Source organism: Quercus lobata, chromosome 8 (genome assembly GCF_001633185.2).
Source record: "Quercus lobata isolate SW786 chromosome 8, ValleyOak3.0 Primary Assembly, whole genome shotgun sequence".
Taxonomy (NCBI): Eukaryota; Viridiplantae; Streptophyta; class Magnoliopsida; order Fagales; family Fagaceae; genus Quercus; species Quercus lobata.
Window position 1 is genome coordinate 11090393 of NC_044911.1, and position 144179 is coordinate 11234571.

At 35.8% G+C, this 144179-nt stretch overlaps 11 protein-coding genes and 1 pseudogene across 20 annotated transcripts; 6 read left to right on the forward strand and 6 right to left on the reverse strand.

The window, feature by feature from the left end:
* Positions 1–4592: 4592 nt before the first annotated feature.
* LOC115954588 (disease resistance protein At4g27190-like) lies at positions 4593–15220 on the reverse strand. Of its 9 annotated transcripts, none has more exons than XM_031072494.1 (7): positions 14964–15220; positions 10766–11004; positions 7742–10682; positions 6693–7397; positions 5367–5596; positions 5053–5264; positions 4593–4840 (listed from the first exon to the last, which is right to left on the reverse strand). In XM_031072494.1, the coding sequence occupies exons 3-5, from the start codon at positions 9560–9562 to the stop codon at positions 5585–5587; spliced, it is 2538 nt and encodes an 845-aa protein (XP_030928354.1). In that variant the 5' UTR covers positions 9563–10682; positions 10766–11004; positions 14964–15220; the 3' UTR covers positions 4593–4840; positions 5053–5264; positions 5367–5584. The 9 variants fall into 9 exon arrangements, with proteins under 9 accessions (XP_030928354.1, XP_030928353.1, XP_030928347.1 ...); XM_031072493.1 differs by having other exon boundaries at positions 4593–4885; XM_031072487.1 differs by having other exon boundaries at positions 4593–4891.
* Positions 9577–10677, reverse strand: LOC115956351 (probable disease resistance protein At1g61180). The gene has a single exon (XM_031074758.1). It carries the CDS (start codon positions 10675–10677, stop codon positions 9577–9579), a length of 1101 nt encoding a protein of 366 aa, XP_030930618.1.
* Positions 15221–19516: 4296 nt separating the features above from the next.
* On the reverse strand, positions 19517–21137 carry LOC115956353. Its single transcript, XM_031074759.1, has 3 exons — positions 20529–21137; positions 19982–20449; positions 19517–19936 (listed from the first exon to the last, which is right to left on the reverse strand). The coding sequence occupies exons 1-3, from the start codon at positions 21135–21137 to the stop codon at positions 19517–19519; spliced, it is 1497 nt and encodes a 498-aa protein (XP_030930619.1).
* A 23694-nt stretch (positions 21138–44831) lies between these two features.
* Positions 44832–49035, forward strand: LOC115957899 (purple acid phosphatase 18-like). Its single transcript, XM_031076239.1, has 5 exons — positions 44832–45075; positions 45962–46630; positions 47511–47699; positions 47781–47869; positions 48450–49035. The coding sequence occupies exons 1-5, from the start codon at positions 44935–44937 to the stop codon at positions 48667–48669; spliced, it is 1308 nt and encodes a 435-aa protein (XP_030932099.1). The 5' UTR covers positions 44832–44934; the 3' UTR covers positions 48670–49035.
* Positions 49036–50396: 1361 nt separating this feature from the next.
* Positions 50397–53499, reverse strand: LOC115957448 (CRS2-associated factor 2, mitochondrial-like). Its single transcript, XM_031075690.1, has 5 exons — positions 52906–53499; positions 51635–51762; positions 51312–51537; positions 51041–51168; positions 50397–50925 (listed from the first exon to the last, which is right to left on the reverse strand). The coding sequence occupies exons 1-5, from the start codon at positions 53384–53386 to the stop codon at positions 50800–50802; spliced, it is 1089 nt and encodes a 362-aa protein (XP_030931550.1). The 5' UTR covers positions 53387–53499; the 3' UTR covers positions 50397–50799.
* Positions 53500–53645: 146 nt separating this feature from the next.
* LOC115957447 lies at positions 53646–56610 on the reverse strand. Its single transcript, XM_031075689.1, has one exon. The coding sequence runs from the start codon at positions 56538–56540 to the stop codon at positions 55020–55022; it is 1521 nt and encodes a 506-aa protein (XP_030931549.1). The 5' UTR covers positions 56541–56610; the 3' UTR covers positions 53646–55019.
* Positions 56611–62620: 6010 nt separating this feature from the next.
* Positions 62621–66194, forward strand: LOC115954845 (protein FATTY ACID EXPORT 5-like). Its single transcript, XM_031072804.1, has 3 exons — positions 62621–62943; positions 64504–64591; positions 65922–66194. Exons 1-3 carry the CDS (start codon positions 62745–62747, stop codon positions 65992–65994), a joined length of 360 nt encoding a protein of 119 aa, XP_030928664.1. The 5' UTR covers positions 62621–62744; the 3' UTR covers positions 65995–66194.
* A 7113-nt stretch (positions 66195–73307) lies between these two features.
* Positions 73308–76569, forward strand: LOC115956354 (annotated as a pseudogene).
* A 13482-nt stretch (positions 76570–90051) lies between these two features.
* LOC115957308 lies at positions 90052–98547 on the reverse strand. 2 transcript variants are annotated; one of them, XM_031075532.1, is made up of 7 exons: positions 98093–98546; positions 94731–94871; positions 94256–94621; positions 92647–92892; positions 91833–91925; positions 90882–91082; positions 90052–90473 (listed from the first exon to the last, which is right to left on the reverse strand). In XM_031075532.1, exons 1-7 carry the CDS (start codon positions 98411–98413, stop codon positions 90258–90260), a joined length of 1584 nt encoding a protein of 527 aa, XP_030931392.1. In that variant the 5' UTR covers positions 98414–98546; the 3' UTR covers positions 90052–90257. The 2 variants fall into 2 exon arrangements, with proteins under 2 accessions (XP_030931392.1, XP_030931393.1); XM_031075533.1 differs by having other exon boundaries at positions 90381–90473; positions 90853–91082; positions 98093–98547.
* A 5930-nt stretch (positions 98548–104477) lies between these two features.
* LOC115956355 (F-box/FBD/LRR-repeat protein At5g56570-like) lies at positions 104478–106856 on the forward strand. The gene is made up of 5 exons (XM_031074760.1): positions 104478–104801; positions 105344–105484; positions 105564–105787; positions 106251–106362; positions 106800–106856. Exons 1-5 carry the CDS (start codon positions 104478–104480, stop codon positions 106854–106856), a joined length of 858 nt encoding a protein of 285 aa, XP_030930620.1.
* Positions 106857–123959: 17103 nt separating this feature from the next.
* LOC115956356 (F-box/LRR-repeat protein At3g26922-like) lies at positions 123960–126178 on the forward strand. Its single transcript, XM_031074761.1, has 4 exons — positions 123960–124970; positions 125065–125205; positions 125294–125558; positions 126162–126178. Exons 1-4 carry the CDS (start codon positions 123996–123998, stop codon positions 126176–126178), a joined length of 1398 nt encoding a protein of 465 aa, XP_030930621.1. The 5' UTR covers positions 123960–123995.
* Positions 126179–133967: 7789 nt separating this feature from the next.
* LOC115957991 (F-box/FBD/LRR-repeat protein At4g26340-like) lies at positions 133968–136754 on the forward strand. Its single transcript, XM_031076350.1, has 4 exons — positions 133968–134918; positions 135015–135155; positions 135265–135529; positions 136133–136754. Exons 1-4 carry the CDS (start codon positions 133992–133994, stop codon positions 136147–136149), a joined length of 1350 nt encoding a protein of 449 aa, XP_030932210.1. The 5' UTR covers positions 133968–133991; the 3' UTR covers positions 136150–136754.
* The last annotated feature ends 7425 nt before the right edge of the window (positions 136755–144179 follow it).

Below are 144179 nucleotides of genomic sequence, written 5' to 3' on the forward strand. Positions count from 1 at the left end.
TGGCTTGAGAAGCAATTTTGACTAGTGCTGGTCATTGATCCCAATTAAGAGTCCTACCTAGACCAAACTACAAGGTCAAGCCATGGCCCTGAGCTGCTTCTCATTACAACAACAATCACTCCATATGTCCTTTTCAAAAAGTTTGATGGTACTGAATTACATAATTGATAAATCTAGAAGAGAAATTCAAAACATGTACACTTACATTTAGGGGGGCGCACACACACGCATGTATATATGACACAAATTACATATTTTGCAATAACTATGTACAAAAAAAAAAAATCACCATTATTTTATTGTAATTTTTATTTAAAAATCTCTCTTATTTTTTGAGTATTATTACCATCTGACATTAAGGGTGTTTTTTTTTTTTTTTTTTTTTCTTTTAACATTATGATTATAAATCAAGCATGGACAATAATGGCAAACTTAACAATAACAACAAAAGGATTAGTCTCAAATAAATATATAAATAAATATCCAAGAGAATTTCTTCGTGAGTATGTACCATCTCCTGTGGCCCCTAATAGTAAATCCCCTATGTGTAGGTTTTTTTTATTTTTTTATTTTTTTTTATTTTTTATTTTAAGATGGGTAGTTTTTTTTCATTTAATGTTTTATCTAAATCAAGCATTGAAAAACAATTTGAAACTTAACAATACAATGAAATGCTTAGTCTCAAATATTAAAAAAAGAAAATTCAAGAAAAATTACTTTAAATAAAAACTCACTATTTGAACTCAACAATCAAAACTCACCAAATAAGAGAGGAAGAAACTAAAAAGAAGAACTATTATTCTAGCAGTACTTATTTGGGTTAAAAATGGAAAATTTGTTGTTATTAATTGCTATTTTTTAGACTATTAATTAGTTTTTCCCATCTTTCTTTTTTGGGGATTTTTTTTGTTTTGGGGGGGGGGGGGGGGGGGGAGGAGCAGGCTGTGACTTCGCCCAAGATTCACATAAATGAGCATACATGGTGACGTTCAATGGCGTTAGATCAAAGAAGAACAACAAAGTGTTCCCATAGATAAGCATATGGCTATTGACGCCAAAAGTGTTAAATGCATCAAAGAAGAATGATAAAACATGAGATTCCAATGGACCAAGTGTGCAGGACTAACATGTGATTCCTCATTCCATGACTCATGGATGAAGTAAAAAGCTATAAGCAATAGGAATTTAGTAGGAACTTGAGAAATTAATATAACATAATTGAATTTAGAACCTTTAAACTTTTGTATTATTAATAGTTTCGTTATCTGTTATATACGATCTCACTAGGAGTGTTTCATTGTATAAGAATCTGGTAAATTAGAAAATAAGAAAGATGTAATGCTTTAAACTGTGTCTTGTGGTCGTAGGCTGTTATGATGGATCAATTTTTACAGTTTTTAATTTTGTTGTGTATTACTAGGGAGAAACATTAAACCGAAAATCCTATTTAATGCCTATAACAAGAAGAATTGGCAATATTGTTGAAAAGCATTATTGGTGCAGTTGTTGACTCCCCCAACTTCGATGTTGAGGCAAATGAAGTTGTTGACAAGTGCTGCCTTGATGCTTGTTGGAATTAGGAGGAAAAAAGAAACAAAAACAGGGGGTAATGCAGAGTTAAACTGCAGTAACTAAAGATGAACTTGTCCTGTAGTACTGAGAGACACTATACTGCACTCAGCTTATTTTTTTCAATTGTTCATTTGTCTATATTGATTATTGTCTAAATTTTTTTTAAGAATGCGATCAGAAGAAAGGACTCAATACTTTCTCTATATATCTAAATTTTTTTCTCATTTCATAGCAATATCTTTTATTGTCTTACACAATCCTAAAGAAAAATACTAAGTCTATGTTCTGAGTCAATTTTTTCTTTCCAAAATTGTTAGAAATTGTCCCAAGTTTGACAAATCGGATCACCCATTTTGTAGACATGGCTAGGCTAGCAAGATGGCCTCACTTCATTAATGGCATTAACTCAATACAGTAAAAAAATCCACAAAATACAAGATGCAATGAAATTGAAAGTTTTAATTACATGGATTGAAGCGAAATTAGCCAACACACTAACATCCTAACAAAATTTTATAAGCTAATCAAATCTATATATTACTAAAAGCTGAAGCGTAGTGTTTAATGCTGCTGCTCTCACGTTGCATCACATCAGCTGTCACGTCATTCTTTTTTTTCTTTTTTTTTCTTTTTAAAAATATAATATGTCCTACAATTTTAAAATGATTTTTACAATTTTCAACCCTATAAATGCAGCCCACTACTTATTTATTTACTTCCACTATCACCCTATAATAAATCTAGCCCACTACTTATTTATTTACTTTCACTATCACCCTATAATAAATCTGTATAATTAATCCAGCCCACCTCTTATTTATTTAGTTCCATTATCAAGCCCAACCCAAAGACTTTTCAGTTTAGTTTTAGGGTTTTGTGTGAGCCTTTCCGGCTTAAAGGATTAAAAACAAAAAAACAAAAAAAAACCCTAAAGCCCAACCCAAAGACTTTTAAGTTTAGCTTTAAGGTTTTGTGTGAGCCTTTCCGGCTTAAAGGATTAAAAAAAAAAAAAAAAAAAAAAAAAAAAAAAAGCCTTTCCGGCTTCAACGTTTTGTTTGTTTGTTTGTTGTTGTTGTTGTTGTTGTTGTTGTTTTTGTTTCTGTTTTTTTTGTTTTTTTTTTTTTTTCTTATAATTGTTTTTAACATTTATTTTTTTAATATTTACACTTCTCCAACCTTTTGCTCTCCCTTGCCATTTCATCTCCCCACTACTTCTTCAATCTTTCTCTCTCCCTTACCTTTTCATCTCCCCACTACCCTCTACATTAATATCATTCTTCCTCTTTTCCTTCATCTTCCTTTATTTTTGTCTCTTCTTATTCACACCATCTTACTATAAATTTGTCACCATCTCTTCTATTCTATGCATAGTTTTCCCTCACAAAAAAAGGTTCTCTCTCTCTCTAAATTTTTTGATGGATTTTTTTATTTTTCTTGCATCTCTACTTTAGGTTGATAATTTTTTATATTCTTTAAAACTCTATTTTGGGTTAATGCGATTTCATTTTGTTTTTTAAATTGTGATTTAGTTTTTATTTTTTTATTTATTCTTTTTGATTGTTAAATGTTATCCTATTGCGTTCTAAAGAATTAAATATAGCATATAAAAATATAATATTATTCTATTACATAGCATGATTTGGATAATTTGGTATTTATTCCGTTACTTAACATGATTTTTTATAGTACTCAATTTAGATGTTAAATTATGAGACTTTACTAATTTTTGTTTATTTTCTAATTCTTTGTGGTGGACAAAACAATCATAATAGTTGTATTAGAAGTACTCTATAATGCCATTTATTTAAAGAAAAGCAAATGTTAGCCAAATGAAAATAACCGGATAGGTGACAAATTTTAACTTTTGCAATTTTACTTTTATTATTATTATTTTATAACAATGCATATATAGAAATTTAATTCTTAGATTTTGCTAATAATTGTTTACTTGATAATATGTTTTGAGCGGCCGAAATTATAATTTCTACAAAGAAAATAACCTTAATAGATTATCAAAAACAAAATTTTATCCTAATATTGGTTCAATTAATCATTGTTAAGTTATTAATTTTTTTTAGTTTACATTTTTTTGGTGTTTTGGATTGTTCCTATATTACATTTATGATTGTTTCTATAATAAATAAAAATATAATTATGAAATGCATTACTCATTATTAGATTAGTTTAAATTGTAATTTTTTTTTTAATAAAACCACCATAAAAATAATTATCACACGCATCGCGCGGGTTCGCGACTAGTTTTCATAAATTTCGGATAATTTGTAAATTGGTAATACAAAATGGCCAATGAAAAGAGACAGTAATCAAGAATACGAAATCCATGACATGAGAGGCTACGAAAAGCACTATTCCTGACAAGGTTAATGGTCTCCTGCTAACCAAACTACTAACATACCCCAAAGCGAATCCTTCTTTACTATATATCATCAACGGAGGAATCAATTTCAGTGTCCGGAGGTAGACATTCAATACATAGCCCTTCTGGAATTTCAGGTTATTCCCATCTGGATGCCTTTTAAAATTTACTCAAAGGAAAGAAATTGTCCTGTTTATTCATTTATTCCTTTGCTATGTGTTTCATTTGCAATTGCAGTAGGGACTACATGGTTGATGTTCACAAAGACTTGCATATGGCTATTGTTAAAACAACTGGGTTGTGGGTTGTATGCATAACAGATGGAGGTTATAAATTACTCCACATAGTTTTTTTTCCAGTTAATGCTAATCAATGTAATTTTGTTTCTGAAAAACTTGGCATAAATTTTAGAGTGTTGCATTTGCTTTTGTCTTCTTATGGTGCAACACTCATCGATGAAATTAATTTGGAGATACAATCGGATGCATTGAATTGACTCAATTGAGTCTATAAATGATTCAAACTCTATGAACGTTGCCATGGTAATTACCAATGGGGAAGTGCTGCTTTCAAAGTTAAAAAAGAACAGGCTGTGAAGCAAAACATATCTTGGATATCATGACCGTTACTGAAGCAGTTGAAAATTGGAAAAGTCAATTTACATAAAATTGTAGGGAACTAGTTATTGTAAGTACTACATGATATATTCACAATTTTTTTTTTTTGGCCATTTCTAACCCCAAATCAAACAAATTAATACATCACCAAAATCGGACATATAGAAACACAAAGATAACAATAATTTCACACATTAAACTTTATATTAGACGATTGATCATTGGACTTCTTGTCCTCTTTCTACGAATTCATCAAGCGTGACATCTCCTGGTTCTTCATCCATGAACAAAGATTTAGGGTTTTTTTTTGGCTCTGAATCTTTCCCTTAAAAAACCAAATCAAGCATAAATATTGGAAACAAAACAAATTGGAACTCAAATACCTTATCAAAACTAATCTAGCCAAAATACTCAAACCTAAATCATATTTAACAGCCAAATTAAAAAAAAAAAAGAAAAAGAAAAAGAAAGAAAGACAAAATTTACCGTTAACAATTTTGGTAGCTTGATGGTGGAGGGAGGTTGGGCCGGAGGCCCTTGGATCTCTCTCTGTTTTGTTTTGTTTTTCTCTCTCTTCTCATATAAACCCAAATTAGTTTCAAACATGTAACTAAAACACATCACAGCAAGAACAAAGGTCTTCAGCGATAGCTGTAAACAAGTAGCACCTTTGTGATCCCACAGCAAGCATTGACCACCTAGGGTACAATGAAGATAAATGTTACAGTTATATATGAAATCAAACCAGAACAAGTTCAGGAGAAACCAACATTAATAGAAAATTGCAGAAAGCTATGTACCCGGTATGCTTACATCACATGCCCTCTAGATGATGATTATGAGCATTGTTATTGACTCTGGAGATTATTAGATAACAATTTACTCTAGTCGTTGTTCCATGAACAGAAGTAGCCTGTCCAGTAGTGGCCAATCGTTGTATATAAACTGGCATTCTCGTTGCTCAGGGTCTTGCTGGATGAATCATTGTGAGCCCTGCAGGCTAGCTCTTCTTTCTCATCTATCTGGAGGACTGCAGTGGTAATTGAAACATCAGAAAGAGCACAAATTTGATTAAGTCGGGCAAGTCAAGAAGAAAGTGGAAAACAAAAGCCTGATGATATGTTAGCCCTTACTAAATCTGCGTTTATATATATTGCAGGGTCTTTCCATGATATAATTGGGCAAGGTTTTCGTTATTGACATTCTTTTATAGAAATATATGAATTCTTTTATAGGATATATAGAATTCAAATTCATCACAATTACCACCATCAATGACCATTGATATATAGAATTCAAACTCATCACAGTTACCACCATCACTTTTACACACCATTTGGATGGAGGGAGAGGAAAGGAGAGTAGAAGGAACAGCCGAAATGAGAAGGATTTAATGAATCTTGCTTGAATGTTTTTAAGGGGAGAAGGGGAAGAGTTTGAGGGAATTTGAAGGGGTATCTTATCCCTCCAAATTTCTCATTTCTAGTTTCCCAAATTGGGAAACTTTGGAGGGGAGGAGAGGGAGGTTCCAATTATTAAAAGAAATGATCAATTTTGTAGTTATGATGTCCATTAATATCTTCTTCTTTTTTTGAGGAAAATGATGTCTATTAATATCTATTTCTTTAAAATCAGCAAAAGATGATCATAATTGTTGATTTTTATTTTATATATGATCATCCCCTCTCTCCCATACTAATTTTTAAAGTGTACAATAAAGAGAAGTGATAGTTATTCTCCTTCTACTGCAAAATATCCAAACAATGAGAACACCCCACCAAATAGGTACCAAATATTAGGAATTATTGCTATTAAGAATATGGACTATTGGATGGCCTACTATATTATTATTATTATTGTCACAAGCACCATGCCCATGTTTATGAGGCTTTGCTTCTTTCTTTTTTATTTATTATAAAAAGAAAAATGCATATATAACAATTTTTAGTTAACAAGAAGTAGTTAATGTTTAAATATAATTTTTTTTTTGAAGTAGGGAAAAGTGCATATTTGGGATGATGATCATTATGTTATTTAGTAGTATTTGTTACTAGTAATAGTATCAAATAGAAAGCACTTCTCTTCACGCAAAGAAATAAAACCAACTGCAGGAATTGTAGTTTTACCTCTCCATTTACATGCACGACATCGTCTAAAGCACTGGTAAAACGGTCAGTGATGTCTGGACAAGTTAGCACGTCCAAATCTAACCGACATAAAGATGGCAGTGTAAAATGGTAGTTCCTTGGGCAAAGGTTGACAAGGCGTGGTAATCGTGTGAATGTCAAGTACTTCAGTTTAGGGAGTAAGACATCTTTTCGAATTTGGCCATCTCTTTCATCTTTTTGGGCAAATACTTCCACAAATTGAGAGGCTCCTTTTACTTCTACACGTCGTAGCCGTAGCAGACCATCAGCAATGGTCACAGGGAAGAGACACGTCATTTTGTTGCACTCATTGACACTGACGTCAACTAGTCGTGGAAAGAATGTGTGCTGGAGATGAGCCTCTGGTAAGATCTGATCATCCTGAGTAATTAAATGCTCTAATTCATCACAACTATCTATATTGAGAAATCTCAATTTCTGTAAACTTTGAGCAATGGTTAGTGTGAAGAGCTTTCTTAATCGCTTACACCTTGACACTGTTAATCTTGAGAGCAACAATTCGTCTTGATAATTTCCTTGGGAAAGAAATCCTGCAGGCTTAAACAGCTCTTCTAATTCTTCACAGTTATTAATTCCCAAATCTTCAAGATTTAACAAACCTTGAGTCAAGAGAAGTAGAGCTATGTCACACAGTCTGCCTTCCACATGCAACACTTTTAATTTCTGAAAAATACACATACAAATTTAATTAATCCAATAGACTTAAACATAGATTAATTTATGTAAAGGACAAGATATGTGCTTGATGACATTTATGTGAAGCAAGAGTTTTTTTTAAAAGATATTCAAAAGTGAAACTATATGGTACATGTGTTTGATAACAATATATTTCTGCACAAGTAATGGTGATTGCTAGCCACTACTCAAGGAAATTTTTGAAGAGGACCCTTGAAAATATGGATTGTTAAGAAAGAGAAAAGGAAGGAGAAGTTATCTCTTGCACCGGGCTCATGCGTCCTATGTGAGACTGACATGTGGGTGTAAATTTATTATAAATGAAAAAATACCTTCCCTAGAGCTTGCATATTAGCTTCCAGATCAGCAGCAAATGATGACTTCATCTCAGGGCAGTTCACCACTTTTAGCACCTCCAAAGATGGCCACATTGAAGAACAAGTTCCTCGATATAAAGTGCCAAAATTTGGCAAGTCCTCAAGGATTAACCATCTCAACTTCGATAGTATGACATCATTCCCATCCACAACTTCTCCTTCATCTTCATGGCCAATTACTTGCTTTAATTGAGGGAGTTTACTCATTCTAAGCGTTTCTAGTTGTGGAAAGCCTCGAGCAACTGTCATTGGAAAGATATATTCTAGTTGATTGCATCCAACTATTTCAAGAATTCTTAATTTCGGGAGGCATATATGTTGATTTTGACTATGCAATAGCGTTCTGTCTTCCTTTGAAATTATTTGCTTCAGTGCATCGCAGTTTGAGAGCTTTAGATTTTCCAACTTTCCTAGACTTTGAGCAACGACGGGTGAGAGTAGCTCGGTCAATAACCTGCAATAATTTAAGTCTAATACTATGAGATTGCTGAAGGTTAACTGATGGGTGGGTCCCTGGCATATTGTCCTCAGACAGCTCAAATTTTGAAGAGATAGTTTGACCAAATTAGAGAACATAACAGCATGGTTTCCTCCAGCTATATCAATGAGGTATTCCATCCCACAAGAATCAATTAAAAGATATTCCACACTACGGAACAATAGCTTGAATGCATTAGGAGAGGAAGCATCCAAATTGATGATTCTTAAGATTCTGGAGTATGGATATTCTGGAATTTGATGGCCAGTAAATATGTGATACCCATAGAAACTGTTAATAGATATGTCATATCTTTGCAGGTTTGGAAAAACAAAGCCTATAGGAACACGGGTCAAGCTCAAGTGTAAAGAGAGCACAATCAAGCGAGATAGTGAACTTAACTCTGATAATTTAACATTGCATCTTTTTGCTTGTCTTTCTTCATCATCCCAATCTTTGAAGCTGTCTTTAACAATGTATAGCTCCTCTAGTACGGATAATCTTTGTAATAGACCTGGCTGAATCGGGTTTTGTTGGTCACATCTCATCAAATCTAACAGTCTTAAATTCTTCAGTTCCCCCAATTCATTTGGCAATGCATCCATACGACAATGGTAAAAGCTCAAAACCTCAAGTCTTTTAAGCTTTCCCAAGGAATAGATGTTGGTAAAATTGCAGCCTGCCAAATACAGGCTTCGAAGGTTCGAAAACAAGTTAAGAGATTGTGATGACAAGAATTTTAGTCGTAGACTTAAAACTTTGAGAACATTCACCTCTGCAAACAACGTGTCGGAAACTTCACTGAAGTCTAATTCATTTCGTCCCAATAACAAAATTTTGAGTCTTGGACATGCTATTTTATTGGGAAGATGTTCAGGGTTTGAAGTCATCAAGGATATTGCTGTCATACTATCAAAGTTTTCATTCTTCTCTAAACGAGTGCAGACTCTTAGCATGAATTCATTTTCTCCTTTGGATACTATCCACAAGGCAACATCACAAACCATGTCATGCATTTTCACATGTGTTTCTCGATTACTTTCTAACAACAAATAAGAATCTTTGAGGTTATTAATTATCACACGCACTTCATTCCTCGCTTCTTCAAGACAGGTAATGGTTCCAAATTCATCTAGCCCCATCACATATCTAGCTAATTCTTCAATAGAAATGTCATAATCTTCTGGAAATAAAGAACACAACAAAAAGCAAAACTTGGTTTTGCGCTTTAAACGAACGTAACTCCACTTAAGACATACATAAACATTTTTTTCATCATCAACACCTTCTATATCCATAAGGTTAGACTCTTCTAGTTGCTTGGGGCTACCTTCCAGTCATTGAGAGGTTTTCTTGCTAGAGCCTTTCCCACTGTAACAATTGCAATAGGCAAACCTTTGCACTCTTTAACAACTTTCATCACCACATCATTCAAAGGAGGATAGTCATCAATTATACATGCAATTTTCTTTATTAAAGCCAATGATTCTTTATCTGATAAGAAGTTCAAGGGAATCTTCCTTCCACAATCCATTAAATTGCACACATGGTCATTCCTTGTAGTCAGAAGAATCTTGCAACCCTTGTGATCATCATGAAATGGAATTCCAATAACTTCCAACTCAACGTCTTTCCAGACATCATCCAAGATTATGAGAATCTTTTCTACACTCTTTATTCTTAAGCATATTCGATTTGCTCTTGCTGAACTGCTCTCCTCATCAAGTTTTAGATTTAATTGGTCTGCAATTTCCCCTTGAATTCTTCTAATGTCTGGAGTCAAGGACACAGTAGTCATCACAATATCATTAAAAAGATTTGATTCTTTGGCTTTCTTATGTACTTCCTTCACCAAGGTTGTCTTCCCAACCCCTCCCATACCACATACTCCAATACTGTAACTATTATTGTCACATAATGCCTCCATAATTCGTTGAAAAGTCATTTTTCTTGATTCAAACATTTCAAAATCACTAGACATAAAGATTTCTATACCAGGAGTTGGAGCACGGTGGGCAACCTGGGTAAAATTGCCCTCAAGATGGAGTTTTCTTATAGTCGTTGTCTTCTGGGTGGCTTCCTTGCTTAATTTGTATCGCCCAATCCATTTAGGAAACCGATAATTTCTGGATTTCTTGTTTTCTTCTATTTTATTTTCTAAAGTATGCACGTCTGCCACTACTTGGTTCACATTTGTGAGCCACTCTTGTACAATTATTTCTGTAACTTCAGTATTCATTCTGGCCCTCTCAACTCGTTCTTGCACTATTGCTTGTATCGATACCAGTTCTTCTTTTGCTTTCCTAAGATCATTGAAGATAGTGTTGAGATGAAACAAATAGCTAACTTGACGTTTTATCGGCTTCACAGTATACTTTCCAATCTCAAATAAAATGGAGGTGGCAGATTCCATCTAATCTGAAAATAAAAGACAAATTATACAAGTTTAAAGATAGACAAGAACGAAAGGAGAAGTGACGAATTTGAAATCAGAAGTGTACCTTGTTTACGAGCTAACACACTTCTGAGTATGCAAATTGAATGATAAGCAAAACAATTGCTACGGATGGCACAATGAAGAGTATTCGGGGAACGGAGTACGCTGCCTTTAATTTTGCTTGCCTTTTTTTTAGTTACAATATGCTAATATTCTGCTAACCTTGTAGCTTGAACCATTTCTTTTCTAAATCCTTAAGCATTTTGTGCTTGAAAATGTATCAATTCAACGCTTGCCCTTCTACTGCAAGGAAAAAGAGAGAAAATTACTTTTCTTACATTTTCTTTTTCATAAAGTTTTCTTATTGATTAATTAAAATGTACTATTATATCTGTTATATATCAAATTTCATTCACACAATTATAAATAAAAATATTTTATCGATGTCAACTATTTTAGAACCTATAAAAATACAATATAAAAGAAAAAAATATAAAGAAGTAAGAATTTTAATCGAATAAAAAACATAAAAGAACATTATGTTATATTTCACAAGTTAAAAAACATATATAGAAACTCAAATTATTTTGTAATAATTTATTTTTCTTCATAAAAATGTGTGTATACACAATAGAGTATGGAAATAATTACATAATAATTAATCCTAAATTATAATATTATTTTCACTAAAGTATACTTTTGTTCCTTAAATTTGAGTTGATTTCGTATTGGCTCTTTACATTTCAAAATTTATATTTTAGTCATTCACGTTTGATTAAGTTTTTAGTTAATTGGCCATCTACATTTCAAAATTTTCATTTTCATTAATGGCTAAATATAAAACTGAATCAAATATAAATGGTCAAAATGAAAATTTTAAAACGTTAAGGGTTATCATGAAAACAGAATTACACCTGAAAGTGCCAAAACTGAAAACTAAATCCAACATGAAAGGACAAATAAAAATTTTGAAACATTGAACTTTAAGCTATGAAGCACGGGTGCGTTTCGGGACTCGGGTGCGGGTGCGGGTGCGGGTGCGGGACTCGGCAATTTTTGAAAAAGTAGGGTGCGGGTGCGGCGGGACTCGGCGATTAAAAAATTATTAAAAATATTTTTATTTATATTTTCTATATATTTTTACTATTAAAATATTCTTAAAAAACACATTAATATACTTGATTCACAAAACAAAGAAAGAATAAGGCAAGAAACGCATCTGATGCCAGAATTTCGGCCTCTCCGGCGATTTTCACGGCCGATTTCGGCCTGTTTCGGCCGATTCCGGCCTGTTTCGGCCGTATCGGCCGTATCGGTCGCCGGCCGATATGGCCGATACGGCCGATACGGACCGATTCGGCCCGATTTCGGCCGAGTCGGCCCGATTTCGGCCGCGTCGGCGCCGATTTTGGCCGTGTCGGCCCGAGTCGGGATCCGCCACGTGGCGCGACGCGGCACGACGCGGGACGGACGCGCGGTCTGCGGCGTCCCTCCCGCGTCGCCGCGTCCCGCCGCGTCGGACGCGGGTGCGCTGGCCTGGGAGCCGCGTCCGTGCATCCTTGACTTTAAGGACCATATATGTAATTTAATCTATATTCTTTCACTCATTTACTTAGCCCAAAAAAAAAACAAATAAAAGTATTTATTGTCCTGTATTATTATAATTTAAAATTATTTCATTTTTCTACCTTAACATATTATATACAATATTAATCAAGATATAATCATTCAAATTATAGAAAATCATAAGATAAAAAACTAAATATCATTATGGTAATCAAGATCTAATCATTTAAATTATAGAAAATCTTAATAAATAAATAAAATCAAAAGTACAATGAGAATATAAATGTTGATATTTAATACATGCAGTAAAACATGGAATTAATAATATTGATTTTGATAATTTTGCTGTTGTATATAATGACATAATTTTAAAAAAAAAAGATTGTCAATAAAAGTAGCAAAGTTACGTAAAGTGGAAGTATATAAGTATAAGAAAAAAGTTTGACTACGAAATTGGTTGTAGCTTAAGGCTACAACTTTACTTAATATATTTTTATTGGGTGTGAATTTTGACAAATTCACCATTGGATTACATCTCCTTTTTATATCCTCCATGCTTACAAAATTTCTAAAATATTAAAGATCAATAATTATGTCATCAATAAATTGTTTAAATTATAAGTTTTTGTAGTCTAAAGTTATGCATAAAAAAAAGTTTATGGATCATAATATAGGTATATTTTCATAACTTTTTGCTATGAAAATATATGTATCAAATGTGTAGTAAATGATTCAAAAGTCAAACATAACTTTATGTATTAATGCATAGTAAATGATTCAAAAGTCAAACATAACTTTTTGCTCCTTATATTTGGCCTTATTTTCAATTTAGTCCTGAAATTTTCACAACTTTTAATTATTTTGGTTGTCATCTCACTTACAAATGGTGGGGGAGGGAACATTAACAGATATTTTTTTCATGACAATCCAAGCTACCATTCAATAATAAAGAAGTATCAATAATTTACTCAAAAAAAAAAAAAGTATCAATAAAAGAGAAAATACAAAATAACCATTTTTCAATATTTTTTTTTTTTTATTAATACATTAGAACTTCAATCTATGTCATCTACTTCATGATAGAACTTGACATTTATTTAAATCTCAAAAATCGCATATAATTTATTTTGTACTAAAATTTGCATCTCTCTTTCCCTTTCAATATACATTATTAAAGAGTCCATTAAGAATAACATTCTAATTGAGTAATTATGTTGATCATACTTCAACTACGTTGATCCCATTACAATTCAAATAGTTTCTTAACTAATCAACCAACTAATTAAGTTTAAAATTAAAAATGAATAACCCAAGTGGACTCTGCCAAACACAAAGTTCACTAACTATTATTTATTACTTTTAATAACTACCACAAAATAAATAAAATAAAATAACCCCACACACTGTAACACACCACACGCATACCATAACACACCACACACACTAACACCACATATTCACTTACACACTCTGAGAGTCCCTCTAGTCTTTAAAGCCGCACCACTCATTACCCATGTAAGAAAAGCTATCAAATTTCAAAGAGAGAAAGAAAAGTTTAGGTAAAAAAAACAACGACATTAGAGACACCAGAGAGAGATGCAAGCTCACAAGTTGCAACATACCATTGAAATGGTCACCCACTTTGCCTATCTCTAACCAGTTCCTGGTGTTTTCACTTTGCCTATTCACACACAGTCATGCCTCGGCCTTCACAAGCATCTCTGATTAGGTTTTTGCTCTTTTTTTTTTCTTTTCTTTTCTTTTTGGAATTTGATGGAATGGTTTTGGGAATCTGTTGTGGTATTGAGTTCAGATTGGTTTTGTTTAAATTTTTCAAGGGCTGGGTCTAAAATTGGTTGATTAGGCTAAATTTTCTTTGGCTTCTCTTAGTCATTTTGTGGTTGGGCTAATTGTTTTGAACTTGCTACTTTGTATTTTAAGATTCTAGATCAGTATATATATTTTGGTCTTCTTCTTTTTGTTTAAGAGGGCTAATTATTTTGTTAAGGGGGCAAGTGTAATTTTATTTAGCAAAAATTGCTAAAATCAGTTACTTATCAAAAAAAAATTGCTAAAATCAGTTACTTATCAAAAAAATATTGCTAAAATCAGTTACTATATATATATACTACTAATTTTTTCCCCAAAATTTGGGGGGTATTGCCCTCCAAAGCCAAAGAATAACTCCGTCCTGCTTACAAAAATACCATTTTAAACTAGTAGTGCAGTTTAAACTAGTACTGTAGGTGTAATATTAATTTTACAGTAAGTGAGATGATGAAAGGTAACAAAATTATTAAATTTAAAAATATAAAGATGAAATGGAAGCAGTGACAACTTGATAATCAAATTCAAAATAAAGTCAAAATATGGAGGCCAAAAATGTTTTCCCAAAAAACTAAAAATATATGTAGGTGTAATATACAATATGATACGGGTATTTTACAAACTCTGCAACTCTTAACTATTTTGATCTTCAAACTCCATTTCATCATGTTTGACTTGTAATTGTTCTTTCTTTCTTTCTTTATTTCCCATAGAATATTAGAATGGTTAAAAAATAAAAATAAAAAACGAAAAGAAATAAACCAAGACAAAATATGCAGAGTAATCAAGTAGCATGATCAAAGATCGTAAAGCAATAACAGTGCCGGAATTAGTGGAAAATGAAGATCGTAGAGCAGCTTTTCGCATACCTTTTGTTTCGGGAATCTGCAAAGTCTCCAGTCAGTTGTTGAAAGACGGAGATGTATGGCTTTTCAAGGAAGTAGGGATCTCTACTATTTTTGCAATCGGAACTGCTTAAGCAAAGAACTCAAAGTGAGTTTAGCTTCCTTGCATGTAGTTTATGCAAGCTTTTCCAGCCGGCAACAGCCACTGAAAATAGAAAAGTAAAAAATGCCACCCAAGACATTCAAGTGTAATCAATGATCCTGCAAAATACTATCGCAGACGGCAGTCTCCACGTTCAGGATATTGCAATAAATAAAAGCTAGCACACCACAATAATTGAGTTGGAAAAGCTATCTCCACTAGTGGTAATCATCTTTTTATCAGTCACTTTCTCCAACTAGTGGTAATCATCTTATCGGTCACTTTTTTAAAAGTATTGTTTAAAATCAAACCTGTCAACATCCCAAAAATAAAAAAAGTTTAAAGTTTTTAGGGGTAGGAACGAAATTCCTCTAGGATTATGAACTGTATCATAATTAATTTGATAATTAATTAAAATACAAATAAATATATTAAATTTGTAAAATTCTACTACAAAAATATTTAAAGCAATTTAATCAAATTTTAAATGAGTTTTCATAATTTTTATAAAGTCAATAAAAATAATAAAGAATAAACAAGTATTAAAAAAAAATTGTATTTAGTATGCGTTTGGTTTCACCCGCTGCGTTTGTGTTTTTTTTTTTTTTAATGCACACGTTTTAGCTTCCAGGAGATAATATGTACTGTTCAGTGGGTTCTGTGCACTGTTTACAGGACCCACAAATACTTTATTAAAAAAAAAAACATTAAATATGAATCCTACGATACTATTCACACATTTAAAAATTATTTTACTACAGTGTTTTTAGTTTTCAATAAAATAAGTTATATCAAAACGGACCCTTACTAATATTTCAAATAAAAAGCATTTTAATCTAAAATAAAAAATAGCAGGCCTCTGGTCTGGTTTCTCAAAAAAAAAAATCTAAAATAAAATCATTTTTAACATAAATTTATAAATTCAACATTCAAATGTAATGATGTAAAAAGCATAATTCTTGAACGCAAATAAATTTAGCAAATAATAATTTATTGGGAGAGAAATGACGTAATAAAATGGAAAACTATTAATCATGTAAAAGTAAAACTAATATGTTATGAATTCAGTAAGAGACACAAAATAGTGAGCTAGTGTAGTGGTCAAAGTGTTGGACATAAGTTTGAAAGGGAGGGAGGGGTCACTGGTTCGAATGATACATGAAAATATTTGAGAGTTCATAAATGAATGATTTAAGTAATGGAATTGAATTAAAGTAACTTTGATCATTTTATGTCAAAATTTAGGGATATTTGAGAGTTCATAAATGAATGATTTAAGTAATGGAATTGATTTAAAGTATCCTTTGATCATTTTATGTCAAAATTTAGGGGTTTTTGATAGTTTCTTTAAAAATTTTATTAAATTTAATTATATTTCCTTCGATTCCTCTCAATTTTTTGAAATTTGAAAATTTGAGATTTGGAAATATTATTATTAGGCCTCTATTTTAAAATTTTGCATCCCCTTCATTAAAACTCATGGAAAAAAAAAATCATAAATGAATAAAATTTAAAGTAACCTCATAAATGAATGGAATTGATTTAAAGTAACCTTGTTTGATCATTTTATGACAAAATTTAGAGGTTTTTGATAGTTTCTTTAAAAAAATTATTAAATTTAATTACATTCCCTCTTATTCCTCCCAAGAGTTCATAAATGAATGATTTAAGTAATGGAAAAGAAATATCATAAATGAATGGAATTGATTTAAAGTAACCTTTGATCATTTTATGACAAAATTTAGGGGTTTTTTATTTTTTTTAAAAAAAAATTTATTAAATTTAATTACATTTCCTCCGATTGACTCATTCCTCCCAATTTTTTGAAATTTGAAAATTTGAGGTTTGGGAATATTATTATTAGGCCCCTATTTTAAAAATTTTCATTCCTTCCATTAAAACTCATGAAAAAGAAATATCATAAATGAATGGAATTTAAAGTAACCTCATAAATGTATGGAATATATTTAAAGTAACCTTGTTTGATCATTTTATGACAAAATTTAGGGGTTTTTGATAGTTTCTTTAAAAAATTTATTAAATTTAATTATGTGGGGCCAGGGAACTTATGATCCGGCCCACGCTCTATTAGGGCCAGGGACCCGTGCCGAGGAGGGTATTTGTCGAGGACGAATGGGAAAAAGCTGAAGTGTCAAGGGGAACAGCCGAGGATGACCCTGTCCTCGGCACTCCAAGACTTCAAGGGGAAGAGCAACGTCTCGATGAGGGCTGCCTCCAAAAAGCCCCCTGAAGGAGATACGAGTAGAATGGGACCCACGTGGGAGTACGGTGCGAAACTAGTTCAGGGTAAATACGTCCCCTCCGCATTAAATGCACCCGCCAACGTCCTGACCATGTTAATGAGAAAAGACGCCTGGATAGGGTGACTTCGATCATCGCAACTAACAAAAAGTAAGGAGGGACAGCTGATGGGACGGGTACTGAAGTAGGCACCTGCCTGATCAATAAGTGGAGGGCTAAGATCAACCAAGAAGGGCTATATAATGTGAAGGTTGATATACCAAGAAGAGGGCTGGGAAAAATTGCCAAAAACCAGAGCCTCCCAGCCCGCCTTCAGGAGTAAGACTCCTAGAGCGAACACGATTTAATTATGTATGAACACCACGAAAAACCACTATCTGGTGACCAAGGCCTAGCCTTTCAAACCCACGCTCTATAAATGATATTATTTGGGCCTTTTTATGTGCGAACCCAACATTATTACGGGTCGTTACAAATTGTGTCCTTACAATTGGCGCCGTCTGTGGGGAAGGCTTGTGTCTTGGCACAGGTGGTGGGTTAAGACAACCCCTCACATCGTTTCCAACAGTCGGATGTAGTGTTCTAGCGTAAAGTTTCACTAGGGGCTACGTTTCTTCAATAGGGGCTACACTTCGTAGCGTCAGCAGCATGGATGGTTATAGGGGCTTGGCCGAGGAGCTAATCCCCCTAAACCAAGGTCCCACGCCATAGCCAAGGGGTTAATTCCCCCAACTACTTAAAAACTGAGTTTTAGACAGAACCAAGGTATTGCATGGTCCTCGGACTCAAACCTATGGGGAAACCAACTACTTAGAAGAAAAAACTGAGTTTTGGACAGAACCAAGGTATTGCATGGTCCTCGGACTCAAACCTATGGGGAAACCAACTACTTAAAAACTGAGTTTTGAACAGAACCAAGGTATTGCATGGTCCTCGGACTCAAACCTATGGGGAAACCAACTACTTGAAAACTGAGTTTTGGACAGAACCAAGGTATTGCATGGTCCTCGGACTCAAACCTATGGGGAAACCAACTACTTAGAAGAAAAAACTGAGTTTTGGACAGAACCAAGGTATTGCATAGTCCTCGGACTCAAACCTATGGGGAAACCAACTACTTAAAAACTGAGTTTTGGACAGAACCAAGGTATTGCATAGTTTTCGGACTCAAACCTATGGGAAAACCAACTACTTAGAAGAAAAAACTGAGTTTTGGACAGAACCAAGGTATTGCATGGTCCTCGGACTCAAACCTATGGGGAAACCAACTACTTAAAAACTGAGTTTTGGACAGAATCAAGGTATTGCATGGTTCTCGGACTCAAACTTATGGGAAAACCAACTACTTAGAAGAAAAAACTGAGTTTTGGACAGAATTAAGGTATTGCATGGTCCTCGGACTCAAACCTATGGGGAAACCAACTACTTAAAAACTGAGTTTTGGACAGAACCAAGGTATTGCATGGTCCTCAGACTCAAACCTATAGGGAAACCAACTATTTAGAAGAAAAAACTGAGTTTTGGACAGAACCAAGGTATTGCATGGTCCTCGGACTCAAACCTATGAGGAAACCAACTACTTAAAAACTGAGTTTTGGACAGAACCAAGGTATTGCATGGTCCTCGGACTCAAACCTATGGGGAAACCAACTACTTAGAAGAAAAAAACTGAGTTTTGGACAAAACCAAGGTATTGCATGGTCCTCGGACTCAAACCTATGGGGAAACCAACTACTTGAAAACTGAAAATTTCAAAGAAATCTGGATACTAAGCAGGACCTAACACTACACGTGACAACTCGGATGATGCCTATATCTCCATTGAATGAGGGTCAGACATGAGTTCAAGGCTCTACAGGTGCGGGTAAGCTAACATTCTGAAACATGATTCTAAATATATCGCATGCACAACTATTCATACGTGTTAAGATAATTAGTTTAAAAATCATAAACAGTAGTAAGTATCGACAAGGGCAACTAACAAGTAACCAAAAGGAAAGAGGAAGAAAAGAATTTCATATACGCGTTCAACAGGTTCAAATTACCAACAGACTACAAAGTTTTGTCAATAAAAAAAAATTAAAAAAAAAAAAAACTAGTTAATCATTAAACTAAAAACAAATACGAAGCTTGGCCGGGGTTTCTACTTCTTTAATTTTGCATCGGCCACATCCTAAGAAGGTGGAACGGGATCAACTTCGACGCCCTGGAGGACAGTCCCTTCTGGGGAAGACTGAGCAAGATCGGTGTCGATGTTCTTGGGGACCACAGCAAGGGGAATTGCCTGTAGGGGCTGGGCAAGTATGGCTGGCTCTTCGGCATTAGGCACCTGAGTGCCGACCACATGCTTAGCAACCTCTTTAGGTATCTCGGGATCCGTACGCTGAGATGCTTCTATCACATCCTGAAACTCTCCCCCTTTAAACGGCTCGCCAGGAGAGGCGCCGACCTGTACAGTTTCCGACTGAGTGACCCCTCCCTCATGTTGGTCGCTCACAGCCTTAGAGCTGGTGGAGGTGGCCTCACGGATGGCTGTAGGGTAGAATATGTTCTCCGCTTTCCACAAATCGGACGAAGCATCCACCCCAGCTCGCTTCAAGGCCTCTTCCCAAACCTGGGAGCAGTAAAGCCTGCATACTCCGGGAATTTGGGCTTTGAGGGAGGCATGGGTGTCAGCTACCCCCGCATTGTAACCCTCATCCTCGGCCGTTTCCTTGGCAGCCTCAGCCTCGTTTCTGGCAAACTCAGCCTCCTGCTTGGCCCTCATGGCTTTGTCCCGGGCATACTCCGCCACACCTTTGTCATTCTCTGCCAAGATCAGTCTTTTATTTAAATCACTGATCTGCTCCTTGGCTATTCGCAACTGATTCTCGGCTTCTAGCAGACGTTTTGTTTGGTTTTCGGCCTGTTTTTGGGCGCTAGCTAAACACGCCGAGGCGCTATCCCTATCTCGGATAGCTTCTGTTAAGGCAGCCTTGGCCTTGGCAAGGTCGTCCTCGGAAGCTTTGAGAGTCCGCGTGGCCTCTAAGCGCTTGGAGCGTTCATTCTCGGCCACCTTACTCTGCTTGTCCACTTCCTCCTCCATCCTGTAGGTGGCCTGGAGAGCCTGTCAAGGGAGATAAATACCTCGTGAATGACGGACCAGGAGTAAGAGTTAATAAAGTTTTAGGGTTCAAAAGCCTTACCATGCCCAAGTGCCTCTTCATGCTGAGGAAAACCTCCTGCATCCTCATTTTCTTCAACCCATCCACGTCGGTGGGAAGTAGCATGGTCCTCCCTAGTGCGTCTGCCACATAACCACCTTCGCCATCTCCAAGGTCCCTCATGGACGCAGTTTCCAGCAGTGGCCCCCCGTGGAGCATTGGGGCGGGAAGCCAGGCGCTTGGCAAGGATTGGGCCTCGATCCCCTTTCCCTTGCCTTGGGAAGATTGGGCTTCGGTCTCCTTACCCTTGCTTTGGTGCTCAATCTTCAATTGTTTCGCACGCGGGGCTTCCTCCCTTTCCTTAGAAGGTTGGGATTTTCCCCCATCCATGGTTTCCTTACCCTTGAGACTCCTCTTTCTCTTTGAATCAGTGCCCTCCGACCGAGGAGGCAGAGATGGTTGGGGAGGAGCAGGAAGTTTGGGGCGGGGGGATTGTGACTGTGACTTTATGGAGGATGACCTAGTCTGGGTAGTCTGGGGCTGAGGTAGTGGGGACGGAGCATTGGATTGCGGAGTTCCCTGCGCACCCTTCCCCGGTTGACCCTCGAGGAGGTCGAATAAGCTGGTCGGGGGCTTTCTCTTAAGTCCCATCTCGGCTTGGGAAGATGTGCCTATTGATGAAAATTCCACCTCGGACAAGGCTGGGTCACCTATATCACCAGAAGGATCCTCGGATTGGTCGGCTAGGTCAAATACCCCAAATCCCTCCTCGGACTGATCTAATTTGCCTTCGTCCTCCGCTCCTTGATGAGATGAGGAGAGGTCCACCAGTGGGACGCCCTCTGGGGCAGATGATCCTTCGGAGATTAAAAATCCTGACTCGACCACGGTAATTTTTGGAAGCCAAGGACGGCTATCGCTGATCACGTGCCTAGGGTCGGCAAATGACTTCTGAAGGGGAGCGTACCCTAATATTTTGTGAGCAGCTCGGACTTGACCATCTCTGTCATTTATGAAAACTACCGCTTGTAGAACAGTCTCCAAGTCCACCCGGTTAACTAAGTGAAAATGCCGTTGAAAAGCGTGTGGATCTGCAAAAGAAAAACACATATGCATGGTTAGTTACCGAACCACATCAGATTAGAATGGCGCAAAGAGTTGGCGCCCTTCCATTCCCTATACCCCAACTGGTTCTCCTTCTACTATGGGGCACGGATTGCCATCATGCCATTCACCGGAAACAATAAGGAAATTCTTATTTAATCCCTTGTTGGAATCAGGGAGGCATTGAATTAGTCGAACCCTTTCGTCTCTCGTCTTCATGTAGTAGGATTTCCCCTTCAAATTTTGGAGATTATAGCACCAATTCACGTCATGGTGGGTCAGTCTTAGCCCCATCTTTTCGTTTAAAGCATCCACACAACCCAGAATCCTAAACATGTTGCCGGTGCACTGGGTAGGGGCTAATCGGAAGTGCCTAAGGTAACCCCTCGTTACCGGCCCCATAGGGATTCTCATACCCCCCTTTACAAAGGCGAGGACGGGAATTACAACCTCGCCCATTTCCCTCTTATAGTGCCACTCCCCCATCTTACAATGCCTCAGACTTATGTTGGGAGGAATCCTGTAATCGGCGATGAACTTTTTCATCACCTCTTCAGTATCGACTAATTTCCTCAGTCTCAATTTAGCCATCTCTATGATTTACTAAACAAACTCAATCAGCGACGGGAGAAGAAAGAGAACTAAAGAAAAATAAACCCAGAAAAGAAAAAGTACGAGTTAATGGAGGCAGGGAACTTACATAAAAGAGGAAAGACGCTTCGGACAGGCTTTTTGTGCTGGAGATGGACTTGAGTTTGGACAAAAGTTCAGATGAACCCAGGGTATTCGCGCTAGAACTCTTAAGTGCAAAACTGAAGAGACAGATCCGTTCCAAAAAATCATTTATACTTCCTAGGGTAACTGCACAAATTTTCCCGCCCATAAAGGCCAAGGAATCACCACTGTTTGATCTTCATCATGCCGTAGAACGTGGGAAACACAGAGCCGCCCGTATTTAATGAGGCCACGTTTCACCTTCCAAGGGCTCCAGGAACGTGTCTCGGGCAGACGAAAAGTCTCGGGAACCGATAGGTGACAAGGATTGACAGGCATTGACAGATATCTGATGTCATCAAAACCCTCCTATCCGTCCAAGGAGTCGGATAGCAGGATTTTGAGGGGCTATTGTGGGGCCAGAGAACTTATGATCCGACCCACGCTCTATTAGGGCCCGGGGCCCGTGCTGAGGAGGGTATTTGCCTAGGACGAATGGGGAAAGGCCGAAGTGTCGAGGGGAACAGCCGAGGATGACCCTGTCCTCGGCACTCCAAAACTTCAAGGGTAAGAGCAACGTCTCGATGAGGGCTGCCCCTAAAAAGCCCCCTGAAGGAGATGCGAGTAGAATGGGACCCATGTGGGGGTATGATGCGAAACTGGTTCAGGGTAAATACATCCTCTCCGTATTAAATGCACCCGCCAGCGTCCTGACCATGTTAATGAGAAAAGACGCCTGGACAAGGTGATTTCGATCATCGCAACTAACAAAAAGCAAGGAGGGACAGCTGATGGGACGGGTACTGAAGTAGGCACCTGCCTGATCAACAAGTGGAGGGCTAAGATCAACCAAGAAGGGTTATATAATGTGAAGGTTGATGCACCAAGAAGGGGGCTGGGAAAAATGGCCAAAAACCAGAGCCTCCCAGCCCGCCTCCAGGAGTAAGACTCCTAGAACGAACACGATTTAATTATGTATGAACATCACAAAAAACCACTGTCTGGTGACCAAATCCTAGCCTTTCAAACCCACGCTCTATAAATGATATTGTTTGGGCCTTTTTACATGCGAACCCAACATTATTACGGGTCGTTACAAATTGTGTCCTTACAAATTATATTCCCTCTGATCCTCCCAATTTTTTAAAATTTGAAAATTTGAGGTTTGGGAATATTATTATTAAGCCCCTATTTTAAAAATTTTCATTCCCTCCATTAAAACACTCAAACAAGATAATAAAAAGAATATTCTAAAACAATTCTTCTCATTCCATTTCATTTCATTCATTTCCCCCCTTCTAGACATAATGCTAAGAAATAGCAGCATGCATATGAAAATCAAGATTATTGAAGATGTAGAAAATAGCATAACTTATTTACAATAATAATGAAAACAATAATTGTTGGGTCACTAGTTCGAATGGTTCATGAAAATATTGCATATTTGAGTGTTCATAAATGAATGATTTAAGTAATGGAAAAGAAATATTATAAATGAATGGAATTGATTTAAAGTAAACCTTGTTTGATCATTTTATGACAAAATTTAGGGGGTTTTGGTAGTTTATTTAAAATTTTTATTAAATTTAATTACATTCCCTCCAATTCCTCCCAAATTTTTGAAAATTGAAAATTTGAGGTTTGGGAGTTTGTAAATGAATGGAATTGATTTAAAAGTAGCCTTGTTTGGAATATTATTATTAGGCCCCTACTTTAAAATTTTCCATTTCCTCCATTAAAACGCCCAAATAGGGAATGAAAAGAATATTCTAAAAGGGAGGGAGGGGTCACTGGTTCAAATGGTACATGAAAATATTGCATATTTGAGAGTTCATAAATGAATGATTTAAGTAATGGAAAAGAAATATCATAAATGAATGGAATTGATTTAAAGTAACCTTTGATCATATTATGAAAAAATTTAGGGGTTTTGATAGTTTCTTTAAAAATTTTATTAAATTTAATTACATTCCCTCCAATTCCTCCCAATTTTTTGAAATTTGAAAATTTGAGGTTTGAGAATATTATTATTAGGCTCCTATTTTAAAATTTTTCATTCCCTTCATTAAAACTCATGGAAAAGAAATATCATAAATGAATGGAATTTAAAGTAACCTCATAAATGAATGGAATTGATTTAAAGTAACCTTGTTTGATCATTTTATGACAAAATTTAGGGGTTTTTGATAGTTTCTTTAAAGTATTTATTAAATTTAATTATATTCCCTCCGATTCCTCCTAATTTTTTGAAATTTGAAAATTTAAGGTTTGGGAATATTATTATTACGCCCCTATTTTAAAATTTTTCATTCCCTCCATTAAAATGCTCAAATAAGATAATAAAAGGAAGGGTAAATTGCAAATTGCACCCCTGAAGTTTGGAGTTATTTGGATTTTACACCGTAAAGTTTTAGAAATTTGATTTTACACCTTAAAGTTTGATTTCATTAGCAATTCACACCTCTCAGTTAGTTTTTGCCATTAATTGCCACATCACCATGTTGACATGTTTTATTTTTGCCAAATCAGCCCAAAAATTGTGAAAATAATGGCAGACTTGGCACAATAAAAACGGTGCAGTTTTGCCCAAATTTAAAACACAAAACTTAAAGCCTAAACTACACCGTTTCACGAAGGCAGCTCCCTCCCAAACCGCAGAGCAGAGAACCATCGTGAACCCAAACATCATAACCATTGGCTCAACCAGATCAGGTCTAGTGGTCCACAGTGGCAGCGACAGTGAGAACTCTTCTCTTCTCTCCAACTCTATTTCTCTCTCGTTTTGGATTTGTCTTTTTCTTGCCATCATTGGATTGGATTTGTTGGGGATTCATAGCTGTGATTGGGTTTCCATAGTTTCTTTCAATATTTTTGTATCTTATCTCAGCTGCCTTCAGAACATGCCATCTACAACTATCTGTATTTGCTGCAGACAAAGGCAACCCTTTTCCATTTATCCATTAGCCTTTAGCAAGTTTATACACACAACAAAGTATAAAAATGAACATCTTATATACAATTCAAAACTACAATAATTCTAAGCAAAAAAACGCAGAGACCATTGACACTAAACTATTTACATTCTCGTTTCATATGACAAAACCGGCCAATACCAAGTTGTCATCTGGTTTATCTGCTAGCTGCTGGAAATGGAATACATGAAACTAATGCAATGTTTGTATTTGTTACAAATCTAACATCTCTTCGAAATAATTACTGAGTTAAGTATCGCATATTTTAGCTATTGTATTGGAATGCCTCGAAGGAAACAAATTTACCGGATCATATAAAGAATACAAGATATCTGTAACCACCAAAATACCAAAAAATGGACAAAAGCAAAGAAGCCACTCTGGCAGAGCGGTGGCTAATCCCAAACACCAGAGTCTGGTAGGTGTCACGTGCGCAAGCTGCAAAGCACAACACAACGCAATATGCTGCCCACGTCTTAAAAGAACAATGATAATATATGAGGTAAATCTTATGCTCCCACACCCTCAACGTTGGGAGTTGCTTTCATATATAAAATCAGATTAGTTACATGGGATAAGATGTTTGAATACAAAGAGATAAATTTGAAATACAAATTGCAGATGAGATAGACATTTAGATGAGATATGAAACTGTTCTGGCTTATCTTGAACTGTTCTTATCTCTTGCAATATTTGAATTTGAATTAATCTGATCTGCTGTAGTGTTTGAGTCCTTATCAGATTGTTGTGCTTCAATACGTCTTATCTTAACTTTTCACAATCAAACACCACAGTGCCGCCGCTGTGGACCTGATCTTGAGCCGATGGTTTTGAGGTATGAGTTCTCGATGGTTCTCTGCTCTGCGATTAGGGAGGGAGCTGCCTTTGTGAAACGATGTAGTTTGGGCAAAACTGCACCGTTTTTATTGTGCCAAGTCTGCCAGTATTTTTCACAATTTTTGGGCTGATTTGGCAAAAATAAAAGATGTCAATATGGTGATGTGTCAATTAATGGAAAAAACTAAATGGAGGGTGTGAATTGCTAACGGAACCAAACTTCAGGATGTAAAATCAAAATTCTGAAATTTTAGGATGTAAAAATCTAAATAACTTCAAACTTTAGGGATGTAATTTGCAATTACCCTAAAAAGAATACTCTAAAACAATTTTTCTCATTCCATTCCATTTCATTTATTTCCCCCCTTCTAGACATAATGTTAAGAAATAGAAGCATGCATATGAAAATCAAGATTATAGAAAATGTAGAAAATAGCATAACTTATCTCTCTCTCTCTCTCTCTCTCTCTCTCTCTCTCTCTCTCTCTCTCTCTCTCTCTCTCTCTCTCTCTCTCTCTCTCTATATATATATATATATATATATATATATATATATCTCTAAAAGCTGCAACGTAGAATTTAATGTTAATATGCTCCTGTTGAGCAACCTCATCAGCCATGTCATACTTTAAAAAAAAAATTCCTTGATGATTTTTATATTTTATTTTATATGATTTAATTAAATATAGTTCATGGACAAACCTGTTGATACACTCCATTACTATTCAACATGTTACCATCCATTTATTTTAAATGCAAATATTTGACTATTTAGCTACCCAAATTGATTTCAACTTTTCATTTTCTTCTCTCTACTTTCAAGTAATTGTTTATTTATTTATTTATTTATTTTATACAAGATAGAATTCTACTCTAATCTAATCTAAGTGTATACATGTGTGAAGCTCCCTCCTAGAGACTTGAACCTTGTTACTTGCTCCCTACACCCCACAAGCATTTATACTTGTAGAGTGATCACCACATCAAGGGTGCGCGGTGGTACTTTCAAGTAATTGTTAAAATTGAATGATTCATTATCTTTTTAGTAAATATATGCACATGTTTGACTATTCATTACAAACGTTACTATTCATTAGATGCAAATGTTTGATTATATTCAACTACTCAAATTGATTTCAACTTTTCATTTTCTTCTTTCTAATTTCAACTAATTGTAAAAATTGTATTTTTAAACTTTTCATCTTCCTATTCTAAAAAAAAAAAAAAAAAAAAAAAAAAAAAAAAAAAAAAAAAAACCTCTTCTTCCCTTCCTCCAACCTTTCTCCTCTCTCTTTGCTTCTTCATCTCCCTACTACTCTTTACTTTACCGTTAAACTTCTTTCATCATTTCCTTTCTTATATTTTGACTCTTCTTCTCCCCAACTTATTTTATATAAATTTGATATTATTTATTCCATTCAATCCATATTTTTTCCACCCAAACACTATGAGTACTCTCTCTCTCTCTCTCTCTCTCTCTCTCTCTCTCTCTCTCTTCTTCTCTCTCGATTATGTTCTTTCTTATAGCTATAATTTAGGTTGATGGTTTTTTTTTTTTTTTTTGTGTTGTAATTTTTAAATTTTCCATCACAAATAACTCTTATAGCTTTGTTTGAATTTTGGTTTGCGTTAATATGTAGTTCCTTTTTAAATAGAAATTTCAGTTTCTGCAATGCTACGAATTTGAATGTGCCAACCAATAGACTTCCATTGATCAAAAATGTATTCACAATGTTTTTAGCTTCATATACTTCTTTGGTAATGTGAATTTGAGAAAGAGAAAAGGGTAGGCAAATGATGTATGGTCTTTTATAATCTCCTATGTCTTGAAGAAAGTGAAGGACATATTAGTCTCCCTTCTATTGGAATTTTCTATAGAAAGCATTTTGCTATAAGTTTCTTGACTTTTTGTTATTTTTATTCTGGTCATTTTATTGCAAATAATTAGCATCTCCACCACCAAATTTTTAGTTAATTTGAACTTTCTTGGTAAGGTTTTACTTTACTTAGTTGATCATTTTTACTGAAAATGCCAAAAAGAGAATAAGATAAAATATAATTTACTCTATAGCATTATTATGCTATTAATGTTTTTATGTATAGATACTTAAGGAATTTTTTCTTTTTGCATTCTATTTTATTTTATATTTCCACTTTATGATATATGATTTATTGATAATGATCTACTGCATAGTTATTTTTATTTACTTTTTCACTTAGTTTCAATTGTGAGGAAGAAAGAGATGTAGATCTATGTTACAACTTATTTACCTATAAGAGTTGAATCATGTACATCTGTATAGTACTAAACAAAGTATACATAGTTACAACTTGGTCTAATAGTTCTCACACTATCAATTAAAAAAAAAAAAAAATTATTGCGTTGTGTTTTCATACATATCTCACTATATATAATACATGACTACAAAAAACTTCTAATTTAAAATATAATTTCAAATAACACATATTGAACTTTTAAAAATATACAATCTAATATATTAATTTAATAATTGTCCAATAAAAAAGAATCATATCAAATTTTCTCGTGCATTGCACAGGTCTGCGACTAGTTTATAATAATAATGAAAACAATAATTGTTGGGTCACTGGTTCGAATGGTTCATGAAAATATTGCATATTTGAGTGTTCATAAATGAATGATTTAAGTAATGGAAAGAAATATTATAAATGAATGGAATTGATTTAAAGTAATCTCGTTTGATCATTTTATGACAAAATTTAGGGGGGTTTGGTAGTTTCTTTAAAAAATTTATTAAATTTAATTACATTCTCTCTGATTCCTTCCAATTTTTTGAAAATTGAAAATTTGAAGTTTGGGAGTTTGTAAATGAATGGAATTGATTTAAAAGTAGCCATGCTTGGAATATTATTATTAGGCCCCTATTTTAAAATTTTTCATTTCCTCCATTAAAACACCCAAACAAGATAATGAAAAAAATATTCTAAAACAATTCCTCTCACTCCATTCCATTCCATTCATTTCCCCCTTCTAGACCAAATGTTAAGAAATAGAAGCATGCATATGAAAATAAAGATTATAGAAGATGTAGAAAATAGCATAACTTATATACAATAATAATGAAAACAATAATTGTTGATGTAGTTGATCACAGTAGCAAATCTTAATCCATGAAGACCAATAATGAGCAAGAAATAACACTAGAGTATTGTCAGTTTGGTTCAGTGAGAGAATCTTCAAAGCTTAAGTCAACAAGGCAGGATTTAGGGGTGTGCAGCTAATTACCCACGAATCTGTCAAAACTGACCCAATTTGCTAGTTTGGGTCGGTTGGTAAAGGTTGATGGGTTGGTTTAGGTAGCCCAAAAAATTTTTGCTACATGTAATTGGGTCAGGTTCAAATCAGGAAATTCATAAATCTGCCTAACCCAACCAACTTACCTATATTTTAAATATATATTATATGTGTTTTATTGATTGTTCTTTTATCTCTCTCCCTAATATAAAAACATAAATCCTAACCTATTTTCTCATTTCAACTCAGAGTCTCTCACTTCACTTTTACCTAGCTACTTAGAATTTTGTGATGGTGGAGCTCCTACTTAAAATTTTCAGAAGATGGCAAAAGGTAGCAAATAGTTGTAATGTTGTTGCTATTCTAACTGAGTTGGGATAGAACTATTTAATATTTTACTATTTAATTTTTTTGATACAATATTTTATATACTATTTAATTAGTTTGTCATTTGACTTACCCTGGACGAGTCTATTAAGGTCAAACGACCAGAACATGTTAGACAGTTTCGACTTGCTAGTCTTTTTGCCTTGTAGAAATATTTTTCATAATATATATAAAAGATAACTTATCATATTTATAAACTTTAATGAAAAAAAAAAAAAAAACGTATTTTTCAATAGATTTGTGCCCAAAAAAAATTTGCCATTATTTTATTGTATTTTTTTGGGTAAATTGCAAAACACACCCCTGAAGTTTGGTGGTGTTTGGATTTTACACCCTAACGTTTCAGAAATTGGATTTTATACTCTGAAGTTACATTCCGTTTGCATTAACAACCCCTCCCGTTAGTTTTTGCTGACATGTCTGTTAGGTGCCATATAAACTTATGAAGTGCACTAATGATTCAATTGAAAGACAACACTTGGATTTAATTTTACATCTTAGATAAATAACCTAAAAAACTTTAAATTATTTCTACCAAACTGTTAAATAATTTAATTCTATCTTTTACCTCAAAAAATAAAATAATTTAATTAATTATTTTTTTTACCTGATAGGATGAACAAACCCAAAAAAAAAAAAAAAAAAAAAAAAAAAACGACAAACACTAGCGAACAACCCAGAAAAATAAAAAATGAAGAACATGATGAACAAACCAGAAAAAATCAAACACAAAAATTCAAACTAGCAAAAAAAAACAATTACCATTGAATTAAAATTGAAATAGATGTAATGAACAAGAATGTTGGAAAAAAAAAAAAAAAAAAAAAACAAATGAGAATTTTCCTTTCGATCTCAATTGATGAGATCTAAGAGCACTTCACCGAATAACCCAATCCATAGCTATCAGGGCAAAACAACCCATTTACCCACTAACTGTCGTGACCCATCAAAACAAAGCCAAAATGCCCATCACCTACTTTTCTCTAGTGTTCGCCAAGCCACCGATGAGAGACCATGATTCCAGATATGGGCTCTCCAATCTCAATGTCAATCTCCTAGCCACCAATCTTTGAAATGACCACCAAATCGAGATGAGTAGCAATAGCGAGGCCGGAGAGAGCAAGGAAGAAGTTGAAGAACTTGGGGATGAAACGAAAGGCTGATGATCTTGAGTAACCACAATAGCCATAGTTAGTAGCCCAGACCTTTAAGTATTGGTATTCTATCTCTCTCTCTCTCTTGGCCTCACCGATTTGTGGAGCAATTGTGATTTTTGTTTTAATTTACTTCTTTTATTATTTTGATAGTTTCTATGGCCTATGTGGGAATTAATTGAGATTGTATTGGGTTGGATTTGATGTTAGGAATTTTTGGGATGCCCAGAAAATGTTAAAGAAAAAATATTTGAATTATTTTATTTTTTGCTTTAAGTTTATGTGACTTTGAATTTTAAAGAATTTAATTTTAATTATTTAAAGTGTTTTTGGTTATTTATTTGAGATGGAATAATTAAAATAGGTAAGTCCATGTGTCATGTTTTAATTGGATCATTAGTACACATCATAATCTTATGTGGCACTTAACAAACATGTCAACAAAAACTAATAGGAGGGGTTGCTAATGCAAACAAAATTAATGTGTAAAATCCAACATTTGAAACGTTGGTGTGTAAAATCCAAACACCCCCAAACTTTAGGGGTGTATTTTACAATTTACCCTATTTTTTTATATTACAAAATCTCTCTCTCTCTCTCTCTCTCTCTCTCTCTCTCTCTCTCTCTGTGAGTATTATCACTCCTTAACATTCAATCTTCTCTATTTTTTTTTTTAATTTAAATTTTTTATTCTAAATCAAGCATTGACAAAAATGGAAAAATTAACAATAACAATGAAAGGATTAGTCCCAAATAAATAAATCTCCAACAGAAAATTTCTTTGTGAGTAATATATCTGTGGCCCTGACATTAAATCTCCTATGTGCAGTTTTTCAATTTAATTTTTTGAGTCGAAATCAAGTATTGAAAGACAATATGAAACTTAACAACAACAACAAAATATTTAGTCTCAAATAAATAATAATAATAATAATGTTGGAAATAGAGGAGAGATAATACATGAATTTTCCTTGGAAATTACACAATTTGATTTTACCAAAAGAGGTGGCAGATATGAGGCGTGGACTAAGTCACTATCTTGAGACAAATCGTGCCGTCTACGGTATATCCGATATAGTTAGCCAAATAGTTTCTGCACGTTGTCCCCAGGATACAACAGCGCAGCCACCTTTGTTGATTATCCTTGCGAGCCTACACTGCTCGTAGGATATAAGCTCTCTATAGTACTTTCTTTTCCCATAAAATTTTGTAAAAGATAAAATATTTTTGTGAGCAATAAGAAACAATAGATGTTAAGTGTTTAAGACAATAAAAAAGCGTTTTTGAAAAGTCTACAACTTTTTTAATTCAAAAATAAAAATGTGTGTATTTGAAACTTTTATTTCTTTCCATAAATATAGGGCCAGACATGTTGCTTGTCCTTAGCCAAAAAATAAAACGTTTGATATCAATTAAATAGTCATAAAGTTATTGAAATTAATATATATATAATCAATAGCTTTCTTTATATATATATATATATATATATATATAACCGAAGCTTTTGAAGCTCCCACAATTTTCCACATCAGCATTTTTTTTAATTTTTAAATCTGATTTATTTCTTTTTATTAAATATATATACTCCCCTTTCTCAAACCAAATACCCTAACCCGATATTCTGAAACCAAAACCCAGACCACCGTCGGTCCTCCTCTCCCACAACTCAAAGACTCCACCTTCTCCAGCCGGCAAAGATAAAGAACAGAGTCCTGCCTTCACTAGCTTGCCACCATCAGTCAGCCGGCAAAACCACTACTGGTAAAACTAATTTCTTGCGTTTTCCCCTTTCAGTTGTAATACTTGGGATTTTCTTTCTTAATCTTCTTCTCCTTCTAAGTGAGAATTTTTTTATGTAATTTGGGTGGCTCAATTTTTTTTTCCTTCCCTTTGATGTTCACACTGTCACGCTACCGTATTGTGCTTTTTCCTGAGACTTCGTAAGGGTGCGGAGAGAGTTTAGAAGGCTGTCACCACCAGTCTACCACCACTATCAGATGGCTGGAACTGTTGCAGGTAAAGTTTTTTTCTTGTCCCTTTATTGAGCGTTAAATGTGATTTAGGTTTGGGTATTATGGGTGTATTGGTTTTGATATAGGAATTTTGTGTTTTAAGTTGAGGCTGTTTTCCTTCTCATTTGTGGTTCAGATTTTTTGCTTCACTCCCCATAGAATTTTGACTACCCAATTGAAGATTTTCATCAATTTTGTTTCATGGTTGACTTTTTGTTTTTCTTTTTCCCTCTATTAGAGGAAGGTTTTTGCTTTGAATGATGTTGGATTAATCCGGATGAACTATGGACTTTGAATTTCCTCTTTAATCTGTATGATTTCTTCTTTATGTTTTTTACTTGCTGTACTTATTAATTTGTATAAGAAGATGTAGTTTATGCCTTATGGTTACGGATATCAATATAATTCTTTTGCACGGTTTTATTATAGCTTTGGGATGGCTCTTTGCATGAGGAACTATTACATTAATGGAACTAAATGAAGGTATTTTTGTTGGAACAAATGGAGTTTAACCAATCTATTTTTATTTATTTATTTATTTTGGTAGGTAAAGATAAATTCTAATGATGGTTTTCATTGGTAATAAAAAGAGATATTTGGATGACCAGTTTGAAGTTTGAAGATTTCAAGAATTGCAAGATGACAACATGTACAATTTGTGGGCAAAGGTTGCTGGCCAAATCTGGTGTGGCATTGGGTTACATTCATAAGGTAACCTTCTTTGAGATAAGACTATTTGGTGGAGTTATGAATTTTGGTTATGCTTCTCTGCATAATGGAAGACAGTGTCACTGCTCATTCACTAAGTAATATTCCCCTAATATGAAACTATTTTTTAAATTACAACTGGAGAGATGTAAACCAATTTTGAACTTATAAATCTATTCCTATTCAAGAATAATAGAATCATAAAGTATAGTGATGATCTTTTTTTTCTTTTTTCTTTTTTTAATAGTAATTCATTTAAGCTTAAACATTATTTGCTGGGACTACGGCTTCACAATGCTAAAATTGTCAATTTGAAATAAGCAGATTTATTACACCATAAGAAGCTATACTTGGTTCTTGATATAGATCATATGCTATAGAAGAAGAATATTTAAAATAAAAAACAGATTTTCAAGGTATTTCTGTTACCTTTATATTTTATTGTACTTTGGCAGTGTGCTTAGCATTTTGTATATCTTTGTTTTCAGGTATCATGGTGACATTCCATCTTTGTTTGTATGATCATCTCTAAAAGGGTCTTGATATCTTGCTTGGCCAAGAAAATGCTGTATTGATTCTTGATGATGCAAAAGATGTAGATACATCTGTGTTCAGCTGAATATCTCTGCTTAACCAATTTATTTTCAGTTTAATATGATAATATTTGTTACACATAATACTTTTGATCTTACTGTTTTACCCACTAAAAGAAGAGGAAGTTCTTTCAACATTAAGAGTCCTCTTATTTGTAGGGAAGAGAGTCAGATTACGGAAATGGGCAATTTCATCATTATTTGAAGTATGTTGTAGTTTCATTCTCAAAGGTTCTTGCTACGTCATATTGAACTGGACCTGTTTGTGTTTTGAAATTAACTTGTATCTACTCTGTGTGAAACACCATAAAGAAGTAAACTTTAACTTTTCAGCTTTAAATTATAAATTTTTTTTTTCACTTTGGTTTCTCTTTAGTCAAACTGAGAAGGGTGAAGGAAAATTAAAAAACAAAAAACAAAAACTTGCTTATGGATTTTATGAGATGCATACGTGTTGATTGTGACTTTTATATTGTAGAATGATGAATAGAATTGAAAAGTAAATATGACATTGTTTAGGAGCCACTTGAAATAGTGAAGAAGCCTAGAGGTTGGGCCAAAATGGCCCATTAGCATTAATTTTTGAAATATTTAGCAACAGAGCACTGTTTCAGAAATAATTAGGGAAATACCACTTTTTCTGGTACTCGAGCTTGGTGAGCTCGAGTACCATATTTTTTTAATCCACCATCGCCCCATATTCAAGGAGCCCTATAGTGGCATTTTTAAGCCCTATAGTGACGTTTTCGGGCCCTATAGCGGCGTTTTCCTGCAAAATTTTTTTATAAGTCCCATAACAGGTTCAAGGGGCCCTATAGTGGCGTTTTTAAGCCCTATAGTGACGTTTTGGGCCCTATAGCGGCGTTTTCCTGCAAAATTTTTTTTATAAGTCCCATAACAGGTTCAAGGGGCCCTATAGTGGCGTTTTTAAGCCCTATAGTGACGTTTTTCGGGCCCTATAGCGGCGTTTTTTTTTTTTTTTTTTGAGAAGATGTTTGATCAATGAAAAGATGGTACTCGAGCTCACCATGCTCAAGTACCGGAAAAAGTGGTATTTCCCTAATTATTTCCGAAACAGTGCTTTGTTGCTAAATATTTCAAAAATTAATGCTAATGGGCCATTTTGGCCCTAGAGGTTGCTTCTAATGTTACTGCACTTTTATTCAAAAGTTATGTAGACGTGTTTATGCATTAATATGTGATGCCTCTTTTTGGCAAATTTTACATATTTGAGGTTCTTTGGTAAACAATTTTTTTGTTTTTGTTTTTGTTTTTGTTTTGTGTATATGTGTAATTGTTTTTTTTATCTTAATTTTTACCTATCAAAAACACATCATTTATCCTAATACTTGAATGTCTAGATGAAGGATTTGCACTTAATCCATTGAGACCAAATTCGATCATGCAAGTGATTCTGCTACCAATAAAAAAACTAGACTGTAACATGAAATTAATTCTTTTACATAATTTTATAGTCTAACTTGCAAAATGATTCTAATTTTAGAGTTGATCTCATTTTCAGTAGCTTTCCCATGCATCACACGGGTTAGCGACTAGTATAATATAATATAGACCGGATATCAAGACTCAAGGGTTGTCTTTGCCAAACTTTTGTACTTTGAGAACAAAAAGAAAGGGCATAATGCTATGAATTTAATGGCCCATTATTACAAAACCTTTTTGAAAGTTTCTGAATATATATTACAAAAATTGCTAGTTGTTTTGATCACTTTCCATTAAACCAAATAGTAAATACTTGCGTATATATGGTAACATAAAATAATTTAGCAATAACTGTGTATTTAAGTGCTGAAAAATCTTCCATATATGACGTTATTATGTCATATTCAAATAAGAACGTTTGAATACAAAACATTTAGAATGAAAAGTATATATTTGTAATAAAACCAAATATGCTGGCAATTATGGTATTAATATCACGTTAATGTTCATAAATTTCCTGATTAAAACCATTGACAAAAGCTATTCAAATTTTGAATTATATTTGAATTTCAAAATTTAGCAATTAACGTATCTGACATTAAGGGATAATTGATACACATAAATGAGTATTAAAATAAATATAATATTTTTTATAAAAATATCCAACAAATAATAATAATAATAATAATAATAAAAAGAAATCTCTCAAGGAAAATTGCTTTTTATATTATTATTTATTTTTCATAGATAAAAATCTACTCTAGTTTATTTTAAGAATATATGTTGTGTGAAGCTTCTTCTTAGAAACTTGAACTTTGGCCCTCTCCCACACCCCCACAAGAACTTATACTTTTGAAGTGACCATTACACCAAAGATGTGCAGTGGTTACTTTTATTAAAAACTTATTATTTGAACTCAACAATCAAAACTCACAGAATAAATGAGCATACATGGTGACATTATACAAAGAAGAATGACAAAGTGCATGGACAAAGTGCAACTGTAATGCTTAGGGAGAGACATTATCAGAAAATCCTATTTAATGTTGAGGCAAAGGAAGTTGTTGGCAATTGCTACCTTAATGCTTGTTGAAATTAGGAGGAAACTAAGAAACAAGAACATGGCGTAATGTAGGGTTGTACTGCAACAACTAAAGAAGTCTATAACTATAACTCTAGATGAACTTTTCATGTAGTACTGAGATACACTATGTTGCAAATGCACTCAATTTACTTTTTCTCGAGTGTTCATATGTCTTTAATGTCTAAAATTTTTTAAGAATGCGATCAGAAGAAAGGACTCAATACTTTCTCTTTATATAAATATATATATATATATATATATATATTCTCATTTCAAAGCAATATCTTTTACACAATCCTAAAGAAAAATACTTTGTCTATGTTTTGAGACAATTTTCCTATCCAAAATTGTTAGTAATTGTCCAAGTTTGATAAATTGGATCACCCATTAGTGAGCATGACTTGGCTAGCAAGCTAGTCAAGTCTTCATTAATGGCATTAACTCTTATATAACATTGACAAAGGTTACATGGGGTGGTGGGTTACAAAGGAGAAATTATACAATCCTCATAGTGGACCACGTCACTTTTCCACTATTCCACTAAAAAACTCTCACTAGTTTAAAATTGTTGAGTCAGTAATTAGTTTCTGTTTAAAAAAAATTTCTGACTTAACAATTTTATACAGATTGGAGCCTTTTAGTGGAATGGTTGACCACGTCACTTGTCCACCATGCGAACCTTATAATTTCTCGTTACAAAGGGGGTGTTCAACCTCCCCTTGTGTGTGGCTAATGAATGTTGTAAATAAAAAGGGAAAGAGGATTCCCCACCTTAAAAAAAAAAAAAAAAAAGTTACTTGGGGCTTCTCAACTTTATCTCATTCTCAACTTTGTTTAACATGAGATCTTAGGTTATGGGATATGTGTTATCTTGGTCTAGTACTTTTTACACAATCCTAAAGAAAAATACTAGGTCTATGTTTTGAGTCAAATTTTTTTTTTGTCCAAAATTGTTAGAAATTGTACAAATTTGACAAATTGGAACATCCATTAGTAGGCATGACTAGGCTCGCAAGATGACCTCACTTCCAAGGGCAACTTGATGCATTTGAGGGCCTAAGGCGAAAATTGATTATCTTGTTTTGATGCAAAATTACTACTAATTAACATAAACTACGTAAAAAATTTTCTTTTTTTTACAAATTTTATAGATAGAAAAAATTTGAAATTTTTTTTCATACTTGTTGATTTGGTAGATTGATAGTAGTAAGTAAAAGAGTGGTGTTAGTGATAGACTTAGAGGAGAACTATTAAAAGTTTGCTAACTAAACTCTTATTATTATTCATTTTTGTTTTTTAGAAATGCAACATTCACAATTTTTTTTAAACAAATCCTAAGTCTTAAGTTGCTTTTTATTTTCTATTTTAAAATATCACTATAATTATTTTTTTGCCATCAATAACAAACTGTAACAACATGCTACTTAGTATTAGTTGTAAAAGTGTTGTGAAAAATATTGTAGACGTTATATTTTTCTCTATTTTTTTATTTGTTTTTCATCTAGTAAAAAAAATATTATTTTATTTATTGATTATAAATAACCCGATTGGTTAAAATTTGGAGGCCTTTTTTTTTTTACTTGGGGCCTTAGGCGACCGCGTCTCTTGTTCTACCATTCAGCCAGCCCTGCTCACTTCATTAAGGACATTGTTTATTTCATACATCCAATTACAAATATCTGTATACACAAATGCCATGACACAAAATAAAGAGAAGTGTTATGTCCATAACATTTTCACAACAAATCATAGGTAGTTAGTTGTTACTGGTTCAAATTTGAACTTATCATTAAGATTACTTTTTTGTCCCAACAATAACAACTAATAACAACTTGCCACTTAAAATTTGTTGTGAAAATGTTGTGAAAAATTTGTAGACATAACATTTCTCCAAAATAAATGATGAAAAATAGAGATAAGTATAATTGGTGGGGAATAAATGCCAATAGCAAAATAAACTGTGAGAAATAGATATAGCTAGAATTAGTGAGAGATAAGGGTACCGAAATTACCTCATTAGTATGTGTGTACTAATGTTTTATAAATGGATTGTCCTTATAATTTTTAAAAAGATTCTCATCATAATATTTTATAAATGGATTGTCCATTATTGTTCTTCTATTACTGTGGAGATCAACATTGATTTGCTTACTAAATCTTCAGGGAATCAAAGGGATATAGCAATGTAGGATGAATCTTAGCATTTGGTGTTGCCGTAGTTCAATTTAAAAGTAAATCAACTTTGTTCGTACCTCTGCAAATGGCCACCAATTTTTTAAATCTAAAACCTAAAAAACCCATAATTTACAAAACTTGACTGTCGTCTGTTCTCCCTGCCATGACATCACCGACCAACCTCTGCCCATGTTTACACATCAACCCTTGCTCTCCTACTTTGTTCTCACTGCTGGTGGAAATCTCTAGAAACCTTCTCATAGTAAGTGAAACTCCACACTTAGCAATTTTTGAAACTTAACGCTAAAAAATAAAAGAGAGGTGCTACATCCACATTATTTTTACAACAAATTATAAGTGGCTAGTTGTTATTTGTTCAAATTTAAACTTAACACTAAGATTACTTTTTTGTCCCAACAATAACAACTAGTAACAACATGACACTTAGGATTTGTTGTAAAAATGTTGCGAAAATATTGTAGACATATCATTTCTCAAAATAAAAAGGCACAATTATTTGGTATTTTTAAATGTATATGTGGCATAAATTTATGTAACCATGTGATGCAATAAGGAGCGATTAACAAAAAGTCAAAAAAGGTATCTATTGATTGAAAAGGTGCCTATTGGATGAAAATGTACCTATGAACCGAAAAGGTGCCTGTTAAAAAATGAAAAGTCACAACTGTTTGTGTTTTTAAATGTATATGTGGCATTAATTTATATAGCCACGTGGCGCAATGAGAAGTTGTCAACAAAAGGTTGTTGATACCCTTTTTTGCGACACATTTCATACAAGTCCGATTCAACTAAACCCGACTTCTTTGTAAGCTCAATTCATGTATTATATTTTATTTTATTTTATTCTTTTAAGCATGGCCCAAGCTCATGTGACTTATGGGGGAAATTGAGGAAGTGTGGTTTAGAGGGTATGGGTCGATTCCTTTCAAACCTTTTGCATGAGCCCAACACATACATGCTACCAAGTGGGTAAGGGACACTAATAGCACCTTAGGCTCATGGAGGAGGTCTTGTACCCGAAATTTCCACCCAAAAATAGTTTTATGGTCTGGGTGACTGTGGCCCAAAGTTTCTGTCCAAAGCCTTTTTTCCTTTGAACATAGTTGGTTCCCATTAGCCAACTCCATCTGCTAGCCCTCACTTAGGTGAGCCTCCCAATGGTCTGAAATTTCTGACCAAAGGCAACCAATTAGAGCAAACCCACTTTATTTCCAAAATCATGCTTAAAACATACCAAACTCTTCCCTAAACAAAAGAAACCCAAGCCAAAACATCAAAATAGTATCATAGGGGATAAAAGCCTCTTCCACTACTCAAAAACTAGTAAGAGCAACACCCCAAGCTCTATATAAAACTCTCTTTTCAACTCATAAATAAAGGAACCATGTTCTACCCACAGACTTGAAACTTCAGAGTAAAAGCCCTATTCAGCTAGTCAACAATCTCACAATTCCGAAGTTTGGGGGTGGAAATATGGGTACAAGGGAACCTTCCCTCTCTTTCTCACAACCTCTCTCAATTTCCTCTTCTTGGTGACTATGGGTCGAAATTTTAGACTTGTTGAACCACGTTTTCCCCATAAAGCTGAAACTTGAGAGCAAAAACCCACTGAGCCAGGAAACATTCTCACAATTCTGAACCTTAGGTGTGGAAATATGGGTACGAGGAAATCTTCTCTCTGTTCCTCACAACCTTTCTCAATTTCCTCTTCTCGGTGACTATGGGTCGAAGTTTCAAACCTGTTATGTTTTTATGCTTTTTCTGTACTTTTGTTATTAGTATTTTGATTCTCTCTTGTCAAAGCACCATTAGCCTTTTGTTCATTATACATTTGGAATTTTGGAATTGATTCTCCACAATAAACACTTCTAAAGAACCTAAGGGGAGATTTGGGCTAATATCACATTTTTTACCCTTATCGCAAAACGTACTCAACAAAAGTCAAACATTTCGGCTATTAGTTATTATATAGATATTGATAATAATAATAAAGAAATATCTCAAGGAAAATTGCTTTTTTTTTTTTATTATTATTTATTTATCTTAGATAGAAATCTACTCTAGTTATTCTAAGTATATATGTTGAGTGAAGTTTCTTCTTAAAAATTTGAATTTTGGCCCTCCCCCCTACCCCCACAAGAACTTATACTTTTGAAGTGACCATCACGCCAAAGATGTGCAGTGGTTACTTTTATTAAAAACTTATTATTTGAACTCAATAATCAAAACTCACAGAATAAATAAGCATTCAAGGTGACATTATACAAAGAAGAATGACAAAGTGCATGGACAAAGTGCAACTGTAATGCTTAGGGAGAGACATTATCAAAAAATCCTATTTAATGTTGAGGCAAAGGAAGTTGTTGGCAATTGCTGCCTTAATGCTTGTTGAAATTAGGAGGAAACTAAGAAACAAGAACATGGAGTAATGTAGGGTTGTACTGCAACAACTAAAGAAGTCTCTAACTATAACTCTAGATGAACTTTTCATGTAGTTCTGAGATACACTATGTTTTCTCGAGTGTTCATATGTCTTTAATGTCTAAAATTTTTTAAGAAAGCAATCAGAAGAAAGGACTCAATACTTTCTCTTTATATCTATTTTTTTTTTCTCATTTCAAAGCAATATCTTTTACACAATCCTAAAGAAAAATACTTTGTCTATGTTTTGAGTCAATTTTCATGTCCAAAATTGTTAGTAATTGTCCAAGTTTGATAAATTGGATCACCCATTAGTGAGCATGACTTGGCTAGCAAGCTAGTCGAGTCTTCATTAATGGCATTAACTCTTATATAACATTGACAAAGGTTACATGGGGTGGTGGGTTACAAAGGGGGTGTTCAACCTCCCCTTGTGTGTGGCTAATGAATGTTGTAAATAAAAACGAAAGAGGATTCCCACCCAAAACCAAAAAAAGAAAAAAAAAAGGGGTTACTTGGGGCTTCTCAACTTTATCTCATTCTCAACTCTGTTTAACGTGAGATCTTAGGTTATGGGATATGTGTTATCTTGGTCTAATACTTTTTACACAATCCTAAAGAAAAATACTAGGTCTATGTTTTGAGTCAATTTTTTTTGTCCAAAATTGTTAGAAATTGTACAAATTTGACAAATCGAAACATCCATTAGTAGGCATGACCAGGCTAGCAAGATGACCTCACTTCCACAGGTAGCTTGATGCATATGGGGGCTTAAGGCGAAAATTGATTATCTTGTTTTAGATGCAAAATTACTACTAATTAAAATAAACTACGTAGAATTTTTTTCTTTCTTTTTTTACAATTTTATAGATAGAAAAAATTTGACAAAATTTTTCATACTTGTTGATTTGGTAGATTGATAGTGGTAAAGTAAAAGAGTGGTGTTAGTTGTAGACTTAGATGAGAACTATTAAAAGCTTGCTAACTAAACTCTTATTATTATTCATTTTTTGTTTTTTAGAAGTGCAACATTCACAATTTTTTTAAAATAAATCCTAAATCTTAAGTTGCTTTTTATTTTCTATTTGAAAATATCACTATAATTATTTGTTTGCCATCAATAACAAGCTATAATTACCTGCTACTTAGCATTAGTTGTAAAAGTGTTGTGAAAAATATTGTAGACATTGCATTTTTCTCTATTTTTTTATTTGTTTTTCATCTAGTAAAAAAAATATTATTTTATTTATTGATTATAAATAACCCTATTGGTTAAAATTTGGGAGCCTTTTTTTTTTTTTTTTACTTGGTGCCTTAGGCGACCACATCTCTTGCTCTACCATTCAACCGGCCCTGCTCACTTCATTAAAGACACTATTTATTTCATACATCCAATTACACATATCTGTATACACAAATGCCATGGCACAAAGTAAAGAGAAGTGTTATATCCACAATATTTTCACAACAAATCATAGGTAGGTAGTTGTTATTGGTTCAAATTTGAACTTACTATTAAGATTACTTTTTTGCCCCTACAATAACAACTAGTAACAACCTGCCACCTAAAATTTGTTGAGAAAATGCTGTAAAAAATTTGTAGACATAATTTCTCCAAAATAAATGATGAAAAATAGAGATAAGTATAATTGGAGGGGAATAAATGCCAATAGCAAAATAAACTGTGAGAAATAGATATAACTAGAATTAGTGAGAGATAAGGGTACCGAAATTGCCACATTAGTATGCGTGATTTTTTTTTTTTTTTTTTTTTTAACCATTCAAAGGGAGTTAGAAACAAAAATAGTATGTATGTATTTTTTTTTTTTTTTTTTTTTGAGTAGTTTTGTGACACAACTATTTGCACAACTTTGTACACAACTCGCCATGTGGACGAGTTGTGTACAAAATTGTACAAATAGTTGTATCACCATAACTACTCATAAAAAATAAAATAAAAATTACACACTAATCATTATCTTTTTTATTAATGGCATTAACTCCCATATGACGTTCACAAATGTTACACAGGGTGGTGGGTTACAACTAACAAAGTAGGTTCAACCTCCCCTAGTGTGTCGCTAACGAAAAATGTAATTATAAATGAAAGAGGTTCTGCCAAAATAAATAAATAAAGTGATTTGGGGCTTCTTATCTCTCTCTAACATGAGAGTATGAGACCATAGGTTGTAGGATACGTGTGACGTGCTCTAGTAGCAAACCATTGTTACGTAATGATGACTCAACTTGTTGGAGGCTTACTCTTAGATGAGTACGGCAAAAAAAAAAAAAAAAAAAACCACTTATCCTTATTAATTCCATTTTTTTAATTAAAAAGAAAAAGAAAAAGAGATTAGGCCAAGATTCTTATAGTGGGGTGTTAGGCAAATAGATGGGTGGTGAAATGATTAACAAACTTCTAACTTTAAACTTATAAATTTTGGTCTAACTATATTATATTAATAGCACAAGGATACACCACAACTCCACTCAAAAGTTATGGTAACTTTTAAGAGAAAGTGAGACAAGTTATATTACACATAACACACTCTTAAATAATATGAGACAATTACCCATTCTTTTTTTTTTTTTTTTTGAGAAACAAACACACACACAAGGGAGAGGGAAAGGGTATTTAACACAAAGGCACATCACAATTCCACTCAAAAGTCATGGTAACTTTTAAGGGAAAGTGAGGTAAGTTATACTACACACAACACACTCTCTTAAACAATGTTGTACAATTATCCTTTTTTTTTTAGAAACAAACACACACACATATAGAGTTTGTTTAGAAATAACTTATTTAGTTGAAAGTAGAAATTTTTTACTAAAAGTATTGTATAAAGCTAAAAGTTAACTAAAATAGTACAGTGAGATCTATAAATAATACTAAAAAGTAAAATGAGACTTATAAATAATACTAAAAATAAACTGAATAGTAGCAAAAAATAAACTCAAAGGTAAAATAAACTGACTTTTTCAGCTATCCAAAATGCAAGCATAGAGTTTGCTTCTGGTAATTATCTTCTTTATTATCAAATTAAAAACCAATTGATTTTTTATTTTGGCAAAAATTGAACCTAAATTTCTTATTTAACTTTAAAAAAAAATTTTTACTAGATGAAGTGAATAGAGTCCGCACAATTTATTCAAGGGAGAACTTCCATTTACCCGATACAATCTAATCCAAGCTGTAAAGTCTTGGAACTCGCTTTTGCCTGTGAAGAAGAAGAATCAAGTTACTGTTGTTCGACTTCGACTCTCAGACCGCGTGCACTGTGAAGAGTACAATTATTAATACAAAGCTGGATGAGGCAATTATACTAAGGCACACAACAAAAGTCAAAAGGAGTAATAAATCAGAATCAAGAAGGGCGATACGGTCATTTGATCCCCACACAGAGTCACGGACATTCCTTAGCAGGTACTAGAAAAGCAAACATACAAACAAAACAAGAATCAAAATGATTCCAGTACCACACTATATAGCAAAGCCAAAAGCAACTGAGAGATTTTCATTTGCTTTTGCCGGGAGAGACAAAAACCATGGAGCTGATGAAGCTAATAACAGTAACTGTCTCTTTGTTCATCTCAGTAACTGTCATAACTGCCGACTACGTTCGACCCCAGCCTCGCAAAACTTTGCATTTCCAGTTGAACCCTAAGCCTTCCTTTTATCCTCAGCAGGTAACCTTATCATCTCTCTCTCTCTGTCTTTCATTTTTTTTATTTTTTATTTTAAAGAAACAATTAAGATTCAAACTCTGTTACATAGTTGCAATTATATGATCTAATGTTGTTTTTCTTTGATTTGTTGTTATCCGGGTCGGATCTTATATATACATATCTATGTATTTATATACTTGTGTCTGATTAGAAAGTGTAAATAAATATATTCATGCTTTTTGGAAGGACTAAACTAAAACTAATACCACTGGGAAGATTCTTTGAATAAATATGTATTTTGGACCAGCTGGCTTTTAATGGGTACTTTTCTTACAATATTGAATACTTTAAATACTTAACTTTTATTTAAAGAATTGAATTTGAATTGATATTTGTGTTGTCTGTTGTACTGTATTGTTCTCTCTCTTTTTTGGGGATAGTTTTTGCTTCATTGAAAATTAAAGCATCATAAATATTTGAATTTAGGAAATCTAACCTTTTTGTTTTGTTTTGGTACTTAAGTTGTCTATGCTTCATAGCTTAGTGGAGCAGGGTATATGCTTGAAGATATTGACTATTGATACAAATGAGGAGTGAATTAGGAGGATCTTTTGTTATAGAACATAATTGGAATGAAGATTTTGAATCATAGTAAACGGGGTGGGATGTGTGCTTGCTTTTTTTCAACTGAGAATACCATCCTGTGTTTGAAACTGGCGTGTAAATACCATGATAATTACATGAATAAAATTGCAAATATTCATTCAGATAATTGGTTTTTGGGACATTTCAAGGTTTTTATTCTATATTTGCACTTTTGTAGCTCTTGGTTATAATTGTGATATTGAGGTTTAGTTATAGTTGACATTTAGTTTGAAGTACTTTTATGTGGAAATGCCTAATGTAGGTGCACATCTCTTTGGCTGGAGATGAGAGCATGCGAGTGACATGGGTCACTGATGATGATTCTTCTCCTTCAGTTGTTGAGTATGGGACATTGCCCGGGAGATACAGTTCTGTTGCTCAAGGAGAAAGTACCTCTTATAATTATCTATTCTATAGCTCAGGGAAGATACACCACACTGTCATTGGGCCTCTGGAACATGACACAGTTTACTTTTACCGATGTGGAGGACAAGGTCCTGAGTTCCAACTCAAGACCCCTCCAGCTCAATTTCCAGTTACTTTTGCTGTGGTAGGGGATCTGGGTCAAACTGGCTGGACCAAATCAACACTAAACCACATTGACCAGTGCAAGTATGATGTGCATCTGCTTCCTGGAGACCTCTCATATGCTGATTACATGCAGCATCGGTGGGACACATTTGGTGAGCTGGTGCAGCCCCTAGCAAGTGCAAAGCCATGGATGGTTACAGAAGGGAACCATGAACAGGAAAACATACCATTGTTAAAGGATGGGTTTGAATCCTATAATGCTAGATGGAAGATGCCTTTTGAGGAGAGTGGATCTAGTTCGAATCTTTATTATTCTTTTGAAGTTGCAGGTGTTCATATTATCATGCTTGGTTCATACACAGATTATGACGAGCAGTCGGATCAATTCAGTTGGCTGAAGGTTAGTCATTCGTATCCCCTTTTTTCACAGGGAATGCTATTTTGCTAATATGTAACTACACTAAATTCTAGCAGTTGTTCATCAATATTTGGTTGATGGATAAGAGCAAATAAATTTCAGTTGAGATAAATGTTAGGGTTAATTGATCAAATGTGATCAGCCATTTAAAAAAAGGGAAAAAAAAGAAAGAAAGATCAAATAAGGGAAGTGGCACTTTGCTGTGAGTTTTATGATGTATTTATTGTGGTATTATAGCCAATTTTGATCTTGTTATAATTCATTTGTTTAGACACACCAAGTTTTTGCAGAAATTAGTCAATTTTTGGCAAGCCCTAAAGCTTCTGATGCAGAGAGCACACCATGACTGTTAAAAATCATGGAAAACCAATTGCATAAATCCATTAATAAGAGACTGAATTCAATTTTTTCAATTAGTCAGCAACCTTTGGAGTTAAAACAGAGGTTTTTTATTTTATTATTTATTTTTGTCAGTAGTTTTAACGAAGGCTTTGTAAGGAAAATGCATGAGGATCTTCAAATTCATAGATGCAAGTAGTCCAATGTGCAATTATAATTACAGAGAATGACTACAATTTTGATGTTAAGCCATCACTTAGACACATTGGAAACTTTGGCTTCTAAGCCACCGTGTTCTTCAAATGCAAGTTGCAGTGTTTAATTTCTTTGGTTAATTATAAACTTCCCACCTCATATTTGAGGTGAGCCTCAAGATATGAGTGCAAAGTTGATGCTTAGCATGAGGCACAAGCATATAATCTAAAATTTTCTTATCTTAATTTTTATATGCCAAGTCAATGGTTCATAAGAAATGAAGTGTAGCTCAGTTATAACAGGAATTTCTTGTACTCTTGTTACATAGGCTGATCTTTCAAAGGTGGACCGGACAAAGACACCATGGCTGCTTGTTCTATTCCATGTTCCTTGGTATAACAGTAACAAGGCTCATAAAGGTGAAGGTGATGGCATGATGGCAGCCATGGAATCCTTGCTTTATGCTGCCAGTGTGGATATGGTACTTGCTGGTCATGTACACGCATATGAACGCTCGGTATGCCTGGACTGTTTTAGAATTTTTTTATTCCTATAAAATTTATGGCTCTCTTACTTTAACTTGTGATCTATTTGACAGAAACGTGTCAATAATGGAAGACCTGATCCTTGTGGTGCTGTCCACATTACCATTGGTGATGGTGGAAACAGAGAAGGTTTAGCTCATGGGTATGTCCTGACCTTATCAAACCTTCTGTATCTGTAACTTTATATACCATGCACACACAAAATGTTTGATTTCCTATGTGCATATAAGAACAATTCTGTAAGTCTTATTTATATATTTTGGATGAAGTCAGGGATATACATATATTTTATTTTCTTCTCTCAAATACAATAACTGACTACTATGATTTCCATCTTAAACCATTACGCAAAAACCTAAGTCACTCTTGATTCCATTGCACAAAGCATTATTTAGTGAAGGGACAGCTTGACTATTTAATGTTTTGTCTAAGAGAGTCTCCTTTTCAAATAAGCGGGTGCAAAAATCAGTCAGCAGGTTACAAACTTACAATGTTCTTTTCGACCTAAGTACATTAAATGGAAACTGCCTCAGTTATTACTATCTACAATATGGTATATACCACAAAGAATTGGAATTACATAGGCATATGCATCATACACAGAATGGTAAAACATTCAGTGTAGTTATGACAAGTCTGGTTTTCTTGGTGAATCAATTTTTTTTACTCTGTTATTCCTAGGTAAAAGGCTTGAATTTCATTAACTTTTTGAAAATTGACAGGTATATAAACCCACAGCCTGAATGGTCAGTCTTTCGTGAAGCAAGTTTTGGTCATGGTGAACTTAAGATTGTGAATTCAACTCATGCCTTCTGGAGCTGGCATAGGAATGATGATGACGAGCCTGTAAGGTCTGATCAGGTCTGGATAACATCGTTGGTCAATTCAGGATGTGTTTCTGAGAAGAAAAATGAACTGAGGGATATACTTATGGCACCTTAGAACTTGTAATCTGTGTACTGTTGGTGAGTTTCTCTTGTTAAAGAGTCACTGTAAATATTGCGTAATACAATGTTACTAGTTTTGTTAAGACCGGTAGTTGCTGGTTAAATAATTGGAACACTGTCGTCCTGTCTGCGTGATTCTTCTTATGTGTGTTTGTGTGTTTCAAGGGCTGAGACTACATTCACCGAATCCAAGCAGCCACAGTCTTGTTTGTATTTTACCAGTAACTCATATTGATTGTATATTGACTGCAATCTATTGCCATGTATATCATAGAGGTCAATTTCAAGGTTACTGTTATGGTATGAATGACGATTGTTTCTTTTTCAGATAATTCCAATTTATTCTAGGCACATTTTACAATTGATACTCTATGCAAAGAACTTGCAAGGTTTAGCAATTTTAGACTAACCTCTGTAGAGCTTTTGAACATGCTTATTAGTATGGAGGTGATAAATTGATTTGATTAATCGTAATAGATCTTAAGGCTTGTAATATGATATCCTGTATAAGTGCAGTCCTTGTAAGTCGCATGGTTGCCTGGTTTTGAGGTGTAACCGTGAATTATTGGCACTTTTATAGTGCTGAACATATGTATTTACTTGAGCAAAAAAAGTTATGTATAAAGCTTTTAAAGTGGGTAATAGTTAGCTTAATTGGTAAAATTTCTTGTCATCGAAATCTGGGTTCGATCTCCTTCTACAACAAAAACTAATTGGTGTATTGATCTAATAATAAAAAAGCAATCATCAGGAACAGTAGCTATAAATAGATTAAAAACTATCTAAGAAAAAAATGCCTATAATATGGCTTGTCTTCTTCTCCCACTCCCTTTATCTAGTTCCAACAATAGAAATTTAATCTCAAGGCCAACTCTTCCCTCCCCACCCCCCCCCCTCCTCTCTCTCTCTCTCTCTCTCTCTCTCTCTCTCTCTCAAATGAAAATGTTAAAGAAAATTCCTTTGATAAGTGGAATAATGCCTTTAGTGAAAATTACCTTTCATTTCTCTTTTAAATTTGATAGGGATGTAACTATTTTTTTTTAGAGTATTCCAATCTATTACATCCGCTCCTGAAAAATGTGTAACTTTGTTATCTTACTTATAATTTTAGTCCTAAAAAAACACAAATCAAAACAAAACAGACCATAAAGTATCAGTCATGGCCTATACTCTCTTTTGTATCAACCAACAAGACATGCACTTCGTTAAAACTTTAAAAAAGAAAAAAGGGTTATTCAATCCACAGGACCACAAGTGCAACTGAAGGAATTATCTCTTCTCAACTGAAACAAGAAAGAGCTCGTCAAACACTGCTTGTGATTCTCTTTTTCGCAAAATTAGAAAAGAAACAAAGTTAACAGGTGCTTCACTACATTATATGCTGATCCCAGGCATTTGAAATCAATAAAATACAACAATATCTGGATCAGTATACCACAATATCCTCCAGGCATTGGCTATCCTGTATTGTGCTACAGCTCTAGAATACAGCATTATTATAGCTGTACAACCTTCTAAGTTACTCAAGTAACCAGCCAACATGCTTTGCCTGTAACAACTTCCGGAACAATAGAATGGATACTCATTTGGCCTTCTCAATTCTCACCCGACTTTCTTTTTTGGGCCATTGCAAATGACAATTTAAGATTTAAGAACTGACTTCCTCCCAAAACACATTAAAAATATGATTGGTTCATAGTTTCATATATAAAGAATATTGATGACATCAAAAATTTGAGTATAGTAATAAAGGTTTCCAAATAAAACAGTTGAAAAGTAAGCAAAATGTAAGAAATTCTTATCAATTATTTTAGGTGGGTCAGGAGTTGCAGAGGTGATATAAATGATACAAGCCTTTCAGATCTATTGGCTTTTAATTTGTACAGATTGGTAATGGCATGAATGTAAATGGCAGCAGATAGACAACTTCTGTTGTGCTAACATGTCTAGCCAAGGTGATGGGAATCCTACTACATATTGAGGAGGCCTTCAGATCTGATCAATCCAACAATATCGTTATCGCAGCAACTCTGTGGACCAATTCTTCTATCTCTGTTTGCTTGAGAAGATGAAACAATTGTCTGCAAGATCTGATGTAAAAATAAGTCTAGCAAATTCTAAAGCCTCACTCAAACATTTGTACACTTGTAACTTCCTTTGATAGGTTAGATTCCTGTTCCTCATCTCTCTTCCCCCTCCAAAGTATTATCTGCTCATCCTTGAACAAAATAGGGACACATGGTACCAGATCCTGATTTTAGAAGAGAATGAAAACCACAACCATATAAGCTTGGAGTAGAAATCCTCTACTTCTTCCTATAAGTATTATAAATTTGTATACATGATGCAATGGAAAGAGCTCATACCCTTAATTTCACACCTATTTTTTTGCAATCACTGGTACCAACATGGGTACAGTCTAGTCTCACCACCTCGACTGTCTCAAAGGCCTCCCTTACTCTCTCCACGACATTCGCATACACACCATTCCTGGCTGCAGAGAATATATTATCCAGTACGAATTCAGGTTATAGAATCATGCATCCTTGCCTTTTATCACTCATTTTTAGTTCATTATTGCAACAAGAAAGAATAGTAATAATTCTCCTTTAGGCTTCAAAAATTAAGTTCACTTACAAAGTTTCATTAGCGAGAGAGAATTCAGTCCTCTGTTTCTCATTTCCTTTGTTTCTTCAAATGTTAATCCATCAGCAACATTCTTCACAAGCTTTGGATATATAGGGGCATATGGTTTCCACAGCATAAGAGGAACAACTGGCCGATTCTTTGGATCATAGTTTCGACCTCGGTATAACAGAAGGATGTTAATGTGCCGATAGATAACCTTCCCCCCAGATTTTTCCTACAGAAAAACTACTATCTGCATCAGCTAATAATTTCTAAAAACCAAAAATGGGAGATACTTCACTGGGTACATGGACGCTGTAAACAGTTCAAACCTCAAGGTGGAAGCAAACATTATCCATATCAAGGGTTGGCACACCCAAGCACTTGATCCTCACAGCTTCAGCCCTTTTCCAATGGTTGTGGATGTCATCCAACATGTTGTGAGTAACTCCTCCCACCCCTAACACAAAATAGCACTATTAGCCCATTCATCCATTATTATTCAAAGACCAAAAAATTTCTGCATTATGCGCAATGTAAATATGCCTGTTCCTACATAGTAAATAAACTATACGGGAAGGAGATGACATTTGAGCCAGAGATGATTCACAAGAATATTTTCATATTTTAAGACATAATCATATAATAAATAAATTATTTCAAAATGTACACTACCATGAACTAAGTAATTAAGAACCCAAACCCCATGTAAAATATGCAACAGAATAGCGCCACTCCAACTGCTATAACTAAGATTGAATTTGATGGTACGGTAGAAAGGAGGGGAAAAGGTTGTTTTTGTGTGTGTGTGTGGGGGGTGGGGGCACCAAAATAAGTTCCCAAAAACGAAGCTTAAAACACTCTTAGAACAAAAAAGTTCTAATTCCTGGCCTCCAGTCTGAGCTCTCTCAATGCATTAACCCATTCCACAATGCCAAGCAGCCGTCATTCACTTAAAAGCAGCCAAAAGAGGATAGTACGCTTGCCACCAAGCTACTCATATCACAGCATAAACTCAACATGAATCAATATTCTATGATTTACCCAAAAACCTAAAAAAAGGGAAATTTCACATTTGTTTATTTGTCGGTCAAAACCCAGCAAGATAATCACCAACTAGACTTAGTTTTTCAAAGATTGACCCCAATATCAAACCAAGTTACCAAACACACTGTTTTCATTCACGCCTTAAAATTAACAATGCAGGATCATCAACTATACTTAATTTTCCAAAGAAGACCCTAACAGCAAAACTAAACAGTCCAATCCTCAAAAAATACATACCCATTTTTGCTCACTACTCAAAATTCACAATGCAGGCCATCTACACAAATACTCATTTCTAAACAAGTCGCTAATAGCAACAAAAACAAAAAATAATAATAATAACCCTAATAATAAATAATAAAAATTTCCCATTTGAGGTCACACTTCAAAATTCACAATGCAGTAAATATACATACGCTTACAATTCTAAATAAGACCCTAATAGCAAACCAAACCAAAAAAACACACATACCCATCTTTGCTCCCACTATAAAATTCACAATGCAGGCCATATACACACAAATAATATACAATAGTTTTGGGGAGAGAAAATTACCCAGATTGATTTGGCGAGAACAATCACTGTGCCGATACTTCTCCACTAGCTCCGCTACTTCCTCCTCCGTAAGTGGGTCCCCAAGAACCCGGTTCCTCTCCTCCGCCACTCTTTCCGGGTCCACTTCCTGTTGTTGGGCCGGGGCACACGTGCCAGTCCATTTCCGGTCAAGCCGACCTGGCCCAAAAGGAGAGAACCTCGGTGGTTCTCTGAATCCGATTGGCTCCAACGATGGGTTGGTCTCTGAGTAGGAGTATTTGAAGTCAAAGGGGAGGTCAGACTTGAGAGGGAATTTCGGTTCGGGCTTGGAATTCTGGTCTTTGTTTTGGGTTTTGTGTTTGGTTTTGTTCTTGGGTTTTTGGGGTTTAGAAGTAGGAGAGAATGGAGGGTCGTAAGGGTCATTAGATAGGGATTGGCTAAGGAAACGAGTTAGTTTGTGAGTTTGATGAGTTGAATGACGCCATAACAAGAGCTTTAGCATTTGAAGAATTTGGAACTTGTTTTTTCGCTAGTAGCACTCTCTCAAGACTATCAGGGTTAGGACTGAGGAGGACGAGCAAACAGCCAAGGCAAACAAAAAATGAGTCTCTTTTTTTAGGGGAAATCAAAAATAAGTTAGAAGGGCCTTTTCGTGTTAGAGTTAAAGTACAAGGGTAGGAAAGTAATTTTCAACACGTTATAATTTTGCCACGCTCACATATATATCTTTATTTTCATAACGTAAAGATTAATAACAAAGATTAATAACAAGAAAACAAGCTGCAGAGTGCAGATTCTCATCTATTTCTATGCAATTTGGGACTTTCTTACAACCTCCAACTCGAGCTAAAGGCATTATTTCTAATCACCTTCAACAGCCATCCTCTGTTTTTTATTTTTCTTTTTTGGGTTACATGGACAACCTCACCCTCCATCCCATTATTAATACGAGAGGAATTAGCCATTCTCTGTTTTCACTTGACCATTATGGATCTTTACGTTTCTTCACAACCAGATATGGTATACAGAGCTTGCAGAAATTTTCTTTTAAGCTTCTTCCTTTCAACTCTTGAACTACCCATCGTATGACATCGAACCAAAAACTTAGCTATTTGTTGACACTCAATGAATTCAGCACCTGCTACCATATCCTTCTAGCATAGGAAAATTCACAAATTAAATGGTCCCTGCATTCCATCAAGGTTCATGAGTGGAAGCCTATCCTTGACTGCTAACCAAGAGAGATAAATATGTGTTTTGGGATGCCAGTAGAAAACCAAACCAATTTATGTCAATCCACCACCTGCTGCTTCATTCTGATTTCATTCCAAGCAGAGTTGCAAGTTAGCTGCCCTGAATGAGAAGGTAGACACCTCATAGTGTCTTCCTGATGCAATCTAATTTGATACAGACCAGCCTATATTTCTGTCCCTGCTGGTGGCCAATATCATTAACCATCTTTCTAAACATTAGAGACTTTTGTACAAGATGTCCTGAGTGCACCACATACAACTCTACAACAACTTATGGATATGCCAATTATCGTGCCAAAGAAAGGTTTTTTTCACCCTTCCATACTTGATGTTTTATATAGGGCCTTGCAAGATCTCTAACATATAATCTCTTAAATGGTTAACATAATCATGTGAATAAGAATCACACAATGAATAAGGGGAAAACAACAAAGATTTCCTTTTTCCTTTTTGGAAGTGTGAAATTTAGTACAAGATTGTAGTGTCGTACAAAAGAGCACAAAGGTACAGAGAAGCCCCTTTAAAATTCATAAAGCATGATCTTCATCTCCTTCCCCCCCCCCCCAAAAAAACCCCAAACCTCTCTCCCAAAACCAAAAATATATGTAGCTACTGTCAACCACAGGTCATATCTACTTTAATTTTACTTGCACAATGTTCTTAAGATGATGTTAGTTAGAACAGTATAAATGTAGCAAATATAAGAATGAAGGGACTTTGCTCAAACTCTCTTCTTTACATCGCCCCTGGTCTTCAACCATAGACTTGAAAACATCCAAGAGATCATCAGGGTTCTCTCCATAGCCTTCAGAGCATATACTATGCTCTGAATTGTAGACAAACATCAGGCTTTTGGCTGAGACGTCACTTCACTATACAAACTCAAACTGAAGAGACTTTGCTCAACCTCTCATCTTTACATCGCCTCTGGTCTTCAACCATAGACTCGAAAACATCCAGGAGATCATCTAGCCCTTCAGGGTTTTCCCCAATAGCCTTCAGGGCATATACAATGCTTTCAATCGTGGACAAACATCCAGCTTTTGGCTGAGACCTCACTTCACTATACAAGCTCAGCTTGTTCAAATCCAACTTCAAATGTGGCAAAAGCTTCAACCAGGGGTTCTCATTGTACATTCTATTTGCCTTTGACCATGTACCATCCAAGACGATTAAATTCTTCACCTCACAACCAAGAGCATCAAGGCCATCAATACTGATTGCACAATCAGATGGGAATAGAAGCACTGATCCTGGAGGAACCTCAAGTTCAAGCTCTTCATCCTCTTCCAACTCCTTGCTCCCACTCAACTGTCGCTTTTGCAACTTTTTTACAGAAAACCCTTTTGCTAGAGCATCACGAGCTTCAGGAGAAGCTAGAATGTTATCAAATGTTGGCTTCTGCAAATGGGCTTGTGGCATCCAAATATGACAAAGAGAGCCAACGACACCATATTTTCCAATGGTTGCAGTAATAACTGGTGCTTCATGACCTCTTTGTCTTTGGACAACTTCATTTGGATCAACATCCAGATGAGAAAATTCACTCTCATTGGTAGCAGTAGTTTCATTATCCAAAACTGCTTCATCCAATGTTGAAGCAGCTGAAACCGTATGAGCATTAAGTTGTGTAACTTGGTCTCTATTTACAAGTAGACTCTCTAAACTGAATGTACCCTTTTCACCAATGCAATCTTCGACCTTCAATTCATCTCCTGGCTCAAAAACTAATTCATCACTCACTGAAAACCCCGAAGTTCCTATAAAATTAACTTCTTTCATAGGGTTTTGAGAATTTCTAGCGCCACTGAGACCATTTCTCAAACAACATCCTCCATTATCACCAATTAAATTAGTGTTTTCCTCAATTGGGCACTTTGCAAATAACCCATATTCTGAATTGCTCACATTTTCTCTAACTTCCTCTACCCCATCACTATGCTCAAAAACTAGCTTCTGGGTGTCCACATTTTCCACAAATTCATCAGAATCCAAACCATTTTGAACCGAACCCATTTCAGAATCCGGTTCCCTCAACCGAATAACGAACCGGCCTTGAAAGAGAACATCGGAAACAGTTGCTAGAGTGAAATTCTTGAGGCCTAGTCTAGCAATTCTAGCAGAATTGAGTGGGTGCTTTTTCTCTAAACTATGCTGAAGAATGGTTACTCTTACCGAATTTTCAAGACCCGGGGCCCGGATCCGACTGCAGAGGCAGAGCCAGGTGGGTTTGGAGCATGATGGGCAAACGGGTCTCTTGGAATTGGCCTCAGTCGCTCCCATTTTTAGGGTTTGAGGAAGACTGGGTTTTGGGCTGTGTACTAATAAAGGATGAATAAGGATGGGATAAAATGGTTTATACCAGGTGGGTAAACGGGTTCGGGTTTGAAAATGGATCATCATATCAGCACCATGGTTTTGAAAAGTTCTGAGCTTGGATTTGATTTATTTAAGTATCAGTGATGGTGATTTGTGAACTGAAGATTGGAGAAAAACCCTAAGCCCTAATTTTATCCTAATGGAGATAAACTAAAACGACGTCGTAGGATGTGCTAGTAGGTTTTTTTTTTTTTTTTTTTTTTTTTTTTTTGAGGGAAAAAAAGATAAAAAGCATGTGATAGTAGTTAACTAGTTATATATCTAATTTTAAAGCTTGAAATTTCTACTCAAAATAAGATGATTCAAATCTATATCTAAAAACAAAACAAAACCAAAAGAAAAAAGAAAAAAGAAATGGTCATAATTAACGGTTAGTTTGAAATTTCTTAAATAACATGTGATTTATAATATGTTTTAAATTTGAAGTATGAGAATTCTTTTTGTAATAAAAATAAACTTCTTCATTTAAGAGATAACAGAGTTTGGATAAATATGTGGGGTCCACTATTTTTAATTTATTTACAACTATTTCATTAAAAACATTTTTGTATTCTAAAAACATCTCTTAGCTATTTTCAAAATCCTGTTTTTAAATCAAGAAAATAGGATACAGTTTTTTGAAAACTGTATTTAGAAAATGTAAGGACAAGGTTTGGGTCCCTAGCCTAAAGGATAAATGAACTTAGGCCCAAAAAGTCCAATACAATGAATTTGTAGAGAGTGGATTAGAAAACTGGGTTTTAATGAATCAGACAATAAGTAAAGTAGATTTAGATGATAGGAAACTACAGTGTTCTCTCTCAATTTCTTAATCCCTTCTTCAGGGAGGGTCTCTTACATTATATAGCCCTCTTTAGATGATCCTGACTCTCCATTTGTTGACTGTTCAGGCCACCACTTAAGTGTTTGTCCCATCGGACACCCCCTCAAACCCTCTATGAGTTGAGGTAGCCAATGCAGCATTGTTCAAGGGTCTTCTCCATATAAATGTAGCCAGTTGGTTAGGTGCAGAGCATTCAATGCGGTAGTAGTAGCTTTCTCTTTAGATACTTTAGAACTTCTCTCTATTCTGTGCCTTTGTGGTGCTTATCCATATCCATAGGATCTCTTGGGACGTCATCTTGGATGAAGTAGTACATTTCCTAACCTTCACTTCGTTAGCCGAGGAGATGCTCCTCCTCGACATACTTCCCTCATCCTTCACAATCATGGCTTGCTCATGAAGTTCAAAGTCTTATATCCTCCTTACTATTGATCTATCCTCGAACCATTGAGCCTTCTCAGCCAAGCCCAAGACCCAACATTTATTTTTGGGCCCCCTGTCCCCATAGAAAATATTAGCCAAATAATAAATTCAAGTGTGGGATCCACCATTTTATAGATTGCAAAACAAAAAACTATATTTAAATACTCTTACCAAACCGCCCTTAGAATTTCTCATATATCATGTGCACATGATATAATTGGTTTTAAGTTTTTTTTTTTTTTTTAATAGTGTTTGTTTTTTAAAAAAAAAAAAAGTTTTATGGTATTTAATGTGTAGAGGGATATGTCATATACCTCAGATATTAGTCAAATGCTTTTAAGAGCCAAAGACATTCAATCCTACATTAGCCAAAAGAAATCGTTACACTTATAATCTACATTAGCCAAGGACATTCAATTGTGAATAACTAAATAAGTTCATTTAATTATTTCATAAAAAAGTTAATTTAATTATCTTTTCCAAATCTATTAATACATGAAATTATTTATGCATTTTTTAAATTAATATGAATTAAAGATCTTTTAAATAAATTTATTTTTATGAATGTTTTCATTTAAATTTTTAGTAGTAAAAAAAATATTTAAACGATATCATTTACTAACTAAAAGATTTATAGATTGACTATTTATTTATAATTATTTTAACATGAAGAACTAATTTGACAATTATAGTCAAAATTAAAGGACTAAATTTAAACTGTTTGATTTTTATTTTTTAAATAATTTTGTATATTTAATGTACAAAAATTTTCAACGAATTTTGACAATTATAGTCAAAATTAAAGGACTAAATTTAAACACAAAAATTTCCAAATCAACGTACACATTTAAAAAAAAAAAAAAAAAAACCTACAATTTTGTATATTCAACATACACAATTTTTCAAAGAATGAACATGTTACATTATATTCATAGTGCATAATTTTTAAAAAATATGAATTTTATATTGTCAACATACACAATTTTTCAAAAAAATATACTTAATTCTATATATTTAACGTAAATAATTTTTCAAAGTATGTACACAAATATGTACATGCAAATTTTTTCAAGTAATTACATAATTATTTACATTCAACGTATACTATTTTTCAAAGAATGTATATGTACAATCCCTATATTAGATACCGGCCTAAGGCCGAGGCCCACGTAAGTCAGACCTACCCAAGTTGTACCAAACAAGTGATGGAGGGTTCGAGCATAGTATAGTACAAATCGACCCAAGGCAACATTGAGAACATTACATAATGCCTTGGGGATATTTGCCTATCGAGCATAGATTTGGAGGTTGACACAAGTTCCAATGGAGTTAGCTCAGAAATGTGTAGCGAGTCTCATCCAACCAGGAATATAGGTTAGAATCGGTCCCACCTTTTAAGAAAAGTCGCCACTCATGATGACAAACCTATTGAGGAAAGGCTATATAAGGAGGAAGAGATGGTGTGAGAAGGGGTAGACAAATCGAGGGGGGGGGGAGAGAGAGAGAGAAAGAGGGAGAGAGAGAGAGAGAGTGTGTGTGTGTGTGGTACATGAGAGAAAAGTAGAGAAACAGTTAAAGTAAAGAAAGCTCAATACATAGCCCGAGACTTCCTGGGAAACACACAGAGGGGGAATAAAATTCAAGTTGGGTCACAAATTCCTTCCTTTTGGGCTGTTAGGTTAGCCTTAAAGGGATTCACCCGTTGTAGGAAACTCTTTACCCACTCTAAACAAATAAATTAGGAGCCTAATCTCAAAGGCCATTGAGTACTTTGGGCACGGCCTCCACAGTATACAATGTTGTATTGCGTACGTTGAATCTATAGAATTGTGTACATTTTTTGAAAAATTGAATATACTGAATGTACAAAGTTATGTACATTTTTTAAACATTCTTTGAAAAATTGTTTACTTTAAAAGAGTAGAATTGTATACATTCTTCGAAAAATTATGTACGTTGAATATACATAATTGTGTATGTAGGGGTAAAATTCCCAAAGTCAACAATGGGTCTTGGACCCTGCACGGAGCCCAACCATGACCAAAAGGGAAAATGGGGACCAAAAGACTTCCAGCCCAACCCTGTTGAGCCCAGCTTATTTAAAAAGATGCCCGAGGAGGAATGTCTCATCGGACACACAAATACGGGTCCAATGTGCGCCCCATCCACAATGAAGAATCATCCCAAACAAACGTGGGTAGTAGGATGAGCCTCACACAGCAGGAAGAAAGAAGAAAATGTAAGACGTCCAGGGAGAAACCACAACTGCCGCATTAAATGCAAGGAAGCTACTTTTCTAGCCGCATTAATGTGGAGAAGATAGGCGAACAGTGTTACATTGGCCAATGCAACTCACAGAAAGATAAGGTGGATGTCCGATGGGACAGGCACTCAAGTGAAAGTCCAGATGGTTAACAAGTGTAAGGCTCTTATCAATTTAAGGAGGCTATATAAGAGAAGGAAATCCCCATGAAAAGGGGATCGGAAGATTTGAAAACAATAAGGATATAGAAAGAGAGAGGAAGGTAATAGTCTTTGATCAGAATCAGAGGTGCACCCATATGTCTCCTCGGATTGAGCATCCTGTGGACATTAAGGAGATATTCTTACGTTCAAACTGCTGTATGACATACAATTAATTAACGTTCACTTCGTCCAGCCCTAGTTTTGTAACCCGCTCTCTACAAATTCATTGTCCAGGGTTCTTTGGACCAGAATCACTTACTTGTTGGGCTTAGGCCCCAAAGATCGACCCTACAGTGTACATACTTTAAAAAACGTGTAAGCTGAATGTACATAATTATGAATATTCAGTGAAAAATTGTGTACCCTAAATGTACAAAATTGTGTACGTTGAATATACGTAGTTGTGTATATTTTTTTAAAAATTGTATACAGTCTTTAAAAAATTGTGTACATTGAATGTACAAAATTATTTATGTTTTTTGAAAAATTGTGAACATTTTTTGAAAATTGTGTACGTTGAATGTATAGAATCATGTGCATTCATAAAAAAATTTGTGCCATAAATGTACAAAATTGTGTAACTTCTTCGAAACATTGTGTACATTGAATGTACAAAATTGTATATATTCTTTGAAAAATGTGTACGTTGAATATATAAAATTATTAAATATTTTTAAAATTTGTGTACATTGAATATACATAATTGTGTATATTCTTAAAAAAATGTGGACATTGAATCTACAAAATATTGAACATTCTTTAATAAATTGTGTATGTTGAATATACAAAATTGTGTTTTTTTTTTTTGGTTGAAAATTTGTGTACATGTACTAAATTGTGTACTTTTTTTTTGAAAAATTGTATACTTTGAATATACACAATTATTTACATTCTATGAAAAATTGTGTACATTGAATATAAAGAATTGAGTATGTTCTTTGAAAAATTGTTTACAATTGAATATAGAGAATTGTATATATTTTTTATATAAAAATTGTGTGCGTTGAATGTACAAAATTGAATATGCTTTTATCCATTAATAAAAACTTGCTACCTAAAATTTGTTGTAATAATAATTCGAAAGTTAGAAAATTTAAAGACCTAACAGCCTGCCATCTAAGATTTATTGTGGTACCTCAAACCACTTGTGATTGAGAAAAAAACACTAGACATTGGTAGCATAGCAATGACTAAGAGGTTTATTGGTAGCATGAGCAATGACATTAATGCCATTATATAGAGAATGACAATCATCTTCATAATAGGAAGTCTTCCCTTCGATTCATTTTATTTTCTAGCCTTTAAGTTCCAAAGTTTGTATTGGTAGAAAGTTTTAGTCTAATAACTCATCAGTTATTGTAGATTATAACATGTATTTATATGATTGACCATCAAACCGTTATAATATTTATCTTTGCCCTTTCACATAATCAGAGGAACCTAACAATGAAGGAGTTGCATTCACATAGAGACCACTAATAAAGATTATGATCCACAAATGAACAGAACCTTGGACCTTTCCTAATCAAGAATTCTTCATCTAAGACATTACCTTTTGTGTTTATCAAAAAAAAAAAAAAAAAAGACATTACCTTTTGCCAAGAATGGATTCACCATTCATACACAAGAACACTAACCTCTTGAATAATGAAAAATATGGTAAAGGAAACTAGTAATTTTAGATTTCATGATTGTAGCAATTATTGGATATGCTTATATTGAGAGCTAAACGTAAAGTTTACTTCGTGTATGGATTTGAGATCCATGGTATGAAATTTTTTTGAATTTGCTATAGAACAAATGGGATATCATGTGTGGGTTTTAGCTAGCTCAAATAGTAAAGTCTCTGATAGTTGAATAAATGATCTAAGATTCAATTTCCGCCTACACCAACAACTATTTGGTGTCTTGGTCTGATGATTAAAAACTATTATCAGGAGCGGATGCTATGTGTTAAAACTCTCTCTCTCAAGAAAATAAAAAAAATCATGTTATAAATAAATTTATTAATAGATTTATTTTGTATTCATTCATAGTTTTTTTTTTTCTTGAATTTCTAATATTTTAAATAGCAAAAAAAATGTTATTTAATTATAGTGCACATGTATTGTCTTTTTTTTTTTTTTTAAACTGTTTATAATTGCCCAAAAAAAAAAAAAAATTTCCTATCCTAAATAATATTGTCTGGGTTAAGAATCTTGTATCAAAACTTAAAAGAATCATTTGAATAACTGAACAAACACCACGCGCGCACGATTATGGGTTGATACCGTTGTACTTGTGTCCGCCACGCGAAAATGACGAAATACGACGTCGTACTCGTACCCCTGCCTATATCGTGGAAAAGAAGACTATTCCACGCGCCACAAAAAAGTCCAAACGCAACCAAAACAGAATAAAGCCCAGAACTTTTCTATTTTGATCTGTGAAATACTGACCAAAAAAAAAAGACTTTTGTTGAGCTCAAATTTTCCAGGACTCCGAAGAATTTTCCCGAGAAAACCCAGTTGGAAAAAATGCACGATTTCTGCTTCACGATCCCGTACGGGCTGGTTCTGATTGTAGGAGGAGTTGTTGGGTATATGAAGAAAGGAAGCACAGCTTCTTTGGGTGGAGGTGTGGGCATTGGATTGGTGCTCATTCTTGCTGGGTATCTCAGCCTTGACGCTTTCAAGAAGAGGAAGAACTCGTACCTCGCTTTCGTCATTGAGACTGGTACGCTTTTTCTTTTTTTGGATTTGGTTTCTTTATGTTGTTGCAAGTTCTGTGTTTTTTGTTTGTTAAGAAAATGAAATTGTTTTTGTTAATGGGTGTACGATGTAATAGTTGTAGTAAGATTGTGTAAGGTAGATTTAGAGACAAAGTCTGATCTAATGTTTTATTTAGGATTGAGCTCTTGGGGAATTGCAAGGTCTTTGTTTCCTAAAATTTTTCTATTTGTGAGTTAGTCCAAGAAGTTATTTTTATGGTGAGGTTGTGGAAGGTCAATGTAGAGAAAAAGTCTGATCTGGGTCTATGTTTATTTGGGATTATGCTTTTGTTTTGTTTTGTTTGGGATTGTAAAATTTGTGTTGTTTGTGGTTTGGTAGCTGTGTAGGAAATCTGATTTTTTGTTTTCTTCTTCTTGTTTGGTGTTGGGGTTCTTATTTGGTTTCCTAAATATCTTGTTTTTAAAATGTTCTGGTCTTAATTGAAGCTCTGTACTACTGTATAGTTCGGAGACTTTGATTTTTAGGAGACTTCAATTTTCGTCTGTTCAAAATTGTTGTAACATTTGGTGCTTTTAATCATTTTGGCTATGATGGAGTATAATGAGAGAGAGAGAGAGAGATCTTTTTTTTTTATTTTTATTAAATGTTTAAATTAATTGAAAAGTCTCCAAGGGGGAGGCCACTGTAGAAGCACACTTTTGTCCCAACTAAGCACAACCTGGAAATGTAGAGAATCATCGAAATTTTGGGGGGGAAAAAAAGGAAATTTACTAATTTAGAGGAATTCAAGAAAATAGAGAGCGTAAGAAAGTAGGCTTAAGCTTGGTAATAGGCTGCTTAAAGGAAATTTTTTGTTTTTCCTTTGCAAGCCTCTGGTCTTCTTCTTTTCCTCAGGGTTAAAGTATATGTAGCTACATAATCACAAAGGATCATGTTCATTATTATAATGGATGGCTTCTAGTGCCAATGAGCTCTAGTTGAAATGGTACTTCCTCCTTGCATAAGAGTGGAGGGTGAGGTTGTGGGTTCAAAATCCATTGGGTGCATGTATAACTTACCAATTAAAAAGCGAAGGTGGCTTCTGGTAACGGCCTCACTTTGTGATTTTTGACAAGCCATCAGCTTATAATGCAATGTGAAGTTGCAAAATAGCTGATTTGTTTAGATTATCGAGAAATATTATGGTTTTTGTTGTTTACATTTTGTAATTCCTGTTTTCCAACAATCTATTTTTTTTAAAATTATTATTAAAAAAAAAAAAAGCGATTTCAAGAGAGGAAGATTTGTAAAATGATGTATGTGTGCATATGCACAAAAACAGATTTTACTGGAGCTGATTTTATTAGAAAAACCAAAAATAAACCACAATTCCTTTATTTTCTTTTCCTTTAAATTTATTTGAACTGATATTAGTAGAAGACAAACCAGAAAAGAAAAACACACTTCCATTCTTTCTGTGGTTTTCTTTTACTTTTTCTAACCTCTTCAAATCTGATTTTGTGCTTGCTGTATCCTTCACCTAAAACCAATAGCCATTTTGATCTGATATGTGCCCCTAAAACAGGTTGTGCAGCTGCACTCACATGGGTCATGGCACAGCGCTATATGCAAACCTCTAAGATCATGCCAGCTGGTGTTGTTGCTGGTATCAGGTAAGTTGAGGATTAATTCTGCTTTTAAGTATTTGTGCTTTTCATACTTTAAATATATCGCTACTAGTGGAAACTTAATGTAGCATCTACATGATGAGTATCATATGCTGCTTTTATGCACCAAAATTCATTTATTACTATCTCTTGCATTTGGTTTGCCTTTTTATTTTATTTTATATATATTTAAATTTTCATATGAATATCTTGCATTTATTCAATGAAAGATGAAATTTACTCTTTTCACAAGTTAATCCCATTGCCATGTCCGTCATATCATATTCTTCCCTTTCTAGCATGGCAATGTGGTTCAGGTTGTGAAGCAAATGAACTCTAGCTTCAGTATCACTTACTTTCCCCTTAAAAATGGGACTGAAGTTTGGATGTGGGTTCAAGACCCATTGGGTGTGTCTGCTTTGCTTACTAATTAGAATTATTGATAATATGGTTCTGCATATAGGGGATTACAGTTATTATTATTGAGTCATTAATCATTACCTCTTTGCTGGTTTCAGTAAGGGTTGTGCATGCAAGTAGGGGACATCTGAAATCCCACGAGCATTCATGCTCTTGTGGTTATTAGTTTGGGTCTGATGTTCCATTTGAAATGAGAATGCTGAAAGTCAGTCATTGCCAATGATTTGTAATCATGACTCCCTCATTTTCTGAACATGCAAATTGTCTTGAATGACTAAAAAAAAATCTTTTAGTTTTAATTGAATAAGTTATTTTGTACTCTAGAGTACAAGTTGAGGCTTATTAGATATTTTGCAATTTTTATTAATGTTCCTGTGTGCCAGGCAACCGTTGTAAGTTTCTTTTTGGAGCACATGATATTTTTGCACGTGTCCTTGTATCTTCTGAGGAGTCGAGATAGTTGAAATGAGATGTTAGAATGTGACATGGATAAGTTAGTGTCATGAAAATGATGATCTAGGAGCCACCCTTGTCTTTTAGGAAAAACTTGACAAGATTCGATGGAAAATGAAAACTGCTGCTTATTGGTGGTGAGTTCAGTTTACATTCATCAAATTAAACTGTGCTTCTTGAAAGCTCTTGCGAACATCTACTGGTCAAATGTTATATCTCTAAAGGTGAATGTATCTTTGTCCAGCTGTAATGTAGTCTTCTGGTTAGTTGATTGTAGTATTCAACTGATGATCTTAGTATCTTACTCTCCATCCCATTTTTGAGGGGGGAAATACCAATTTAGATAAATTTTAGTTTTTACAAGAGTTCCTGATAGATATATAGTTACTTGGATTTTCCTTGTCAATACAACATATATTTGAATCTCCCAGCTAACATGCTTGCCATTTGGCTTTTCTTGCAGTGCTATCATGACTGCATTTTATCTGTACAAAATTGCAACTGGTGGCAACCATATCCCAGCCAAGGCCGATTAATGGTGTAGAGGATTTCTTTCTAATATTTCACTTTTCAGAGCTGTATGGATCACACATATCTATATGCTTCTACGGGTTGTTCATAGATTTTTATCTATGCTGTATTGCTAGCTATTGGTTGTGTATGAAACAAAAGATGGATTTGGTCCTAGAAATTGAATGAGACCTGCTTTCAGGCCAAGCTTGTGCTTGTTACCCTCCTTTTTCTCCCTCTAAACCTCTTCTTTCATTCATTCTTTTCTTTTCTTTTAATAAGTTGATAGAGTTGTAGACCAAAAAGAAGGAAAGCCTGACCTGTGATTATATTTTCCTTAAAAGATAATCATATATAGAACCAAAGGAAACATCACAAGAGTCAGCCGTCAGAGCTCTAACAAAAGAAGCAAGAAATTTAGATGGATTATGGATGTAGAGCTCCTAAGAACCTAATTCCCATATCCTATTGATTGAGTTTGTGAGCAATTGTGTAATGAATTCTCAACACCAATTAAATAGCTCATAGCAAAATTCCTAAAAAAGTATTCTCATATCTTCAACTATGGTTGCATGGACAACGCCAAGCTATCCTCTTTTGAAGATGAATCAGACACCAAAGCTGCATCTCTACCCTTCATGGAAAACGAGATATACTACCCACGCTGATGCAAGCTCTTCCGCTACTATGACATCACAAGGCCTAAATGATTCTTGTCCAAGCCTTCAAGCTTCAAACATTTTTGCCACTCGCTAACATGAAAACTGTTAGGCAGCATCAATCTTTCTTAACTGTCACATCCGCGTTCAGCTTGATCTGGTTTTCTAAAGGGTGGTGTCCATCGTTCCAACTTTAGTAACTTCAGGGATTTTAGCTATTGAGTTCTCTATTTTTAGGAACTCTGAAAGGCTTTTGTCACTAAGTTTGGCGCATCTAAGTGCACAGATGTGTTTGCTTTTTCCATGCATGCTTTGGCTTCTCAATTTCCTTACTGTGTCCGTTGCCACGGTAGGAAATGCTCCTCTGATTATTGGTTTGGGGAGAAATGCTTGCTCCCCAAGATGCATGGGTCCCACTTCCAATGTTATGAAATTTGAATAAGCTTGTTTCCATTGCCATCGAAACTTTACAACACGAATGGGATGGTCGGGATCCCTTTTTTCTGTGTTCCCCATGGAATCAAGCTTTTGGAGTTTTGCTTAGACTTAACGTCTTTAAAAGTATGATATGTATATGTTATCCTTAATGAGCTTGTTTCAAATGCCCTCATTGATCTATCGTGTTGAGGTAGATTGCTAACAAGCGGCCAAAATGGCCAAATACCACTTTTGGCAGAAATAATTGGTGTTCTACTATTGTTTGCGAAATATTTAGCAATTTATCACCTTTTTGAAACTCGAATTTGACATATAACTTGAGTTCTATAAAAATATGCCACGGTGGCACCTACTGACATGGACTATTTTAATTAAAAAAGATGACATAGGGTTTATGAAAATTGGTTACCTTGTAATATGAAACTCGAGCTCTATAAGCTCAAGTAATGAGTAAAATGTGATCTTTTGTTGGACTGAACATGTGATGGAGCCAAAAAAAAAACTTTATCATTACAAAGTACAACACTTGGACTTATGAAAAGCCTAGCCGTAGTAGTGTAGTTGAAGTGTGGATTTGGAATTGCTTAAAAAACCAGTTTTTTTTTACTATTCAGGTTATTTTTGCTACTATTTAGAGGTCTCATTGCACATTTTGGTACTATTTATGAGCTTCACTGTATTATTTCAATTATCTTTTAGCTTTATCTATAGTACTTTCAGCAAAAAGTTTTCAGTTTCAGCTAAATAAGCTGTTCCCAAACAGACATGAAGTGTAGCATAAATCAATTGCTGCTGTAGCTGTAGCAAGTCTCTGTCCAATGGAGTCTGTACATTTTTAGACCCTTTAACACAAGTTGTTTAACCTAGTTATTTAGCCAAGAGATTATTTAGATAAATTATTCAGTTCTAGGCTAACACAATAAAATCATATCATGTAAATAATACGGAAATATAAAGAACATAACGATATAATAACCCAGGAAAACCTAACGGGTAAAAAACCTGGAGAGGATTTAACCTAACTATCCTCAAGGTAAAACAGATACTATGAAAGAATTGAAGTTTGTACAATAGAACTTAGACCACTAACATCCTATTGTTACCTCGAGTAGAAAATTTACTACCACGACCACGTGATAGCTCTAAGTCCACGAACTACTTTTTTTGATCCATTGCAACCACAAGTTCTCCTACTTGTGACTTTGAGACTCCACTCAAAAGGTTTCAGATTTTCTTTAAAGTTCTTTATGCAGCAACTAAAGAGATCATCAAGTTCTTGACATGAATCTTGATCTTGACAACCTTAAGTGTGTATATGAAGGTAAACACCTCTAGATCTCACAAAAGATTCAACTCACAACTCACCAAAAAGACCTCTAAAATGTAGTTAGGGTTTTTCCTTTTATACTTGAAGTAAAACACAAAACCCTACACGTCAAACAGGCTTGGGCTAAATTGGAATTTTTAAAGAAAAATAAATCTGCACATGGTTCGATCGATTGATCCTTGCAGATTAAGTCCAATAATTTTTGCAATCACTCGATTCCAATTTCACAAGTAAACACACTTTGAGCAAGCCTAAACCTAGACTCTATGTTTTGATCATGGTTTACCAACACAATACAAATTGAAGTTCTAATACATTAGATTCTAAAGTCTTAGAACCTAACAAAGTCTCAACACTACCACTGTTTATTGTAGATTTTTTTGATGTTCAAGACCTGTTGGATGAAAATCCAAGATTTACATCCCTTGATGATCATGACCCATATATTGGTCTAGCTCATTACTTCCCTACATGCCTGACTCATTTTTCTCTCTTACACACCTGATTTATTTTTTTCTTTTGTTCCAGTAGCTCTGGTCTTACTTCTAATTGTCCTACACGCACATGGGAGTCAAGACAAGACTAAAAGATTGACATATTTCAGTTGCTCTTGTTTTACTTCTACATGTTCAAATTTTTAAAGAACTCAATCTTCAAAAGCCTAACTGTAGCAGTGTAGCTGAAGTGTAGCAGTAATCAATTGCTATAGTAGCTGTAGCAAGTCTTTGTCCAATGGACTCTCAACTACTACCACTGTTTATTGTAGATTTTCTTGATGTTCATGACTTGTTTAATGATAATCCCAAATTTACTTCCATTGATGATCATGACCCATATATTGACCCAGCTCATTACTTCCCTACACGCTTGACTCATTTTTCTCTCTTACACACCTAATTTTTTTTTTTTTTCTTTTGTTCCAGCAGCTCGTCTTACTTCTAATTGTCCTACACGCACATAGGAGACAAGACAAGACTAAAAGATTGACCTGTTTCAATAGCTCGTCTTACTTCTACATGTTCAAATTTTGAAAGAAATCGATCTTCAAAATCCTAGCCTTAGTTGTGTAGCTGAAGTATAGCAGTAATCAATTGCATTTGTAGCTGTAGCAAGTGTTTGTCCAATGGACTCTTAACCAGTACCATTGTTTATTGTAGATTTTCTTGATGTTCATAACCTATTTGACGAAAATCTAGGATTTACTTCCCTTGATGATCATGTCCCATATATTGGTCCAGCTCATTAGTTCCCAACATGCCTGACTCATTTTTCTCTCTTACACTTGATTTATTTATTTTTTCTTTTGTTCCAATAGCTCTTGTCTTACTTCTAATTGTCCCATACACACTTGGGAGACAAGACAAGACTAAAAGATTGGCGTGTTTTTGTTGCTCTTGTCTTACTTCTACATGTTCAAATTTTTAATGAACTCGATCTTCAAAAGTCTAGCCGTAGTAGTGTAGTTGAAGTGTAGTAGTTTAGTAGTAATCAAATACTGCAGTAGCTGTAGCAAGTCTGTGTCCAATGGACTTTTAACCACTACCACTGTTTATTGTAGAATTTCTTGATGTTCTTGACTTGTTTGATGAAAATCCAAGATTTACTTTCCTTGATGATCATGATCCATATATTGGTCTGGCTCATTACTTCCCTACATGGCTTACTCATTTTTCTCTCTTACACACTTGATTTATTTTTTTCTTTTGTTCCAATAGCTCGTCTTACTTCTACTTGTCCTACACGCATATGGGAGACAAGACAAGATTAAAAGATTGGCATGATTCAACTGCTCTTGTCTTACTTCTACATGTTTAAATTTTTAAAGAACTCGATCTTCAAAAGCTAGAGTTTTATATTTCAAGGAACCTGAGTTTTTTGAACTCGAGTTCCACGTGGACTTTTAAATTATAAAATGTTAGATCAGCTTCTGCCACCATGTTACTTTTTTTGGAACTCGATTTTCATAAACACAATGTCTATGTAAAACTCGAGTTTCATGATTTCGAGTTTCAAAATAGTGGTAGATTGCTAAACATTTTGCAAACAGTGGTAGAACACCAATTATTTCGACAAAAAGTGGTATTTGACTATTTTGGCAGCTAACAAGCAAGAAAATATAAAGTGGGCATTTACATCTATTTTCGTTATATATACTATTTGTTAATTTGCAGTCTGAGTTGGTAGTAACACACACAAAAAATAAAAGTGCAACTCATCGATCGAAGAAAAGTTTTTGTTACTGGGGAGGAGCTATGATAGAGCAACTATTGTCATAAATATTTGGTTGGGCAAATGAAAACACTGCCCATTGAATATAGATCATCTATCCTACTTTTTGTATTCCACCTTATGCTTTGGGAATCACAGACTATCATGTATTCATTTAACTTTCCTTATAAAATAACCAAAGTTTAAAATAGAAAAAAAAAAAAATCAAATACATAACATATCATGATTGGTGGAGCATAAAGTAAATCACAAAAAGTGGAACTCATTTAACTTTTAACCATTGAAAAAAAAGTTTAAAATTGTAAAAATATTTGCATTAAACACGTGACATATCATGATTAGTAGAGCATAAAGTGACGCTCATTTAAAAATTGGAGAAAAAGTGAAGCTCGGGTATCAATTCTTGACTTTTAGTTGCTTTTAGCTCAAGGTGTAGCTTTTAGTTGCTTTTATCAGCAACTCACACACACCCCATAAGCAGCACACACATGCAGCACCACACGCATGCCTCATCGGCACCACATGCACTCATCATCAGCACCATACACATGTAGCACCACAAACACACACCACACTCCTAACACAAACTCGAGCTCAGGTTAAGCTTTTGAACTTGAGATCCAACAAAATTTCATTATCAAATGCTTAAATCTCCAAAATCAAGTACACAAATTACAACTTTGTCATGCTTATAGTCCCACCTATTATATTAACCATTGTTCAAATTACAACTTAGCTTTTATAATATTGCTTCCAAATGTTACATTTCTGATAAGACTCTCTCTCTCTCTCTCCCTGGGTTTATAGCCTCACATTTAACCTATTCATTTTCTAAGTTACACATATGCATGATATTTGTTGGGATGACAATTGTTATACTTGTCCATTTCTATGTTTAATACACATCTATATATATTTGGAAATGTGATTGTTTAGATTTTAAATCAGTATGTGACATTGACTTGATAATATGCCCACTTAAATTTTAGTTGGCATTTTTCAAGAACAGGAAGAAAGAGAATCTCTTTGCAAATCGGGTATGAAATCTTTTCATTTTGCCTTTTTATATACTTGTCTAGATGGATATTGTAACAACATCTTAGTATTATACCGATGGTATCTGTGGGGCCTGAAATTTGGAATCCTGGCCCACTTCACATTAAGGGCCCAAAGCCCAAGCCGAGGAGCCCTACTGCCAAGGATGTATGATGAGAACCCCTTAATGGCCCAAGAATGTGGCCGAGAACAATCTCACGCTCAACACCTCACAAAACGCCTGAAGAAAAGGACAAACTCAGTACAAGAGCAGTACAAGCGAGAAAACTGCCAACACCATAATGTGGAGCCCAGCACTTGACGAGCCCATACCCCATACCATGCTATCCAGCTTTTCCCAATCACTCTGACGTGAGGATTGATAGGACGAGTAATTGCCCCAAACAAGGAAAGACTGACGCGTGGGAGAAGAACAGGAAGCGAATGCTAGTATAAAAGGGAAAGAGAGCTAAAAAGCGAGGGGGGGGGGAGCAAAAGAAAGAAAAGGAGGAGGAATGGTGAGAATGTAATGCTCCTCGGACTAATTCCGAGGAGCCAAACCTCTCAAACCATATCGATGTAAGGCTCAGTCATACTGTCCAAACCTGCCTTTGTATTAGCTCTCGTGAAACCAGGACCAGACCACTGCCCAGCGCTCAAGGGTAGGCCTTTCCAAACCCACTCTCTACAAATCATATTGTTCGGGCCCTTTACATGCGAGCCCAACGTTACCCTTGGGTCGTTAAAAATCGTGTCCCTACAGTATCTATTAATTAGAATTTAAAACAAATCTAAACGCATTTGTTGGTTGCAATTGGATGGGCAGGAATGACAGATTTAGCAAGGAAAAAAAAAAAAAAAAACCTATAGCCACATTTTTAAAAATACGGCTATAGAAAAACCCAATGTAGGGGCATTAGCCACGTTTCTAAATGCATCCCAAAGATGGTCTATAGCCGTGTTTTAAAAAAAGTAGCTATGGGTCCAGGCTATAACAACATTTTAAATGCAGTCCAAAGCGGGTCTATAGCTGCGTTTTGTAAAAAACGCGGCTATAAGTCTCAGCCTATAGGGGGACCTGTAGCCGCGTTTAAAAAAACGTGGCTATAGACCCTGCAGGGCTATTATTGCGAAGTAAAAGCCATATTTGTAAACGCAGCTATAGAAAACGCTGCTATAGCCAATAGTTGCGTTTTTATGGTCTATAGCTGCGTTTTTGAAACGCAGCGAAAGCCCAGGTTTTTTGTAATGCGAGCAGCTATGGAGAGTATAGATTTGTGCTCATGAGTAATTACAAGGTTGCTTTGCATATCTTTCTAAAGAAAATTTTGGAACACCTAGTCTAGGGGTTAGGGGCAACAAATGAATGCCCAAAAGAAAGAACAAAAAATATAATAAAAAAGAAACCCAATTCCTTCTCTGAATTTATTTATTAGGTCTTTCAGTCTCTCAAACTCATCAACAACATAGCCATTAGCCACACAAAAATCATAAATATGTTGTTAGCTATTCTTTATGTTTCACATACCCATCTTCCTTTTCTTAACGAAGGGAAAGATCATTACAAAGGCTACCTCCAGGTTCTCTTGGAAATCTGGAATGCCCATGATAGGCCATTCTTTGAGCCATGCGTGCCAACACCACTGAAAAAATGGCTCGAACAAAGAATCAAAAAGTATGGTCCGATATCAAAGCTAAACCTCTTTGGCAAACCAACAGTGTTCATTAATTTATGGACATGCTGCAATCAAATTTTTATTCACTAGTGATAGCAGCACCCTTTCAAATTAGCAATTTAGCATACGCAGTCTTCTCGGATGATTTTGGGTGAATTGAATTTATTGGAACAGTGGTGATCGAAGATCACAAGTGTGTCAGAGGCACAATTGCATCATTCTTAAAACCTAAATCATTAAAGCAGTACTTGGGGAAGATGGATAAACAAGTCAAGAAAGCATCCTGAATCTTGAGATGCATTGGCTATTAAGGCAAGCTAGCAGGTCAAGGTACGTACGTTCATGTTACCAAAAGTTTGTCAGGCGGATAGTAACGAACCAGAATTTTTGCTAGGGTCAAAGCTTAAATACAAAATTTCTTGAAATTCAAGAAAAAAAAAAAAAAAAAAAAACCTAGGTAAAATTTGTTATCAATAAAAGTCAATCATGTAATTACATTGACTAATACAATACAAATGGTTTGATGTAGCTCTTTTTTTTTTTTTTTTTTTTTTTTTTCTCAAGTTTAGTGTCATAATTTCTCATTCATAACCAAATTTTCTAGAACATCTTTCATATAGTCCACGTTAATAGAAGGTCATAGAGTTACCAATTCACAGTATATGTACTTGAAAGCACAATGTACAATATAATTAAATTGATAAAGAAGTATATATATTTTGGTGAAAGGCATACCTAACCATTGAGAAGAATTTAGTATATGGAACAATAAATGTGGAAGCAAATAATGTTGGTTAGAAATAGGATGAAATAATAAAGAAGAAATTGAAGGAATATTGTGAGTTTAGAGTCTCATAAATTCCACAACATTGGAAAGGGGAGAGAGAGGAATAAATGAAAGTAGGAGTTTTTTTTTAAAAAAATTTATGGAAGTTTTTTATTTTATTTTATTTATTTTTATAATAGTAACCGTGGGTAATTTTTTATTATAAGAACCGTGTGGGTAGCCTTCTTTTTATTTATTTTATTTATTTATTTATTTTTTTAGAAACGGGGGATAGTGAGGCTGGGAAGAGGGAATTGTGAGGGTAGTGGAATTTTTATTTTATTTTAGTTGATTTATCGTTTTAATCTTATTTATTTTTTTAACGAGCAAAAATAAGTTAATTAAATTAAGGGTATTTTTGGAAGTCAAGAATGCGATAATTAACTTTCTGAATTCTCTTAATATATAGAAGAAGAAGAAGAAAGAGATATACATCTTTCATTTTATAGCATATGGACTCAAGCTATTGAAATCCACACGATGTGAGTAAGAGAGTACATATTATCCTATACATGAAATTCCTTCTAACTTACTTCTTCCCGTGAGAATATACTTGCTATAAATAATGTAATGGGGGGATGCCCATTCAAGATGTGATACTTTTAGTTTTAGGCTATATGCGAGTAAACTCAGTAAATTCTGTTCACATGTATCTCATGCGCTAGGCGCATGAGAGATTTTTCCGTAGTTTACATGTTTGATGCATTTTTTTTTTTTTTTTTTTTTTTTTTTTTTTTTTTGCCACAAATGCAAATAACTCAAGTAGTAATTTTTCTATTATCAAATATGGAACTTGAATTCTAATTGGTATTTTAAAGTGATGATAAAAATTAATCATCATAAAACAAATATCATAGATTTAAATTATATTGTAACTATAAAAAAAATGAAGAGAAGAGTAGTGTTGCCTTCTGAAATTATACTAATTTTTATATTTGTAATATTATAAGAAAATGCCAAGTCAAGGGATGTGCAAGTCAACATTATGTTAACAAAATATGTGTATTGCTTATAGGTGTTACCCCTCACGAAGATTCTCGCATTCGACATAATTTGTTCACTTCTATTCGGACTAGAGCAAGGAGCTCGAAAAGATAGATTTGTAACTTGCTTCCAAGAGATGATAGAAGGGGTATGTTCGATTCCAATTAACTTGCCCTTCACTCGCTACAACGGCAGCCTCAAGGCAAGTGCAAAGGTCCGAAACATGGTGAAGGAGCTCATACGTGAGAAGAGGGTGGAACTAAGGGTGCTTCTCCTAGCCAAGACCTTATCACTCGCATGCTTAGTAGCCGCAATGAGAACAATGAAGAAGCAGTAACTGAGGAGGAGATTGTGGACAATGTGATCCTTGTCATGGTGGCAGGACATGACACTTAATCTGTTCTAATTACTTTCACAATGCGGCTTCTAGCTAATGAACCAGCTGTTTATGCAGCTGTTCTTCAACGTATATACACATTAGACTCTCTATCTCAAGGCGGTTATGAAAAATTAACTTAGATGAAGTTACTTGGAGAAAGATTAAGTAATTAACAAATATATAACATAGTAGTTCCAAAGCCAATTAATTGTAATCTATTATTGAGAGCATAATAAATTAACTCAATAACCCACCTTATATTTCATTTTGTCGGAATCTTGAAGGAACTAGACTGCATTTAGTATTAAAGGAATTAAACCATGATAATAATTTTAAAGAATTCAAGGTTGCAATGCATCTAATGGTACACTAATGTGGTCCAGTTCTGTGAAAATGTTAAGGCTGCTTCTTGATTTAATTTGCAGAACAGGAAGAGATAGCCAAAAGCGCAAGCCCTCGGGAGAGTTTCTAAAATGGGAAGACCTAGCCAAAATGAAGTACACCTGGAGAGTAGCAATGGAAACATTGAGAATTCATCCTCCTGTATTTGGTGGTTTCAGGAAGGCTCTGAAAGATATTGAATACGGTGGATACCTGATTCCAAAAGGGTGGCAAGTAAGTGAAATCCTCATATTGGTTGTTTTTTCTCAGCCATATATCTTTTCTTGCTCTTAAATAGTCTTTCTACAATTTTAGAACTGAGAAATCTGCATGAGACATTCAGATATTCTGGGTTTCGCCAATGACCCAAATGGACACTAGCATTTTCCCAGAACCATCAAAATTTGATCCAAGTAGATTTGAAAACCAAGCATCGGTTCCACCCTACAGTTTTGTTGCATTCGGAGGAGGTCCTCGAATATGTCCAGGATATGAGTTTGCAAGAATCGAAACCCTTGTCGCAATTCACTACATCATAATTCACTTCACATGGAAGCTATGCGCAGAAACATGGAAGCTATGCGCAGACAATTCTTTCAGCAGGGATCCCATGCCAGTACCAACGCAAGGACTACCAATCCAACTTGTGCCAAAGAAACCATTTTAGCTCTGGACTATTGTTAATACTGAACTTGCATCATGCTTGTTTTATATATAGTTTGCATTTCTGTTATGGATCGTAATTACTTAATGGGAATACTCTATTGCAATGGACTACCATAGGTATTAGCCCAAATATACAATCAAGCTTGATTACGGGCAAGAAGAAATAAAGAATCATTGCAGCATATGGAAGAATCATTGATAAAGGTAATTGTGGAATCAAAGTGGAAGCTCCTGTTGCCATGGCTGTGTGCTTCCCAACTGATCAAATTTCTCACAATTGTGAAAACGTATCTAATATATAATGATACTTTCTTTCTGAAAAAAAAAAAAAAAACGTGGATGGGATGGGGTGATGGGGGCGGTGAAGAATCTAATGTAAGAGATTTCCCAGCTCCTAATTATATCTATATAATATTTAAAAGTCAAAGCCCAAGATTGAATGTAGTATATTTTTACCGAGCCACATTATCGGTTACCTTACCATTTATTTTGGACGGTTTTATTTATGGCCAAAGTTTAGTTATAAAATTAGTTATAACAGAAGACTACAATCTTATTTAGGTGGGGTTTGAATACATGTTTGGCGTTGGCGTTTTGAGTTTTGCGTTTTCCCTCTTTTTTTTTTTTTTTTTTGGCATGTGTTTAAGGAGATAGTGTGGCTACTGTTCAATACATGTTTGGCGTTGGCGTTTTGAGTTTTGCGTTTTCCCTCTTTTTTTCTTTTTTTTTTGGCATGTGTTTAAGGAGATAGTGCGGCTATTGTTCATGAACAGTAGCCGCACCATTTGACTTTTCAACCCTTTTTAGCACATCAGTGGGTCCCATAAACAGTGCACGGGACTCACAAATCTCACTTTTTAACAACTTTTTCATTAAAAATTGGTCCCACGGTACTATTCACACATTTAAAAATTATTTTGCTATAGTATTTTTAGTTTTCAGTTTCAGATTTTCAGCAAAATAAGTTCTATCCAAAAGGACCTTTAATATTATCAATATTACTACATATTACAAAAATCTAACCGTTGAATTGCATGTTTTTTTATGTTCTTAATACACATGCCAAATTTTGTACCAATCATATATTATTTACTATATGATCTATAAGATTATATTTTATGCATAACTTTATGCTACAAAAACTTGCAATTTAAAAAAATATTGATTTTTAATTTTCTAGAAATTTTGCAAGCATGACTGATATAAGAAGAAAACGTAATCTAATGGTTGATTTGTTAAAATTCAACTCCAATGAAAATATATTGAGTAAGTTTTTTTTTTTTTTTTGCTATAACAAATTTTGTAGCTAAACTTTGTTCTTTATATATTTCATATTATAAAAAAAATTAGAAGAACAAATCAATAAAAAAAAATGGTGATGTGGCTGATGATTTGGTCCACTTTGTTCCATTCAGTCCATTTCGGTTTATTCGATCCATTCGGTCTAATTTGGTCCACTTAAGTTTATTTTAGTCCACTTCAATCCATTTTGGCCATTCGGTCCACTTTAGTCTATTTCATTCTACTTTGATCCATTTCAGACTTTCAGTGCACTTACTTGAGGATGAGAAAAGATGGGAAAAGATAGGTTTTGGTTGACAGTACCTGTACGGCATCGAGATCCCAAAGCCCATACTGGCCTTGGGCCCAGGCCCATATCGGCCTTGGGCACAGGCCCAGCGGAAAGGTCCAGTTACCCCATGCCCTTCTTAAAACTGCCTTAATGTAAAAAACAAGTTTTGGGTATTGAATTCCAAGAGGTGATCGGTTAAACTTTCTCGGGCAAGCGTATGAGCCGTGTCCGGGAAAATCATGATATGCATGGGAAACTGAGTTGCCGAACATAATCGATCAAGCTGGAACCAAGTTCCAATGCCATAAATGCTGCACCGCCCTCTCACCTAAACATCCACTTTAATAAGATAATATTGGACCTTCAATAGCACTAACGGTGGCTGTAATCATGATCTCCCCACTAACCTTGGCTATAAATAGAAGAAATTTAGGAGAAGAAGGGGTTCAGAAAAACTGAGAGAAAACAGTCAAGTGAGAAAGTATTAACTAAGTGAGAAAGTATTAACTAAGTGTTGCTTTGAGTCTCTCTGCCGAGAACGACCTAGAGTAGGAAATCCTCAAGCTCACTACAAATAAATTGTGAGCCCAAGTGATTTAAGGCCCAGAAGTCTCATACTTGGTCCCTACAATTGGCGCCCACCGTGGGGCCCTCCTACGAAACTGTGGTTCGATTGAGACTCAAACAAGGGGAATGTCTGAGAAGTGTTCAGGAGGGCGTGCACCGAGCAGTTCCATAGGATCTTCTCGGGGATCAACGTGGAGGGAGAGAAGGCAGAAACGGCGGGAAGATAGGGAGCACCCAAGAGGAGAGGAAAGGTCCGGATTGGGAGAAGGGTCGGCCCAGACACACCAGACGGTTTCAGGCGTCTCGGCGCATCGGCAGTATGATGATAGAGACCGAGAGCTGTAGCGGTTGCGCAGACTGGTAAGGGATTTAGAGCTGGAAGTAAGGGGTCGGCGCCATGAAAGGAATCGCAACCCCCAACAAAGGAGAAATCAGGGCGAGGAGGGCTCCAGCCGATCTGGTACGCAACGATCCCGAGACCGATCACGCTCTCAAGAGTCACACCGGCAACCACAGGAATCACGCCATCGGCAGAACCGCTCACGGTCGCATGGTTACGATGACCAAGGATCAGAATCGCCGGAGGAACGACAGCACCACAATGCCACCATGGACGCCATGAGCCGAGCCTTGCAAATGGCGGCCCGGTTTCCATTCTCCGGTGAAATTGAACGGGCCCCTATGCTGAGCAGATTCACGCGACCGCCATTCAATTCGTATGAGGGGAGGACAGACCCCGTGGAGCATGTTAGTCATTACATCCACATGATGTCTTTGCATGCACACAATGATGCATTGATGTGTAAGGTATTCCCCTCTAGTCTCGGCTTTACTGCACTGAGATGGTTCAATGGGTTATAGAAAGGTTCTATACACAGCTTCGCCGAGCTGATTCAAGAGTTCGGCAGTAGGTTCGTGACCTGCAGCCGAGTGCAACAGCCGGTTGACGCACTACTTTCCATGAAAATGAGGGTCGGGGAAACCCTTCGGAGTTATGCCAGCCGATACTGGGAACTCTACAATGAGATTGGTGGAGGAAATGAGAAAATTGCGGCAAACACCTTCAGAATGGGGCTCCCCGAAGATTCAGAATTACGGGAGTCGCTGACGAGAAGACCCCCCGAGGATATGAGGCAACTGATGAGACGCATAGAGGAGTACAAACGCCTGGAGGATGACCGGCTGCAGAGCAGGGGGAAAGCTCCATTAGTGGGGAGATCTCGGCAAAGCATTTTACCGACGAAACCAAAAAGAGACTTCAAAATGTAGGAGCCAGAGGTGCAAATCGAAGGGGTTAATGTGGCGTTTAAAGAGCTCGTGCACAAAATCTTGGAACGGATCAAGAACGAGTCATTCTTCAGGTGGCCAAACAAAATGGGGGGCGACCCATCTCGGAGGAACCAAAACCTATACTGCACCTATCACAAAGACAAAGGACACACCACCGAGCAGTGTCGGGTATTAAAAGATCATCTCGGACAGCTAGTAAAGGCAGGGTACCTGAAAGAGTTTGTAGTAGATTCCACTGACCGAGAAGCCGGACAGGGCGTCCAACAGAAAAGGAACCCCCTCCCACCTCCACTGGGGGTAATCGAAGTCATCCATGCCGCACCAAGAGGAACAACAGCAGCAAAAAGGGTATTGACAGTGGCTTGCACGGGGGAAGAATCATCCGAGAAGAAAAAGAAAGTTGGACGGCTAGCCATCTCGTTCGGAGAAGATGATTTGGAAGGAATGGTCCAACCTCATGACGATGCTTTGGTGGTGACAGCCCGAATAGGCGGATTCCTGGTGAAGAGGGTAATGATTGATCAAGGGAGCGGGGCTGACGTCATGTACCCGGACCTCTTCGAAGGGCTTGGGTTAAAGACCCAGGATTTGGCGAAGTATGACACGCCGCTGGTCTCATTTGACGGGAGAGTCGTAATTCCCGAGGGACAAATCTCTTTCCCGGTGGACATGGAAGGCAAGGGAGTTATAGTTACCTTCATAGTAGTCCGATCATTCTCACCGTACACCACAATCTTGGGGAGGCCGTGGATTCACGCCATGAAGGCTGTTCCGTCCACCCTCCACGTGGAAGTAAAATTTCCTACTGAGTATGAAGTTGCCGAGGTAAGGGGGAACCAACAAGTGGCGAGGCAGTGCCTTGTCGCCGCGGTCAGGTGGAAAAATGAATAGCTCGGTCAAGCCGAGCATGCCGAGAAAGAGACTTCATAGCAATTACAGAAACCCCAAGGGGAAACAGGGGCGGACGTTGCCGAGGAGGTGTTGAAGGTTAGAATTCTTCCAGATACTGACAGATATTTCCAGATAGGTACAAGCATGAATGACCGGGAAAGGGTAGAGATGTTGTTGTTCCTTTTGCAGAACGTAGATGTTTTTGCGTGGAACCCGTATGAAGTGCCCGGCGTAGATCTCGAGTTCATTGTCCACAAACTCAACGTGGACCCATTATTCCCCCCAAAGAAGCAGAAACCGAGAAGAGCGTCAAAAGAACATGTCGATGCAGTAAACCTGGAGGTCCAGCGACTGAAGGAGGCCGGAGTCATAAAAGAAATATTCTTCCCAAAATGGTTGGCAAACACTATCGTAGTAAAGAAGAAGAACGGCAAATGGAGAGTTTGTGTGGACTTCACAGACTTGAACAGGGCATGTCCCAAGGATCCATTCCCACTGCCCAAGATTTTGATCAGCTAGTGGATGCCACATATGGGCACCCGAGGATGAGCTTCCTGGATGCCTTCCAAGGATACCACCAGATTGCCTTGGCGCCAGAAGACCGAGAAAAGACAGCATTTATTTCCCTGAATGCAAACTATCACTACGAGGTCATGCCGTTTGGATTGAAGAACGCCGGAGCCACGTATCAGCGAATGATGACGAGAATGTTCCGAGAAAAAATTGGATGCACGGTTGAAGTTTATATTGACGACATGGTGGTAAAAAGCAGAATTGAGTCACAGCACATCAAAGACCTCCGGGGAGTATTCGAGATACTACGGCGGCACAAATTGCGCCTAAATGCTGAGAAGCACACTTTCGGAGTGGGGGCTGGTAAGTTCCTGGGATATCTGATCTCTACTCGGGGAATAGAGGCTAACCCCGACCAAATAGAGGCCGTGAACCGCCTCAAACCACCAAGCAATCCTAAAGAGGTGCAAGTGCTCATTGGAATGTTAGCTGCCCTGAACCGATTCATCTCCAAGTTTGCCGATCGCTGCCGGCCGTTTTATCAACTTCGGAAGAAGTGGAAGGGGTTTCGATGGGACGAGGGATGTGATGAGGCTTTTCGAGAGCTGAAGGAATACTTGGCAAAGGCGCCGAGGTTGACAGCCCCGGAGCCCAGGGAAGATTTGTTTATGTACCTTGCAGTCACCGAACATGTCGTAAGTGCTGTGTTGCTAAGGGACCGGGGAGTACAAATGCCAGTTTATTACGTAAGTAAAACCTTAGTAGATGCCGAGACGAGGTACCTGCCCCTGGAGAAGTTAGTTTTAGCCCTGGTGCATGCCACGAGGAAGTTGCCACATTACTTCTAGGCTCACACGATGTTCGTCCTCACCGAGTATCCATTGTAGTCACTGTTAAAGAGATCTGACTTCATAGGTCGAATTGCCAAATGGGGGACTCGGTTGGGATCGTTTGACATAAGATACCGACCTAGAAGCTCAGTGAAGGGACAAGTTCTTGCCGATTTCATCGCAGAATTCACACCCAAGAACGACGGCAAGGTAATCTGTAGTGCAGAAATTCGCCCGTGAAGGGTATTTGTGGACGACGCATCAAATGCTATGGGGGCCGGGGCTGGTATTTTCATAATCACCCCTAAGGGTATACGACTGGAACACTCCTTCAGATTGGGATTCAAAGCCTCAAACAATGAAGCCGAGTACGAGGCCCTACTGGCCGGTTTGAGGGTCGTATTGCATCTGGGCACAAAGGATGTAGAGATTTATTCGGACTTTCGGCTGGTTGTTTATCAGATCACAGGGGACTTCGAGGCTCGGGACCCTCAAATGAAAGCTTATCTAAGTACAGCAAAGCAGATTATCGGTCAATTCGGAACGGTAAAGATATCCCAAGTAGCTAGGTCACAAAACAAGCACGCTGACTCCCTTGCCACGTTGGCCTCATCGGCTACCGAGGACACGCCACGGCTAGTCACGATAGAACTTATAAGGGAGCCAAGTATCTATGTGAAGAGTGTTCCCGACCAAGCTGGAGTAGAGGTTGCGCAGGTAGCAGTGGCTGGTCCATGTTGGATGAACCCGATCATAGATTTCCTTGCCGAGGATAAAGTTCCAGAGGATGAGGACGAGGCCAACAAGATTCGCCGGGTGGCTCCCCGGTACTGGCTATCTTCGGACCGAAAATTGTACCGAAGGTCCTTTGCAGGCCCTTACCTCTTGTGCCTACATCCCGAAAAAGTCAAAGAGCTTCTGACCGAGCTGTATGATGGAGTGTGTGGCGAACATGTTGGGGGACGGTCTTTAGCACACAGAGCAATGACCCAGGGGTTTTGGTGGCCACAGATGCAGAAGGATGCCGCTGAATACGTTCGAAGCTGCGAACAGTGTCAAAAGCACGCCTCTATGATCCATCAGCCTGCAGGACGTCTAAATCCTGTCAGTAGCCCGTGGCCGTTCGCACAGTGGGGGCTTGACATCCTCGGACCATTCCCCCGAGCAACGGGGAACTGTCGTTTTATATTGGTGGCTGTAGATTACTTCACAAAGTGGGCTGAAGCTGAAGCCTTGGCTAATATCCGGGATACTGACGTGAAAAAGTTTGTATGGAAAAACATAATTACAAGGTTTGGGGTGCCAAATTCGCTAGTAACAGACAAAGGGCTACAGTTCGACAGCAACGCTTTTCGGACCTTCTGCAACGAACTCGGCATCAGGAACAAGTATTCAACCCCGGCTTACCCACAAAGCAACGGCCAAGCTGAAGCAGTAAACAAGACTATTTTGAACGGGCTCAAGAGAAGGTTGGATGGGGCGAAAGGAAGATGGGCAGAAGAGCTACCCAGTGTATTGTGGGCTTACCGCACGACCCCCAGGAGGTCCACGGGGGAAACCCCGTTTTCTCTGACATACGGAGCGGAGGCAGTGATACCAACCGAGGTGAGCTTATGCAGCGCACGGGTCGCCGGGTTTGACCCCGTCCAGAACGCCGACCTGATGATGGAGCATTTGGATTGGCTAGAAGAATGCAGGGAGGCCGTGACCATACGGCTCGCAGAGTATCAGCAGAAGCTGGCCCAAAGGTACAACCGAAATGTAAAGGGGAGGGAATTCAGTGCCGGGGAACTAGTGTTAAGAAAGGTTGTGGGAAACATGCGAGACATAGCTGCAGGGAAGCTTGCTCAAACCTGGGAGGGACCATACAGAGTCACAGCCATCGCGGGTGCAGGGGCCTACTACTTGGAAGACCTTAACGAGAGGCCGCTTCCCCTACCATGGAACACTAACAACTTAAAGAAATTCTACACATGATCATCCGTGTAAGCCAGAACTTGTATTTCGTTAAAATTAAGATTATGATGAACTTATTTGTATATGCTGTTATTGACTCCGTGACCGCACACCAAGAGAATTGCAAATAAAGTTCTAAGGACAGAAACCTGACCCTCAGCTCGATCAAAATCGCCGAGCAGGTGGAAACCTTACAAATAAATCTCTAAGGACAGAAACCTGACCCTCGGCTCGATCAAAATCGCCGAGCAGGTGGAAACCTTACAAATAAATCTCTAAGGACAGAAACCTGACCCTCGGCTCGATCAAAATCGCCGAGCAAGTGGAAACCTTATAAATAAATCTCTAAGGACAGAAACCTGACCCTCGGCTCTATCAAAATCGCCAAGCAGGTGGAAACCTTACAAATAAATCTCTAAGGACAGAAACCTGACCCTCGGCTCGATCAAAATCGCCGAGCAGGTGGAAACCTTACAAATAAATCTCTAAGGACAGAAACCTGACCCTCGGCTCGATCAAAATCGCCGAGCAGGTGGAAACCTTATGACTAAATGCTCTAAGGACGAAAACCTGGTTCTCGGTTAAGCTAAAATCACCGAATAGGTTTAAACCTTATAACTAAATGCTCTAAGGACGAAAACCAGGTTCTCAGTTAAGCTAAAATCACCGAACAGGTTTAAACCTTATAACTAAATGCTCTAAGGACGAAAACCAGGGTCTCGGTTAAGCTAAAATCACCGAACAAGTTTAAACCTTATAACTAAATGCTTTAAGGACGAAAACCAAGTTCTCGGTTAAGCTAAAATCACCAAGTAGGTTGAAACCCTAACCCTTTACAAATGCTAAGTCCATTAGCGCTCTCGGATTCCCCAAAGCACCGCTCAACAGGTTTTGGGGGTATCATTCCATTAAACGGCCAAAACGCTGGCATGATCCAAGTAAAGCATACAAATAAATATAAATTCATTCAACAGATTGAAACAGAAAAGGAAAACGGTTTACCAATTAAACAAACAAAGGCAATTGTTCGGTCACCACATCCCGGTGACGTAGGCAAATAAACCACCAAATTAGAAATACGATAATAATAAAAGTAAAATCAGCTGGGAGGTTGGGTCGGCGGGGTCACTTCCTGCTGGTCGGTCAGGGGGAAAGGCTGGTCTTCACCGAGAAACTCCTGCATTGTCGGGATGCTGGTGGCTTCCATTTCCTCAGGCTCGGCGTGAGCGTCAATTTGTTCAACCAGCTCCCTCATGCTGGCCATTTCCTCCTTGTCAATAGCAGCCGGGGCTTCTTGGACGGCAGGGACAGGGCTCGGAAAGGGAATTTGGCCGGGGTCTCTCAGAGGCGAATCTTTAGGAGCTCCCATTGCTTGGAGAGCGGCGAATCACCTGGCCTCAAAACCCAGATTCCGAGCCCGAGCCACTACCGACTCTGCAGAATTTTCGGCATCAGCGAAGCCCTCGTTGTACCATTTTTGCTCCGCGACAGCCAAGGCTGCCCTGAGGTCGGCTAACTCCTCGGCGTTGGCAGTATTGAGGCTGATGGCTTCAGCTAACTTGACCTCCGTCTCATTCTGTTTTTCCAGGAGCTCCGCACACCTTTTTTCGGCCAATGCCCGGTTCTTCTCCGCGGCAGCAGCCTTTTTCTCGGCCGACTCAGCAGCTTTCAGCTTTTCCTTCGCCGTTTTAGCTGCCGACTCCCGCGCTCCCTTTTCGCGCTCGACTTCCTCAGTGAGATCCCGTGTCCAGCTGGCTACTATGTGAGCCAGTTGGGCAGCCTAGCAAGCACAAAAATTAATAAAGAAGCAGAAATTAATGTATGGAAAGAAAACGAATAAGCTAAGTAATTACCGCAATGGCGTGCCACTCTAACCGGCGCCCCACAGACTCCTCGGACCCCTCCTCAAAGGCATGCACGTCCTCGGGAAGAAGAAGACCTTCAGCCAAAGTTTGGGCAATACGGCCTCCCTCGCCCTTCTCCCACATCCGAACACAGGCGGTTGAGGGCAGTGGCTTGCCGTCCAACAGGAACTTTGGCTTCCACGCTGGAGCCACCTAAGAGGAGGACGCAACCCCCGTGCCAGCTTGGGTTGGCGGCTCACGGATAACGATTCCTCCTGTTGGTTGGGGAGGAGTCTGGACAGCGGCATCCCCAGGGCCCGTGGAAGGTTGATCGGTAACTTTTTGTTTCTTACAGGCCCGTCCGGCCTGCGAAGAGGGTGGAGACTGAGGCACTTGACCCCGACCCTGAGAAGGTGGGGGCTGATTAGGTTGCCGGGCACGGGGCACGAACCGATCTATGGTCATAACCTTCCTTGATACCATCCTTCCACTAGGTTGGATAGCTTCAGCTAGCAAGGCAGCCGCTTCTATCACTTGTTATTGAGGCTCGGCGGCTGGATTCTCGAGATTGGGCTGCTCTTGGACTTGGTCTTCTTGCTGTATGGCTTCGTGGGCTATCTCTCTGAGGCGCCGAGATACCCGTTCCGCGGACTCGTCTCGCAAAGGAGCTAGCTCGTCCGAGCAAGTGAACCGCCGACCAAATTCCCTTGCCTCCCCGGTTGTAAGTTTCGGCAGCAAAAAGTTTACGTACCGGACGTCTATATATGATAGCAGGGGGCTGTCAACTAATAGTGCCTGCTTGAAGGGCTGCCAGGTAGAATAAACTGGCTCCACTCCGAGGATCAAGTGCGAGGTTCGGAGTTGTCCGTCCCAATGCACGTATATCTCGGAACGGAGGATGAAGTTCAAATCCTTGGCGTGGACGGCTCTGATATCCGGAACAAACACTTTGCCGTCTGCAAAAGAGCAAGTGTCGCATTAGTCTCTAACAATAAAAATTTACTTCAATAAGAAGAAAAGAAGAAGTGGAGGAAAGCAATTATATCAAGGGGATGGTACGAACCCACTTCACGCCGTGAAAGGGGGCAAGGGACGTCCCCGGCAAACCAGTTGCCGCGCACCCTAACGAACTCCCCGGCAGAGTTCTTGTTCGAATCAGGTAGGCATGATATCAGCCGTACCCAAGTATCTCTTGTCTTTAGGTAATAGTTGGCGGCTTTGTTCCCACAGAGGCTATACATTTGGTTAATGTCATGGTGGTCTAACTGTAAGTTAAAGGTGTGGTTCAACTTACTGACGCAGCTAACTACCCGGTAAAAGTTGGGGGGAAGCTGGTCAGGACACAACCCGTAGTAAGTAAGTGTGTTTTATCAAGAGGGGATCCACGGGGAACCTGACCCCGCCTTCTAAAATTGACATCAAAGAAAAGAAGGCTGTACCCCGCCCTCGGTGGAGTTCAATATCACTCTCATGGCAGTAAGCCACATCCACGTCATCGGGAACATTAAATTTACTCCTAAAGGTGGCCAAAGCAGCTGAGGATTCTAGAAGGTAAGAGTAACCCATCTATAACGCCTAAAACTACAAAAGGGAACTTAAAGAAATAAAGCTGAAGGAACAGGAAGGGGAAGAAAAACTTACTTTGGGTTCTAAGGAGGAAAAGAACACTGGGTAAGCGAGTAAGCGCACAGAAATGTGGTCGGCAGAGAGTAAGCGCAAAAAATCAGAGGCGAAGGAAAAATGAAATGATGTTCAGAGGGGGACTATTTATAGAACCAAAAAGAAATGGGGGAAGAAGAAACGTTTAATCAAGCAATAAATGGGCACGATTTACGAGCGGCCCAGCGAATGCCAAACGTAACCGATTCACGCGCCGCTTCGGTTCACTAACCGTCAGGTAATAATGGCGACTGCGCCTGGCGCTGCGAAACGGCGCATCTTTTGAGATGAATATTAATGAGAAGCCACAGTCATGAGTCCCAGGCTATAAGATTCCTGAGGTCAAAAGGCCCAGACAGCTCCTTGATTCTTCTCGGCGACTGAGTATGAATCAAGGGGGGGGGGGCTATTGTACGGCACCGAGATCCCAAAGCCCATACTGGCCTTGGGCCCAGGCCCATACAAGCCCTGGGCCCAGGCCCATACCGGCCTTGGGCACAGGCCCAGCGGAAAGGTCCAGTTACCCCATGCCCTTCTTGAAACTGCCTTAATGTAAAAAACAAGTTTTGGGTATTGAATTCCAAGAGGTGATCGGTTAAACTTTCCCGAGCAAGCGTATGAGCCGTGTCCGGGAAAATCATGATATGCACGGGAAACTGAGTTGCCGAACATAATCGATCAAGCTGGAACCAAGTTCCAATGCCATAAATGCTGCACCGTCCTCTCACCTAAACATCCACTTTAATCAGATAATATTGGACCTTCAGTAGCACTAACGGTGGCTATAATCATGATCTCTCCACTAACCTTGGCTATAAATAGAAGAAATTTAGGAGAAGAAGGGGTTCAGAAAAACTGAGAGAAAACAGTCAAGTTAGAAAGTATTAACTAAGTGTTGCTTTGAGTCTCTCTGCCGAGAACGACCTAGAGTAGGAAATCCTCAAGCCCACTACAAATAAATTGTGAGTCTAAGTGATTTAAGGCCCAGAAGTCTCATACTTGGTCCCTACAGTACCTATTTCAAATCTAAATTTATTAAAAAATATAGATGGAAAAAAAAAGTAATATTATTGTTTTTAATTGTTTAATTTAAAGATTGGCCAAAATTGCCAAATAACACAATTTCTCAAACAATTTTGTTAACTAGCACGTTTTCAAAACTATTTAGGGAATTAATATCTCGAGTGTAATAAACTTGATTTTGGTATGATAAATCAATACAATGAGCTTGATTTTCTATCATATTGAAATCAAGTCCATAGGACTTGATTTCTTTTAAATTCTTAGCTTTCTGTCTCTCCGTCTCTCTTACTCACTCCATCACAGCAGCACACTGCCTCTACACTCACTCCATCACAAAGCCCTCTCTATGTCTCTCACTCATTCCATCATAGCAGCAACTCACAAAGACAGAAACCACGAAGATAGAAAACTGAGTCAGAACAAACCCAAGCGGCAACGGCAAAGGCTCCAAGAGGCAGCGGTGTTTGAACTTAAACGGCGGCATCTCTAATTCCTTCATTTTCTTCTCTGGGTCTTTGGGTTTGCTCCTTCATTTTCTTTGGGTTTGTTGATGTTTGTTGATGAAGTGTGCTACTATGATGGAGAGCACCGAGTGAGAGAGGCTGGGAATTTAAAAGAAATTGAGTCCAACAAACTTGATTTCAATATGACAAAAAATGAGTTTGTTGGACTCAAGTTTGATGCGTTGAAATCGTGCCATTGTACTCGATTTAGCATATCAAAATCAAGTTTATTACACTCGAGATGTTAGTTTCCTAAATAGTTTTGAAAACGTGCTAACTAATGAAATTATTTGAAAACTAGTGTTATTTTGAAATTAGAAGATTGATATAAATATGGTTCTTTTAAACTTTTAAATGATTCACCTAAGCATATGATTTTTATTTTTATTTTTATTTTTTTCTATTGACCTGTGAAACTCATTTAGCAATGTATAAGTTATTTAACATACCATTACATAAATTCTTTTATAAATAAAATTTTTGTCCTTTACATTCTTCAAGAAGAATGATCATATATATTATAATACAGGCACTCAAAATAGTTAATATGACAACATAAGGCTAGCTGCACAAAACAAGCTCTTTAGGTTAAAGACTTTGTTGTGGAGTCAGAAGAGGTATAAACTTTTTACTGAACAAAAAATTTTAAAAAATATACCGACACAAAAAATTGTTGTAACTGTCCTGCGTAGTTTAAAGGACAAATTACAAGTAACATTGATAATTCCAGATGGATTTAAAGAAAGAAAAAGAATCTAACACTAAGAATATTTCTCTTCATCTTCTTGCACTGACGTATATTTTAAAACAATTTTAGTAGACATGTTTGGCACAGACCAAAAAATAATTTAGTTGACATCATATTGCATTGGTAATGTCCAATCACCATATTTACAACAGAAATCCAAAAGCATTTAATTTGGATCTTTCATACCACCATATCAAACCATACAATACAGAGTACAACCAACCGAGCTGGAGCCTGGCGTGATGTCATCAATGTGTATAAAACTTCCTGAGTGAAAAAAAATCAGAGACTTCTAGCAATTCTGTGGTCTGAAGTATTTGGGAGGCAGAGATGGACATCTTTCATTCATATGTGCATATGGTTCCATGGAATTGTATCCAGGTAACTCCATTCGATACTTCCCTCGAATTTGACAAAAAGGGAGCTTCACATTGTCTTCGTCATTGCACCACTTTGGGAGGCGGCTTGAATTATTCTCAAAAAAGTTGAGCATATAGGCATCTTTTATCTGCATTTGTGAATAAAATAAATAATTACACATTGAACATGTAAACTACTAAGGAAGAGTTTACTTGCATATCACCTATAAAGATAAACATTGAACATGTAAACTACTAAGGAAGAGTTTACTTGCATATCACCTATAAAGATAATGTCTTGAATGGACATCCACATTATCTAAAACAATCTAATTCCCTTTATAGTATTCTTTAGGAAAGTAAAGGGTGTCAGTGGTCATCTACCATGGCCATAAGATATCCTCAAACCTTACAAGTTAGAACCACACAACTCTCATCATTCAATATATACTACATTTTCTTTGTTAAATATCATATACTGAAAATCCAAAATACTGGGTTTGCAAATACTAAATAGTGACATCTTACTCTTAAATAGTTGATCTAGGTGGACTCACCGTAAACTCTGTGACTTGAATAGAGCTAGCAAATGAATCAAAGAGTCCTGCCTCCTTGTACATTTCAAGAATGAAAGCAACACACGATGTTGACTTCCCATCATTGTATAGCCAATCATCTTGTTCGGGAATAGTCAGCAACTCATCAAAAGATGACCCACGCTTTTCAATTTCTACTAGAACTTCAGGAAGACTAAGGTTCTGCACGAAACATGAGATACATCAGATAATCAAAGACCCCCTTTTTGTGAGTAACAAAATAAAATGCTCTTGATCAATTACTTGACTTCCAATGAAACAAAAAGAGGAAAGAAAATTTGGAGAAATTGATCCAAAGATCTTCAAGATCAGAGAACTGTCTGCTTATAATCTTCCCCTCATATATGATGGCAACTAGGGTATAGGTAAGGCCATAACAGGTGTGACAAACTACCAGAAAAGTGCTTTAATAGCCTTAGAGCCCTTTCAGAATAAATTGCCAAACACTTGGCAATCTTGCAAAAGAGGTTTAAGGGGGTGCTGTTTCAAATTTGAAGGTTTTAGGAAAAATATCTACAGTTCATTGTTCATGCTTTATAAATCACTAAAAACCCTAGACAGTTAAAGCCCGATATTGCAAAAATTCTATTACTAGCTCTACAGTTAAAACTCAACTTCCTACAACTATGCCAAACACGTACATATTATCTATGTTTGATCCTAGAAATACAAGGTATGACCAAGGAGGTCAAGTTAACAAATGCTCCATACAGTGTATATGACAAAGTTTGTCTTTTCAGACCATTTGAATGCAATTCATTCATCTCTTCGAGGAACCAAAACTACATAGTTTTTCATCTTTTACATTAATAAAAATAAATAAATAAATAAAAAACCCTGCTTCAAACTATTCTTCAATGAGCTAACCTAACAAGAACAATATTGAAAGTAGAGGGATAGTTGTTATAATACCTGACTTCCAAGTCGTTTGTTTAAGGCTTCATTCCACATGTTAGCAGCATATGCAGGCTGTATTTGATTCCAAACAGTCATAACCGAAGCAACCTATAGTATCACAGTTTTTTTAACAGTCAGAACCAATAATATACGCAACCTCTTACATTGGTGTGTTGCGGCAATAAGCACACACACCCACAAAACACGAGGGAAGAGAGGATAAGAGGACAGAACAGATTTATACGTATCATCCATCTGATTGATAGAAGTTGCTAAGACTACCAGAAAGGGGTATAACAAATTCTGAACTTCGTTCTTTTCTAGATTGGTTACCTTGCTGTAGCAATGGGGAACGGTGATGCTTTGAATTACATTAATCAATCACAATCCCAATAAAAGATATTCAACTTCTAACAGAATCCTAAAATTCATGAAGCCTATTCTTGCTAGCTTTCTAAGCACTTGCTAAGTTTCTTACTAACCAAAATCATGACCAGTTCTGGCTCTTTGTTTAATTGATTGATAAGCACACACACAATGGATCTTAAACTAATGATCCCACTCTCCACCTTACTCATAAAAAGGGAGGAATTGCCATTAGAACTAGAGCTGAACTAGAGCTCATTGGCAGTTCTGACTTTTTGTTGACGTGATATCCTTAGTATCAAGGCAACTTCCTAAACAATTTCCATTTTCAGGACTTAAATTTAATGTTGGCAAGACAAAAGCAATAAAAGGATGGGAGTTGGATAAAAAGAAAAAAAAAAGTTATAGCATCCACTAGTACTGCAAACTTTAAATTGAAAATCAAATATTAAAATATACATACCAGATGAGCATCCAAGGGAGGTGGATAGTTCTCATCAATAGTGTCTATCCAACTAAATATCATGTTATGATAACCATAAGGTTTCCCATCCATGCTCCGTGCATACTCCCACGCAGCAGTCTCATTAAACTTTGCTCTTATTTCAGGATGCAATGGAAGCAGTGCAATTTGGGGATTGGAATCATCTTTATTCAGCTCAAAGTCCCACCACTCTTCCCATGGTAATATAGCAATTATATCTTCTCCCTACAACCAAAAAAAAAAGAGCCAAAACACTTGCAGATTAAATCATGGTTACATAGGAAAGTAGCCCAAACCCCTAACTAAAATTAAGATTGCAATTGTTTGAGGTAGGGAGGGAGGGAATCGCTAATTCTACAAGATATGTAACTTCATTTATCCACCAAAGCTAAGCTATGTACAAGAACACATTAATGCATGTTGGATTGATTAACAAAACCATAAAGAATAAGTTCATCTGACTTTTTTTTTTTAAATGAGGGACTTCAAAACTAGATGAAAAATTAAAGGTTAAGATTTTCCTTTTATTTATTTTTTATTTTTTATTTTTTTTTTTAATTGGTAAGCTAAACATGCATGCCATGGCTCTTGAACTTACAGTCTTATCCTCCATCCCATTATTGAGGGATGGGGAAGTGTCATTTGAGCTAGAGCTCAATGGCTTGTTTTGGTGCGGACACCAAACCACATTTGAGGGGATTATCATTACGTTATCTTTATTATCATTGTGATTATCTTTATCTTTATTTTAGTTTATCTTTAGCATTGGATTAGTTAGGATTAGTATTTGAGTTTGGTAAATTTGGTAAGGATTTGTTTCATGGATGTTTATCTTTATCTCTTATGTTCCTGGAAGCTTTATAAAAGCTCCAGATGGTTTATTTTGTACTAAAGCTATTATTATTATTAATCAAAGATTTATTTGTGCAAATTGCATTTGTGTTTGGTGGTGATTCCAAACAACCCTTAGGTGGTGAAGCCTAAAAGGGATTGATCTAGGTGGGAAGCCTAGGTTGTTCTGCATCATGTTTTCTTTTATGACCAGGCATAGTTCAATGGAACTTGAGAATAAGAAAATCATGTGAAAACGTGCACCATTCAAAGGAGTACCTCTCCAAGAGGAACAAAGATGCCGAGCAAGAAACTTAAGTGGATCTAAGAAACATAGCTAAAGCATGATTTAAGATAGAAATGGTGCCACTACTAAGGATTATTGGCCCAAGAAAGAAGTCTAGCAATTTGCAGCAGTCTAGGTGACCTAATCTGATCAAGAAAGGACACACTTGGAGCTAGTAGCCAGGAACTTTCAAATAACCTACAAAAGGGCCAATAAACAAAGCCTTGACCTCCCAGCAGGTTAGACCAGCCCAGCCCAGCACAGTCGGATGCTTCCTATAAAGCATCCGGCTGGGCTATCCTGCTGGGGGTCAAAGCTATATGAACTACTGGAAGAGGTATATTACTATTTTATAAAACATATTTTGAAGAAGCAATTATCGCAAAAAAGAACGATATTAAGAGGACCATATGGATGTCATCAAATGTTCACCATATTATAACTTCATTTAATGACTTTACATAGTCTTACCTTTTCATTTTCGTGCCCTGATTCACCAACCCATAACTTTCCTTCAGAGTCCTTTAAGCAAACTGCAGTATGACCAGCATATGATCCACTGACCCACTTCTCCAAAGTCTCAAAACCACCCCATCGGCCACGAATTTTGGATATTGCAAGGAAGTCTCCAGAGTGAATATCATCAACACTGATGTTTGTTACCCAGGGTTGCGGGCGCTGTACAAAAGAAGCTCCCATGTGCTTCTCGAGAAACCCTAGATTAGAGTTCTCGCCCCATCCAGTATTTGTAAATAAGGGGAAGACATCCCATAGTGCTTGAAGAGTTCCCAGCATCCCCGCATGCATCAGGAAAATCGAAACTCCCTTGTGTTTCACCTGATTCAATAGAAAGTAAAGACCACATCTAACTTAATAATCATCCTTCAAAAAAAAAAAAAAAATAGAACATGTAGTGAGTCTTCAAAATCCGAAAGTGGCAACTTACATATTCGAACTCAGCTTTTCCTGTCCACTCTTTAAAGTCAAATGTATGCTCCCGAGATAGAAAATAGTAATCCCATGTCACACGGTATGGAGTTGCAAAGACATAAAGATCCATGCATGTCCAACTATGAGCATTACTAACCTGACAGCATACAGATAACTCTTAAGAATTATTCTTTTGTAACCTAGAAAAAAAAAAAAAATCTACCATGTTCAAATACAACACTCCATAACATAATCATGAGACATTAAGCAAACCAGCAGCATCAAAGCTAAGCCTATGAAACATGATCTAGATTATTCAACAGGGTCAATAACACATGGCAGGAACTAAAGCCACAACACAGAGATGAAACTTCCAAGAAATCTCAATAATAAAATGATGGATTTCAGTTCCTTCAAACCCAATGACAATCACAAAAATCCTCAAAGCATCCAAGAAACCAGATATGAGAATAAAATTTCAAACAAAAAAGGACAGAGTAAAACCATGAGAGAAGGAGCCTAATCCACAAACAAGCCATCAAAGGAAAACCTGAAAGATTCAAATTTGTACAGCAAAATTCATTAACTTGATACTAAAAAAATCAATTATCCTGTATACAAACAACATCAACAAGAAGAATGGTAAAGAGGAATTTTATCCTGAAATCTCCAACCAAATATTGGAAAAAAAAAAAAAGCTGTACAGGTTCATATACACAAAGACCTGAACAATCTCCAACGCAAACCAACTAATTGGAAAAATATACTTGTACAATCTCCAACAAGAAGGAAAGTTATATGTTGCACCTTACAATTGACAGAATCACCACATAAAAGGGAAACAAAAATGATTTTCTTTGAGGGAAACCTAAACCTCCAAGTTTGACTAGTTAACAATTTGTGGCTTGGGAAATCATGACTAATCTTTATTCATTGTCCACATCTGAATTTTATGCAAAAGTAACATCCAATTAGATAATTATAAACACTAACTTCTATAATCTATCATTAAAAGTAATCATAACTCATCTAATCCAAACTAACTTAGAATCAATGATAACAAATTACAAATAATATTCATCTAATATTAATAATATAAGACAGATAACTGGAAGTAACACCAGATAAATAAAATCAAAAAGAAAGCTAGTGCTCCAAAATTGAAGAAAAGTAGGTATGTTTTTTACCACAAGCCCTCAAACATTCAATGAATAGAAAAGAACTCAGGAACATTAATATGATCTGATGCTGCAGCATTCTTTATTCTCAATTAAACCTTGGAACATAAACCAACTAATTGAGGTATAAAACAAGGCATTAAATATCTTCCATGTCGCAATCAAGATAGTGCATATAGAGAACAAAGTAAGAATAGTTTCAGCTCCAAAGATGAAATCTCAACCCCTTCAAAGGCGTGCTTATTCCTCTCTATCAAGATAGTGCACATAACACAGAGAGGAATGGCCCTCCATACATCAACAGAGTGATGTCTCCCAAAACCTTGTCCAGTAGGCATTCATTGTCTTCTCAGGCATTATCCACTGAATCCCAAACAGACAGAACACCATAGACCATATATCAGTCGCATAAGCACAGTAAAGTAGTAGACGATCTGTAGTCTCCCCACTGTTCTTGCACATACAGCATCAATCAACAATACGGATACTACACTTGCGGAGATTATCCATGGTGAGGTTTTTCTCTCAAGCTGCTGTCCAAGTGAAAAATAGAAAAAAGGAACCTTAGTAGGGATTTTAAGCTTCTAGATACTTTTCCACTGGAAGAATAGAGTCAATTGGGTAACAAGGACCTAATAGAGTGACCTAACCTTGAAGCTGCCACCCCTAGTCAGGATACATCGTTTGCAATCTTCAGCATCCCTAATTCCCAATTGCTTTCGACAGAATAGAGAAGATTGAAAAATTCCTGTAAGTGCCCCATCTCCTAATTATGTGGAGCCCTAATAAACAATAAATCCTAATGTAGGACTTCATTATGCCAACTCAATAGTCAGCCACCAAGGCCTCTTTGTTTCGGGCAATACAAAACATTGCTGGAATAGCTTCCAATAGGGTCACCTCCCCCACACCAAACATCCCGCAAAAAGAAGGAACATAATAGCCATTGCCCACCTCAAACATGATAAAACTAATGAATCTCCCCCATCCATTTCATTCCCATGTTTTGTGGCAACTATAGTCCTCCATAAAGTATCTGTTGCTATCACATAACGCCATCCCTAACAATGCATGATTAAAGCGGACTAAACCTCTAATACCCAACCATCAGATCGAATCAGCTCACAATGGGTTTTCCAATTTCTAAACAAAGTAACTCTCACAAAAGGTCAACCCCAGACTAGCATTAAAATTCTACAACTGCAATATGATCTGATATTGCAATATTCTTTATTCTAAATTCAACCTTGGAACATAAACCAACTAATTGAGGAATAAAACAAAGCATTGAGTATCTTTGAAACCAAAAAAACTCAGAATTACCTTTCAAAGTAACAATCACAAAAGCTCAACCAAAGACCAATAACAAAGTTTGCCAACTACAATATCCAGAATCCCAGATACCAAAGATTCCAAGCTCCATGAAAGCCAACTAAATTCAAAGAAACCATGCAAAATAAACCGAGATTGAGTTCATCCCAGACCTCAACCAACAAATCCAGCTTCTTCTTCTTCTTCTTTATGAATAACCAGCAATGAAATTTAAGAATTACAGAAAATCACTTGTTTCAAAAAGCTAATCGGTTGGGGAAAAGGTGGACTTAATAACTTGTCCCCCAACCACACCCTTCACCTTTCTTTTACAAGTGAAAGAAGTGCTACTTGAGCTAGAGCTCATTGGCAACACACATATCCATTATTCTAACATACAAATCCAATACTCAGATACCCAATACTCCAAATTTCACCAAAACCAAATCAACTCAAACAAAATAAGCAAAACAAGCCCATACAACTAAGCTCAATTCCAGACACCACCAAAATCCAAGTAAAATGAGCATGTACCCACTACTCCAAATTCCATTAACACAAAACAAACAAACTCAAGATACCCAAAACTCCAGAACCCACCAAATCAACTGAAAAGAACAAATAGCAAAAAAAACAGAACAAACCCATCAAAATTTAAAATGTAAAAGTAAATTTCGATTTGCAGACATTGATATAAAGGGTCCCACGATTCAATCTTGCAATGAAGTTCAACAAATCTAATACCCAGATACCCAATACTCATACAAAACAAGCAAATCAAACTCATAAAACTAAGTTCAAATTCCAGACACCACCAAGTTCAACTACAAGACACACCCAAAACACACAACAAAACCATACAAAAAGAATTAACTTTGACATTGCAGACCTTGATGTGAAGGGTGCCACCACCAAATTCAGAGCCAGTCTTGTTGTGGAACTCCATCCAAGCCGTGTTGTTGTAAAAGCAAGCGCCTTTCCACTCGAGAGTTTGGTTTGAGGAGAAGTCAGAGGCAGCGCCCACGAAAGTGGGCAGAAGGTCCACTGCGCTGTGGAGCGAGTTGAGGATAGGCCATGACACATGTCTTGGCAACAAAGGCAGAACATCCTTTGGGCGAAACGGCAATTTCACCCCATGTGGGAGTGCAGGGAAGACAGAAAATACTATGATGATGTTGATGAACAAGAAGATGGAAAGCGAAGAAGCCATAGCTTCGCTTCTCCGTGTGTGTGTGACAAAGAGGGAGATATATTGTGGCAACTATAAAGTATAATAACGGGGAATATGCTTTTCTTGTGTTTTTTAAAGAGAGAAAGAGAGGGTTGATGTGGAATGTGGAATGTGGAGTGAAGGAATTGAATTCTTTACATTACATTACATGTTCCTGTCTCTAATATCTTCTTTTTCTTTTTCTTTTTTCTTTTTTGCTGAATGTTCCTCTTATCTTTACTATCTGTCCATTAAAGGAAATACGTTTTGTATTTTGCAGATTTTTGTTTTCAGTTTCATTTTCATTTTCATGATTGGTATTTATATTTTCACTGTTTTGGTGATTGATATATATCCAAGATTCTTGGACGCATGGTAACAAAATCCAAAGATTACTTATACCAAGTCGTACCCTTTTTTCTGTTTTTGTTTTTTCAGAAAATTTTGTTTTTCTTGATTTTGTTTTTAATTTTTTCCCCTCAAATTTTGAATTATTCTAATTATCTGCCTAGTATTAATTTTGTTTTGTCCGGCCATTTTTGTTAAACTTGTAAATAATACTATTTATAGACACTGAATATCTATAATATAAGATATCAAATCATGATTGATATAACATTGTTCTCATTATTTACCATTATCCTGTTTTTATTACACACCAAACAAAACATGTCACCTCAAAAATTGTGAAAAAAGTGTCCATAAAAAGAAAAAATTGTGAAAAATGTACTATTTAAAAACACCATTAGATTTATTCTAAATTTATTCCATATGATGCTAACTTTTTTAGCATATCATAGTAATAATTCATCGCCCATCTATATAACTTTTAATTTTTATTACAAATTGTTATAATTATCATAATTATATATTTGATAAATTTGTTACAAATTGTTGAATATACAAATACAATCATAATAAATAAATAATTATTAAGAGTTATTATTGTAAGGTCACAATTTGTGGCCTAAGCCTTAAAACGTATGGAGCCTTGGCCCAATGAGCCCAATACAATAAATTTGTAGAAAATGAGTCAAAGAACTATGTCCTAATGAGTTGAACAACAACTAGTATTGAATTGCATGATGATTAAACACAAATAAAAGATGTTGATGTCAATGGACTTTCAGTCTGAGGAGGTTAGACCTGTATATAATGATCACTCTTGGATATCAGAATGATTTAGATTGCAATAATATTTTCTCTCTCTATTTTCCACTCCTCTTCTCATAGAGGGTCTTCACATTATATAGCTCCTTTTAGGTCATCTTAATCCTACACTTGTTGATCATTTGAGTCCCTACTTGAGTGCCCGTCCCATCAGACACCCCTTTTAACCTTCTGTGAGTTGTGGTAGTCAAGACAGCATTGTTCAGAGATCTTCTCCACATAAATGTGGCCAGAAAAGTAGCTGCAATGCATTTAATGCAATGGTAGCAGCTTTTCCTTAGATATTTTTGAGTTTCTTTCTTTCTTGTATGTTCATGAGGCACATTCCTATCGCTAGAGCCTTTTGGAGGGTCACTCTAATTGCAAGAGTATACACTTGGGCTACATTCGTCGTATTCGAGGAGGGATTCCTCCTCGGATCATCTTCCATTCATTCCCTACTTATGGGACTTTAACTGGGAATCCTTAACAACTATTTGCTCCTCCTCGGACTTGTCAATGTCCCGAATAAACCCCAAAGCCCAATATATGATCTTGGACCCTTACCCCTACAATTATGTCCATGAAAAAAAATACTTATTAAGAATTATTATAATTATATATCATAATTAATACCTTGATTATTAAATTTTATAGTTTATATACAAACACAATCAAAATGAATGTCTATTTTTTCTCCCAAAAAAAAATTGAATGTCTATTAATAACTATTATAATTATCAAGTTTCATATTCATATACAAAATAAAAGAGAAAGAAAATCGATTTTGGTCCCGGTAAGAAGTTGACTTTGAGACGATATGTTGGTCTTTTTAATTTTTATTAAATTGTGTAACTAATCTATATATATATATAAAACCGAAGCCTTTGCTGGCACCACAATTTTCCACGTCAGCATAAAAAATAAAAAATAAATAAAAATTATAACTCCTCAAAACTCTAACAACCTTACCCCTTTCTCAAGTTAAGAAATATAAAACCACGGTTTCTGCAAACTCTTTCTTTCTCTAGACGTAGGAAGCCCTAAAGCATTCAAGATCTACAAAACCCTAGCAACCTTACCCCTCTCTCAAGTTAAGAAATATAAAGCCACGATTTCTGCAAACTCTCTCTTTCCAGACGTAGGAAGCCCTAAAACATTCAAGATCTACAATGCACGGTATAGATTTTAGCTTATAAAGTTCAGCTTTTGTAAGGTTAGTTTGTTTATATATTTAGTCCTTATGTTTAGGTTTAGGTTTTAAGAGATTTATATATTACTACTATGTGGCTGAATTTCCCGTGACATCAGTTTTATATTTTTTTTTTTTTTAATTTGTTTTATGTAAGGTTAGTTTGTTTACATCAGTTCTTTATCTCAAAGATAAGGCTTTTATTTCTACCGCAAGAACTATTTAGGTATGTATCCCTTGCAAGCACACATGAACTTAAATTGTCTTTTAATATATGCATGCTTTATTATTTTCTAATAGTTTTCCCGTGCATCGCACAGGTTAGCGACTAGTTAAATAAAAACACATGTTATGAAATAATTTATCCTATTTTATAGGCAACTTCAAGGGTACTTGTAGGATTAAGGGCCTATATCATATACTGGGCCTAGGGCCTGGGCCAAGAACATGAATGGTCTGAGGAGAAATAAATAGTTATGGGTGATTCCAGTTTAGAGTCTCATAAATAAGGAAGAAGTGGAAGGTGATCCGAGGAGGAATTTCTCCTCGAGTATTATAAATACAGCTCAAATATGTATTCCAACAATTAGGGTAATCTTCCAAGAAACTCCAGTGATAGGGACGTGCATCATAAACATACGAGAAGGAGGGGAACCCAAAAATATCTAAGGGAAAGCTGCTACCACCAAATTGAATGCACTGCAACTATTTTTTTGAACGCATTTATGTGGAGAAGACCCCTAAACAGTGCTGCCTTGGTTACCACGACTTATAGAAAGCCAAAAAGGGTGTCTGATGGGACAGATACTCAAGTAAGGGCTCAAATGATCAACAAGTGTAGGATCAAGATGGTCAAAATGGAGCTATATAATGTAAGATACCCTCCATAAGGAGAGGATCGGAAAAAGAGAAAAAGAACACTGTAGCCATCAAAATTTTACTTGCAATTGGTTTAATTGATTTATATGAAGACTTACCTCCTCGAACAGTGAATTCATTCAGATCAGTGCCTCTTGTTTTTGCTTGATCATCATTTAAATCCATATTAGCCGTTGTCCAATTCATTAGGGCCTAGTTCTTCGATCCACTCTCTACAAATTTATTGTACTGGATTCACTGGGCTAATATTCCATACATTTTTGGCTTGGGCTACAAAACGTGTCCTTACAGTACTTGATTTCAAAATTTTCCCCAATAATTAATAAGGTTAAATAATGAATTATTAATTTATTATTTTATGATTCAATAATTGAGGGAGAAATGATTCAAACCCTCGGTGTTTCTACATCATAAGGTACCAACTACCAACTAGTTAAACTATAAGGCTATTTTTGGCATATGAAAATGAGTTTAATAATGAATTATGAATACGAATATAAGTTTAACCTTACCTTTAATTAAAAAATTTCCATGTAAACCTATCATCTAATGCCACCACACTTCCCATTGGCTTGAGACATATATCACTTATGAATTCGAGAAAACTCAAGGGAGCTTACATGTGGCTCAATTTCATTAGCTTAGGACTAGGGTCAGCTCTAGGCCTTAGTCATTTAGCCTTCAACCTAATGCATCATCTATTTTAAAATTTTATAAGGGCTCCCAAGATCCCAATTACATGAAAAAAAGGTCCCTAAGATTGCAAAATGATAAGATTTAAATAAATAAAAAATACAAGTGGGTTTTGCATTTTTTTTTTTCCTCCACATCTAATAAGATTCCCAAAATATTAAGCCAATATAAATCTAACTCAATTAAAATTAACCCTAAATGGAGCCTCTATATATATATATATATATATATATATATATACGATGAGTATTATGAATAATCGATAATAATCAATTTTTCTAACAATTTGTAAAAAGAGATGTTAATAAGACCTAAATAAAAAACTTAATTATCAATTTTTGCATTTTTAAAAAAAAAATGTTTTTGTAAATCAAATTGTGTATAAGTGCATCCCAAACATGCACTAGATATGTGGACACATGACAAATTTTGATTTGTGGTATATAAAGTAGGGGTGGCAATTCGTGTTTGCATGTTGGGTTCGTGTCCTGTCGATTTATGAGTATTCGACTATATAGGTCAATACTAAACTGACATGTTTATTAAACGGGACAAGATTTCTTAACTCTAACATGACATATTTATTAAACGAGTCAATTATGTCAACCTGTTTATTAGATTTTATCAAAGAGAAGAAAAAAAAAATACAAATTTCAGTATTAACTAGCAAATTGATCTAAATTATGAAGATCCAAACAAATATTTTAATATAAAATTCAGAACTAACAAGTAATTGCATCACAAATAATCATTTAAAACTGCTTTATAAAGCATATCTCAATATCACAAATAATCAATCACAAAATAAATCACAACAACTAATAAGTTTATATACCTAAAGTTTTGAAAGGTATATTGGTAAAATAATATTTAATTAAATGAGTCAAATAAGTTCTATAGGTTGGACATGAGCATGACACGTTTATTAAACAAGTCAGTCATATCAACCCGAACATGATATAAACTCATTAAACCTTAATATATAACATACTAATTTCATATGGTATTGTGTTGAGTTTGCAAGCGGTGTTAAATTTTGACATCCTCAACATAAAGCAGAGGTGAAGAAAGATTTGGATTGAGTCATGATCTCTTCTTCTTTTTCTTTTTTTTCCCTTATATTATATATCGATAATTGATACTATCCTACGATAAATTTAATTTATTATTAGGACTAAAAGAGAAAACATTTTTTCCCCACCAAAAAACAAAGAATGAAAAGGAGGCAGGTGGGAACATATATCGGAGAGTAAAAACAAAAACAAAAAAACTCTTTAATGTTATCGGGAAAGAAGACCAGTCCATTTCTATTGAAAATTGAAAATGAGCCATGCCGCATTTTCGGTGCTTAAAGTTATTGCACAGTAGAGTAACTGGAGTCGGTTCACTGGTTCAGTCTGTTCATTTCCAATGCCGTTGGGAAGTCCAAAGAGTAAAATCTCGGACGGTCATCCAATTCACGCGTAAATTAATATAAATAAACCAATTCATTAGCTCTACCTCCATCTCCAGCAAACCATAAGCGTAAAATGGCCAATTCATTATCTTTGGACGAAGACACTGGTTGATAGAATCAGCAATCTACCCAGCTCCCTTATCTGCCATATCCTTTCTTTCCTAAAAACCAAGGAGGCCATCGCCACTAGCATTTTGTCAAGCAGGTGGAAGCCCCTCTGGATTCTCGTCCCAACAATCTACCTCCGAGATGACTGCCGCCAAGAACCCATAAGCTTTACACATATTGTGTACAGAGTTTTGGCTCTACACATAGCGCCATTGCTCCGATACTTTAGCCTCACATGGTATTCTCCTTGTAACTCTTTCCATCTTGACGCATGGATCCACACCGCTCTAGCTCGTAATGTCGAACAACTTCGTCTCGAGATTTACCTTAATGGCCAAGACGGTACTGAATTTTACAATGGGAGACGTTTCGAGTTGCCCCGTAGCTTTTATTTTTGTAGAACAGTTGTGGTTTTGGAATTAACCGATGGAATTGTGCTCGATCCTCCTCCTTCCTTTCAATTCCCCAGCCTCAAGATTATGAGTCTCTGTGAAATTCTTTATAGACCCCACCACTCTTTCTCAATGCTCTTATGTGGCTGCCCGGTCCTCCAAGATTTGTCAGTGACAAGAGAGGGTACGGACGGTATGATCAAATTTAACGTAAGCGTACCTACGCTGAAACGGTTAAGTATCGAATTTTATACATATGAACGTGACCTTCCTGATTACAAACTTGAGATATATGCCCCAGCTCTTGAGTACTTTGGATTTCGTGGTGATTTGCGCAACGTTGTTTTCCTTAAAAAACTAGCCAACTTAGTTGAAGCACATGTAGAGGTTCGTGCAGTTGAATTTCTTCAGGAGGATTGGGTTCGTGAACATAAGATATATTATGGAGATAGGGTGTTTAAGCTTGTTAGAGCACTAAACCACGCTAAATTCTTTTCATTATATCCTGGTGACAAAGAGGTTAGGTCCCTCTATTTTCTTTTTCTTCTTTTATTTTATTTTATTTTTTCGAATATTGTTAGGAATATAGTCCGTTAAAAGCCTCACTTTCATGCTCTATTAAATTGTGAAACATTTACAGTACAAGCTTTGATGTTATTGTGTGTTTGAGATGGTGGCTTATATTTTGTTTCAAAAGTAAAATTGGTTTTTTTTTAATAAATTTATTATTATTATTATTATTATTATTATTATTATTGTAATGCAAGTAAAACTTTTTTTTAGTTTAGGGGTCTGATGATTTGTTTTGTGTGTGATGAATCATATGTTGGGAAATTTAAATTTACAGGGTTACGGGTTTTTTAGGGTTCTCGTATTTTTTTTTTTAATAAAAAAATGTGAGTATAGCATTAATTTGTTGACTCTGAAGATTTTTGCTGGTGGAGGTATGTACACTTCCAAACCACATAAAATTTTTGGGATGATTTTTTTTTTCTATTTAATTTTTTTTTCCTACTAAAATCCGAAACTTACAATATTTCCTTTTTAAACCTTCTTTGCAGTGCATCGGCTTTGGTTCTATTTTTCCTTCCAGGTTTCAAAAGTTGGCCTGTTTGAACTTTAAAGTTAATAAATCAAACTGGCACGTTTTGCAAGCTTTACTAGTAGTGGCTCCTGATTTAGAAGTTCTTGTTCTTGATAAGGTTAGTTACGTTAATCATACGTTGTTAATTAATTTTCTCTAAACTTACACTAATGGTCTATTGTGTATGTTTTCAACAGCATTTTCATTTTAATGAAGACGAGTTATGTTGGACAGAGCCATCGGATGATCCTGGTTATCTGTCTTCGCGCCTTACGACTTTTAAATTTAATGGATTTGAAGGATTGGAACATGAAATGGAATTTGTAAAATATATCATAAACGAGGCAAGATCCTTAAAGACAATCACAATCAATGTTTCTGATAAACAGTTGAAGGAAAGTATACTTGAAGAACTATCAATGTTCTCAATAATTAACTCAACAACTTGTCTACTAACTGTTGAGTGAGGTATGTAACTAACTGGCAATTATAAAGCTAAATGATGATGCTATCTTCTGGTTTTTGAATCGAGTTAAAATTTGATAATGTAATGTTCAAAAACAATCTGCCGTTATTTGCTTTATGCACGAAATTTTGGAATATATGGCTCACTCAATTTGTTGCCTAACCATGGCAATCGAACTGGTAAATTACTGACCATTTCTAACAAAAGTGTGACCTCAAAATTTATACTTTGAAATAAAAACTTAATAGTTTTGAAATACGACCATTGTCTTTAGCTCATGTTGCATGTATTCCTTCCTTAATATTAGGATGTTTGATAAGGTAGTGGTTCACAAGTTGCACATAACTTACAGTAAATTTTGAAACATTTTTTCCTATCAAATTTAGTTTTACTATATCACGAAAATTTACTCTTGCAGATATCTCTTTGGTGTAATTGGTGGCAACTTCGATCGATCGATTGACATGGCCGCTCTCTTCCTTGTCATTACCATGTGCTTGGTTTTGAATGCTTTTTGTATTGTGTATGAGGTATGTATGCAGGGAATAGAGTACCATTTGTACCCCATAGGAGTTTGATTTTGTAAGATGCACTTCTTGGTGCAGCTGAAATGGTAAAATAAAATCTCAATGTTAATTTTTTTTTGGAAGTTGCCTTAATTTAGCATTTGTTGTATTTATTAAATACTTGCAAAGCCTATCTTTATTTTTCATAACTTATGTACAGTATTTTATGTGCTGTTTCTTAGATTTTCCTCTTAAGATTTTTCTATATAGCTACTTAACTTAAAAAATACACTTTCATCAATAAGAAAAAAGTCATATGGCAAAATTGTAAGAGATGAATCTAAGGAACAGCACATAAGTACTATACCTAAGTTTTGCTCTTCTTTATTAATGAACTACTTGATTCTTGCGGGAAAAAGTTCTTGGTGATCCATGTTTATTTTATGAATTTCTGTCTATAGATGGCATTTAGTAGTCAATCCCACAAGTGCTATTCAGTTCTGGACCATGAATTATGAAGTGGAGGTAATTGGTTTGTATTTCCCCATCTCCTTTCCTTGTGGCCAGAACTCACTTTTATCAAAATACGAAAGAATGAAAAGAAATGAAAAAAGAGATGGTATTGAATAGTTCGAAGGAGTAAGGAACCATTTTTATGCCAAAAATCACTCCCTTGGTGGCTACTTCTATTGACATGGAATCTCTCTTTCTTCCCATGACCATGTGCTTGGTTTTGAATGCTTTTTGTATTGTATACGAGGTATGTATGCAGGGACGAGTATCATATATATGTACCACGTAGGGATTAGATTTAGTAAGATGCACTTCTTAGTGTAGGTGAAATGGTTAGATAAAATCTCAAAGTTATCTTTGGGGGAGCTTCTGCTTTATCACTTGTATTTATTAAATACTTTTACTTGCAAGTCCTTTCTTTATTAATGAACTTCTAGATTCTTGTGGGAAAAGGTTTTGGTGATCTATATTTATTTTATGAATTTGTGTATAGATGGTACTTAGTCAGTCCTAGGTGTTATCACAATTATCCACTACAAAAAAAGAGGGCTATAGCCGCACTTGCAAAATGCAGCTATAGGCTATAGCTGCGTTTTTATAGCCGTGTTTCCAAACACAGCCTATACGGCGAGGCTATAGCCCCCTGCGGGGACCCAAACCGGGGTCTGTAGCTGCGTTTTAGACACCCTACAGCCACGTTTTTTCACACCCCCAGATGCGGGACCTAAAGCTGCGTTTTTTATGAAAACGCGGCTATAGGTGCAATATAGAACGCAAACAGGGTCTATAGCCGTGTTTTTTAGAAAACGCAGCTATAGGTACCACATCTGTGTGTGTAAAAACGCGGCTATAGGGTGTCTAAAACGCAACTACAGACCTTGGTTTGGGATGCGTTTTTAAAAAATGCAGCTCTAGGTCCCGCATTGGTTTTTCCAGTAGCCGCGTTTTCAGAAACATGGCTATAGGTCCATATTTTTTCCTATTTCCTTCTTCCTAAACACAATCCTACTTAAAACAAGACCTGTAATTCCTGCCAACACTTAGATGCAACCAATTGGAACCAACAAAACAAATTGCCTACACTCAACAATTCCCAACCAATTACCAGCAAACAAAACAAGTTCATTGCCAAAAGATTAATTACATAAACAAATAATTACATAATATAGTATTAGCTTTGATTATATAATATCTATGTCCCAACCTGAGGAGTGTTGTAAGTAAGATATTGTTAGGGGCAAACTAGTATTTGTCTTGGAATTAACCATAAATAACATGTATAAGACTATAAGTGTGTGAATAGCCTCTTTTGAAAAAATTCTTAACCCATTAAATAGATTCTAAATTTTTATAAAATTTCACGAATATAAGTGAAAATGGGTAAGGCCCACTATCCTGGATTTTGTCCTCATAGTGTTCTGAACCACTAAATTTGGATTAAAACAATTAAAAATGCATTCAAAAAAGTATGGCAACAATTTTAGCAATACCTCTACATTCTTAATATCTGGAAGCAGGTGGCGGTTCACTAAAATATACCATAGTGAATCTCCTGCTAGTGGAAGAACATACAAGGCAATTGTTGGAAAATAAAATAAATGACATTTAATTTTTTATATTTGATTTCTCATTTGGTAATTCCACCCTACGCAACTAGTTTTTCCATACCCGAACAAGAAGTCTAAAAAAATCAAGAAAAATCAAGGATAGAAGCAAGGGCATGGTAGGAAATGCAACATGATAAGCAAACTGTTGAAGAGAAGAAGCCTTGGTTTTAAGCACAAACATACTGAAAGTTCAAAAACGTGTATAAACACCCTTGAACGTTTAGACCTCCAAATTACAACTTAACCAATTCAAGCAAAATGTCAAACAACAAGTGTGCGGAAACTTAACATAAGCTATAATAAGGAATTGGTTAAAAAACTATCTAAACCAAAACAAAATACAATCCACAGCAGATAATAAAATGGCAAAGATAGAGAGGAAGGAAGATGCAAACACAAAGACAACACGCGATGTGTTATCGAAGAGGAAACCGAAGCCCTCGGCGTAAAACCTCTCCGCCGCCCTCCAAGCGGTAAACAATCCACTAGAAAATACAGTTGGGATACATGGACAGTAATAGACCCTCCAAGCCTAATCTACCCAGTGCACCTAAGCCCTCCAAGCTTCTTGCTCCAACGAGGTTGCGCCGAACCTTTTTCTTTTCTAGCTTCCTGGATTCCGCTACTAGACCGTAGCATCAACCAATGAAGATTGGTTCCTTCCTAACTGCTTCCCAGAAATCCAAACAGCTCTCTCACAGTAATGATAATGGTGAGAATCAGGTTTGGTATAATGCCTCTCAAGGATTTGACAATGGAGAGGAAAAGAGTTGAGGAATTTGAAGAGACTCTAATGTATAGATTGTGGGTGAATCAATCTTGTTTTTCTTTAGGGTTTCTCTCTCAAAATTCTCTCTGGAAGCTCTCTCACAATCGTGGATAAAAGGGGTATTTATACTGGAGTGGGAGAGGAATGTGAAACATCAGGTTTAACAAAACAGGGGTGGCTCGCGGCTTGACCTCGCGGCTTGACTAAGTCGCGAGATCCAGTCGCGAGATAACCATATGGCCAGTTGTCCTGTTTTGTCCTGTAGTCCTCCAGCTTGCATGACTGTTCACCTTCCAGCATGCTTGGCACGTGTGCTGCGTCTGGCGGCTTGCAGCCGCGAGTCACTCGCGAGGCCCAGCCGCGAGTCTCTGTTTTCTTGCACACTCTTGAGCAATCTTCACTCTATCTCACTCACTACCCTTACATCAAACCCACCTAAATACAGGGTTACTAAATGCTGAATTACAAGTAAATATGGCACGGAATAAAGCCAATTAGATGGTTGAATAAATTCAACCTTACACATACCTTGTTTATCAACCCATCATTGATTACAGAACTACTAATGCTCTTCTAAAGCTCAAAAGGGGCTTCAACTTCATTAACTGTAACTGGGAAATAAAAAAAGGCACAGAAGATGAAAAAATTAAAACTAGAAAGAGAGAGTTGAGGATGATTATATGCAACATAGAAGCTCACAACAACAAAATGCACAGAAAAGGCACAAATTTTTTCCAGAATTTTTTCCTAAAAGAATCCAAGCACTTATCAATTTGCACTTATCAAGAGACAATAAATAATTGGGCTGATCAACGTCCGACTAAAACAAATCAACTAAAAATAGAGTGGGCCAATGAAGAGCACTAGCAACCAAGCCAACTAATGCAAGTGGACAAATTCAACACCATTAAATTGATCCAACCAATCAATGACATCACATAACAGTACCAAGGATTTCCTCAAATATTAATTAGACCCATTAAATTTTATTTTTTCTTGGGAGTTTAGTAATCCTGATTGGAGTGCATAACTTCAAAGTAATTTTAACTAAATTATCTCTCACCTTGATCTCATTAGGCCGACAAGTATTGCATTACGTTTGTGTCTAGCCAAGACCACTTCATTAGAAGCCCAATAAGATAAACTAAAGCCCTTAGTCACTACCCAAAATTCAGGGGTTTATGTGTCAGTGTCACTACCCCAAACTTCATTACTAGTTGGTACCTTCTTTTTCCCTTAAATTTTAGTGGTCTAAAAAAATAAACTTCAAAATATTAGAGTTTAAAACATATATAAATATATATATATATATATATGTATATATATATGTATATATATACCTATGTGGGCTACATTAAGGCCGTACTCTAGGTGCTCATGCAATTTATGGGCTGCTTAGGACCTAATCAAAAGAGTCTCTAATTTTTTAGTTAATATATAATGGTTTAACTGAAAAAAAAAAGAAAAAGAAAAAGAAAGTATAGATGAGAGATTTTACCATATTGAGAACAATAGCACAAACCATAATAGTTTGCCTAAGTAACACATTCAACTCTTCCAAGCGAATTCCCTTCGAGAAATCCTACAAGAACAACATGAAATGTTTTAAAAAGTTCTTTGCAACAGCAAAATATGAAAAAAAGCTTATGATTAGAACACTTATAGATATCATTACACAATTCTCTAGATAAAAGATATGGCCTCTCTGTTTTCCAATCACATGGCCTACCTATTACCAATGTCTTTATAGATATCCCTTATAGGATAAGAATCCACAAAGTGGTCAACTCTATCACCCAAGAAATAGAGTTAGCCACATGGTCTTTCATCATCTTCATGAAAAGCATGCTCAGCATGATGATTTTTGTTTTTTGCTTATTAATGGGTTGTTAAAACACCAACTTAACCACAAGGCAGTATGAAAAGTGATTTATCCAAACCACATAGTGCCATTCTGACACAATTCTAAAGACTACCTAATAAAATTTCCCTTGAGAATCCCGGACAACTCTGACTGCACAGTAAGTTTTTGCAAACTCATATTTGTTCATTCCCAGTAGACCAGGCCTATTACCAATAGAATTGCCAAGAAAAAATAGATCAAATTAACAAACTGTGTAAAAGAAAATCAATCTCGTAAGACATAAAGGTGTAAACAAACTTGCCACAGCATGTTTATCTGATGAAAAAAATGTCATATGGCCTATGATCACCTAGGAAATATACAACTAAGATATTAGAATTCATTAAACAAAAATTAAAAAATAAAGCCACACAAAACATTAGAAAGCCAAGCAAGATAGAGTATCAATTAAAAAGGAATGGTCGCATTGTTTAAATGTGCCACAACCTCGAAAAAGAAGGGGTCCCAGATAGTAGAACTATTCACTTGATCTTCAGAGCCATATCAAGGACAGCTTTTATCTGTCAATAAACCAAAAAGGAACAAAGGAAAAAAAAATTAACATATGGCAAAAGGATCCTTGCAGATGATAAGTACAATTAACTAACCATAACAATAAAAAAGTGGAATATGAAAGCAAATTATAAAAGAGATTGTTCATGAAAATGAGGACTACTCTTTGGTTCATACTCACCATTTTTTCCTTTTATAATGTCTTGTGGAAGAGATGATTGTATTGAAAAACAGCAATAGTGAGGACTACCCTTTAAAAAAAATGTTTTCAATATGTTTTCATATTCCTTTTTTTTAAGTAAAAAAAATTATTATTAAAAAAGTATAGCCTAAGTATGTAGGGAGTACACTACGGGTACATCAAAATCAAACTCTTAAACGTACAATGATCAAGAATTTTTTTTTTTGATAAGTAATAAAAATTATATAAATCAGAAAAAAGCAAGTCACCCAAAACGATCAAAAAAATTTAATAGGGTGGAAAAGGAAAATGAGCCTAAAGCTAGCAACCATTCATACAAGGATTTGAAAAAACAGCAGTTTCAGATTCGAAATAGTCCTTTCATTAAAGTAATGATATACAACCACTAAAAAATCCAAATCAACAGCAACAACCACTTCCACTTTCTCCACCATCGCCCCACCAGCCACAACCATATACCTCCAACCCACTACTAGCCACCACCATCACCACCACTACCACGAGAGAGAGAGAGAGAGAGAGAGAGAGAGAGAGAGAGAGAGAGAGAGAGAGAGAGAGAGAGAGAGAGAGAGAGAGAGAGAAACCACACCCACAACCGATCACAAAACCCAACACAACCAAAGCCAACAAAACCCATCACCATCACACCCACAAGTGGCCACAAACTCATCACAACAACACCCACAACCGGCCACAAAACCCATTACCACCCCACCCACAACCGGCACAAAACCCATCATCACCACAAAAGAGAGAACAAAAATTGAAAGAAAGAAAAAAATAAAAGAAAGAGATAGACATATTTTTGGCCATAGCTTAAGAAATTAAAAAAAAAATGAAGAAGAAATGAAGAGGAGGTTGGTAGAGATATGGAGAAGAAGAAATGAGAAGCTTGGAGAGGAGAAAGAGAAAAGAGAGAGAGAGAAACAAGTTGGTCAAAGAATAAAGAGAGAAGAGAAAAAAAAAATTTAAGAGGAGAGGAGAGAGAAAGATATAAAATAATAATAATATATATATATATATATATATTTTTTTTTTTTTTTTAAGTTTTGAGCTACAGTGGGCTGTTAGAGCATTAGTATTGGTGGTGCTAAAAAGTTAAATTGCTATTTTTAGCACTATCATATACAAAAAGTGTGATACATTGGTGGAGTTATAGGTAAAAATTTTACCTACTTAGCTACAGTGCACAACCATAAATGGCTGTGCACTGTAGCTCAAAAGCTAAAATCATATAGTATATTTTATTATAATAGTATATTTTATTATCTCTCTCATTAAAATAATATATATATATATATATATATATTCTCTTTCTTTTATTCCTTAGTTCCGGTTACTTTTCACCATCTCCTCCAAGCTTTCTCTTTCTCCACTCTCACCGAAAAGCCCAGTCCTCATCGCTCACCCAAGCTCTCTCGCTGACAAGTCCAGTCCTCCATCTCACTGCTCACCCAACGTTGACAAGCCTAGTCCTCCATTTCACTGCCAACCTAAGCTCCATCACCGACCCAAGCCCTATCACTGACCCATCTCTCTCCCAGTCACCCTCTTGCCAAGTCATCTTGCCTATAATGCAATCCCCCACCATGCGCAAACCTTGTTCCCAACTAACTCCATCGGCACCACCTTCATCGGACTTCAGAGCGCCACTAGACGGATCAGGGTAGAAATGAGGTAGAGGAATTTGGCTATGGCGGTGTTGCTAGATTTCGTGGGCTTGTCTGGGATTCATGGTGGCAGTTTGGCTGGGTTTCATGGTGGCTGGGTTTTTTTGAGTCAATGGTGGTGTGGCTATGTTGGTGGTAATTTGTGTGGTGGTTTTTGGCTAATTTGGGTTTTTGGCAGTGGTTGTTCTTGGCTTGCTAGTTATTGTTGGGTGGTTGTGGGTGGTTGTTTATTATTAGGTGCTTATATTATTTATTGTAATATTTGTTGTTTATTATAGTAGATATATTATTTTATTGTGTTGTTTACATTATTTTATTGTGTTAAAAACTAAAATAAAACCACTGATGTTGGATGATTTGTAAAGTGAGAAGGTAAAATAAATAAAGTAGCTTTTGGTAGAGTCAAATAGCTAAAATTATGGCTCCACCAATGTGGATGCTCTTATCTTTGATAGCCCACTATAGTTCTCTTGGTATTTTTTTTTTTTTTTTTTTTAGATATAGCAACTTATAGCAACATTGTTGTAGCTTGCATTTTGATGTTTTAGTTGTTAAAATAACATTATAGCTATTATACCTCCTTTAGAGCAACCACATTAGTGATTGCAAAATACAAAAAGTGTCAAAAGTTGTACAATTTTCCTCCAAAACTGCCTACACAGTGGGGGTAAAAATGTGTATATTTGCACACTTGCTATAGTAACAGTGCAAATATACATGATTACTGTAGCTGTGCATAACAATAATTTATTGTTTTTTTCTCTCTCACTGTTCAATTCCTCTCTTTCCCAACAGAGACAGCAAAGAAGAAGAAGACAAACCTCCAACCATCATCAACTTAGCACCACCCAACAATCAAGCCAAACAAAAATCATCCCAAAACCCAAACCAAAATCAAGCCAAACAAAAATCAACACAAATCCATATGATCTGCCGTACAAACCCAAACAAAAATCAACACAAACCCACATGATCTGCCACACAAACCCAAACCAAAATCCACACAAACCCACACCAGCTCTCCCTTGCTGCTGTCGCCGGCTTTCCCTTGCTGCCGCTGCTGAATTTCCCTTGCTGCCGCCCGGCAGATCCTCTGTCGTGTGTGAGTGTTAGGTTTGAGATCGGCACCGTGCTTGGATTGGATTTCAGATGGAATAGATCGGTGCCATGCTTGGATCAGAATTTCAGAGAGGAGTTTGGAATAGAGAGGAGTGATTTTGTTGGAATAGAGAAGAGTTTCCGAAATGAGTTTGGAATAGAAAGTCTCGTGAGTTTTTTTTTTTTTTTTTTGAGAAGTGAAATACTTGCTGATATATTAATCAAGAAAAGGATAATCATCCAATACAAAAGCCATAATATCCGTTGGAACACATTCCAACCAGATTTGAGGTAAAAAAGATTGTCTCGCTCGTTGGGCTAAAGCGTGTGCAACTGCATTGCCTTGCTGACCAACGTGAGTGAATGAAATACTCAGAAATGAGTTTGATTGGGATTTGATGTCCCTAATTAAATGCCCTCCCCGGGAATTTTCCATGCCAAGACCCCTTAAAGAATTGACTACAGATTCAGAATCACCTTTGCATACCACCTACTCATGACCTGATTCTGCAGCAAAGGAGACGGCGTGCCTGGCAGCTAAAAGCTCCAATAATTCAACGAATAGAGGTTTTACAATCTGCTCGGACATAGCAGCCAACACCTGGCCCTTGCCATTTCGGATTACCACTCCTATTCCTGCTTTCTCCAATTCATTGTACCAAGCACCATCAAAGTTAATCTTAACCAAGCCAGCTGCTGGAGGACACAATCTGCGAGAAATAGTCTGATGTCTAAGAGGTTTTGGACTGCCCAACCCCCTAAATTCACTGAGATAATTTTTTGCAAAACTAGCAATGTTGTGAAGGGGCAGGGGATGGTCTTGTTGGTGAGATTTGTTTCTTTGGAACTAGATTGACCAGGCTGTAGTAGCAAATAAATATACTAAGGCTGGTTTTGCTCGGATTTTTTGCAGGACATCCGAGAAAGACTTAGAGTCCGTTGGAAACTGATCCACCCAATTAAAATCTGAATTCCAAACTACTTTGATGTAGGTACAGCTCCATAAGGTGTGCAAAACAGATTCCGAGCTGCTAGAACAACGAGGATAGCCTAATTCTTGAAGGATTTTTCGCTTCAGAAGATTTTCTTTTGTGGGTAGTGAATTTGTGTAGGCCTTCCAGAGAAAATGTTTTATCTTACCAGGAACTTTCAGTTTCCAAATGCTTTTCCAGAAACTCTTCATAGAATTTGAGGTTTGAGTACGATTGGAGTCAGGAGTAAGAAATTTGCAAAGGAACTTATAGCCTGACTTCACTGAATAGCAGCACAATTTTTCTAGTCTCCAAATCAAAGTGTCAGGTTGTGGAATAGAGCACAGAGGCAGAGATTTGATCAAATTTACTTTAGGAGGGTAAAAACACAAATCAATGAGATTTGTATTCCACCAACCTGAAGCACCATTTATCAAAGAGTCTACTATAGACTCCGGTGCTAGATGCAACACTGGAAAGCTGATACGGCCTTCAGAACTTGGCAGCCAAGCATCTTTAAAAATTTGAACCGAATTCCCATCACTAATTCTCTAGAAGGATCCCCTTTCAATTAAGTCCCTAGACCACAGAATATCCTTCCATGCGGAAGATCCATAAGAAGATTTAGCTTCAAAAATTGAGCATTTTGGAAAATACTTTGCCTTAAAAACTCTATAAAATAGAGATTCCTTATCTTGAATCAATCTCCACACCTGCTTAGCCAACATAGCTTTGTTAAATTTGCAAAGATCTTTAAAGCCTAATCCCTCCTCACTCTTTGGTTGGCATAAAACCTCCTATTTTGCCCAATGGATTTTTCTTCTATCACCCCCTTGTCCCCACCAAAATTTTCGGATGAGCATCTCAATGTTATGACAAAGACCCATAGGTAAGTGGAAACAACTCATTGCAAACGTCAGAATGGCTTGAACCACCACCTTCAAGAGAACTTCTTTTCCTGCTTGCGACAATAGTTTTTCTTTCCACACTTGGAGTTTTCCCCACACTCTATCTTTTATGAAATTTAAGCTCGCCTTTTTTTTTTCTTCCCACTATCGTTGGTAATCCTAAGTACCTTTCATATTCCTTAATTTCTGGCACCCCAAGCAAGATCTTTAATTCTTCCTTTGTATCAAATGAGGTATCATTGCTAAAAAAGAGAGTAGTCTTGTCCGAGTTAATTTTTTGCCCTGAAGCCCGCTCATACATTCCCAAAACCTCCTGAATTTTTTCCACGTCCCCCACTCTAACTCGACAAAAAAAATAGGCTATCATCTGCAAAAAGGAGGTGAGAGATCTTTGGCCCATTTCTACAAAGAGAGACACCCTCAATATGTTTACAGTCCACTGCATGCTCAATTAAACCATTTAGACCTTTAGAGCATAATAAAAAAAGATAATGGGAGAGAGGATCACCCTGGCGAATACCTCGTGTGGGAATAATATGGCCTTTTGGTTCTCCATTGACTAGGATCGAATATGACACGGATTTAACACATTCTATAATCCAACCTATCCACTTCGAATGGAAGCCCATCCTCTCCATAATCCTTTGAAGGAAAACCCATTCCAACCAATCGTACGCTTTATACATATCCAGTTTTAATGCCATGTGACCCATTTTTCCTGTTCTTTTTCTTTTCATATGGTGCAAAGTCTCAAAGGTCACCAAGATATTATCAGAAATAGCTTTATCCGATTGAAATGCACTCTGAGATTCAGAAATAACATGGGGTAAAATTTTCTTCAGCCTGTTTGCCAACACTTTTGAGACAAGTTTATACAAGATATTACAAAGGGCAATGGGACGAAATTCAGAAACAAATTCGGGACTCTTTCCCATAGGAATAAGAGTAATAAAAGTTTGATTCAAACCTGGCTCAATAGAATTTGAATTTAGGCAAGACACCACTGCTTTGACAACATCGTCCCCAATGCTCTCCCAATAATGTTGAAAGAAGATTGGCGGCATTCCATTAGGTCCTGGAGCTTTTAAAGAGGCCATTTGCTTCAGCACAACCTCCACTTCCTCCTTTGAGAAGTTTTTGATTAAATAGTTGTTCATATCTTCAGACACCACCTGTTTTGTAAATTGAACTACTTCCTCGATGTCAAGCAGATTTGAGGTGGTAAACAAATGTTTATAATACTCAACAATCATTGCTGAGACCCCATCATCACCCGAAACCTTTCTGCCCTATGAATCTTTGAGTTCAGTGATGCTGTTTTGTCGGAAATGCTGCGAAGCGCGGTTATGGAAGTAGCTAGAGTTTTTGTCCCCCGAAACCATCCAATGCACGTGGCTACGTTGCTGCCACATTTTTTCTTCCACTCTAAAAAGCTCGGCCACTTCAGCTTTTAATTGGAGAAAAAAATCGACATTCCCTCCTTTTGTCGTAGACTCTTCCGCTTCTTTCAGAATCTCTTTTTTCTCCAATAAAGTGGTTACTACATTACAAAAAGACTTCTTGCTCCAAGCTTGTAGCTGGGTTTTGCATGTACCAACATTTAGCATCACTTTTGACATAGGTGGGTTAGAGGAGACAGTTTTCCAAGCATTCTAAACCATGTCGTGGTGCCTTGTTTTTCCAGCCACATGTGTTCAAAGCGCTAGGGGCGTTGAGGCTTTAAATTAATCCCCTCAGGTAGGACCATGATAGGATTATGGTCAGAGGATGCACAAACCAAAGTTTTAACCTTAGTTGCAGGAAATAAATTAAACCATTCAGCTGTACTAACAGCTCTATCCAGCCTTTCCCAAACACACTATCACTCGGATGAGTTTTATACCACGTGAACTTGCTACCCACAAAACCAAGATCAAACAAACCATACTCATCAAGGGCTTCTGGGAATTTTTGCATCTGACCATAAGGTCTTAAACGGCCCCCCAATTTTTCATGAGACTTCAAAAGTTCATTAAAATCTCCTCTACACAACCACGACACAAAGAAGTGATTGTTTAATTCACATAACAAGTCCCATGAAAGCATACGAAGCTGTGTTTTTGGTATTCCGTAAAAACCTATAAAGCGCCACACATTTTCCTTTCCCCTATTGATCAAAACATCAATATGATTTTTTGAGGAAGATGTAACTTGTAAATCAAAGGCTTTCTTCCAAAACATCACTAAACCACCCTTACAAGTTAAACTTGAAACCCCATGGTGATGACCGAATCGAAGAGAGTCGCATAAACTAGCAAGCCTAGAATCAACTAACCATGTTTCGGCTAAAACCACCACTGTGGGATCTTGTGCCCAGACTAAATCACCGAGCTCTTGAACTATCTATCGGTTCCTAAGCCCCCGACAGTTCCAAGAAAGGATACTCATTGCTCCCGGCGGGGTTGCTCTGCAACCTCCGTTGATGCCCATTGTGTAGTAGACAACACACTTTGTTTGTTTGTCACCTCCTCTATCTTTTGTTTTTTTTCCTTCTCTGTGTTGAATTCCTCCCGGGCTTGAGTCTCCCTGGCTTTACGTTTTAATCCAGCAGCCCCATAAGAAACCTCCTCCCCTGTATCATAAATGGGCCTATTAATTCTGGTCCATAGCCCTTTTTTTATTTCCTTCTGTGGGCTGGGCCCAACTCCTATTTTTCCATCCCTAGCCGGCCCTTTAGAGACTTTACTTTTTCCTTTTTCCCCACTCTTCTTTTGTTCACCTATTGTAGATCCCAATAAGCCTATCTCCCCATTCTGATTGCCCCCTGTTTGGAGTACCTGAGCACTTTGTTTATTCATTGTGCACTCCCTTTCTTCACATGGGACATTTTCAAACTTTTGTAAGTCACAGTCAATTTCTTGGAGCTTAACTAAAAATGGGTCACCCTTAGCATATGTTCCCGTGATTTTAGGATCAAGTACTTGATTTGAGATCTTTGGAAGGGGTTCCGTAGCACCCAATGAGGATCCGCCTTCCATTGTGTTTACGTCCCTTCCATTGGGATGGTGAAAACCAGTTGGTGGAGAGGAAGAAGCAGCTTTATCTAGAGTGTCAGTTGTCATTTCAACATCAATCCGCGATCTTGAAACTACCAAAGGTACTTCCACATTTATTGCATTCACCGCCACTAATGAGGTATCCGTATCTGCTTTTTCACTGGAAGAGGGGGGAAGAGTGTTTTCCAATGAAGTTGCCATCTTCGAATGACTACCAGAGCTTTCTTTTTGCTTCTCACAGCTATGTTGGTGACCCTCTCTGTCTTCATAGAAGCCCGACACATGCAGAACAATTTTTCTTGGGTTGATAGTCAGAGAAGCACGCATGAAAGGACCAAACTGTTTATCCTGATGCTTTAGAGTACCCTTGCTTCCAATCCACATAGGACAATCTCTCTCATCGTGATCAAGATGCCCACACCAATAACATATAATGGGTAACCTTTCATATTTAAAGGAAACCCAGACACGGCCACCCTCTTCCAAGTCTACCACTCTTCCATGGCATAATGGCTGGGTCGTATCCACTCTGACCCTAACCTGCACAAAACTACCTCCAACCTTCGTTGGGTGAGTTTCCGAGAGGCACACCTCTCCAACAGCACTACAAATATCCTCTGCCACCACCTTTGTCATGTATCTTACTGGAATGTCAAAAACCTGCACCCATAGAGAGGTTTTGTTAAAGCTAACGTCTTGTAAAGGAGTGTTTTTTTCATACTTCTGAACCACCATTAAGTGTTTGTCGAATGTCCATGGCTCACTAAGTAAACCCGGTGTACATCTTCCAGATTTTCGAAAACAAACAGCAGAATGTGATTACCCATGTTTTTTTTATTGTGAACCCATTTATCGCCCTCCATAATGGTTTAAAAGTCCTACCAACAGCATTCACATTCAAAGCTCTTTGGGTTAAGAACTTTGCAGCAATAATATGTTCATTTGATCCTCTATTTTTTCCCAACGTTATTTTGTCTCCCTCTCTATCTAGTAGTGAAAACTTTGTCCATTGTTTTGAGAGGTCTTCCATAACTACTATGCCAAGATTAGAGAATAATAGAAAGAGAAAAAATGTAGAAGTTAAAAAAGAAAAGAATACTAAACTGTTTCTCGAATCCCTTGAAGGAAGCAACCACTAGTCCTATAGACAACAGGGTTGTCTCAGGGGAAATACAGTCCTTTCAGAGAAGGAACGACCAATTTCACAACCTTAGGGAAGACTTGGGAGAGACTAGGTCAAACACAAAGGTAGGAAATCCTCTTTTTGGTCTTCTCGAGTCTCGTGAGTTGAGAGAGAGAGAGTTTGAGATAAAATAATAAAAAAAGTGAGAAAAATGATTATTTAAATAAAATAGAGTGTAGAATAGATAAATTGAGAGTCTTTTGGATAAATATTGCAAAAAACAGTTATAGGCACTGTTCAAAGTTATTTAGCAAAATGAGGAGAGAGATTGAATTTCCGCAACACTGTTGCTGAAATTGTAAAAAAATGTATAAGAGAGAAGAAAGTTGAGTGATGTGACTGGGAGGGAGAAAAAATGAATTTCGATAATGATATTACCAAAATTCATTCCACTGCCCAAGCTCTGCCTGTGAAGTGCCCCAGTTGGAGTGCCTGAATGATTTACCAATTGAGGAGAGATAAAATATGAATTGTGGCAACCAAGTTGCGAAAAATGGGAGGAAAAAAAATGGTTATCGAAATCTAGGGAGGAATTAAAAAAAAGGTGCTATGTCCACAATATTTTTTACAATATTTTCACAACAAATTACGGGTAATTGTTTGTTATTAATTCAAATTTAAATTTAACACTGATATTACTTTTTTAATCCAACAATAACAACCTGCCATTTAGGATTTGTTATAAAAATATTGTAAAAATAGTGTGCACATATCATTTCTCCAAAAAAAAAGAAAAAAAGAGTGGTAATTGATTTGTGGTAATAATATTGTTGAAATAGGAGAGAGAAAAAATTGTTACAATTGATTTGTGACAATAGCATTACTGAAATAGGATTGTGGCAATGATGATAGATGATTAAAGTAGATTTACTTTTTCTTTTCATTTTTGCAAACTTGTGTTGATTTAAATCAAAGAAATTCTATAGTGTGTACAAAAAGCAGGGAGATTTCGGTACTTTACCCTTAATTTTTTAAAAAATTGGCAATATGCTCACGTTTACAAACTATATAGGGGTGTGCCCTTGTTTCGATACTCGATTACTCTAAAATCGAGTTCAATTAAATACTCGATTCATAGAAAATCGAGTTATGCCCGATCAAGCTTAAAAAAAAATAAATTGCATGAAACTCGACTTTCAGGAAATCGAGTTCCATGCAAAATAAATTTTATAAGTGTGATCGCCCCATATTCAGGGAGTCCTATAGCGGCGTTTTTAAGCCTTATAATGATGTTTTAAAATCCTATAGATGCAAATGTTTTATGAGTGTGATTTCTTCCATAACGAGGGAGCCCTATAGTAGCGTTTTTAAGCCATACAGTGATGTTTTAAAGCCCTATAGCGGCGTTTTCTTGCAAAATTTTTTTTATGAGTATCACCATATCAGGTTCAGGGAGCCCTATAGTGGCGTTTTTAAACCCTATAGTGATGTTTTAAAGCACTATATCAGCGTTTTTGAACTCGACTTCCCTAAAATCGAGTTCCATGCATTTTTTTATTATTTTTTTTAAAGTTTTATTGGTCATAACTCGATTTTCTACTAATCAAGTATTTCATTGAAACTTGATTTTAAGATAATCGAGTATCGAAACAGGGGTATATTCCTATATAGTTTCGAAATAGGAGCATATTGCTAAATTTTTTAAAAATTAAAGGCAAAAGGCTAGAATTCCCCAACAAGCAATATATAAGGATTATATTTCGACATTTGGCTTTTTATATTTATATAGCATATATATTTTTTGATAATGAGATCCGCCGAAAGGTTGATAAAAATGCAACTCCGTAAAAGTTAGATGGGCCTACCTCGATCCTGGAGGTGACAAAATTCAACAATATACGCTGCCCTTTTGACCCCTAGGTACAACTCCGAGGCCGAAATTAACCAATTGGAAAAGGTCAAAAAAAGAGAGACGCTACGAACCAATTGCAATAATTTTTTTTTTCTACTCATATTTCGGTAATGTTATTATCACAAATTCATTCTTACAATTTTTTTTCTTTCTATTTCTACAATAGTATTGTCACAAATCCATTGTCACAATTTTTTTCCCCTCTATTTCGGTAATGTAATTGCCACAAATCAATTGCCATTTTTTAATTTTGAGAAATGATATATGCGCATTATTTTTACAACAAATTTTAAATGGCAGGTTGTTACTGGTTATTATTGTTAGATTAAAAAAGTAATCTTAATGTTCAATTCAAATTTGAACTAATAACAAATAATCATCTGTGATTTGTTATGAAAATATTGTAAAAATATTATAGACGTAGCATATTTTTTTTTAAATCCCGCCCAAATTTCGACAACTACTTTTTTTTCTCTCATTTTCGGCAACATGGTTGCCACAATTCATATTTTTTCTCTCCTCAGTTGGTAAATCATTCGGGCACTTCTACTGGGGCACTTCACGGGTAGAGCTTGGACAGTAGAATGAATTTCAGTAGTATTATTACTGAAATTCATTTTTTCTCCCTCCCAATCACATCACTCAACTTTATTTTCTTTCATACTTTTTCTTACAATTTCGACAACACCGTATTACCGAAATTCATTTTTTCTCCCTCCTAATCACATCACTCAACTTTCTTCTCTTTCATACTTTTTCTTACAATTTCGGCAACGGTGTTGCCGAAATTCAATCTCTCTCCTCATTGCTAAATAACTTTAAACAGTGCCTATATCAACAAAAAAAACTCTGTTTTTTGCAATATTTAGCCAAAAAACTCAATTGATCTCATACTTTTTCTTACAATTTCGACAACAGTGTTGCCGAAATTTAGTCTCTCTCTTTATTATACTAAATAACTTGAACAGTGCTTATAATAACAATAAATTCTGTTTTTTGCAATATTTAACCAAAAAACTCAATTGAATTGATGTGGGTGTTTTATAAAAATAAATGTATTAAAAAAAGAAAGAAAAAAAGCGGACTTTAGGGTAAAAAAGAAGGAAAGTTTTACACAAAGTTGCTCCCTTTACTGTGAGCGCTCTTAACAGTTTTTTGTTACTCGAAAGTTTTAAAAAATATACTATATTTTAATTGGTTTCTCTCTCTTCTACATTAAAATAATCTTTTTTCTCTCCCTCTCTTTTCTACTTCTTCTCCACCTTGTTTCTTTCTTCTTCACGGAAACCAAACCCAGCTCCTCCTTTTCATTTTTTTTTTTTTTTTTTTTTTTGTTTCTTCCTCTAGCCATTTTTATCTCTTTTTTTCTTTCTTCTTCACTAAACCCAGCCCTTCTCTTCTCCCTTTCATTTTTAATTTCTTGCGAAGTGTCGATGGGCGAATCATCCGCTCATTCGATGTCAAAATGTACGGAACTCACTCTCAACAGAGACGCAGTGATCGACACTGACAGGATCAGCAACCTACCGGACTCTCTTCTCTACCACATCCTTTCTTTCCTTCCAACCAAAGAAGCCGTCGCCACAGCCATTTTGTCGAACAGGTGGAAGCCCCTCTGGATTTTCGTCCCCACACTCGACCTCAGAGATAACTGCTGCAAAAAACCCATAAGCTTTACATATATTGTGTACAGAGTATTGGCTCTACACATAGCGCCGTCGCTCCGAAGTTTTCGCCTCACATGGTATTCTCCTTGTAACTCTTTCCATCTCGACACTTGGATCCACGCCGCTCTAACCCGTAATGTCCAAGAACTCCATCTCGAGATTTACCTTAATGGCGGCCAAGACGATAGTCATGTTTACGAGGGGGAATATTTCAAGTTGCCCAGTAGCTTATACACTTGCAAAACAGTTGTGGTTCTCGAATTAAGAGGTGGGATTCTTCTCGATCCTCCTCCTTCCTTTCAATTCCCAAGCCTCAAGATTCTGCGTCTGTCCAAAATTAGATATGGGTCGGTGAACAGTATCTCGACCCTCATTTCTGGCTGCCCAGTCCTCGAAGATTTGTCTGTGGTAAGAGATTGTACGAACAATGGGATCAGTTTTAAAATAAAGGTACATACCCTGAAACGTTTGCATATTGGGTTTAAATCATATAAACCCGAACCTCCTGATTACAATCTCGAGATACACACCCCAGCTCTCGAGTACTTTCGATTTTCTGGTCATTTGCGCAACATCCTTTTCCATGAAAAACTAGCCCATTTAATTGAAGCACGTGTCGATATTTGTGCTCTTGAAGATTGGACTCGTGTATATGAGATATATTATGGAGACAGGGTATTCAAGCTTCTTAGAGCACTAAACAATGCAAAGTTCCTTTCGTTGTTTCCTGGTGACAAAGAAGTAATACCCCTTTTTGTCTTTTGCCATGTTTTTATTAAAGCCCAAAAATTTCTAGTTTTTTTAACTTTCTTGTGTTTATAATCTTGTGGTGCAGTGCATTGCCTTTGGTTCTATTTATCCTTCTATGTTCCAAAATTTGGTCCGATTGAACTTTAAAGTTACTCCATCTAACTGGCACGTGTTACTAGCCTTGCTCCTAGTGGCTCCTAATTTGGAAGTTGTTGACCTTAATAAGGTTAGTTTAAGATAATCAGAAGATATTGTTAATTAATGTTCGCTAGATTTACACTTACGATCTACTGTCCTGTGTATGTTGTCATTAGGATTATGATAATGAAAATCGATTATGCTGGATGGAGCTACCGGATGCTCCTGGTTGTCTGTCATCACGCCTTACAACTTTTAATTTTGGTGGATTTGAAAAATTGGAACATGAAGTCGAATTCGTAAAGTATATTTTAAAGGAGGCAAGAGCCTTGAACACAATGACAATCAAAATTCCCGCTAAACTTTCGAAGGAAGATGTTTTTGAGACACTATCAATGTTCCCAAGGCTCTCAACAACATGTCTAATTACAGTTGAGAAAGGTATATAACTTTAACTGGTACTTAGCAACTAGTTTTGAAGGTATGTTGCAAATATTTTATCTGTATAATGTAACCTCTTTATGTGGTAAAGTGACATTACTATTTTGTGGTTGTTATTTGGGTGAGAATGTTTTATAGAAGTTCCCTGGGTTTGTGATAACTAATATGCAGAACGTCCATTCGACCTTCATAAGATACGTATAGCTGGTTTTTGAATCAGGCCAACATTTTGATAAAGGAATTTTCATAAATAAGTTCTTGCCACCACATATAGCTGGAAATATCTGGATCAATCAATCTGTGGCCTAACTATGACAATTGAAATGGTAAAATAATTTTTGTTTCTATCAAAACTGTGACCTCAAAACTTATATTTTGAAAGAAACAATTGTAAGTTCTGAAATACTACTAGTTAGCTTTAATTCAAATGACAGTTAGTCCTTGCTCAATAATAGGATGGAGGGTATGGTCATTGGTTCAAGACTCACAAGACAAATGTCTGACTTACCAATATATAATAATAAAAAAAAAAAAATTGAAATACACTTTCCCTCTCAAATTTAATTTTTCTATATTTATTCACGCATATTTGTACTCTTGGAGATAACTCTTTGGAGTAATTGCCTAATCGGTGGCAACTTCATTATGTGTCTTGACCATGAGCTGGGTTTTGAATGCTTATTGCACTATATATATGTATATATGCAGGGTCTAGGGTACCCTATGCACCCTAAAGGGATTATATATAGTATGATGCACTTCTTGGTGTAGATGAAATGGTAAAGTAAGATTCAAAGTTAAATCTTTTTGGGAGCTTTTGCTTTATTACTGTTTGTATTTATTAAATACTTGCAGCCATTTGTTTATTAATGAACTTCTAGGTTCTTGTACGTAAAAGTGCTTTGCGATCCATGTTTCGTTCATGAATTCATGTATATAGATGGTTTTTAGTAGTCAATCCCAAGTGGTAGCACAATTGGCAAGGGACGATGCCTCATAAAGTGGAAGTCACTAGTTTGAATTTCCTTCTCCCCCTTCCCCTAGGCCAAAACTCACTTATCAAAAAAAAAAACAAAAAAAGATGGGTATTTAGTAGTGGTAAGGACCCCTTTTTGGGCTGTTTAAACACCCGTATCTTAATTCTTAAACGTTTTTATATTTTGACTAGGACGCTTCTAGATCCTAAAAGTTGTAGTTCTTCTAATGTCAATGTGTTCGAATTCTGATGTGGTAAGGACCCCTTTTTGGGCTGTTTAAACACCCGTATCTTAATTCTTAAACGTTTTTATATTTTGACTAGGACGCTTCTAGATCCTAAAAGTTGTAGTTCTTCTAATGTCAATGTGTTCGAATTCTGATATGCTTACTTAGTTTATGGAGAACCTGTTAGTTCATATCTGTAACCTGCCACAAAAAAAAAAAAAAAAAAAAAAAAAAAAAAAAAAAAAAACATGAATAGACAATTTTCCCATCTATCTAATTCTTATACTTTCTTCTTCATTTTTTTGATTTGCTTTTATTACTGTTTTTGCTACTGTTATTTTTGTCTTTTGTCCTCTTGCACCAGAGAATAGGACAAACAAAAATTTATTATTTCATTCTTAAAAAATAAAACCCAAAAATTTATGATTTCTTTATATTAGGATCTACCTATATTCATCAATGCTTCTCATAATCTCATCTCAATTTCCATTTCTTTATTAGTTTCTTTAGGAGATTATCTAGTATGCTCATTATCAATAAGATTTCCTCCTCAGTTCCTTCTCATCCCACACCATATAAAAGAGTGTGTGCACGTCTGTTATGTTGAGTTGCTTTGGCTTTCTGCTGTAACGCAACCAATTGCTTTGGATCAAGATCCACTTGTAGTGTGTGCTTTCTCTGGGTTGTTCTAAAGTCTACTTTCTGATGCAATATCAAAACCTCCCTCACTTTGTATATAAATGTTGTCCTAAGGATGCATGTCTACCAAATGTAAGTTGGCCTTATCAGAACCAACTTTCATCATTTGCTTATCCTGCATCTCCATTTTGGAAGTGTCATTCTTGGCTGTTTTGTGTCTAGTTATCATTGAATGGGGATAGCCTCTCTTCCAGTGGTCATTTATGTTCAACAGATCAGTCTTTTATTCTTGTTTTTAAGCTATGGTCCTACTCAGTGGTCCTGATACTTACCACAGTACGTTGTTTTCTTACCATGGGGGAGGTGTTATTTGATCTAGAGCTCATTGGCTTAAATGCATCGGACAAACAAAATACTTGATTTTCTTATGGTGGCATTGATTGGCCAATCTGTATCTCTCCCTGATTTTAGTGTATGTTTGGAAACAACTGATTTAGCTTAAATTTGCTGAAAACTTTTTGTTGAAAGTGTGCCAAGAAACTACCTTATCATAGCCAAGAGCAAGGACTGTTTTAAGGAAATTTCGGCTTGTCATGGTCAAGAGCTACCTTATCCTCCCATATATTAATTGAGCTCCCAGTGCCAATTTAAAAACAAGCAAATTTCTTTTTGAGGTTCCTGGAACTTAACGATAGCCAAGAGCAAGGGTTGGGCTTCAGGGGCTTTGAGGAAGGAATGGCTCGTAAGTATTTGGAATTTTGGATCTCCTCATCTTCACCCATTCTTTGATATTTTCTTCTGCAAGCATTCAGGTTAATTTTTCTATGAGAGCTTGATTAAAATCCACTGCTATCTTGAGATCGACCGTGACCCCCAACACGTTTCAATTTGCATAAAGAATCCCAAAATTCCATACAGCATTTCTTTTCCATCCCATCTGATCCAAATAAAATTTCTTTTAGAAACATCAATGTTAGAGCAAAGACAAGATAACCCTGGAATACATAAAAATGGCAACAACTACAGATTTTGCAAATGTAACCCTGCCAGCATTTGAAAGAACTTTTGTTTTCCATCCTTGTGTTTTGGAATTGATTTTCTCAACAATATTAGCAACGAAAATGCTTTTTATTTCTGTTCAAAATCAAAATTTAAAGAGAAAAAGAAAACAGTTTGGGAAAATTGTAGCGAGTAAAAGTAGGATAAGAGAATGAGAGAGAACACTAAGGCTATGTGGTTCGGCCTACATTTACTAGATAAGCTCTTGACAACTACATTGTTACTTTTAGCAATATTATCAGTGTGTATTGCACAATAAAACCTAATAGGGTATATCTGGAGACTACATGTACTAGGATTAGGACTTAGGAGTACATGGACTTATCATATAATTGGACCTCTTGGTCCATTACACATTATTATCTAAAAATCCAATAGTTTTAATAGTTTTTATTGGAAACCCGAGGAAGATTGTTGCTTAGGTTGCTATTGAAGAAGATTGAAGATTTGGATGATTTAACCCAAAAAAAAAAAAAAAAAAAAAAAAGAAGAAGAAGAAGAAGAAGAAGATTTGGATGACATAATTCTATACAAACTCAGATACTCCATGAGAGACATCAGCCCATTAAGATTTGCTCTTTGAAATAACTGAGAAATATGTCAGTATGATGAAAATAATGGGGAGCGGGTCTCCCCGCCTTAGGCCTGTGTGGGGTTGAGAGAGACCAATAGAGCCTCAACTGAGCAATAAGGAAAAAGAGGAAGTTGTACACTTGTACTACACAAAATCATAATATTTCATAACTTCAAAAAAAAAATCAGATACCATTCATTGGAAATTTTAGTGGAAATTTTAGGGTCTATTTGATAAGAGGATTTAAATATAATTTTTTGTTTTGCTAACCATAAAAAATAGTAGGTCCCGCATTTGAATTTATTGTTTGGTTGATGTTCTTTAAATAATTTTTAGAAAATTGTATTTTATTTTCCTTGTTGGCACAATTTTTTATCAGCCTCGATTTAGTTGAACTTTTGAAGACACTTGGTTTGGGGTACTACGTGGTAATCAATGACTCAAAATTTTGCTATTATATTTTGCCCACAAAGTTTTAAAAAAACCAAGTAGATCATTTTGTGTGATGTGAGAAGTAAAATCAAACTAACGTGGGGTTTATACTTTATATAGGCTGCATAAGAAGTTTCTCAGTTGCTTTAATTCTCAAATATAAATGTCTTTTGAGAAATGTTTGAAGTGAACAGAAAAATATGAATATTTTTATCCGGATATTTAATTGTTTATATTATTCATTCAAGAGGTTGGGTGTAATTTGTCTATTCACAAAAATTTGCTATTAGTTTATCTATCTAATGTACTTTTCTTTCCTAGTGGTGTGATGAGATATATGCATTTGTGGGTGCACAAACCATCATTACATGATCGTACAAACTCGATTATAAATTTCATTTACAATAACAAATGTGCACACGTTAATATCAAAGTTTTTCCTTTGTTGGCTGCACTTTATCGTTATCTGTAACAACTTATGTGAGTTTCACTTGAATTTCTATTTTTTTCTATAAAAAATGCACATTTTAAAATTAAATTAGTTTGCATGCTTAGAGGCTCTTCTGATTTTCTTTTTTCCTTCTAAAGGTTAGTTTCTTCCATTCATCATAATTTGGGGTTTTTACATTTCCTAATAATTAAAAAAAAAAAATACTTACAATTGTGATGAGATTTATATACAAAAAAAATATTTCACCTACATGGGGAAGAGATTTATTTAATCATTATTATTATTATTTTTGCTTTGAGAGGAAGAGATTTATATACATAAGGAAGAGATAAGATTTTGTGTGTGTGTGTGTGTAACTGTATATTAAAAGACTGTTAATAAAGATTGTAAGACAATTAAGCTCAATTAAAAAAAAAAAAAAAAGAGAGAGGAAAAACTCAATTATAGAGATTAAAAAAAAAAGTAGAAGAAGAATATTAAAATATTATTAAAAAAATCAAATGGTATAGATTTTTTTTTTTTTTTTTAAAATGAGAGGAAGATATATATAAACATAATTATATTTGTGTGTGTCAAAATATTACCAATAAAATGTAAAATAGAATTAGATAGAATTTTTCTTTTAAACCGTAAAAAAAGAAGAAGAGAGAATTAAAAAAGAGAAAAGAAGTTGATATTGACTATCCAAAAACTTGTAGAAGTGATAAAGCAATTAAGTAAAAATTAATAAGAACAATTAAGCCATTATTTCTAATGTTTTTCCTAATAGAGTAAAAAGAATTCTGCCACGGTTTTTTATTTTTATTTTTATTTATCTTAGATTGTTTTTCAATCCAAAAAAGCCATTTGAGATAATATTTGGGTTGCTTTTGAGACTCTCCATCATATGAAATCAAAGAAATTTGGTAATTTGGGCTTTATAACTCTTAAGTTGGATATGAGTAAGACATACGACAGAGTTGAATGACCATTTTTTTTTTTTTTTTTTTTTTTTTTGTGTGTGAATATAGTGGAAAAAAATGGGGTTCCATAGTAAGTGGATTGAGTGGATTTAGAATGCATCAATTCGGTCTCTAACTTCATTTTGGACAGGAAACCAAAGGATCATATCAAACCCTCCAATGGCATCAAGTAAGGTGACCTTTATCCCCTATCGCTTCCTGCTTTGCTCTAGAGGTTTAAATCGTCTTATTCAACAAGAAGTTAGCAAGGGTAACATTCAAGGTTTCTCGTTGTGCAAAAATGGTCCAAAGATTTCTCTTATTTTTTTTCTTTAGATAGTAGTCCTCTATTTGTTTTTTCTATGAACATGCCTTTGGACAATTTATTAATAAAGAGAAAAGTAATCTCCTTCTTAGTAAATTAATTCATTTTCTATGAACATGCCTTTGGACAACATATTGATAAAGAGAAAAGTAATCACCTTTTCAGTAAATTAGTTCCTAAAGCGACAAAGAATTCAATCAAAGTTTTGCTTGGTGTTCAAGAAATTAAAGAATACAAGAAATACCTTGGTTCACCTGTTGTTGTGGGAAGAAATAAAAGAGTCAATTTGAACTATATCAAAGATAGAGTTTAGGAAAAATTGCAGAGTTGGGGGAAAAACCACTTTCACAAGTAGGCAAGAAAGAATTGTTGAAAGTTGTTGTTCAAGGCATCCCTATGTTTGCTATGAGCTGCTTGAGATTGCTAGTGGGTTTGTGTAATAATATTAAAATGTTGCTCCGTAAATACTAGTGGGGTCAATGAGGTGATTGTAGAAAAATTCATTTGAAAATTTGAGAATCTTTATATTAACCAAAATTGGCTGGTGGTATAGGTTTTAGAGATCTCTGTAAATTTAATGAAGCTATGTTGGTTAAACAAAGTGTGATGCCTTGTTTATGAAACTAATTCATTATGCTAAAACCTCATTTGGTTCTTATGCATGGAAGAGTATCCTATGGGCTAGAAGTGCTAGATGGAGGATTAGTGATGGAAAAAATGTTAGAATCTATGAAGATTGTTGGCTACCCAAGGGAGAATGATTGTAGAATTATTTCGCCCCCTTCCCATTGATGCCAAGGCTGAGACTCTCATTGACACTGATTCGGAGTGGTGGAGCTCTTATCCCATAGGTCATGCGTTCCTTTCTTTCGAAGCTCAAAGGATTAAAGCGTCCATCTCTGTGCGACCTCGCAAGATGATTTTCTGTTTTGGTCGAAGACTAGCAATGGGTCTTATTCTATCAAGTCGGGTTATCAACTTCTTTGTGTCATAGAGACTTTGCTTCGGTTTCAAACACTAAAGTTGTTCAAAATTTCTGTAGTAGGTATTTGGAAACTCAAAGTTCCTGGAGAGCATAAAAATTTTGTTTGTAAAGTCCGTTCTGATGCTTTTCTGACAAAAAGTTTTCTATATAAATAATAATCCTGCTTGAAACTATATGTCATTTAAGCTTAAAGGCACCAAAGTCTACAGTGCATGCTCTTTAGGATGGTGAAAAGATTCAACCAGTTTAATATCAAGACTTTGGCTGGATTGATTGGACAAAACCATCATTTGGATCTTTTGATGATTTAATAGTGTCCTGTTTTGTGTTGTGTTTTGGGTTGTAGAGGATGCAGTGGTTGTATGGTGGTGGTGTTGGTTGGTGGCCGCTGGTTGTGACAGTGGTTGTTGGGTGGAGATCGCTTTCTAACAGTTGTGTTTTGTATTGGACTGTGTTATTAGTTAATATTAATTTAATGTATTGTATATATTATTTTAAGGATAAAGTTTAGTTATAAAATTGGTTGTAATTTAAAATTATAACCTTATTCAATATTTTTTTATTGAAGGTGAATTTTGACAAATCCACCATTGAATTACATTTCCTTTTTATATTCTCTATACTTGTAAAATTTCTTGAAAATTAAAGATCAATAACTATGTCATCAATAAATTATTTAAATTGTAATTTTTTGTAATTTAAAATAATGCATAAAATATAAGCTTATAGATCATATAGTAAATAATATCTAATTGATACAAAATTTAATATGTGTATTAAAAGCATAAAAAACTTGTAATTCAACAATTAGATTTTCAAAATATGTACGTAGTAATGTGAATGATATTGAGTAAAGTTGTAGTTTTAGACTACAACTAATTTTGTAATTAAATTTTGTTCTTATTTTAATGTATTGAATTGAAAAATAGAAGATGTGATGTATGACATATAATAAAATTGTGTGCTAAAATAATAAAATAGCTATGACACATTTTTGCAATAGTTGATGTTGGTGCTCTAAAGGGTAAAAAAAGGCAAGAAGATTATTTTATTTTAGTTATTAATTTTAATTTTTCACAAGATTGTGATAATTTTTAAATTTCTAGTTTAATTTTTTTAATTAATAGTTTTTAGCATTGAAAATATATTTTTTAACAGTTTATGGCAATTTTTGGATAGAATGATTAACAATTACAAAAAATGTGACTCATATAACAAAAAGGAAACTTAAATAGATGAAAATAACAGTTTATTAAACTTAAATAACCGTGCAAATTATATTTTTGAAATGAAAAAAATAAAAATAAAAATGAGTTATGTGGCATTTTCATCTTAAGAGCATTCACAGTTTTTGTATAATGAATTTTTTGTTTATTTTAACATAACAGATTATATTTCCTATTTTAGGTATTTACATTTCAAAATATTCTATATCAGGTTATTTATTTACATTATATTTTGTTAAAATATCATTGTTCTTCAATTTTTTAATTATTTTCCTTTCATTACACACAACAGTTATCATTTACTATCTTTTTTTTTTTTTTTTTCTCAAGGTATATAAAAATATATAAAAAAATTAAATACAAAATATTTTGTTACTCTTGTAAATTCGTAAATTTATATAATTATATATTGACCATTTTTAGAAAAAACTGAGTAATTTTACACTTTATTTTATTTTTATTATTATTAGACCCAGACGCGTCTTTAAAATGAATGGTCTGTTGAGAAGAGTAGAAAGTAGAAACTTGAGATTGGTCTGTGGAGGTCAAATAAAAAAAATACAAAAAATCCCAGCTCCGGCAAACCCTAACCTTCCTGATGGCCCATTTAGGTGCTCAATCGAACTCAAAATGCCCGGAACATTTTTGGGACAAAGACAGGCTTAGCAATCTACTGGACTCTCTCCTTTGTCACATTCTTTCTTTCCTTTCGACCGACGAAGCCGTTGTCACAAGCATTTTGTCGAGCAGGTGGAAGACCCTCTGGACTCTCGTCCCAAAAATCGATTTCCAAGATACATTCATCAGGGGCCGCAGTGTTGCGCCTCTACGCATACTCTACAGTGTTTTAGCTCAACACACAGCACCCATCCTCTCAAATTTCACCCTCTCATGGCGTTCTCCTTGTGACTCTTCTCATTTTGACAATTGGGTCGACACCGCCATATTGCGCAATGTCCAAACACTCGATCTCCATTTTGAGTGTGGACAACTTTTCGAGTTGCCCCATACCGTTTTTCATTGCAAAACATTAGTGGGTCTGGAATTATATGGCGAAATTGAGCTCGATCTTCCTCCTTCCTTTCAACTACCAAGCCTCAAGATTCTGCGTCTCTGCGAAATTTGTTATACTTCCGACAACTCTTTCTCGAGCCTCTGCTCCGCCTGCCCGAACCTCGAAGATTTGACGGTGATATACGAGTTTATAGTCGGCAATGTCAGTATTGTCAGTTTTAAAATAAGCTTACCCTTTCTAAAACGTTTACGAATCGACTTCATATCACTTGAAACCGAACCTCCTGATTACAAGCTTGAAATATACGCCCCAATTCTCGAGCGCTTTCGCTTTTTTGGTTATTTGTCAAACATGGCTTTCCTTGAAAAACTAGCCCACTTAATTGAAGCCCATTTCGTTGTTTGTGGACTAGGCCATGTATTTGAGATGTGTTATTCAGATAAGGTATTCAAGATTGTAAGAGCACTAAATAGCTCTAAATTCCTTGAACTATTTCCTGGTGATGTAGAGGTAAGACCCCTTTTATCTTTTGTTATGGTTTTCATGTTTTTTGTTGATGAATATTGTTAGGACTAAGCTTATTGTGTTTATAATGTTGCGGTGCAGTGCATCGGCTTTGGTTACATATATCCTTCCATGTTCCAAAATTTGGTCCGATTGAACTTTAAAGTTACTCAATCTAATTGGCACGTGCTACAATCCTTGCTTGTAGTGGCTCCTAATTTAGAAGTTCTTGTTCTTGATAAGGTTAGTTAACTAATTAAGTTAGTCAGAAATCCGACTATATGGTTAATTCATGTACCCTAAACATACACTAATGATCTACTACCGTACTGTTGTTATATGTTGTCACCAGCATTATTATCGTAAAAATCAGTTATGCTGTATGGAGCCACCAGATGGTTCCGGTTGTTTGTCATCGCGCCTGGCAACTTTTAATTTTAATGGATATGAAGAATTGGGACATGAAGTTGAATTCATCAAATATATTCTAAAGGAGGCAATAGTCTTGAACACAATCACAATTAAAGTTTCTGCTCTACATTCGAAGGAAAGTGTTCTCAAGAAATTATCAATGTTCCCGAGGCACTCAACAGCATGTCTACTTACAGTTGAAATAGGTATATTACTTTAACTGGTACTTAGCAACTACATTTAATGGTATGTTGTAAATATTTTATCTTTATAATAGAGCCTCTCTACGTGGTGAAATGACATTACTATTTTCTGGTTGTTATTTGGGTGTGAGATTGTTTGATAGAATTTGTTCCCTGGGTTTGTGACAACTAATATGCAGAACATTCATTTGACCTTCATACAATAAGCATGTTTGAGTTTTGAATCAAGCTAAAATTTTGATAATGGATTGTTCATGAATAAGCTTTTGCTACCTCTTGATTTGTGCTGAAATTTTAGATTCTAGCTCACTCAATTTGTTGCCAAATTATGACAATTGAGAAGGTAAAATAATTGATTGTTTCAATCAAAAGTGTGACCTCAAAAATTTCTTTTCGAAAGAAACACTTGTAAGTTTTGAAGTACTACCAATTAGCAGCTCAAATGGCATTTACTCCTCCCTCCATAATAGGGTGGAGTTTAAGTTCACTGGTTCAAGACTCAGGAGGTGCATGTGTAACTTACCAATAAAAATGATTGAAATACATTTTTCCTTTCAAATTTAGATTTTTCTATATCCATCTTCATGAATATTCGTACTCTTGCAGACGACTCTTTGGAGTAATTGGTGGCAACTTCTTTTGACATAGCAACTTCATTATGTGGCTTGACAATGTGCTTGACTAGAGTACGCTATGCACCCCAATGGAGTTGGATATAGTAGTATGCACTTCTTGGTGTAGATGAAGTGGTATAGTAAGATTGCAAAGTTAAATCTTTTTGGGAGCTTCTGCTTTATTGCTGCTTGTATTTATTAAATCCTTGCAAGCCCTTTGTTTATTAATGAACTTCTAGATTCTTGTGGGAAAAAGTACCTGGTGATCCATGTCTAGTTCATGAATTCATGTATATTGATGTTATTTATTAGTCAATTCCAAGTGGTAGCACAATAGGCTAGGGATGCCTCATAAAGTAGAGGTCACTAGTTTGAATTCCCTCTTCCCCCTCCCCTGGGGCCAAAACTCACTTATAAAAAAAAAAACAAAAAAGATGGGTATTTAGTAGTGGTAAGGACCTGTTTTTGGGCTGTTTAACACCTGTATCTTAAATGTGATTGTATTTTGACTAGGAAGCTTCTAGACCCAAACTGTTATAGTTATTCTGGTGTGAATCTTATTTGCTTACATGGCTTATGGAGAACATGTCAGTTCGTGTTGCATCTGTAACAGGGGATTCAAATCCTTTTAATTTATATTTCACCACCAAAAAACCATGTATGGACAGGTTTCCCATCCATCTAATTCTTATACTTTCTTCATTTTTTGTGTTGCTTTTATTTATATTTTTGCTACTGTTTTTGCTGGCTTTTGTCCTCTGCACAAGAGACAGTGCAAACAATTTTTTATTTCAATTATTATTATTTTTAAAAAATGAACCCAAATTTTTTTGATTTCTTTAGATTAGGATCTACCTATTTTCACTTATGCATCTTCTCAATTTTCATTTCTTTATTAGTTTCTTTAAGAGATTTATCTTGTATGCTTATTCGGATTTTACCCTTGTGTTTCTTCATATTTCAATAAAGTTTGTTAGTTATCAAAAAAATTTCCGCCTTTGTTCCTTCTCAACCCATGAGTTATGTTGAGTTTCTATGGCTTTCTGTTGTAATGTTGAGTTGCTTTGGTTTTCTTCTGTACTGCAACCAATTGCTTTGGATCAAGATCCACTTGTATGCATTAATGTTTCTCCTCCAGCATGTTCTGAAGTTCCACATTCTGATGAATATCAGAACCTCCCTCTGAATATATAAAGGATTTTTAAAAAAAAAATAACTATAAATCCGAAACAATATTATTAGTTTGGCAACTTTCTAAACTATTTTCATTTCTAATAATTCGAGTTTAATATACTCGATTTTGCCATTTAAAAATGCACTTAAAAATCGAGTGTGAGAAACTCGAGTTTGAAAATCGAGTGTCTCACACTCGATTTCTAAGTGTATTTTCAAATGACAAAATCGAGTCTAATAGACTCGAATTACTAGAAATAAAAATAATTTGAAACGTTGCCTTACTAATAAAATAGTTTGAAAGATTTAGTTATTTAAAAAAAAAATCCGAATATAAAGATGGATGTTTACCATTAATGGAAGTAGGCCTTGTCAGAATGAAATTTCCTTATTTTCTTAGCCTGCGACTCCATTCTGGAAGTGTCTATATTGTCTGTTTATTGTCTAGATATCATTGAATAGGATAGCATCTCTTCTAAGTATTCAGATCCGGTTTCTACAAAAATTTCCATTTTACCATCTCAAAAGTTACTTTCATTTATATCATACAATTTTACAATACACCTATCATCTCAACTTTTATTTTACCATACCACACATTAAAATAATATAAAGAAAAATTAAAATAATATAAAAATATTTCTCACTTTTCTCTCTAATCTCTATTTCTCTTACTACATATTAAAAAAATATTATTTAGTTTTATAATTTTTTTTGGATTTACAAGTCGGGGTAATGGGGGTTTTTGGAGTTTTGATACTAAAATATGCCAACATATGGCATTTGAATGACCCAATGCTAATGGTCATTTATGTTTAACATGTTAGTCTTTTATCGTTGTTTGTAAGCTATGGCTTACCCAATGGTCCTGATACTTCCAACATTACCTTCTGTTTTTTAATATGGGAGGAGGTGTTATTTGATCTAAAAGCTCATTGGCTTCAACGCACCAACCTATTTTCAGCATGTCTCTAGTGTGACCCCTTTTTTTTTTTATAACGATTAAATTACCGAACTTAGGATCTCATGCTCTAATACCATGTTAAATTACCGATTGTTCCAAAAGTTTAAGTTATTGAGATATGGTAAATTTAATTATTTAACCACATATTTCTAACAATATCAGTCTCTAGTGTGACCCTAGTGTGACATTAAGTGCTTCCAAAGATTCTTTTGTACAAAGGGAGTACTTGATTTTCCAATGGTGGTGTTAATTGACCAAGCTGAATTTTTCTTCCTAATTCAAAATCATTGAAATTGTAAGTGAAAAGCAACTGGAAGGAGAATGGTATAAATGGGATAGTTACGCCATTCTTGAATTGTGGATAAACTTAATTAATTGTGAGGGGCGCAATTCTTGTCAACAAGTTCATACAACTAAAACCTTTTGAGCTTCAACATTGAAAGTAAAAGCTCTTTAGTGCACTATGAGTTTTTGATAGAAATAATGAACTGACGATAAAGGAAGTAGAGTTAAATTACAGAAATTTAACTGAAAAGAGCTTTAATATTTAGTCTTTGACAAACTAAAATGTTAAAGTTTTTTAAAGTTGTTACAATTGTATATAACTTGCTAGGTATATAATTTTATTAATCCATCCATTGATAGGAATGTTGTCAACTGCAGCAAAGTTGAAAGGCCAAAAAAGAGAGACCATATTATCGATGCGAGGGGCATGAAAAGAACAGGTGTTCTATTGCTTCACTGTGGTAAGAGTAAAGTGCAAAGAGAAGTCAGATTAAACCCATTTTTCATTAAGAACAGATTTGGTAGGCAAGATATTCCGTACTAGTTTCCACAGCATCAGCTTTAGCCTCACTTTTATTTTGAGTTTCCCTAAGTGTTTCCACGCCGTTTGATCAAGAGAGCCTGTGTCCAGGAAGCCATCTAATCAACTAACTATGCTGATTTAACAGAAAATTTACCTTTGCTAACAGGTATTCAAATCAGCAAAGAATAATGCTGGTACTACATAAAATGGCACAATTTATGTTACAACTCGCTCACATAACAAGTTATGAGTAGTAGATGTGTATTTTGAGAGTGGCATGTACCGTAGGAGTGTCAAAGAGATTGTAGAGCTTATTTAGGTCTCATCGGGTTCTATCTTAAGTCAAGAGGTCAGCAACCGAATGAACTGTAGGTGAGCTATCATTTATAGGCCTTGGGGAGAAATTTGTGATATATGGGATCGAGGATCCTCCCATATATTAATTGGGCTCCCAGTGCCAATTTAAAAAGAAGAAAATTTTCTTTACGAGTTTCCTGGAACTTGAAATTCCTTTCCATAAGGGGCTTTGAGGAAGCAATGGCCCCTAAAATACCTGGATCTCCTCATCTTCACCCCCATTCTTCGCTATTTTCTTCTGCAATCATCTGGCCTAATTTTGCTATGAGAGCTTTATTAAAATCCACTACTCTCTTGAGATCAAGTCCCCCAACACATTTCAGTTTGCATAAAGAATCACAAAATTCCATACAACATTTCTTTTTTTATCCCATCTGATCCAAATAAAATTTCTTTTAGAAACATCAATGTTAGAGCAAAGATGAGATAACCCAGGAATATGTAAAAATGGCAACATGTACAGATTTTGCTAAAGTAACACTGTCAGCATATTGAAGAATTTTTGATTTCCATCCTTGTTCTGGAATTGATTTTCTCAACAATATTAGCGAAGAAATGCTTTTTGTTTCTATTCAAATTAATCTAAAGAGAAAAAGAAAATAATCGTTGGAAAATTGTAGTGAGCCGAATCAAGATAAGAGAATGAGAGAGAATACTAGGATTACGTGATTTGGCCTATGTCTACTAGATTGTTACTATATATTAGCAATATTATCAATGTCTATTATACAATAAACCCTAATAGAGTATATATAGAGACTACAAGTTCTGGGGTTAGGAGTACATGGATTTATTATATAGCTGGACCTCTTGATCCATTACACATTATTAACTAAATAACCCAATATCTTTAATAGTTTCTATTGAAAACCCAAGGAAGCCTCAGGTAAGTAAATCCTTTTGGAGATTGTTGCTTAGGTTGCTACTGAAGAAGATTGAAGATTTGGATGACATACTTCTGTACAAATTCAGACACTCCATGACAGACATCAGCCCATTAAGATTTGCTCTTTGAAATAAATGAGAAAATATTTCAGTACATATGATAAAATTAATGGGGAGGGGGAGCCTCCCTGCCTTGGGCCTCTGTGGGGTTGAGAGAGACCGAAAGAGCCTCCAATGAGCAATACGGAATTGGAAAAAGAGGAAGTTGTAACTTGTAATGCAGCGCAAAATCGTAACATCCTTTAACTTCAAAAAGGAAAATCAGATACCATTCCTTGGAAATTATATATTCTCTAGAGGATATATAATGTGTTCAGCTAAAGACATAGTGAAATGCTTGTTTTGGGTGGGTGAATGAAGAGGTAAATATTTCCTCTAATAATTTACATAACCTAGTCGTTAATATGTGTAATCCATGAGAAAATTCGATAAAATAATTTTATGTTAATTAATCAGTATTAGTAAATAAAAATTCATATTAGTGAATTTGTAGTGTTGGTGACTTTTTCTCATTTAATGTGTCAACTTATTATTTAATTAATTTATTAAAAATACATTATATAATATTAAAATGTTCCACCTTTAGAAGATGCGTATGAGATACATGATGAAATTAAAGTAGGCATTTGATGAAAGAAAATTATTATATCCACAATATTTTCACAAAAAATTTTAGGTGATAGGATGTTCCTAGTACTAATTTGAAATTATTATTGCAATTATTTTTTTACTCACCAATAACAATCTGTCACTAAGTATTTTTGTGAAAATGTTATGAGCATTTCTTACAATGAAACGAATAAGAAAAAGTTCACGAGTGTGTTTTTCATCGATCAACCCAATAGCATTTAGTTGAGTAAGCCGAATTTGTTGCAACATGGTTTTGTTGTTTCCTCATTGCGATCTAGTGGCCAAATTTTAGAACCCATTCAAAAAGTTTATTTGATCCTAAAAGAATTAAAAAAAAATTAAAAATAAGAACATTATTTTTTTTAAAAAAAAAAAATTCTGAAAGACGGTGATAATTTTTAAGTTTTAGTTTTAATTAATTATATAAAAATTTATAGAATTTAGCATTAAAAATAAATTTTTTAAACAGTTTTTGGACCGTAACTTTTATTAAGCAAGAAAAGCCAAATCGAAAATGAGCCATGCAGAATTTTAATGTGAACCTAAACTCAGATAACAAAAATAAAATGGAACTTTATGGATGAAAAATGACAGTTGATTAAAGTGTAATCTATATATTTATTTAAAAAGAATGAAAATGAGCCATGCACATTATTTTAATCTTTAGATAATGATTAAAATCGAGTTAAGTAGAAACTAGAAACTATGACTATAGAAGAGACTAGAGACGTAGAGTGACTCACAAGTCAAATAAAAAAACAAAAAAGAGAACTCCAGCTCCAGCAGGCCCTTAGCTTTCTCGATGGCTGAATTAGCTGCTCAGTCGAACTCAAAATGCACAGAACTATCTTCGGACAAAGACAGGATCAGCAATCTACCGGACTCTCTTATCTGCGACATCCTATCTTTCCTTCCAACCAAAGAGGCGGTCGCCACTAGCATTTTGTCGAGCAGGTGGAAGCCCCTATGGACTCTCGTCCCAAAACTCGACCTCGATCACAACTCCATCAGCTGCCACACAGTGTACAGTGTTTTAGCTCAACACGCAGCACCCATCCTCCGAAATTTTACCGTCTCGTGGAATTCTCCTTGTGACACTTCCCATTTTGACGAATGGATCGATATCGCCATAGCGCGTAATGTCCAACATCTCGATCTCTATATTGTCTGTGGACAACTTTTCGAGTTTCCCCATACCGCTTTTCATTGCAAATCATTGGTAGCTCTGGAATTTAGTGGCAGGATTGAGCTCGATCCTCCTCCTTCCTTTCAACTCCCAAGCCTCAAGATTCTGGGTCTCTACGAAATTTATTATAAATCCGACAACTCTTTATCGAGCCTCTGCTACGGTTGCCCGAACCTCGAAGATTTGGCAGTGGTAAACGATTTTGTAATCGGTCCTGTCATTGTGAATTTTAAAATAAGCTTACCTTTTCTGAAACGTTTACGTATCGACTTCTTATCATTTCAACCCGGACCTCTTGATTACAGACTCGAAATATACGCCCCAGTTCTGGAGTGCTTTCGATTTTTTGGTTCTTTATCAAACATAGTTTTTCTTGAAAAACTAGCCCACTTAATTGAAGCACATTTCAATGTTTATGTAGTAGGTCATGTATTTGAGAGGTATTATTCAAATAAAGTATTCAAGGTTGTAAGAGCCCTAAATAGGGCTAAATTCCTTGAATTATTTCCTAGTGACGAAGAGGTAAGACCCCTTTTTATCTTTTGTCATGGTTTTCATGTTTTTTGTTGATTAATATTGTTAGGACTAAGTGTTGAAGTGGGCCCGTGTGTGGCTTGAATTGCCACAAGCCCAACTTAGTTGACCGAATCCTATTTGTAATAGGAACCTCTTCAGCCGACTTTAATATATATATATATATATATATATATATATTGTATTTCTAGTGCAGCTGTGTGATTTAGAGTAATTCCAATTAACCTAGTGAGCAGCCGCATGAGAGAAAATAGAGAAAAGAGAGGCAGCCAGTTTCTATTCTTATTGTTTCTGTGAGAGAGTGCTAAGGTGTAATTGTGATTTGGGTTTATTGAGAGTGTTCTTGTGCACTATTGTATTTTCCCTGATAATAGGGAAATCCCTGCAACTCTGTGGACGTAGGCAAATTGCCGAACCACGTAAATATTGTCTTGTGCATGTGATTGTTTTCTTTGGCGTGTGTTTTCTCTATTTGTTTTGTTTCTCATAGGTTGAGATTTTGGTTAAATTCCCTACAACTGGTATCAGAGCCTAGGGTTAGGTTTGAGTGGGAGCAATGGCAGAGGAAGCAGGAAAGGCATCTGGAATAGAAAAGTTTGATGGCACAGACTTCGCGTATTGGAGGATGCAGATTGAAGATTATCTCTATGGGAGGAAATTGCATCTGCCACTTTTGGGGACAAAACCTGAGACTATGAAGGCTGAGGAATGAGCTCTTCTTGACAGATAGGTACTAGGAGTTATCAGGTTAACTCTGTCTAGGTCTGTTGTACACAATGTTGTAAAAGAGAAGACCACAGCAGATCTGATGAAGGCTTTGTCTGGTATGTATGAAAAGCCGTCAGCAAACAATAAGGTGCACTTGATGAAGAAACTGTTCAATTTGAAGATGGCAGAGAATGCAACAGTAGCACAACATCTGAACGAATTTAACACTATCACAAATCAATTGTCGTCTGTAGAAATTGATTTTGATGATGAGATCCGTGCACTGATCGTTTTGGCTTCTTTGCCAAACAGTTAGGAGGCAATGAGGATGACAGTAAGTAATTGTACAAGAAAGGAAAAACTCAAGTACAATGATATACGAGATTTAATTCTGGTTGAAGAGATTCGCAGAAGAGATGCAGGTGAAACCTCAGGATCTGGTTCTGCCCTAAACCTTGAGACAAAAGACAGATGTAATAACAGAAATTCAAATCGGGGCAGATCAAAATTCAGAAATTCTAATCGGAACAGAAGTAAATCTAGATCAGGCCAACAAGTACAATGCTAGAATTGTGGGAAAATAGGTCACTTTAGGAACCAATGCAAAAGTCCTAAGAAGAAGAATGAAGATGATTCTGCTAATGCTGTAACAGAAGAGGTACAGGATGCATTACTTCTTACAGTAGACAGTTCACTTGATGATTGAGTTTTGGACTCAGGAGCTTCGTTTCATA

Bases quoted from the DNA above. Each gene is read 5' to 3' on its own strand.
- LOC115954588 (XM_031072491.1), bottom strand. From the start codon at position 9,562: ATGGATATAGAAGGTGTTGATGATGAAAAAAATGTTTATGTATGTCTT. The intron at 7,398-7,741 runs GTATTTTTTCAT...TGTATTTTTCAG, and splicing joins ATATGCAAGCTCTAGGGAAG to AAATTAAAAGTGTTGCATGT.
- LOC115956351 (XM_031074758.1), bottom strand. From the start codon at position 10,677: ATGGAATCTGCCACCTCCATTTTATTTGAGATTGGAAAGTATACTGTG.
- LOC115956353 (XM_031074759.1), bottom strand. From the start codon at position 21,137: ATGGGACTTAAGAGAAAGCCCCCGACCAGCTTATTCGACCTCCTCGAG. The intron at 20,450-20,528 runs GTAAGGCTTTTG...CTCCCTTGACAG, and splicing joins TGAAGAGGCACTTGGGCATG to GCTCTCCAGGCCACCTACAG. The intron at 19,937-19,981 runs GTATGCAGGCTT...GAGGCCTTGAAG, and splicing joins TCAAAGCCCAAATTCCCGGA to CGAGCTGGGGTGGATGCTTC.
- LOC115957899 (XM_031076239.1), top strand. From the start codon at position 44,935: ATGGAGCTGATGAAGCTAATAACAGTAACTGTCTCTTTGTTCATCTCA. The intron at 46,631-47,510 runs GTTAGTCATTCG...CTTGTTACATAG, and splicing joins ATCAATTCAGTTGGCTGAAG to GCTGATCTTTCAAAGGTGGA. The intron at 47,700-47,780 runs GTATGCCTGGAC...TCTATTTGACAG, and splicing joins TACACGCATATGAACGCTCG to AAACGTGTCAATAATGGAAG.
- LOC115957448 (XM_031075690.1), bottom strand. From the start codon at position 53,386: ATGCTAAAGCTCTTGTTATGGCGTCATTCAACTCATCAAACTCACAAA. The intron at 51,763-52,905 runs GTAATTTTCTCT...ATTTTGTGTTAG, and splicing joins TTCTCGCCAAATCAATCTGG to GGGTGGGAGGAGTTACTCAC. The intron at 50,926-51,040 runs GTATGAGCTCTT...TTCTAAAATCAG, and splicing joins AAATAGGTGTGAAATTAAGG to GATCTGGTACCATGTGTCCC.
- LOC115957447 (XM_031075689.1), bottom strand. From the start codon at position 56,540: ATGATGATCCATTTTCAAACCCGAACCCGTTTACCCACCTGGTATAAA.
- LOC115954845 (XM_031072804.1), top strand. From the start codon at position 62,745: ATGCACGATTTCTGCTTCACGATCCCGTACGGGCTGGTTCTGATTGTA. The intron at 62,944-64,503 runs GTACGCTTTTTC...CCCCTAAAACAG, and splicing joins CGCTTTCGTCATTGAGACTG to GTTGTGCAGCTGCACTCACA. The intron at 64,592-65,921 runs GTAAGTTGAGGA...CTTTTCTTGCAG, and splicing joins GGTGTTGTTGCTGGTATCAG to TGCTATCATGACTGCATTTT.
- LOC115957308 (XM_031075532.1), bottom strand. From the start codon at position 98,413: ATGGCTTCTTCGCTTTCCATCTTCTTGTTCATCAACATCATCATAGTA. The intron at 94,872-98,092 runs GTCTGCAATGTC...GTATGCTGTCAG, and splicing joins GTGGCACCCTTCACATCAAG to GTTAGTAATGCTCATAGTTG. The intron at 91,083-91,832 runs GTATTATAACAA...TGTTTCGTGCAG, and splicing joins ACAAACGACTTGGAAGTCAG to AACCTTAGTCTTCCTGAAGT.
- LOC115956355 (XM_031074760.1), top strand. From the start codon at position 104,478: ATGATCAAATTTAACGTAAGCGTACCTACGCTGAAACGGTTAAGTATC. The intron at 104,802-105,343 runs GTTAGGTCCCTC...CCTTCTTTGCAG, and splicing joins TATATCCTGGTGACAAAGAG to TGCATCGGCTTTGGTTCTAT. The intron at 106,363-106,799 runs GTATGTATGCAG...TTCTGTCTATAG, and splicing joins CTTTTTGTATTGTGTATGAG to ATGGCATTTAGTAGTCAATC.
- LOC115956356 (XM_031074761.1), top strand. From the start codon at position 123,996: ATGGGCGAATCATCCGCTCATTCGATGTCAAAATGTACGGAACTCACT. The intron at 124,971-125,064 runs GTAATACCCCTT...CTTGTGGTGCAG, and splicing joins TGTTTCCTGGTGACAAAGAA to TGCATTGCCTTTGGTTCTAT. The intron at 125,206-125,293 runs GTTAGTTTAAGA...TGTTGTCATTAG, and splicing joins AAGTTGTTGACCTTAATAAG to GATTATGATAATGAAAATCG.
- LOC115957991 (XM_031076350.1), top strand. From the start codon at position 133,992: ATGGCCCATTTAGGTGCTCAATCGAACTCAAAATGCCCGGAACATTTT. The intron at 134,919-135,014 runs GTAAGACCCCTT...GTTGCGGTGCAG, and splicing joins TATTTCCTGGTGATGTAGAG to TGCATCGGCTTTGGTTACAT. The intron at 135,156-135,264 runs GTTAGTTAACTA...TGTTGTCACCAG, and splicing joins AAGTTCTTGTTCTTGATAAG to CATTATTATCGTAAAAATCA.